This window comes from Mesoplodon densirostris, chromosome X (genome assembly GCF_025265405.1).
Source record: "Mesoplodon densirostris isolate mMesDen1 chromosome X, mMesDen1 primary haplotype, whole genome shotgun sequence".
In the NCBI taxonomy this organism is placed as follows: domain Eukaryota; kingdom Metazoa; phylum Chordata; class Mammalia; order Artiodactyla; family Ziphiidae; genus Mesoplodon; species Mesoplodon densirostris.
In genome coordinates this window covers 124,153,301-124,256,933 of record NC_082681.1, presented here as the reverse complement: position 1 = coordinate 124,256,933, position 103,633 = coordinate 124,153,301, and the positions used below count along the sequence as shown (strand labels likewise).

The 103,633-nt window shown below is 42.5% G+C and overlaps 2 protein-coding genes across 5 annotated transcripts; one reads left to right on the top strand and one right to left on the bottom strand.

Moving 5' to 3' along the window:
- The first annotated feature begins 581 nt into the window (after positions 1-581).
- TXLNG (taxilin gamma) lies at positions 582-50,961 on the top strand. 4 transcript variants are annotated; one of them, XM_060087719.1, is made up of 12 exons: positions 582-695; positions 23,536-23,839; positions 26,581-26,672; positions 32,566-32,736; positions 34,285-34,479; positions 36,622-36,741; positions 38,649-38,723; positions 44,564-44,656; positions 46,396-46,491; positions 47,490-47,594; positions 47,900-47,938; positions 49,375-50,961. In XM_060087719.1, exons 1-12 carry the CDS (start codon positions 594-596, stop codon positions 49,375-49,377), a joined length of 1,395 nt encoding a protein of 464 aa, XP_059943702.1. In that variant the 5' UTR covers positions 582-593; the 3' UTR covers positions 49,378-50,961. The 4 variants fall into 4 exon arrangements, with proteins under 4 accessions (XP_059943702.1, XP_059943701.1, XP_059943700.1 ...); XM_060087718.1 differs by having other exon boundaries at positions 48,903-50,961; XM_060087717.1 differs by having other exon boundaries at positions 47,490-47,786.
- Positions 50,962-51,540: 579 nt separating this feature from the next.
- RBBP7 (RB binding protein 7, chromatin remodeling factor) lies at positions 51,541-77,522 on the bottom strand. Its single transcript, XM_060087400.1, has 12 exons — positions 77,208-77,522; positions 76,244-76,388; positions 69,937-70,082; positions 65,945-66,118; positions 64,713-64,828; positions 60,316-60,476; positions 59,421-59,547; positions 59,227-59,304; positions 57,781-57,857; positions 55,791-55,848; positions 52,726-52,836; positions 51,541-51,994 (listed from the first exon to the last, which is right to left on the bottom strand). The coding sequence occupies exons 1-12, from the start codon at positions 77,221-77,223 to the stop codon at positions 51,926-51,928; spliced, it is 1,278 nt and encodes a 425-aa protein (XP_059943383.1). The 5' UTR covers positions 77,224-77,522; the 3' UTR covers positions 51,541-51,925.
- Positions 77,523-103,633: the final 26,111 nt, after the last annotated feature.

The following is a 103,633-nucleotide window of genomic DNA, read 5'->3' as shown; positions in this document are numbered from 1 at the left end:
GCCATTACAACTCTCCCGCCTTGAAAGTCACGAAGTATTTCTCCTCATCCCCCAATCATTCGGGCTCAGTTCCGAAGAAGAGCAACCAAAACAAAAGCAGAACAATGTGTCCCCGACCCCGCTCCCTCCCAAACACTGAACTATTTCTGAACTTTTCCCGCAGGATGATAAAGAGTACCTTCCGGTACCGGTACATCGCCCCTAGAAAACTACAAATCCCAGGAGGCTGCACGCGCAGCACAGTGGATACTCTTCCCCCATTTCAGAACGCCGCAATACGCTCCAATCCTGATCCGGGTCTGCGAGCCGTGGCCGCGCAGCCTGCTGGGACTTGTAGTCCTCTCCAGAGTCCCTTTCCTCGTTCGCGCAGGCTCGCGCGGCCTCTGTTCGCCCTTCGGCCCTGCAGTAGCCCAGCCCCGGCTTCAATGCTCCCCACCCCCATCCCGCTCCGTCCCCTCGGGGGCCAACCTCCTCCGGTCACGTGGGGAGCCTTGCATGCGGCAATTGGCTGGGGGATTCAGGGGTGGGGCGTGAGGCCCTGCGAGGTTCCGTGCCCCCTGTCGGGCTGCTTGTTTGGCTGCTGCCGTCACCTCATGGCGACGCGGGTAGAGGAGGCTTCGCGGGGAAGAGGCGGCGGCGCCGAGGAGGCGGTTGAGGCTGGACGGGCCGGACGGCGACGCAGCCCGCGGCAGAAGGTCAGTCTGGGGGGTGCCTGCGTTGTTGCTGTGCCCGGGGAATGCTGGGGCTAGCTGTTTCGGGGTGCACCTCTTCACTATCCCGGTTTACCTTTAGCCACGGGACGACCATCCGGCCCTCTTCGCTCTCAGGGTGACGACAGTGGGAGCAGGTGAGGGGAGTGGAACCGGGGTGGATGGGGTGGGAGGGGGCGATGGTTGGGGATTGAGGCGGGGGCGGGAGGGAGGGCAGGGGGCGCAGCCTGGTGGGAGGGGGAAGGGGTGCTTGGCGGGGGCGCGCCAGGTGTGACAGCCACGTGCGGCCGGCGCCGCGGGGCCCCGGGCGCCAGGTGTTCCCTCTCCCAGCCCCCGCCCTCCGCGTGCTTCCCGTGCTCTTAGCGCTGGGCGCCGCCGTCTGGGGGCTGCCAGGGGTCGCTGGCTCGCCCTCCTCGCGCCGGGCAGGTGCGCGGGGCGCGCTGCTGGGTGCGCCCGGGCGGCGCGGGCGAGGCTGTTGCGCAGTAAGATAACCGCGCGGGAGACGGGGCTGCGCTGCGCCCCCCTTCCCCCGCCCCCCTGCTGTCCCCGCCACTGCGCGGGCTGGCGAGCCGGGCCTCTCGGCCCCCGGGACCCAGGCCCTGGGGCTGCTCTGTGGGCGCCACGGGCTTGGCTGCACGTGGGAGAAGATGCTGGAGGACCTGGGTCCCGCACAGTTGGGAGCAGCATCGCGGATAACCGGTCTTCCCAATCCAGCCCTCCCTCCTTCCCCTTCTCGCTCTTTATTTCTGCCCCTTTTCTTTCTTTCTACCCCCGCCCCCCCCCCTTGGTGAGCGGAAACTTGAGCGCCTCTCCCAGCTTGGCCTTTGGTCTCTCTTAATCTGGGAGTCGGGCTGGACTGTTCCCCTTGCCTTATTTGACTCACGTCAAGGAGTTTTCAGTGTCTCCCTCCCTTTCTGGAGGAAAATCCCGACCTTCAGAATGGGAGAATTCCACTTGTTCTGGAGTCAGTGGGTGGAGTTCGAAAAAGATTGCACAACAAACGGGATACAGGGCTTTCAGGGCCCAGGAAGAGAGCAGTGCGGGGAAAAGGACTGGAAAGGTGGAAACCCGTCTCGTTGTTTGCGGTTGAACAGATTGAAACATTCAAGTTGTTGGACGTCGTGCTTGATCACTCGGGGCTGTTTAATGTCACTTAATTATGCATTTGAATACTCTTAAAGATCACTCCTGTTGGAAATTACGAAATAATATTTTTATAATGCGACTCGTGAACTTGAAAAAAAAGAACGAAGGTTCGCTTTACTTCTGCGCAGAGTGTCAAGAATTAGCTTTTGGGGGGGTGCTGTTTCTAAGGTCAGGTGTTTTCACGTCTGTCTTCATGAGGGTGTTACTGCTTCTCAATTACCTGTCTTTCTCTCCATCTCTTTGTACTCTGAAAGAAAGATCCAGTACTTGAAGGACTGAAAAACAAGCTGTGGACCGAACGGAACTCTAGGGATTCAGCACTGTCACTTTGGACACCTCACTTATTCCCTGAGGGTGGGGAGCCAATCTCAGGGTTTGATTTCATAGGCCCCCCAGGGGAGGACTCCGATAAAAAGCCACTGCAGTTGAGGACATGAGTTCCTTTCCATGCCCCTAGCATAAGGATAAAAAGTCTGAACTAGGAACTGACGCTTAATCAGCTAGCATTTTAAACGACGAAGAGGTAATGACCCTTTGACGCAGTTCTCTGGTTAACAGCTGGATAAGAATAGTCAGGTGTGTCTTAGTTTCTGAATTTTCGTTTTAAAAAGTTGGGTGAAGATCTTGTGTTTGTAGAAGTCACTTTTTAAGTATTTCCTTCGGACCCCTCGTTTTTTATTTCCTCTGGGCCACTAGCTTGAAAATATATTCGTAATTCTAACTTGACCTCAGCCCTATTTTTCAGGAAGCAGAAATGGTGTTTAACTAATTGGGTTGTTTTGAAAGTATTGAAGGAATTAAAGGAACAGTGACCGTTTTGTCACTTTTGGGTTACATTATTAGACTTAAAAGTGAGAAACAGGGCTTCCCTGGTGGCGCAGTGGTTGAGAGTCCGCCTGCCGATGCAGGGGACACGGGTTCGTGCCCCGGTCCGGGAAGATCCCACATGCCACGGAGCGGCTGGGACCGTGAGCCATGGCCGCTGAGCCTGCGCGTCCGGAGCCTGTGCTCCGCAACGGGAGAGGCCACAGCAGTGAGAGGCCCGCAGTTGGAGATGGGCTTTGTTGCTTCCTGTTTGTCTTAACCATCTAGTCACTCTTGACCTCAGGTAATTGTGGCATTGTTTCATAACTACTGCTATTTGGGTGGTCTCTTAAGGTGACTTTTTTCTTTTAACATTACAGTACATTTCTAAGAGTCTCTTGAATTGTCTAAAACTGCTGTCTGATGTGATAGCCACTAGGCGCCTGTGGCTATTTAAGTGTTAATTTAAATTAAGTAAAATTAAAAATTCCCTTCCTCAGTATACTAGCCACATTGCAAGTGTTCAATAGCCAATGTGACTAGCGGCTACTGTGTTAGAGCAGATCTAGAATATTTCCATCATTGCACATTACATAAAGTTCTATTGGACAACACTGGTCTAAAAAGATGGGATATTACTTTGTCAAGTATTCCAGGCATTTTTTAGAACACCAAGCTCATTCATAGTACTTCCTAAATCCTTGTGTAGAATTTGTGGGGGGGTTTTGTTTGTTTGTTTGTATTTTTACTAGAATTTGTTTTATAAGGTTGAGTTTTCAAAAAATTAATAGACTATTTTTTGAGCAGTTTTAGGTTTACCAAAAAATTGAACATAAATTGCAGAGTTCCCATTTATCCCCTCACACCACACCCCTTTCCCCTATTATTTATATCTTGCAGTATTGTGGTACATTTGTTACAATTGTGAGCCAATATTGATACATTCTTATTAACTAGAGTCCATAGTTTACATTAGGGTTCATTCTTGTTGCTGTATATTCTAAGAGTTTTAACAAATGTATAATGACATGTGTCCACCATTACTATATCATACAGAACAGTTTCACTGCCCTAAGAACCTCCATCCCTTCCTCTCTTCTCCCAAACCACTGGCCAGCACTGATCTTTTTACTGTCTCTATAGTTTTGCCTTTTCCAGAATAGAGTCTAAGGTTGATTTTTTTTTCCCCCTAGATTTTTGCTTGGGAGTGTTAAAAATTATTTAACTACTCTTAAAAACTTATTTTTAGGTCAAATAGGAAAGATAAAGATATATGGAATCTATGCTCAAATTAATGAAATGTTACATTTACATGTTGCCCTATAGTTTCTTTTTTTTTTTTTTTTGCGGTACGTGGGCCTCTCACTGCTGTGGCCTCTCCCGTTGCGGAGCACAGGCTCCGGACGCGCAGGCTCAGCGGCCATGGCTCACGGGCCAGCTGCTCCGCGGCATGTGGGTTCCTCCCGGACCGGGGCACGAACCCATGTCCCCTGCATCGGCAGGCGGACTCTCAACCACTGCACCACCAGGGAAGCCCTGCCCTATGGTTTTTATAGCATATTTTTGCACATATATTAAGTCTTTCAGCATCACTCAGGTGCTGTGGAGAAGGTTGGGCAACTGTCATTGTCCTCATTTATAGATGACAAATTGCTCAGCAAGGTCAAGTGATTTGCCCAAGGGGTGAAGCCGAGTGTGGAAAGTACCCTTTCATCTACACTACAGTAATAAGTAGGGTGGTAGTGGGCAAATAGGTGGCTCTTGCCACCTATTAGCTGTGCAGCCTTGGGCAGGTTTCGCAATGTTTCTAAGCCTCAATTGCATCATCTGTAAAGTGGTGATGATGCTAATCCCTACCGCATAGGACTGTTGTGAAGTATGAGAGTTGAGGGCTTCCCTGGTGGCGCAGTGGTTAAGAATCCGCCTGCCAATGCAGGGGACACGGGAAGATCCCACATGCCCCGGAGCATCTAAGCCTGTGCCCCACAACTACTGAGCCCACGTGCCTAGAGCCCATGCTCTGCAACAAGAGAAGCCACAGCAATGAGAAGCCTGTGCACCGCAACGAAGACCCAACACAGCCGAAAATACATAAGTAAAAATAAAATTAAAAAAAAAAGTTGATGTAATACGTTCAGTACAGTGCCGGGCATGTAGAATTTTACTTGGTGGGGAGGCTAGCATATATGAAAGATCCGTTTCTCTTGCTTTTAGGGTGTTATTCTGTAAATCTATCTTCCAACCTTTGTGTCCTTCACTCTTGCCAGAATCTCTCTGTGATAGACTTAATGAGGAGAAATCAGGTCAGGGTGGGGCGAGAGTATGGGGTAGGAAGAAACCATTTCGTTATCTTGTTTTTCTCCCCATTTGCGGACTTGATGATGAATTTCCACTCTTCTAGCACAGAGATTAAGTAATAAGAATCGAAGTGATCTTCTCTTTACGACATTGTCATCTAATTCTATCAGCAAACTTTGGTAAATTTTATTTTCATAGAGAACCAAACGGGCAAAGCAGTAATGAGAGCAGACCAGATGCAGCACATTCCTCTAGCAATACCACGTTCATAGATCGTAATATGCCACAGTTATTTATTACATTACTGGAAGGTGTTGTATATGTTATTTTGTGTCATTTATATTGGTCTTGACTAGAGAAGTTTTATTTAGGAGTGTATATGCCAAATCCAGATTCCATAAAACAGGGCACATGTGATTTCCCTTTGTGTGGGATTCTTCACAGAAGGAGTCACTATAATAGTTTTCCTTTCAATAGATACGCTGTTCAGGTTTTATACTTTGCAGAGAGTTGTATTTCAAAGGAAAAGAATTCGAGTTCTCACTGTTTCCTGCATTGTGCTAGGCACTTAAAATGTGCTTGCATTCTGATATCTTCCTTACCTCTGCAGAATAGCTGGTATCCCTAGGTATGTAGATAAGGCATCTGAAGCTCAGTCAAAACAACAACAGCAGCAAACCTTGCTCAAATTAAATAACACAGCTCAGAGTTGGTGAAGTCGGCCTAGAGCTGGTATATAATTGTGTAATTGATAACGCAACTGATGTACCCTACTGCAAAGTTTCCGCTTTTTTAACCTAATATCCCAAAGAAATCCCTTTGCCTCTTCCCCCCCCCCCCCATTCTTCCCAATTACTTTTTGTTTGGTTCTAACACGATTATCAGTAACTTTTAGTTAATGTAATGGATGTGACAGTATTTAAAGTGTGTAAAGCGGTATACAAGTTTAATATAGTATTCATCAACATTGAGGATTAGCTATGTTTAAAATTTTCCCAAGTGGGGCATTTCTAGAAGAGGATAAAATAGGTCAGGTGACCCTTTAAGGGTTTGAGCCTTGAGTATGTTTTTATGATTCAATTTATTTCCTAGTTGAAATTCTCTTGGGACTTACAACTACTTAAATTTTATTACTTGAAGGAAAAGATATATAAAATGACCATTGTTGTCCTGTTGTGCTGGCAACATAATTTTATTAACATTTATTGCTCAGGGTGCTGATTTGCATTCTGTGTTACATTTCCAAAATGTCCCCAGGACGACCCCCATTACCCCCACTTCCTACTCTGTAGTCTGCCACGAGTAATATTGCTAAACTACCACTTGTTCATTTTTCTTCTTTCCCTACTCAGGTCAAAGTAGAATGGTTTGTTGAGGAAGATGTGCCAGTAGCTTAGAAGCACGTTTTGTTAAGGATGTTTCATTTTTTAAACTTATTTATTTATTTATGCTGCGCCAGGTCTTAGTTGTGGCATGTGGACTCTAAATTGCGGCATGCATGAGGGATCTTGTTCCCCAACCAGGGATCGGACCCAGGCCCTCAGCGTTGGGGAGTGTGGAGTCTTACCCACTGGACCACCAGGGAAGTCCCAAGGATGTTTTAGATTGACATGTGGGTCATATTTAAAAGTGAGAATGGAGGCATTTTGCATAATTTGCAAATGCATCCTTATTCAGATATTATTATAAACAGTTCTGCTGCATGGTAGCAATATATATTCATTACAGCTAATCTTACTACTCTAGAAGGTAGGTACTGTGCATTTCTAGTTTACAGATCAGGAAACTGAGAGGTTGACCTCCCTATGGCAACACAGGAGGTAGTAAGTGGTATATTCAAAGGCCAGGGTCTCTGGGCTCCAAAGCCATTAGCCATATTCCATGTGTCTTGTGCTCTCTAAACACATTTCTTGAGGATGGTAAATAAAAATGTGCTCTTCGTTGAATGTGAGTAAAACTTGGTGATAGGTAAAATGAGTAATAGTTTTTGCTAAATGAAAACAAATTACAAAGGGTGGGGTTAGGTCATTGGGGGTATAGGAAAGCTACTGTAATCCAGGAACCCAGGGAGTTTTGAGCCTTATAGTTTTTGTTTCATTGCCTTAGGCCCCAGGTTGACCTTAAGATATTTGATTTAGGAAGTGTGCTTTTGACTCCCTGCAAAGGCACCTCCAAGTGTAGTTTGGATGAATTAAAAGGTAGAGGGTTTAGAGAGAGACCCTTTTTTTAACCTCTCAAAGTCTGCGCAACACAGTGTTAACAGAGAGCTGAAGTGGTTGGGTTGGGTAGGACAAGAAAAAAAAGGTTTGATGTTTCAGAGGTGCATCATGATTGGTCCATGTGGAGCTGGCGAAGGATGATTTCATAAAATTGGAACAGGGGTGTTGCATTTACGTAACCTGTAAAAGTAGAGGACCATTTTACATCTCAGGAGTCTGTGGCTTGAAGATGCTAAATGTGTGGCCCGGCTCCCTGCCCTTCTGCAAAATAGATCAGGCCCAAGCACATTTCAGTAGCTTTGGGAATTAACATCTTATTTTCTGATCCTTTTGCCACTTAGATAGGTGTTTAGGCTAATACAGGTATCTCTCAGATTGCTGCTCATCACTGAACTACAGTTTTAGAGCTAGAAGTGATTTTGCAAATTACGGAGTCCAGCACCCTTCCTTTTAATAAAAGAAATGGCCGTGGAAGTTAAACGTGAACTCGAGTGCCATCTTCCTTGGATTAAAAGGCAAACGATGTGCACAGTCTAAGATAGATGTTAGCACCAACCGCTGGAGATAGTAGCACAGACCCCTGCTGGAGAGGGCGTGCAGCCAGAGAAGCTGCACTCTGACAGGGCCTTTTCCAGAGCTGTTGGCTCCTTTTTTTTTTTAATTTTTAAATTTAATTTATTTATTTATTTATTTATTTATTTATACAGCAGGTTCTTATCAGTCATCCATTTTATACACATCAGTGTATACATGTCAATCCCAATGGCCCAATTCATCCCACCACCAGCACCACCCCACGCCACCCCACCCCCCGCCGCTTTCCTCCCTTGGAGGCCATACGTTTGTTCTCTACCTCTGTGTCTCAATTTCCGCCCTGCAAACCGGTTCATCTGTACCATTTTTCTAGGTTCCACATATATGCGTTAATATACGATATTTGTTTTCTTTTTCTGACTTACCTACATAGTGAGGGGAGCCCTCTCAGACCATGCTTTCACTGAGCTGGCCTCTCGTCTTTGTTCCTCCTCTACCGCAGCCACGCAGCAGTTCTCAAACTTTTTGGTTTCAGGGTCTTTTTGCATACCTAAAAATTATTGATTACCCCGAGGAGCTTTTGTTAATGTGGGTTATATCTAATAATGTTTCCCATATTTTAGAAATTAAAACAATTTAAAATTATTATTCATTTAAAAAATCAACTGGCGTTGTGTAGTTACTTATTGCTGTATAAGATATTGTTCCAAAACTTAGCACTTGAAACAGCATTTATGATCTCAGGAGTCTGGGAGTGGCTTAGCTGGTCCTCTGCTTCAGGGTCTCAGGGGCTGCAGTCATCCGAAGGCTTGACTGTGAAGGATGCACTTCCAAGCTCACGCTCATGTGGTTGTTGGCAGGATCCAGTGCCTTGCACGTTGTTGAACTGGGGCCTCAGTTCCTCATGAGCTGTTGGCTGGAGGCCTTCCTTGGTTCCTTGCCACTGGGGCCTTTCCATAGGCATCTCACAACATGGCTGCTGGCTTCATCAGAACGAGCAAGAGAGAGTGCCAGCACAAGAGAGAAAGAGGCTGCAGTCTTTGTCACATAAAGAAGTGATGTCCTCTCACTTTTGCCAAATTCTGTCTTCATTAGAAGCCAGGTACTAGGTCCAGCTCACACTCAAGGGGAGAAGATTATACAAGGTCGTGAATACTCGGAGGATCTTTGGGGTCTGTGTCAGAAGCTGCGTAGTACACATTAATGTAAATAATGTTGTTTTTAAAATTAAAAATAGCTGATTTTCCGGAATAAAAGTTGAGAAGAGTGGCATTGTTTTACGTTTTTGCAGATTTCTTTAATGATTGGCTTAGTAGAAGATAGCTGAATTCTCCTAACTGCTTCTGCATTTCATGTGTGGTAATATGCAATTTTAGTTGAAGTATGTGAAGACAATCTAGCCTCACACACATATGTAATTGGAACAGGGAGTGGTATTTTAATAGCCTTTTTAGATAATTGTGGAAATTCTTTGATACTGCACCAAAACTCAGCAAGTAGTAGTTCTTGAAGGTAAGTTGCCAGTGTGGGATCTGAAATTCTATGTAACTTTCCGTACTGTTCTAAAACTATGGGTCTGTTTTTCACTTTGAATGGCTATTTTTGCTCATGCATCATTTTGTAACATCATCATCCATTAGTCATTTGGAAAACATTGGTTTACTGAATTGTGTTGATATTACAAATGTTACCACATTTTTTTACAATATCAAAACCACATTAGTTAATATCACCACTGATCTCATCAGAAAAGTCTTTAAGTATTGGGAAGCTCATGGTGGCAGATAGTTTTCAAAAATTCTAAATTTTGCTTGAAAACTCACATTTTATCTTTGGCAACAAATATTGTCAGTTGTTTGCCTTGAAGTGAGAGGCTCATTTCATATATATTGGAGAAAATGTCTGCCAAATACCCAAATCTGAGTAAACAGCCATGGATTGTCTTTAAGAGAAAAGAAACAACAAGAACAAGAACAAGGTGATCCATGAAAAAGTTGATGGTTGGGCTTATGATTCCAGCAGCTGCGTTAGTGCTTTTCGTCAGGATCTCTACCACACTTTGTTGTGTAGCCGAAGTGCTTTCTGTGTAGTTTCTGTATCTTCACACAGAATAGAAAAAGATAATGTATTCAAGGGCTAAGATTTAATAAAAATTAATAATTTTTAATTGCTTTCTCAAGGACATTGTTAAGTAAAAGAGCCCCCCTACTACCTCGAGTACACGATGTAGTGACAAAATCCATGACTCCTAGTATAGCTTGGTGCCGCTGCCTTGATTTATTCTAAGGAACCAGCAGTGTTACTCATTATTGCTTTTGTACCATCAGTGCAGATGTCAACACCAAAAAAGACAAATGCCATCTCAGTATTTTTATTTTTTAAATTAATTAGTTAATTTATTTATTTTTTGGCTGCGTTGGGTCTTCGTTGCTGTGCGCGGGCTTCCTCTAGTTGCCGTGAGCGGGGGCTACTCTTGGTTGTGGCACGCGGGCTTCTCATTGCAGTGGCTTCTCTTGTTGCATGCAGAGCACAGGCTCTAGGTGTGTGGGCTTCAGTAGTTGTGACACACAGGCTCAGTAGTTGTGGCTTGCGGACTCTGGAGTGCAGGCTCAGTAGCTGTGGTGCACGGGCTTCGTTGCTCTGGGGCCTGTGGGATCTTCCCGGACCAGGGCTCGAACCCGTGTCCCCTGCATTGTCAGGCGGATTCTTAACCACTCCGCCACCAGGGAAGCCCTGCCCTCTGGTTTTATCAGAAGTGGGGACTGCTCTTTCTTGTTTCATCTTTCCCAAGATTATTCTGTATTCTGTCAGAAGAGAATAGGCTTATTTTTCATGGGCCTTTTCCTAAGACTTGTTCTGAGGAACGTGGCATCCCAATTATTACTGACTCAACTGCTTTATCTAGCTAATGGAGCAATTCAGTAATCCTAGCAACTGGAATATTTTTACATTAATTCCTGATGACCAGTATAAAGTTAGATTTTATTTGCTAAAGGCTTGAATATTTGAAATCGTGATTCATCATGATTTTGTGGGGGGGGGGGGCGGGGGTAAAATATACATAGCATAAAATTTACCATTTTAACCATTTTTAGGCGTACAGTTCATTGGCATTAAGAGGTTAACAGTGTTGTGCAAGCTACACCAGCATGCATCTCCAGAACCTTTTCATCTTTCCAAACTGAACCTCTGACTCCATTCCCCCTGCCCTGCCCGTGGCAAGCAACCACCATTCTGTTTTCTTTCTCTATGAATTTGGCTACTCCAGGTATTTCATATAAGTGGAATCATGCTATGTTCTTTTGTGTCTGACTTTTTTCAGTTAACATAATGTCTTCTTCAAGGTTCATCCATGTTGTAGCATGTGTTAGAATTTTCTTCCTTTTTAAGGTTGAATAATATCCTAATGTACGTATATACAGGTGCACCTTGGAGATATTGCAGGTTCAGTTCCAGACCACCACAGTAAAGGAAATAACATAATAAAGTGAGTCAGATGAATTTTTTGGGTTTTTAGTGCATATAAAGTTGTTTACACTATAGTGTAGTCTATTAAGTGTGCAGTAGTGTTATGTCTAAAAAAGCAATGTACCTACCTTAATTAAATAATACGTTATTGCTAAAAAGTGCTAATCATCATCTGACCATGCAGAGTTGCCACAAACCTTCAATTTGTAAAAAACGCAATATTTGTGAAGCACAATAAAACCAGGTATGCCTTTACCATATTTTATTTATCAATTCATCCATCAATGGATATTTGGGTAGTCTTCACGTTTCTTAACTTTAGATGTGATTCTTTAGGACATTCCTCATAGAAACACTACTTTCATACCAGGCTCAGTACATGTAGGTCTCAAATCATGGCTTTTTCTTCCTCACTCACTTCCTACTTTGTTTCGTAGTTTATCTGTATAATGAAGTAATATTCTCACTGTCTTAGAATTGTAAAGCTAAACTAAATAAAGTATTTTAAATGTCTACCACATAGCAATTAGTAAATGTTAGGTTTTTTTCCTTTCTCCCTTCAGTCAGAACTTAGCCTTATATACAGTATGTTAACCCTCTTTTCTGTATTCTATGTATAGGCTTAGCTGTTGACTGTCTGATTCTACTTGGGAAGAGTTAACTATCCATGATTGAACCTATTTTCTTTTTTAAACTGGTAAAATGATTTGGTAGATGTCCTAGCCGTAGTTATAGATTGAGGCCAAGTTTAAATGAGATATTTCAATTTTCAGAATTGTTTTAAGAAGGAGATACATCAGAACGGCTACAAAAATTGATGCTTAGTAGATCGTGTTCCGACTATAATCTAGTAGAAGGTGTAGTGTAAAGATTTGGGGGGACAGACCCAGAGGTCTCTTGAACAGAGTGAAGGGAGAAGGTGACATGAAATGACTCGAAAGAAACTCCTGCAACTCTTCAGACTCTGAGGCTGGGGTGTGGTGGAATAGTGAAAAAATATAATACTGCTTTTTTTTTTTTTTTTTTTTTGCGGTACGCGGACCTCTCACTGTTGTGGCCTCTCCTGTTGTGGAGCACAGGCTCCGGACGCGCAGGCTCAGTGGCCACGGCTCACGGGCCCAGCCGCTCCGTGGCACGTGGGATCTTCCCAGACCGGGGCACGAACCTGTGTCCCCTGCATCGACAGGCGGACTCTCAACCACTGCGCCACCAGGGAAGCCCAAATACTGCTTTTTATAATACTTCGTATAATACTGGTCATGGTGAACAGTTTGGGGGATATCTTTATAGAAAAGTTTCCTCCATTTACTGGCTTCTGTATGAATACATTTTTGTTTATACTGACATGTTCATCCAGGACCAAATGTTTCTTTTTCCTTACTTAATTATACCTTGGAGATGTGTTCATATTGACAGGGCTCTACCTTACTCTTTTGAATAGCTGCCTCCTTTAACTTGTGTGGATGACCATTCTTTATTTAACCAGTTCTTTTTTTAATTTTATTTAAAATTTTTTTTTATTTTAATTTTTTGGCCACACTGCGCAGCATGTGGGATCTTAGTTCTCCGACCAGGGATTGAACCCGCACCCCCTGCAGAGGAAGCGCAGAGTCTTAACCACTGGACCACCAGGGAAGTCCCTTTAATCAGTTCACTATCAGTAGACATTCTGGTTCTTCTGTGTAGTAATAAGCGGTGGTGTGCTGAATAGCCTTTGCCCTTGAGTGAGAATATCTGTGGAATAAACTATGGTGGACTCACTGGTGAAAGTGAATGTGCATTCAGATGTTGAGAGATACTGCTAAATACCTCTGCAAAACCAGTATGCTACCAATGTAGGCTTCTCATGACTGTACTGGGGGACCTGTTTGCCCACATGAAGGTTTGTTTTGTTTTTTTAAAAAATCATTTAAAAAAATCTGGTCAGTATTGCTTTGATTTGCATTTTTACTTGTATTTCTTTAATTATGAATGAGCTCAAACTTTTTTTTTTTGGATGCACCGTACAGCATGCGGGATCTTAGTTCCCCAATCAGGGATGGAACCTGTGCCCCCTGCATTGGGAGCATGGAGTCTTAGCCACTGGACCATCAGGGAAGTCCAGTTTGAACAGGTTTTTGTATGTTGGGCATTTTTAGTTCTTTAACTGTGATCTCCTTGTTCAGAAATCCTTGAAAGTTGGGTCTCTGACTCATTTGAAGCCCTTATGGACGTGGTCTTTTGGCTAGTCTGAAGTTTTCAATTAATATTTAGTAAATTGATTTTCCTTTTCTTTAAAAAATAAAATAGCTTCTGAGTTCTCTGATTTCCTTAGAAAGACCAAAGTTTGACTTTGAACTTCTAGTTCTTCGTGGTTTTCATTTTTCACGTTTCAATCTTGATATATCTGGAGGGGTGAGATGGGTTATCACTTTTTCCCCCATATGACTTGAGAGATATCTCAAATCGTTTATTTCCTTTACCAGTTTGAAATGACACCATTTAAAAAATTTTGTAGGGACTTCCCTGGTGGCGCAGTGGTTGAGAATCCACCTGCCAGTGCAGGGGACACGGGTTCCATCCCTGGTCCGGGAAGATCCCACATGCCGCGGTGCAACTAATCCCGTGCGCCACAACTACTGAGCCTGTGCTCTAGAGCCTGCGTGCCGCAACTGCTGAGCCCAGGTGCCACAACTACTGAAGCCCACGCACCTAGAGCCCGTGCTCCACAACAAAAGAGAAGCCACTGCAATGAGAAGCCTGCGCACCGCAGTGAAGAGTAGCCCCTGCTTGCCAGAACTAGAGAAAGCCCGCATGCAGCAACAAAGACCCAATGCAGCCAAAAAAAAAAGTGATTGTTATACAAATATATATTCCTTTTCAGATTCTTTTCCCATGTAGGTTATTACAAAATACTGAGTGTAGTTCCCTGTGCTATACAGTAGGTCCTTATTTTTATTTTATATATAGTGGGGTGTATATGTTATTCCCAAATTCCTAATTTATCCCTCTCCCGCCTCTTTCCCCTTTGGTAGCCATAAGTTTGTTTTCTGCATCTGTGAGTCTGTTTCTGTTTTGTAAATAAGTTCATTTGTAGCATCTTTTTAGATTCTACATATAAGTGATATCATATGATATTTGTTTTTCTCTGACTTCACTTAATATGATAATCTCTAGGTCCATCTGTGTTGCTGCAAATGGCATTATTTCCTTCTTTTTTTATGGCTGAGTAGTATATCACTCTGTGTGTGTGTGTGTATGTGTATGTATGTGTATCACATCTTTATCCATTCATCTGTCGATGGACATTTAGGTTGCTTCTGTGTCTTGGCTGTTGTAAATAGTGCTGCAGTGAACATTGAGGTGTGTGTATCTTTTCAAATTATGGTTTTCTCAGTGTATATGTCAGTAGTGGGATTGCTGGGTCATAATGGTAGTTTTATTTTTAGTTTAAGCAGCCTCCATACTGTTCTCCACAGAGGCTGTACCAACTTACGTTCCCGCTAACAGTGCAAGAGGGTTGCCTTTTCTCCACACCCTCTCCAGCATTTATTGTTTGTAGACTTTTTGATGATGGCCATTCTGACTGGTGTGAGGTAATACCTCATTGTAGTTTTGATTTGTGTTTCTCTAGGAATTAGCAATGTTGAGTATCTTTTCACGTGCCTTTTGGGACTTTGGAGAAATGTCTGTTTAGATCTTCTGCCACTTTTCTAATTTAAAAAGCACATGAACCTACCAACTCCAACCACCTATTTAAAAAAATAACAAATAAAAAAGCATATGAAAATGTAAGTTTTATGGGTAGGTTTGTTTGTAAAATTTGTATTTGGAAATGTAAAACCCCCTCAAAATACTGGAAACGTTTACAAAAGAGGTTCATATTTTCAAAACCAAATAAGGCCGGTCATGGCCATGCTGAGAGTGGGAAGCGCCTGGTGTCTGAGGCCAGGCAGGTGTGCGCTCTGTGTCTTCACATTCCTGCTTCGTAGTTGATGACTCTTAGAGGAAATTATTAGAAACATAGGGTTGAAGGGATTTTTAGAGGTAATTTAGTTTAATCCTAAGACACAAAAAGTTTTTTTTTTTAAAAAAAACCTTCAATGTCTTAAATATAATCACTTAAAATTATTTAAAGATGTCTCTACTCTCACGTTAGTGTTGTCTCACCTCCCTAAATCCCAGAGTTAATTACTGCTGAAAATTCTCCAGCTCTTTCCCAATGTTTTCCTAAATTCATGCTGGTATATCTAGCATGGTATGTATTTTTAGACACTTAATGTCTCCGATTTCTTTGTTTGACTTTGAACTTTCATTTTCCAAGGCTGATGTGTGAAGGGAAAGGAGTGGTGCAATGGAGAGAACATAGGCTCTTGAATTTGACAGACCTGGTTTTGAGGTTTACTGACCCATTTTACTGACTTGAATATGATCTTGGGCAAGTTACTTCATGTCACTGAGTCTCATTTTCCTAAGGCCCACCTCTCAGTGGCACGGAGAAGGTTAAATGGGATAATGGGGCTTGTAGGTTCTGAAGGTTTACCTTTACCTACTTGATAAGTTTCCCGAGACTCTTTGGGAACTAGAGGCGAGCTCAGGACCTCTCCTGGGGATGGGGAAATGCATCTGTGTACACAGCCTTTCCCCACTGCCCCTCCTGTGGCCGCCCATTCCTCCACAGGGAGTGTCTGCGCTCAGCACGTGCCTGGCACTGGTGAAAGGCATTCAAGCTGGTTTAAGCAGATGGTAGTTGAAATAATTTGAAAGTGAGTGTGGTTGTTGGCTTTTTTGTTTTTTCCTTTAGACCAATCTTAGTAAAAGAACAACCATCACTAAAAACATTTAAGCTCTTTTAAACAAAATAAGCCAAAGAAAGATTGTTCTTTAGCTTCAACAATATTTGAAGGACCATAAGTAAAAGTTTTTGAACTGGTTTTTTTTTTTTGTCCACGTGGCTTGTAGGATCTTGGTTCCCCGACCATGGATTGAACCCAGGCAGTGAAAGCGCAGAGTCCTATCCACTGAGCCTTCAGGGAATTCCCAGATTCATCTGTTTCTAGATGTATTTCCTCCCAGTACTTTCTGTGTGTCTGTGTATATAAACATAATACATGGTGCATACTATTTTGTAATTTCTTTATATATATAATACTTTGGGAGCATCTCTCCCCATTATCAAATAGACTTCTGTAAGACGGCTCGGTCAGGACAAGGGTGTTTGTACAGTAGACGGAGGTGAGTCATGAAGCAGTACATCGTTGTGGTTAAGAGCGTGGACTCGGAAATTAGTTGGCCAGGGTTCAGATCTTTGCTGGGCAATTTACTGACTGTGACCTTCAGCTAGGTACTTAACTTTACCACGCTGCCGTATGTAAAGTAGAGATAATAATGGTAACTGTCTCTTGACATTATTGTGAGGATTAAATTAGTGAGTATAGGAAAGTGCTTACAGTAGTGCCTGACTGTAGTATTTGCTGTTTAAGTGTTAGCTGTTGCTGCTGTTGTTTATCCAAGAGAGTGTACCCAAGCAAAGGCATCCAGAATGGGTGTCAAAGAGGGCAGAGTAGGAAGTTTTATTGGCCATATGATAGAGAATTCTCTGCTTAAGGAGTTGGAGGCTGAGAAATCATTTACAATTTAAATAAAGTTGTTGGCCCTAAGAATTTGCTTCATATCAAATGGTCCAGTGCGGAACCTCAAGTGGGGAAAATTGGGGCCTACTGTATCAAGAGTATTTGTAGACTAGGGTTGGAATCAAGCCCAGCTGTAACTGGGCTTATTCATAAACAAAAAGATTTTGTAGAGTCAGAGTAAGTCTTTCATTAGCAAATGTGAAGAATAAATCAAACTTAACTGTACAGGAGAGAAGGGAAATTAACAGTCCTGCTTCTAATGATAAAATAGTAATAGTGATGTTTTTCTCAATAGATACTTCCCATGGCTTGTTTTAAGCAGCCATTTTGGCCCCTCATGTTTTCCACTCAGTTGGCACTTGAGCACCTTTTATGCATAAGCTGTCTCTATCTAGGAGGATGTACATACCAAATAGGTGATAATGTAATACGTGTGGCAGGAATTTCAAGGTGAAAGGAGTGTCTGGAAAGACAAAAAAGAAGTAGTGTTAGCTAAAGATAGAGAATGATGAAATAAAATTAGAAGGATAACGTTAGATATGATGGTTGTGCACTATACAGATTAATTTAACATCCTTATTTATGCTCAGTGCCACCGGCTATTTTTAAATTTATTTTATTTATTTATTTTTGGCTGCATTGGGTCTTCATTGCTGCGCGCGGGCTTTCTCTAGTTGCGGCAAGCGGGGGCTACTCTCCATTGCCGTGTGCGGGCTTCTCATTGTGATGGCTTCTCTTGTTGCGGAGCACGGGCTTTAGGCACACAGGCTTCAGTAGTTGCGGTACACAGGTTCAGTAGTTGTGGCTCACAGGCTCTAGAGCGCAGGCTCAGTAGTTGTGGTGCACGGGCTTCGTTGCTCCATGGCATGTGGGATCTTCCTGGACCTGGGCTTGAACCCGTGTCCCCTGCATTGACAGGCGGATTCTTAACCACTGTGCCACCAGGGAAGCCTGCCACCAGCTATTATTTTGAGTTAGGTGAACATTTTGGCCTTTCTAAACTGTCTTTTTTCTGTCTCTGGTAGTTGTAATTGACCTATATGCCTTTAATCTGAAAGCCAGCATAACTTGCAGTTAAATCGCCTAAGGCATTTTGAAATAGGTGAATAAATATACTGTGAGTTTTCTCCAAAATTGGGAGAATGAAGGACAGTAATAAGAGAAAATATTTGCAAATCATACCTCTGATAAAGGACTGGTATCCAATGTCTATAAAGAACTCTTGCAACTCAATAATAAAATAACAAATAACCCAAATTTAAGAATGGGCAAAGGATCTGGATAAACATTTCTCCAGAGGAGGTATACAAATGGTCAGTAAGCACATGAAAACGTTCTCAGCATCACTGGCCATTAGGTTAGATACCTTCACACCAGCTATGATGGCTATAATGAAAAGGACAGACAGTAACAAGTGTTGATGAAGTTGTGGAGAAATTTGAACCCTCATCCACTGCTGGTGGGAATGTAAAATGGTGCAATTGCTTAGAAAAAGTGTGGCAGGTTCTCAAAGGGTTATACATAAAGTGACCATATGACCCAGCAGTTCCACTCCTAGGTAGGTATATACCCCGGAGAAATGTAAACAGATGTCCCCACGAAGATTTGTACATTAATGTTCATACCAAATTATTTATAATAGCCAAAGTTGAAAATAATCATAATAGCCAAAGTTGAAAATAATCTAAATGTCCATCTACTGATGAATGGATAAACAAAATATGGTCTGTCCATACAGTGGAATATTATTTGGTAATAAAAAGAAATTAAGTACTGATACATGCCACCATGTGGAGGAACCTTGAAATCATTATGCTGTGTGAAAGAAGCTAGACACAAAAGGTCACATTGTATGATTCCATTTATATGAAATGTTCAGGATAACCACATCTATAGAGACAGAAAGCACATTAATTGCCTAGGGCTGGGAGTTTTGGGCGGATTAGGGGTTTATAGCTGAAAAGGGTACTGAGTTTCATTTTGAGGTGACCAAAGTATTCTAAAATAGATTGTGGTGGTAGTTGCACAACTTTGTGAATACACTAAAAACCAGTGAATTGGATGGTATGTGAATTATATCTCAATAAAGGTGTTACGAAAAATCACTAATTGAACTGGGAAACTAGAAATAACCAATTCCAGTCCTCAGGTAGGCTTCTTAATAAAATTGATCTTAGGAGAGGCCTTGGGTTTTCCTTGGTGAAAATTATGTATGCTCCTGCTTCTTCCAACAAATTGCTTGCTCGTTATATTTTTGGTATTGCTTGACACCATGTTTTCTGGTATTATGTGAGTTTTATTATCATTATGCTTCTGAGAAATTCTGTGTTAGAGATAAGCAATCTTCCATTTTAATTATCTTTTAACAGACTTTCCTCAATGTTTAAAGCCAGCATTGTGGTTTTGTAGCCCTGTTCTTAATATTGGGCTAATGGTTTTCAGGGAATCGGTTTAAAAATTATTTTTTAAAAATTGCGGGAACTTCCCTGGAGGCGCAGTGGTTAAGAATACGCCTGCCGGGCTTCCCTGGTGGCGCAGTGGTTGAGAGTCCGCCTGCCGATGCAGGGGACACGGGTTCGTGCCCCGGTCCGGGAAGATCCCACATGCCGCGGAGCAGCTGGGCTGGTGAGCCATGGCCGCTGAGCCTGCGTGTCTGGAGCCTGTGCTCCGCAACGGGAGAGGCCACAACAGTGAGAGGCCCACGTACCGCAAAAAAAAAAAAAAAAGAATACGCCTGCCAATGAAGGGGACACGGGTTTGAGCCCTGGTCTGGGAAGATTCCACATGCCGGAGAGCACCTAAGCCCATGTGCCACAACTACTGAAGCCCACGTGCCTAGAGCCTGTGCTCCGAAACAAGAGAAGCCACTGCAATGAGAAGCCCGCGCACCGCAACGAAGAGTAGCCCCTGCTCGCCACAACTAGAGAAAGCCCGCACACAGCAGCAAAGACCCAACGCAGTCAAAAATAAAAATTAATTAATTAATTTTTAAAAAGTTGGGGAAGATGGTATTAATAGCACTGGGTTGTTTTTTTTTTTCTTCTCAGTATTGCTTTTGCATAAAGGGTCTCTGTTAACATTATCCATCTGCCCAACTAGGATATGACAGTTTAATATTTGGTATAAAATAGAGGTGGAAGTAGTAGTTCTGTGTATAATGTAGCATTAAAATGATCACTTGGCAGGAATTCCCTGGTGGTCCAGTGGTTAGAACTCTGCACTTTGACTGCTGAGGGCCCGGGTTCAGTCCCTGGTCAGGGAACTAAGATTCTGTAAGCCTCATGGCACAGCCAAAAAAAAAAAAGATCACTTTGCATTTGCTTTGATATTAATACTTCTGTATGTTATTTGGGCCTATCAAGGACTTTAGGAAGTTTCTGCAGTAATGAAATTTAACAAAAGACATTTCCTAAATCCTTGGTAATTTTTTGTAGACCTAATATCTCTGGATTACATTTGAGAAATACTGCTTTATGGACTGCATTACGTATGGAAGAGAATTTTTAAATTTTTTGGAAAGAATTTGATTGTAGCATCAAACCATAACAATGCATTTCCCCTTAATGCATTAATTTTTTTAAGAAAAAGTATTACAGGCACATTTTTAAAAAAGTAGTATCAGAAAAGCAATGCATCTCTAATCTCTCTCCCCAGAGGAGAATATTTCTGTTTTGGTTCTTCATAATGCTTGAATAATATATAAATTGCAACTTTTAAAATAAACCTTATTGAAGTAAAACATACATTCAGAAAAGTATACAAATCACAAAGGTTTAGGCTTAATGAATTTTCACAAAGTGAACATCTACGTTACCCCACCTAGATCAAGAAACAGACTATTACCGAGCACCCCAGAAGGCCCTACCCTCAGCGGTAAACACACTCTTGATTTCTAGCACCGTTGATTAGTTTTGCCTGTTTCTGAACTTTATATGTAAATGGTTTCCTGTAGTATGTTTTCTTCTGGCACCTTCCTCACAAAATTCTGTGAGACTCATCCCTGTTGCTGCATCTAGCAGTACTTCGTTCTCACTGCTGGATGGTATGAACACACTACAATGCATCCATTCTTCTGTTGATAGAAATTTGGGTTGATTTCATTCGGGGCAATTACAAATAGTGTGGTTTTAAACATTCTTGGCCTTTGGCTGCACATCTGTACATACTAGGGTAAAATCCTAGGGGTAGAATTAACTGGATTGGAAGGTAGCCATATTGCAAAAGGTTTTAAAAGTGGCTGCACCAGTTTGTTCTTGCAAAAAGCACAGTACTTGATTTATCAACATTGGACTATAAAAGATGAGGATTTAGTTCCCTTAACCCCTCCATCCCCTGCTACTTTGATATTTTAAAGTATCTTCATTTCTTCAGCTGGATACTATAGTAACTTGAAAAAATAAATCTCTCTTTTCCTATTAACTTTGTAGAGTAGCTTTTGTCCACTTGTGATAAGAGAAAGGTATTAGCCACCTCCCCATCAGTTATGTTATTCAAAAACGGAAGAGGAAATTTCCTCTCTTTCATGCAGAGAGGAGATACACAGAATTTAAATTTGTGCCCCATCATATGACCAAGTAGTGTCAACCAGGGGAAAAACACCCCCCCATAAGTAAATGGGTTAACAGTATGATAGAAGAGAGGGGAAGTTTAAAGTACTGATGGAGAATAAAATACTAGAATGAAGCCGTCTGTCCCATGCCCGCTGTCTGTATTTGTTAGGTCAGGGGTAGCTGTTTAAAACCTAATTCTCACAATGTCTTTGGCTTTATAGGAGAGGAAGGTATTCTCTTTCTCATCTGATAGCCCAGTGTGGGTGTTCTTAGTAAGACGGATGGCTTTCCTTGTATAGGTATGTGAGCTTTAGGGGTGCAGGCTGCTTTCATCCTGTGGCTCTGCCATCTCTTGGGGTCTTGGAGACCTCTGCGTCCAGCCAGAGTGGGAAAGAGATGGAGGAGAAAGAACGTGTGCTTCTAAGAAAAGTTTTGTTGCAGAAGGAAAAGTCATCCCTTGGGCTCACATTTTATTGGTGGCAACTTTGCATGGGAGTCCCGGCCAGATGAAAGGGGCTGGGAAGTGTTGGCTGGTCTGAGCGTTTGGCCACCCAGTCCCGGCTCCACAGGATTGTGGAGGAGCCTGGGTCTCTGCTGGACAGCCAGTGAGCCATCTCTGCTGTACTGTGTCCTAGAGGCTAAGACCAGAATAATTAACATTCGTTAACTTGGGATAATTTCATGTCTTTTAAGATGCTAATTATTTTAAGTGGTGAATTTTTATAAGGAAGTATTTTTTATTGGCTAGGGCACTAACACAACTTGATACTTTTTTTTTTTGAAATAAGTTTAGATGTACAACTAAATGGCATTTCTTGCTTCCTTTGGTACCACTGAGTTCTGTGATTTGTTTTAACTTTAATTTTCTTTCTTTTTTTAATTTTAATTTTTATTTTTATTGGAGTATAGTTGATTTACAATGTTGTGTTAGTTTCAGGTGTACAGTAAAGTGAATCAGTTACACATATACATATATCCACTGGTTTTTAGATTCTTTTCCCATATAGGCCATTACAGAGTACTGAGTAGAGTTCCCTGTGCTATACAGTAGGTCCTTATTAGTTATCTATTTTTATATATAGTAGTGTGTATCTGTCAATCCCAACCTCCCAGTTTATCCCTCCCCCCCGTTGCCCCCATTGTAACCGTAAGTTTTCTACATCTGTGAGTCTATTTCTGTTTTGTAAATAAGTTCATTTGTACCATTGATTGATGGATTGATTGATTGATTGATTGCGGTACGCGGGCCTCTCACTGCTGTGGCCTCTCCCGTTGCGGAGCACAGGCTCCGGACGTGCAGGCTCAGCGGCCATGGCTCACGGGCCCAGCCGCTCCGCGGCATGTGGGATCATCCCGGACCAGGGCACGAACCCGTGTCCCCTGTATCAGCAGGCAGACTCTCAACCACTGCGCCACCAGGGAAGCCCTAAACCATTTTTTTAGATTCTTCATATAAACGATATCATATGATATTTGTCTTTCTCTTTCTGACTTACTTTACTCAGTATGATAATCTCTTGGTCCATCCATGTTGCTGCAAATGGCATTTCATTCTTTTTTATGGCTGAGTAGTATTCCACTGTATATATGTACCACATCTGCTTTTATCCATTCCTCCGTTGATGGACATTTAGGTTGCTTCCATGTCCTGGCTATTGTCAGTAGTGCTGCAGTGCATGTATCTTTTTGAATTATGGTATTCTCAGGGTATATGCTCAGTAGTGGGATTGCTGGATCATACGGTAGTTCTATTTTTAGTTTTTTAAGGGACCTCCATACTGTCCATACTGTTCTCCATAGTGGCTGTACCAATTCACATTCCCACCAGCAGTGCAAGAGTGTTCCCTTTTCTCCACACCCTCTCCAGCATTTATTGTTTCTAGATTTTTTGATGGTGGCCATTCTGACTGGTGTGAGGTGATACCTCATTGTAGTTTTGATTTGCATTTCTCTGATAATTAGTGATATTAAGCATCTTTTCATGTGTTTTTTGGCCATCTTAACTTTAATTTTCTTATTTACGGTGAGGTCACCTCTCAGTGAAAGTTAGAAATTACCATATTTACATCGGTTTTACAAATGACTAAGAAAGAAAAAAGCTGTCAACCTGTGGTGTGTGATGGATTGTAAACATTGATTACATTTAATTTAACCCCCCTTCCCATCTTTTTTTCTCCTCTCCCCTTCCCTCTAGTTTGTGATTGGCACAATGGAAGAAGCTGGAATGTGCGGGCTAGGGGTGAAAACGGATATGTTGCATAACTCTCAGTCCAATGATATTCTTCAGCATCAAGGCTCACACTGTGGTGGCACAAGTAACAAGCATTCCTTGGAAGAGGATGCACACAGTGACTTTATCACGAAGGGCAGGAGTTTGGTGAGCCCAGAGTACTGCACACGAGAGTCAAGGGAGGAAATTCCTGGGCGAGAGGCTCGAACAGATCCCCCTGATGGTCAGCAAGATTCAGAGTGCGACAGGAACAAAGACAAAACCTTAGGTAACAACCTCAGCTTGGGGGTTGCATGTTTCACACGTTGCTCCTTTGAGTTGTATTGTCCGCAGCACAGGTGATGATGAACATGGCCAGCGTTGGGGGCGATGTTGCTCAGCTGACACATCTGTTGTCTTCAGTGGGGCAGGCAGCCTGTCTGCTGCAGTGACGTGCCGGGCACCCGAGACAGCAGAGCAGGAGGTTACTTCTCTCTCAGTAGTCAAGAATGGGCTTTCGTGGGCTTCCCTGGTGGCGCAGTGGTTGAGAGTCCGCCTGCCGATGCAGGGGACACGGGTTCGTGCCCCGGTCCGGGAGGATCCCACATGCCGCGGAGCGGCTGGGCCCGTGAGCCATGGCCGCTGGGCCTGCGCGTCCGGAGCCTGTGCTCCGCAACGGGAGAGGCCACAACGGTGAGAGGCCCGCGTACCACAAAAAAAAAGAATGGGCTTTCGTGAAAAAAATATGGGGCCAATTTGACAGGAGTAGTCCCCACCCCCAGCTTCACCACAAGGCTTGCAGGATCTTAGTTCCCTGACCAGGGGTTGAACCCGCGCCCTTGGCAGTGAAAGCGCGGAGTCCTAACTACTGGACCACCAGGGAAATCCCAGACAGAAGTAGTATTTGACTTGCTTTGTTTGCATCTTTAATGTAGTTTGACCAAAATTTACTGTGAAAACTGTATATTTATTTGATCATTTTATTTTAAACCTAGTCACAAAACTTTAGAGACGATATAACGTTAGGTGAAGTTCAAGAAGTGGGTTAAGACTGGTTTTCAAGGGTATGTTTTCTTTCTTCTGCTGTGTTTGAGATTCAGGACAAAGAATGCGGTATGGTAAATCTCATTAGGAAATCTGAATTCCCCTTTTATTTTAAGCTTACTGGTTGCCCCTAAGTTTTTTATACTTATTCTACCTGAGATTAACAGTGTTTAAATTTGTTTGGTTTTCTATATGCTGAGTTGGAATGATCCTTCGTATTATACCCATTTTCTGTTAACTTGGCAAACTTAAAATTATTTTTCATATTTCTATAAATTTTTAATTCCTTACGAACAAGACAAATTTCTTCAATATTAGCAGCCCCAGTTAAATGTGTAAAAGCAGAAGGAGTCTTAAAAAGTTACACATAATGTTACCATGCGACCCTGTAGTTCTACATCTAGTTATATTCCCAAGAGGGTTGAAAACGTGTCCACACAAAAACTTGTCCAGGAGTGCTTGAGGCGGCATTATTCATGATAGCTGAAAAGTCCAAACAGCACAGTTACCCATCAGCTGATGAGTGGATAAACAAAATGTGGTCTGTCTGTAAATGGAATATTATTAAGTGGTAGAAAGGAATGAAGTCTTGATACATTGTGGGTGAACCTTTAAACTATTATGCTAAGTGAAAGAAACCAGACACAAAAGACCACAAATTACATGATTCCACTTAATATGAAATGTCTAGAATTGGCAAATCCATGGAAACAGGAAGTAGAGTAGTGGCTGCCAAGGACCTGGAGCAGGGAGCCTGGGGAGCTCATGGGCATGGGGTTTCTGAAATTAGACAGTGGTGATAGTTGTACGACTTAGTGATTATACTCAACTGTACACTTTAAAAGGGTGAATTTTATGGTACATGAGTTGTATCTCAGAAAATAACAGGTAGAGTGTGAGGTTAAAAATCTTCATAAAAGTTGCAATTCTAATCATATTCAATAATCATATTTTGTCATCTCTTTTAAAATTCTTATTGGTCTTGGGCCAAACGAGAGAGGATTTGTTGCTAAAATTTTCTGTGGATGGAAAAGGATTCTGTTTTGAAGTTAGCCTGCTTGTTTTCCTCATAGCAATCTGTACACCGTATACCAAAGTCAAAGTCATTTTCACTTTTTTTTTTTTTCCCCCGCCATGCTGCACAGCATGCGGGATCTTAGTTCCCCAACCAGGGATGGAACCCGTACCCCCTGCAGTGGAAGCACAGAGTCTTAACCACTGGACCGCCAGGGAATTGCCATCACATATGTATTTTTAATGAAATACCCTTCATGAAGAGTGAACGTTTAAAAAAATAAAAATGGTACCTACCACCCAGCTGAAGAAATAAAACTTATCACTTATTTTAAAACACCATTTGTTCCATCCTGTCTCGGTCACCTGCTTCTCACTGCCAGAGTCCTTAAAATACTGTTCAGCTCTTTTTCCCAAGGGAAGTGCCATCTTGACATCCTTCTTCTTTTTTTTTTTTTTTACACTAAATTTGGTTAACACACTGAATATGCTTACTAACTCATCAGAAGTTATTTAAATTGCTCAAAGGAAAAGATCTGTGTCACCAATGATAATGAGCGTCTTAGGCGGAGAGTACCACCCGAAATTGCCTTTGAACTTGCTTCTATATTCATACTTGGTTAGGAGGAAGCATATAAAAATATTCTGCCCTTTGTAACTTGCCCTTTGTCTTAACCTGGATATCAGTGGTTAAGCAAGGGAATTTTTAAGCCTTCAGCAAGAGTTCTTTTCACAAATAGCTCGCAGTGTTAGTGAGTGAAGAAATTTGGGGTGGAGATGGGGAGGAAGGGGTGCCTGCTGATCCAGATTTTAAAAATAGCTTTCTTAATTTAGCTAGCAAATCTCTTATTTCTAGTTAATAGGCATAAATTATTTTACCCTGGATGTCAGAACATAGGAAGTGTTATTTAGAATTTACAGGTTGATCTCATTCTTCTTCTGGGACTTATTTCTTATCTTGTTAATCATCAGGAAAAGAAGTCTTATTATTGATGCAAGCCCTAAACACCCTTTCAACTCCAGAAGAAAAGCTGGCAGCTCTCTGTAAGAAATATGCCGATCTTGTGAGTATTAAATCAAGGGAGTGAGGTCCATATAAAGTATAGCAAAATGTGTATGTGCTTGATAAGCTTTTTAATATATGATGTAGCTTTTGATGTAGCTTTAAATGTAAAATTATACTTTACTCCAGAATTGAATAGGAGAATCTGACTTCTTGGGGCTTTTTGTTGCTTGTATGACTTCATTTTGTAAGGTGTTACATATATAGAGCATTATAATGCTAAAGATAGAGCATAGATTTTCTAAAACTCAGTCTTGTGTTGTGGTGCTTTAAATGCCAGTCAGTTGGAGTGTAGTGGTTCCTGTAGTTAACTTTTCCCAAGGGAATTGTAGAGATAAAGGCTCTAACCATTGTGACTGAAATTGTGAGTTAGGTGAAATAGTCTACTAAAGCAATACTGTGTCTCAGGAAATATTTATTTAGTATCTACTATGTGCCAGGCATTCCTTTTTCCATCTTCCAAAGAAATTAACCTCATTTGTTCTGTGCCTGAGTTATTTCAAGTAGCATTAATTCTCTTTGTCAAATTATGAAAGCGGTCTCAATCTGGAAACACCGCTGTCCTCTTTTAAGTTGAAGAATGGGGAAGCCATTGAACCCTTTGAAATAAGGGTTGTGGGAAGCTTTTAGAATGAATGGTTCTAATATGCTAAATTAATGTCTTTTGTGAAATACTTAGGTGAATTATCATGGGCAATGTTTACACATTTTCATCTGTTGTTAAAGCAGTTATTCCATGTCGTAAACGCTACTTTTTGTCAGTGACCAGCTTTGAAAATGAATTATTACTCAATTACAGTTATATTTTCCTTCAGTTTACAAAGGGGTCCATGAATACCCCCACTTAGCTGGCGTTCAGCAGTCTGGCACCTTCTGTTCAGAGCAGCAGGAAACCCCGTGCATCAACGAAAATGGCCTAGAACAGTCACAAATGCAAAGATGGCAGAAAACACAACAAGGTCAGATAGTTGGCTTCAGGAAAGGAACAATTCCATTGGCTGTGGAAGACAGTCCCTATTGGTTCCATCCACATGAAGAGAACCATCCACATGAGAAGTGGTAGAAAAAGAAGACAAAAACAAAAAAGGGAAAAGAAAAAAAAATGGAGAAAAGAGTAAAAGAAGAAAAAGCAATGTAGCAGGTTAGCTACTTGACCCAGTGTTGTTGGGACAACAGCAGACAGTCACACGTGGATTAGGAGAAGAAGGGACAGATAGTGGCCTAGAGCAGTCCTTCTTAGACTCACACAGATGCTGGGACTTTTGTTGTTCAAAGGCACGTTGTGATTCACTGGGTCTGGGGCCTGAGAGTCTGCATTTTAACAAGTTCCCAGGTGAGGTTGATGATGATACTTTTAGCCCTTGGATCACACTTTTTAAGCAGCAAGGGTCTAGGGTGTTTTGTTTGTGGCGTTTGTTTTGTGTGTCGGGGGGGAGCGGGAGGGTATGGTTAATTCTTTTAAAGCACCAGTAATCATCGCTACATTCATTTTAGGTTGTGACACGTTGAAGACTTGCTTAGTGAGCAACCTCTCTTTGATTTAGATTTGTGCTGAGCATATGAAGGACGAAATGTGTACTGTTTTCAGAAAATGTTATAAAGCTTTGTTTCTTTTTTTTTTTTTTTTTTTTTTTTTTGCGGTACGCGGGCCTCTCACTGTTGTGGCCTCTCCCGGTGCGGAGCACAGGCTCCGGACGCGCAGGCTCAGCGGCCATGGCTCACAGGCCCAGCCGCTCTGCGGCATGTGGGATCTTCCCAGACCGGGGCACGAACCCGTGTCCCCTGCATTGGCAGGCGGACTCTCAACCACTGCGCCACCAGGGAAGCCCCAAAGCTTTGTTTCTTGAAACAACACTCATTTCTTTTAAAAGGTAGAGCATATAGGTTATATAGCAGTGAGACTATCAAGGGAGTAGGCTTTTCCCGAGGGTTATTCCGAAAACTTCCCTTTTGTCATCACTGTCCTTTGTCCTTTTGGTGACAGCATCGTCTGACATCACTGGTGCTTGTGGCTCAGACAGGTAGGAAAGTCCTGTAGAGCAGCTGGAGGGGTGCCTGCGCTGTGATGGGGATTGTCCTCTGGGTAGATCTTGTGGCTGCCACGTTCACCAGATAACATGGGTTTATGAAATTGTCACATTTCACTTGCTAAGTGTGGATCCCATTAGGCCTTTAACATCGTCCTTAAGTACGTAGTGGTGCTGTTCTTTCCCATTCCTTAGTTTGTGTAGATTATTATAGTGTAATAATAAATCTTGATTATCTGGTTGGGTAGGTGTATCTTCTCTTCATCAGAAGTATCTTGGCTGTTCTTAACTCTTCACTCTCTATAAAATTTTGGATTCAACTTATTAGTTCCATGGGAAGAAAGCACCCCTTGGGGATTTTGAGGAGCATTTTATGGAATCTATAGTTGCATTTAGGGGAGAATTTTACCATCCTTAAGAAATTAACGGAGCTTAAAAAGTGGATATCCTTAATGGGGGAAAAATGAATTTAGATCCTTGAACACCATATACAGTGATTAAGGACTTAAATGAAAATTTTAGGCATCATTTAGGTTTATTTAAATATATTAATAGGTGAATATTTTTCCAAACTTGGATTAAGAGAAGGATTTCTTATGATACAAAAAGCACTACCAGAGAAAAGATTTCAGAAATTGGCTATATTGAAATTAAGACTTTCTATTCATCAAACGACATTTTAAAAGAAAGTGAGAAGACACATTACAAACTGGGGAGAACATATTTCCAACAAATAATAACCAGTAGAAGATTCAATGTGAGGAATATCTAAGGAACACCTACAAATGAATACAAAAAGGACAATTAACCCAATGGAAAACTGGGCAAGAGACGTGTAAGAGGCATTTCATAGAAGTGGAGAAACATCAAGATTCGAAGATATCTTAACATAAAGGTATATAAACATACAAGGGATGTTCGATCTTATGAATAATCAGGGAAATGCAAATCAAGACCATAGCAACATGCTATTTTATGTCCAGTGTTAAGTGGCATAAATGAAGAATTGAGATCGTATTAAGTTTTGGGGAAGTGCATCTACATGATTTATTATAAATTGCTGGTGTGAGAGTAAATGTGCCGGCCACTCTGGAAAACAGTGTGCCATTGTCATGTGCAACAGAACATTTAGAAATCACTTCCCCACAACCCCAGTTCTAGGTTTGCACTCAGGATAAATTCTTGCATGGTGTATACCAGGAAGCTCATGTGTGAGAATATGCGAATTGATGTGAGTACCTGGAAACAACTCAATTGCCTATTGACAAGAGACTGGGTCAACAAGGTGTGTTGTGTGCTGCATATTTTTATTTTATTTTATAAAATATTTATTGGCTGCGCCAAGTCTTAGTTGTGGCCTGCGGGATCTTTCGTTGAGGCACGTGGGATCTCTAGTTGCGGCACACAGGCTCATTTTAGTTGTGGCATGCAGGCTTAGTTGCCCTGCGGCATGTGGGATCTTAGTTCCCCGACCAGGGATCGAACCTGCGTCGCCTGCATTGGAAGGCAGATTCTTTTTTTTTTTTTTTTTTTCTTTTTGCGGTATGTGGGCCTCTCACTGTTGTGGCCTCTCCCGTTGCGGAGCACAGGCTCCGGATGCGCAGGCCCAGCGGCCATGGCTCACGGGCCCAGCCGCTCCGCGGCATGTGGGATCCTCCCGGACCGGGGCACGAACCCGTATCCCCTGCATCGGCAGGCGGACTCCCAACCACTGCGCCACCAGGGAGGCCCGGAAGGCAGATTCTTAACCACTGGACCACCAGGGAAGTCCCTGCATAGTTTTTACTTTTTTTTTTTTTTTTTTTGCGGTACGCGGGCCTCTCACTGTTGTGGCCTCTCCCGTTGCGGAGCACAGGCTCCGGATGCGCAGCTCAGCAGCCATGGCTCACGGGCCCAGCCGCTCCGCGGCATGTGGGATCTTCCCGGACCGGGGCACGAACCCATGTCCCCTGCATCAGCAGGCGGACTCTCAACCACTGCGCCACCAGGGAAGCCCCTTGAGTAGTTTTTAAAATGAAATAGCATACAACCTGAGAGCCAAAGCCAGCAAGGCCTGTTTTTGTACTGACCACAAGCTAAGAATGGTTTTACTTAAGTGTTGTTTAAAAGACAGTGACGACACAACCGACATGTTGTGGCCTGCAAAGCCTAAAATATTTCCTTTCTGGCCATTTACAAAGTTTGCTGGTCCCTGTTCTGTAGCTACATGCAAACAATCTGAATGAGTCCTAGCAGTGTAGTCTTCAGCTGTGCTGTCCAGAATGGTAGCCACTAGTCACATGTGGCCATTTAATCTTGAATTCATTTATTTTAATTTTTAAAGATTTATTTATTATTTACTTATTCATTTTTGGCTCCGTTGGGTCTTAGCACGCGGGATCTTCGTTGCGGCATGTGGGCTGTTTTGTTGCAGCACGCGGGCTCTTCGTTGTAGTGTGCAGGCTTATCTCTAGTTGTGGTATACGGGTTTTCTCTTCTTCAGTTGTGGTGTGCAGGTTCTAGGGCGCGAGGGCTCTGTAGTTGTGGCACGTGGGCTCTGCAGTTTGCAGTACATGGGCTCTGGCTGAGGCATGCGAGCTCAGTAGTTGTGTCGTGAGGGCTTAGTTGCCCTGCATCATGTGGGATCTTAGTTCCCTGATCAGGGATCGAACCCAAGTCCCCTACACTGTAAGGCAGATTCCTTACCACTGGACCACCAGGGAAGCCCCTTGAGTTCATTTAAATTAAAGAAAAATTTAAATTTTGGTTTCTCAGTTGCAGTAGCCACAATAAAGTCAGAACAACTAAAATCAAAACGATTTCTTGGGCTTCCCTGGTGGCACAGTGGTTGAGGGTCTGCCTGCCGATGCAGGGGACATGGGTTCGTGCCCCGGTCCGGGAGGATCCCACATGCCGCGGAGCGGCTGCGCCTGTGAGCCATGGCCGCTGAGCCTGCGCGTCCGGAGCCTGTGCTCCACAGCGGGAGAGGCCACAGCAGTGAGAGGCCCACGTACCGCAAAAAAAACCAAAAAACAAACAAAAAAACAATTTCTTCTAGGACCACACACGGATGACATAAAATACGGAGGAGAGCAAAGGAATAGTGACCCCAGGATTCAGGGTTGTGGTTACCTTGAATCCAGGGAGGGCAGGGGGAGTTCCAGCCCTCGGTGGAGTTACTGATAGTGTGTGCAGATCCTGCAGCCCATGGTCCTGAGTAAGCTTACTTTACGAGAGTATTTTACAAAAACAAAATTATTTTCTGGGGCGAATTAACGTAAAGGTGTTTTTAATAGCTATTAGCATCTCACCTGTAAGGATGTGGGGTATGTTTTGAGAGGCCACAAGGTGTCGCTCTTGCTCTTGAAATAGTGACTCAGCATCCTTTCCTTCTCCAGTTAACAGGTCAGTAAGGCTGCCATCTTATCTGTTAGTGTTGGTGTAACCTTGAAACAGACGCATTTGCTCCAAACCTACAGCTGCAGTGCTCCCCCTCTCACTTGCAAAGAACTGAGTGCTGCTTATTGAGTTTTAATTTGGAGGATCGTTTCAATAAAGTAGCTTGAGTGTGTTTTTCAAGAAAGTAACTTTATGGTGTTGATTCCTAAAAAGTTGTCCAAAACGTCATTTTTTTTTGTTTTTAATAAATAAATAAAGAGATTAAGAATGTTTTTTTTCCTACCCTAAATCATTTGCTTACTCTCCTACCATAATGGGAAAAGAGAAGGTTGGCAGGGCAGCATGGCATGAAACAGTTTAAATAAAATATTACACTACAATACTGTGGGTTTTTGGAAATGTATTCCTTAGTTCTTATTGTAATTCTTCCAGCCATAACTCAAAGGTTCTCGCTGTATTTCCTAAATGTAAAGTGCTTATTACTTTTAGCTGGAGGAGAGCAGGAATGTTCAGAAGCAAATGAAGATGCTGCAGAAGAAGCAAGCCCAGATCGTGAAAGAGAAAGTTCATTTGCAGAGTGAACACAGCAAGGCTATCTTGGCAAGAAGCAAACTCGAGTCTCTTTGCAGGGAACTTCAGCGTCACAATAAGACGTTAAAGGTGAGTTGGTTCCTTTTTTTTATATATTTTTTAAAATTTATTTTTAGCTGTTCTGAGTCTTCATTGCTGTGCACGGGCTTTCTCTAGTTGCGGTGAGCAGGGGTACTCTTTGTTGCAGTGCACGGGCTTCTCTTGTTGTGGAGCACGGGCTCTAGGCGCGCGGGCTTCAGTAGTTGTGGCGCACGGGCTTAATTGCTCCGTGGCATGTGGGATCTTCCTGGACCAGGGCTCGAACACTCTCCCCTGCATTGGCAGGTGGATTCTTAACCACTGCAGCACCAGGGAAATCTGGTTCCTTTTTCTGTTTTTCAGGAGGGACTGGCTTAGCTTGATTTATAGTCACTGTGTACCTATTTGAACTAAATCCTTGTCTCTCCTTGGAGACAGGGATGCCACCGTTCTATTTTGCTTGGCCTTGTGCTTCTTAACGCACCTCATACTTGCTCGTGGGGAATCTAGATGAGATTGATGTTCAGACCACAGCTTTCCCACTAGGCGCCATGGCTTAGGAAGCTCAGATTTGCAGTTTCCTGGTGAGCACTGAGGTCGTTCATTAGCATGTGTGAAAAGTGGATGTGAAATGAGAAGCCGAGTGGGGGCAGACTTGAGGGAAGGGAAAGGCCCCCTGAGCTCCTCAAGGGCTGTTCGTTGGTTACATCACCGGCCACCCTTGTCCATTCCAGTTCCCCATTGCCAAGTACTTTTAAAAGAGCGCATATTCCTCGGCTGATTAAAAGACAAAGCAGCGGGTACCCAAAAGTTAGTTGGTACCCACAGAGGAAGAAGGGCAGAAGGCAGAGCCGCAGGGGTGGGCCTGTCCTCACATGCGGTTGTGGTTTGATTTTGACTGAGCCGGATTGCTTGTGAGACTCCTCCACCATGGCTGGCACCCAAGGCCCTAGAACACAGGAGCCCTTGGGAAATGGATCTTTACCTGATGTGGGAGCCGTTAGGTTTTCTTTGCTTTTGAATCCTTGGATTTTGGTGTTCATGAAACTGAGTTGTATTTTTTCCCCATAGCAAGTCCACACTTTGATTGGACTGGTAACGCTTTAGACACTAGACACGTAAAGGTCTCTTAGCACTTGGATCTGAGCAAGAGTTGGGACTAAGCTTTTAAGATGCAGATTCCTTTTGTCCCTTGCCATCTAGGGAGTAGGTGTGACCCAGAAAGTAAGGGGCAGGAACGGATCTCCCTCTCCAGGTTGATTTCAGATGCTGCCCTGCAAGAGTAGCCAGGGGGAGGGTATTTGGGAAGCCCGTGTGGAGGGGGCTGGCTGCCTGGAGACACTCCTTCCTTGTCTCTCAGCGTGGCCACAGAGCGCTTACTGTAGAGCAGGGCAGGTGGCGCCTCTGATTATCTACCTAGGAGAAGCTGTTTGCTTTCAAACGAGAGCCTTCCGGTCCTAAATAAAGGGAAGGAATTCTAGTTCAGAAGCACCACTTCAGGGCAGCAAGCAGTGAACTCACATGGCAGTAGTGTCTTTTGTGGGCGTCTGTGCCATCTATAGGCCTGTACGATTAACAGAAATTGTTTTGGATAATAAGGAAGAAAATATGCAGCAGGCACGAGAGGAGGAAGAAAGACGGAAAGAGGCCACTGCGCACTTCCAAATCACTTTGAATGAAATCCAGGCACAGCTGGAGCAACACGACATACACAACGCCAAGCTCCGCCAGGAGAACGTGGAGCTGGGCGAAAAGCTGAAGAAGCTCATCGAGCAGTACGCCCTGAGGGAGGAGGTAGGGCGACTGGGGTGTCCCCTCCCTGCGAACCAAAAGCGTTCACTGAAACCCTTCCTGGCCCCAGGGCGCTTTAGAACCTCGGTGTATGCGTGGTGCAAGTCTGGCCTTCCCTCGCAGGATTCGTGGGGACCATACTCATGGCCCAGAAGTCAGTGGATTTGGGTGCGTGAGGCAGTTTCTTGGAGACAGTGTTAAGCACTACTCATCCTCCGTGTGATGCTGGAAGGTTGTAATTTTAGCGTAGACTTTCCCCTTGTCTAGACTAAAGTGAGTAAGTACTTGGCCCCAAAATATACAGTATTTTAGACGTCTGTGATAATCTGTATGGTCTACACTATCATTCCGTTATGCCTGTGTTTCAGATATTTCTTTTTAGTGGAGGTTTTATAGTATTTGGGAGAAAAAAACGAACCTATTTCTAAACCCTTATACACCCAGTTGAAGTAAAAAGTTTACTGGAAGGGTCTGTGGCACCTCATCTTGGTCACTGGCCTCCAACTAAGAGTTCTACAAGCTAGTTGGGAAGTCTGGGCGTGGTGTCTAGATTAAATGCAAATAGGCAATCATGTGCTTTTTTAAAGTTCCTCCCTTTTAGAGGTCAAATGGGCAGGAACAAAGGGTTAGGTTCTTTAAATGACACATCCCCTGCCTTTTAAGTTAGTAAAATGTTCTCTTATGTGTGTTGTATCCCTTATAGAGATAGATTAAAATAGCTGATTAAAAAAAAAAGATTGTGGCATCTCTGTGGGTTATTTTATCCAGTTTTCAAGGCAAACTTTAGATTATATTAATTAAGAGTTTTCCATATAGCCCTTGAAAAACTGTTAGTTTTTTTTAAAGATATTCTTTTTATCACTCTCGATGCTTTTTGCTTACCTTTTTTTTTCCTTATTATTATGGAAAATTATAAACGAAGAAAAGTAGAGACTGTATCACCTGGCTTTAGCAAATGAAACCACAGTTTCAACTATATTCCCATCACTTTCCCCTGGGTTATTTTCAAGCAAATCCAAGGTATCAGTCCATTCATATATATTTGAGGGTGTACCTCAGAAAGACTAAAGATTCGTTTTTAGGTGTGACCACAATACCGTTTTCATACCTAAAAAATTAGCAGTAATTATTTAATATTAAAATCTAGTCATCATTTAAATTTTTCTGATTTTCTCCCCGTTTTTCTTAAAAAAAGGAAAAACCTATTTGAATCATCCAGATAAAGCCCATCTGTTTCACTGGTTGGTATGTGTCAAGTCTCTAACATAAAGATTTCCTTTTCTCTCTTTTTTTATTCTTACAGTGTGTTTATTGAAGAAACTTTTTTTGTCCTAGAGAATAAATTTTCTATTAGATTATAAAGCCCTCACTTTTCTTAAAATTATTGTTTTATTGTTTAATATGACAGTCTGCCACATTACAGATGTAGAAAATTTGAAAGCTATGTATGTTGAAATCACGTTACCTGTGAGCCTTATTCAGTTTGAGTATTATTGAATGTTCTTTCCTTGGTCAGGGAGGGATGTTCTGATGACTTTATTGTACATAAATAACCACTTAATAATTTCACTTGGAAATCATATTGACCTTTTACCAAATTTATCTGATAAGTGCCAGGCACCAAGCACCTTACATAGTATAGCCATTGCGTTGGCCTTTACAGTTCTGCAGTGTGGGTATTGCTATCCCCCACAGGTGAGGGGACTGAGATTCAGCATGGGGGAGAATTCGACTGGGGCCATTCCTCCCATCACAGCATGCTGCCTCCAACTGAGAGATTTGGGAAAATTTAATGGGGAGAAAAAAATATCCAGGAATTATGTGTATGATATATTATGGGCTTAACAGTTTGATCTCCTTAGCCGTCTTTTTCTTGATACAATTTGAGCTTCATTTTCACCTTAGGGCAAAAATAGAAGGTACGAGGCCGGCTGCTGAGGTGCTGATGGGCCATCTCTGGAGGGAGGGATACCGACACAGGCTTCCGCCAGCACTGCACGCAGACAGGCACCTTGCTGGTATTAGCCCTGGTGGTGTTAGCAGGAAAAGCAGCCTCGGGAGTGAGGTCTTGTAATCTGTGTCGTGTTGCCTCGTCATTGTCCCTTTTCTCATTAAGTGACAGAAGAAATTTTACTTTCCCCGTAGCACATTGATAAAGTATTCAAACATAAGGAACTGCAGCAACAGCTTGTGGATGCCAAACTGCAGCAGACAACACAGCTGATAAAAGAAGCTGATGAGAAACATCAAAGAGAGAGAGAGTTTGTAAGTTTGCAATTTCTTAAAAAAAGAAATGATTGCCAAAATTGTAACCAAAGCCATTTAAAACATTTAAACTTATTCTACATTTAAATTAGCACTGGGTTGTGCTAATTGTTTTTTTGCTCTAGATTGTGAAGGGCATGTGTGTGTTAGAAAACATTAGCCTTTTCGTTCTATTTAACTTTATATACAGAAGATACACTGGAGAGATTAGACCAAGTTAGTGCACAGACCTGCACTGATTAGACTTTTCTGTGCTTAGAATATTTATTTCACTTTTTAGATAATGGCCACCAAGTTTAAGAATTATAGCATTATTTAGGACATTAAATTTGGGGATTCGATTTAATAGCAAGCTTACCAAACATGGATGTCCTTCATACTGTTACAGTTTATTTCAAACAAGTAACTTGAAACTAGGGAAACTATTTGTTTACTCTGGTATAATTTTCTGAAAAATTTTAACAGAATTCTCTACATCCTAATCACTCAGCATTATTCTCAGAATGTGTGCTCAGATTATATGGCCTGTCAATAATTGTGAATACAGTGGAATGTCATTGGGTATGTATATTTAACACATGCAAATTTAACTTTAACCCCAAAAAAAAAGTCAGAAGTGGTTATGATAATGAGGACTGTCCCATCCAGATTTCACTCAAGTAACCTAGGCCCTGAGGCGAGCCAGGTATGAAGACTCGGATCCTGAATGGCCCTCATGATGTGAACATGTCACTCTGAGTGCGAGTCTAGGGTTAAGAGAGAGACATTTTTCACACAGCGTGGTCGTTCCATGTGAACTGACAGCGCTGTCCCATGCATAACTGGAGAGACAGTTGTCATTTCCCAAGTTAGGATAGAAATATGATGCACATATTTAAATAAATACATACGATACGTATATTTCTGGTTGGTTTTAAGGACTTTTCAAAACCTACTGGACTAAGTGTGACATTTTACCTCAGGGACTGAATTTCACAGCTGCCTACTATGCAGTTTCACTACATAATTTTCTTAAACTCAAGTATATAAATTAAAGCTCCCATCCCATCACCACCCCCCACCCCCCACCCCCAGCTTAAAAAAAAATGTGATCAGAAACCAGGTTCCTGATTTCATTGTTCTGCTCCATACAATGCCTCATCTTACCTCTCGTGGAGCAGACGGGCTTTCTAATTTCTTTTCTTTTTTGGCCACGCTGCACAGCATGCGGGATCTTAGTTCCCTGACCAGGGATCGAACCTGTGTCCCCTGCAGTGGAAGCACAGAGTCTTAACCACTGGACCGCCAGGGACGTCCCTGAGGGGCTTTCTAAATAACCCAGATAATGTTGAGATTCTCAGCCATGTTTTCTGCTCAATACTAGACTTCTAATTATTTTCATCTAAAAGACAACAGTTCGGGCCTCCCTGGTGGCGCAGTGGTTAAGAGTCCGCCTGCCGATGCAGGGGATATGGGTTCGTGCCCCGGTCTGGGAGGATCCCATATGCCGCGGAGCGGCTGGGCCCGTGAGCCATGGCCGCTGGGCCTGCGCGTCCGGAGCCTGTGCTCCACAACGGGAGAGACCACAACAGTGAGAGGCCCGCATACCGCAAAAAAAAAAAAAAATAAAATAAAAATAAAAATAAAAGACAACAGTTCAACCCTGAGTTTTGTAAACCTATTATTAGGCCTCCTGAGTACTTCTTCTAAGCAATAAAAGAGTATTCCTACATTCCTAAGTGTTAACAATGGAACAGATCAAAGATACAGGTAATTAGCAATTGATGTGACAGAATGTTTCATTCATATACTTGTGGTTCTTGCTAAAATGATGAGTGGAAGGATTAAGCCTAACATCTGGTCGTTGGACCTTGTAGTCATATTTGTAATGACTATTAGTATTTTGCCAGAATGTTTCTGTCTTCTAGTTATTAAAAGAAGCAACGGAATCAAGACACAAATATGAACAAATGAAACAACAAGAAGTACAACTAAAACAGCAGGTAACTTGACAGCAGGGGTAGTAGAATTTGTAAGAAAAAAATCTATGGTTAATTTGATACATACCTTGAATCTCCTCTGAGATGATTTTGCTTGTTCCCAGCAGACCTGAGAGTAGATCACACATCCCTTTTGGAGTTTTCCTCTTCGTTTAGGGTGACCACCTCATCCTGATTTGCCTAGGACTTTCCTGGTTTTAGCACTCGGTCCCAGGAGCCAGGCAGATGGGACAGTTTGTCCCGCTATCTGCAGGTCCTCCTTCCAGTATCCCACGTATTTCCTCCCTTTCTCTGTCTGTTCCCATGTGTGTCAGCTAATTTCCTACTAAAAAAAAACTGATAAATCTTCAGATTTTAGTTCTTTTTTGTGAGGTTGAACCATATGAAATTGCTGATACTTATTTGACCTACAAAATGGCATTTTCATATAGTGTAACCTAAAATCTTTAGAATTTTGTGCTATGAGCCTGTAACCTATTTTTAAAAACTGCCTATTGATCATGCATTTCCACTCCCAGGTAGAGTATGGAGGTGGTGGCCACCTTAATGGGGGCCCCCGACTTTCCTTCCTCCCTCCCTCCCTTCCTTCCCCTGTACAATATTGTTCACTATAGTCACCATGCTGTACATGAGATCCCTGGAACTTATTCATCTTCTGATTGAAAGTTTGTACCCTTTGACCAACATCTTCCCCTTTCTCCCCGCCCTCCAACTCTGGCAACCACCATTCTACTCTGTTTCTTTGAGTTTGGCTTTTTTAGATCCTACAGGTAAGTGATATCATACAGTATTTAGTATTTGTCTTTCTGTGTCTCACTTATTTCACTTAGCATAATGTCCTCAAAGCCTATCCACGTTGTCACAATTTGTAAGATTTTCTTCTTTCTTATGGCTGAATAATATTCCATTGTGTATATACACCACATTTTCTTTATCCAGTTATATGTTGATGGACACTTAGGTTTCTTCCATATCTTGGCTATTGTGAATAATGCTGCAATGAACATGGGAGTGCTGATATCTCTTTGAGATCCTGTTTTCATTTCTTTTGGATATATACCCAGAAGTGGAATTTCTGAATCATATGGTGGTTCTATTTTTAATTTTTTGAGGAGCCTTTATACTGTTTTCCATAGTAGGCTGCAGCAATTTACAATTCCACTGACAGTGCACAAGGGTTCCCTTTTTTCCACATCATCACCAGCATTTGTTAACAGGTGTGAGGTGATATCTTACTGTGGTTTTGATTTGTATTTCCCTGATGACTAGTGATGCTGAGCACCTTTTCATGTACTTGTTGGCCATTTGTATGTCTTTGGAGAAATGTCTATTCAAGCTGGTTTTTAAATTAAAATTTAAAATTTTTTAAAACATTTTTTTAAATTTATTTTTTGCTATTGAGTTGTATGAGTTCCTTATATATTTTGGATATTAACCCTTTATCAGATATATATGGTTTGCAGATATTTTCTCCCGTTCCATAGATTGCCTTTTCATTTTGTTGATTGTTTTTTGTGCAGAAACTTTTTAGTTTGATGTAGTCCCCACGTGTTGATTTTTGCTTTTGTTGCTTGTGCTTTTGTTGTCATATCCAAAAATTCATTGCCAAGACCACTGTCAAGGAGCTTTTTAACCTGTGTTTTCTTCTAGGAGTTTTACAGTTTCATATCTCCTGTTTAAGTCCTTAACCTATTTCAAGTTAATTTTTGTAACTGGTACAAGGTAGCAGTCCAGTTTCATTCCTCTGCATATGGTTATCCAGTTTTCCCAACACCTTTTATTGAAGATAGTTTCCTTTCCCCATTGCGTATTCTTGGCTCCCTTGTTAAATATTATTGACCATATTTGTGTGGGTTTATTTTTGTTTTGTTTAAAATTTATTTATTTTTGGCTGTGTTGGGTCTTCGTTGCTGTGTGCGGGCTTTCTCTAGTTGCGGTGAGCAGGGGCTACTCTTCATTGTGGTGCACAGGCCTTTCGTTGGCGGTGGCTTCTCTTGTTGCAGAGCATGGGCTCTAGGCGCGTGGGCTTCAGTAGTTGTGGCACATGGGCTCAGTAGTTGTGGCGCACGGGCTTAGTTGCTCCACAGCATGTGGGATCTTCCTGGACCAGGGCTCAAACCCATGTCCCCTGCATTGGCAGGCGGATTCTTAAGCACTGCACCACCAGGGAAGTCCCTATATGGGTTTTTTGGGGGGGCTCTCAGTTCTGACCCGTTGGTCTATGTCTCTGCTTTTATGCCCATAGTATATTGTTTTGGTTACTATAGCTTTGTAATAAAGCTTGATATCGGGGAGTGTAATACCTCCAGCTTTGTTTTCTCAAGATTGCTTTGGCTATTTTGTTTTGTTTGTTTTTTGTGGTTCCATACAGATTCTAGGATTATTCTATTTCTATGGCAAATGCCATTGGAATTTTGATAGGGCTTTGACTAGTATGGACATTTTTAACAATATTGACTCTTCTGATCCATGAACACAGGGTACCTTTCCACTTATTTTTGTCTTCTTCAGTTTCTTTCATCGTCTTACAGTTTTCAGTGTATAGATTTTTCATTTCCTTAGTTAAATGTATTCCTAAGTATTTTTTTAATACTATAGAAAATAGGATTATTTTATTTATTTCTGTTTATTCCTTTTTCAGATATTTTGTTGTTAGTGTATAGAAACATAACTGATTTCTGTATGTTGATTTTGTATCCCGAAACCTTACTGAATTTATTCTACCGGTTTTTTTGTGGGGTCTTCAGGATTTTCTATATATAAGATCATGTCATCAGCAAACAGACAGTTTTGCTTATTCCTTTCTGATTTGGATGCTGTTTATTTCTTGTTTAATTGCTCAGGCTAGGAATTTCACTATTATCTTGAATAGAAGTGGTGAGAGTGGGCATCCTGTCTTGTTCCTGATCTTGGAGGGAAAGCTTTCAGCCTGTAACTGACTCTTGAGTATGATGTTAGCTGTGGCTCTCATATATGGCCTTTATTATATTAAGTAAGTTCTTTCCTTGTACCCAGTTTGTTGAGCGTTTCTTTGTTTTGTTTTATTGTGTTTTGTTTCGTTTTGGATGCACTATGCAGCTTGTGGGATCTTAGTTCCCTGACCAGGGATTGAACCCGTGCCCTTGGCAGTGAAAGCGCAGATTCCTAACCACTGGACCACCAGGGAATTCCCTGTTAAGCATTTTTATCATGAATGTATGTTGAATTGTACCAAATGCATTTTCTGCATCTATTAGATCATACAATTTTTGTCTTTCATTCTATTGTATTAACGTGGTGTGTCGCATTTATTGATTTGCCTATGTTGAACCATCCTTGTAGTTTTCTTATCTGGCCTGTACTGTCTTATCTGACTTTGGTATCAGGGTAATGCTGGCCTTGTAGAATGAGTTCAGGAGTATTCCCTTCTCTGTACTTTTTGGGAAGAGTTGGATAAGAATTGGTATTTGTTCTTCTTTCAGTGTTTGGTAGAATTCACCCCTGAAGCTGTCTAGGCCTAGGCTTTTCTTCGTTGCCTCCCTGCTTTTCAGTCCAGACCCCTTAGGTTTGTTCTAATGCAGTCTTTCTCTGTGGTGCCTTGTGTGGAGTAAGGGTAGCAGATGCCTCCCCACTCAAAGAAGGGGAAAAGGAAGGACTTCCCATGTCTTCACAGACAGGTGAAATTAGGCATTTGTACCTACAATTCACCCTTTCTCAGAAAAGTAGATTACATTTTGATGAAAAATGTATTATTCATTTTGAAAGTTTATTATGCAACAAGTTTTTTAAATGTAAGGACTCTAAATTAGTTCTAAAATGCAGACTGGCCTGAGTCTTTATGAGCACATTTTTTGAGTGGTTTGTCTTTGGGCACGTTTTACAGTGTGGTGACACTCATTTCCTATAAAGCTAGCCTAACTTAGGAGTGACAATTGAAGGAGTCTTTTGAGCTTTCCATCATAAGTTATTGTGGTAGAATACTTCTAGGAAACTTTGAACCCCTTACTAGCCCTATAAATTCAGTTGTCCATATAAATGGAGAAGAGAATCAATGTGGAAAAGGTATAAAAAGTCTATAGATGGCTTTGGAAGATGGACTTTAACGCAGGGCCCCAGAGGGCTCTTCTGCCGAGTTCACAGGCAGCTCCAGTTCTGTTGTACTGTTAGCAGTGCGGCTTCTCTTGTCTGTGATCTGTGTCGCCCTGAGTCATGTTATCTGATCATTAGTTTGTTTCCTCTGCTGCCGCCTCTTCCTATTCCTGCTCCCTAAATGTGCTGTTCTTCCCAAGAGTCCGTCTCATTCTCTGCTCTTGCCCGCCATGTCCGTTTCCAGGCTTTGTGGATGATCTTAGTCTCATTGGTGTGTTTTGACCAATTTTGTAATCTAGGCCCGTAAGTCCAAGATGGTAGTTGCCACTTACTCATTACCCAGAGGGGGCCAGCGTTGAACTCTGACGGGACAGTCCACCTGGATGTTCTGTCTTTGATAAAAACAGACCATGCTACGACCGCCGTAACTTCTGATCTCCCTCAAGGGACACAACTGCTCCACCAGTGTGCCCGAGCCTCGCCGCTGTTCCGACCCCAGGCCAGCGGCCCTGGCGGCTCTGTCACCATGTGCCCCTCTACGGACTGCTCTGCTTGGAAATCCTCTGCGCTATTCTCTTCCCCCTGAAATTTCTGTTCGTCCTGGCCCTCAGCCTCCCCCTCCTGGGGGCGTGCTTTGGCTGTCTCATCGTCACTTCGCCTGGCCTGTTGCCATGGGGAGCGTTGCTTTTGGTCCGCGTCTCCTTCCCACACAGCAGAGCTGGCCTCCTGTCTTTCCACCGGCTGCTCCGCTCCCTCCCAGGCATCTCCCCTCTCGCCCTGGTCTTGGCTTCTCTTTATGCTCCGCACACAGCACTGCTGAAGGTGGAAAGGCATCGCTGACGCTGTTTCTTGGCCTCTGGTGATCTTTTCTTCTCCGCTTTCTTTATATGTGCTGTGTGATCTTGAGCAAAGCACTTTATTCCTCCAGGCCTGTTTCCTCATCCTGAAATAATGCAGTTACATTAGGTGGGCTCTCAGGGTTCCCGCCTTGTCTGAAATAAAATAATTCAGCCTGCCCTTGAGACCTAGCTTGGGCCTCGGCCACAAGGAGCTTCCCTAACTATTCTATTCTGACCCCTACTGTGCCTCCCCCGACCCCGGCTTCTGGGGGAGTGGGGGAGAAGAAGGTGATTCTGTGTTCTAAATTCTGCCTGCCTTATCGGTTAGTGCCTTATTTTCCCAGCTAGAATAAAAATTCCTTAAGGGTGGGAGTTAAAAGAAAAATCGGTGTTTCTACCTCTTTCAGCTTTTTCTCTTAACCATACTCCCACTGAAATCTTTCTCCCCTAACCACACCAGTCCTTTGGCTTCTGTTTCATTTTCCTGCCTACATTAAGAAAAGAGATATCCCTGATTTCAAGCTAGGAACTGTGCAGGTGGTATTCTAAAAGAATGATCTTTTTCCAAGGACAATTTTTCAAATATAAGGAGAGGAGGTAGTTCATAAAGGATTAATTGTATGGAATTTATAGCTGTTCCACGTACTTCAGTTTTTATTATAATTGGCGGAATGGAGCTAATAAATATTTGTACATTTTAAACAGTTTCATCTAAAGATGGTGAGGTTAACATAACTTCCTAAGTTTCACTGCATTTCAGTGGGTTCTTAGAACTGCAGCCATTGATGTCTGGGGTCGAGGATTGGGTTTGCATTTGTTCTTATTTCTGTCGCTTATAACAGGTAACGTTTAACCATATTATGTTCTTTTTGAAAGTGTTTGGGATTTTAAATCATTTACCTAGAACTCTGAATTTTTTATACTTGTTTTCTGTAGCTTTCTCTTTATATGGATAAGTTTGAAGAATTCCAGACTACCATGGCAAAAAGTAATGAACTGTTTACAACCTTCCGGCAGGAAATGGAAAAGGTATTTGCCTATTTTTAGTCGAGTATTGCCTAAAAGGGAATTTATATAAGAAGCTATTTTAAGCATGATTGCTACTTGGATGAGTTCATGTTTTTACTGTACTGTCTTCATTTCATCTCTTCTGATCCTCCAGTGGCATCATGTTTAGTCACTTTGCCCTCAGTAGTACCCCATGTAGCTAGTGATCTCTAGGCCCTCACAGTTGTCTTTATTAAAGTTAACTCCTCTATTAAATACAATTTGTTGTTAGCAGTAAAGCGGTGTCTTTTTTATTTGCTTCAGGTGATACCTCCCAGCCCCACCCCACACCCCTTTCACAAAGCTTGATGCCCTTGGAGATCAAATTATTTGAAGACAACCAAGCCCAGAACAGTAACTACATATTTTGGTTGGTCGATACAGATCGGTGTTTCTACCTTTTTAGCTTTTTTTTTTCTTCTTCTTCTTCTTTGTTTATGCTCCCACTGAATTCTTTCTCCCTCAAGCAAACCAATTTTTTGGCGTCTGGTTTTTTTTCCTGCCTGTGATAAGGAAGGCGGTATTCTCGATATTAAACTAAGAACCAGTATACGCGCACGTATCCACACGTTCATCCTTACGCCGGGGGCTTTTAGGGATGGGCGGCAGGGGAGGCCGTGGCGCTGTGTGACCACGGGTGAGTTGTTACCCTTTCTGTGCCTTCCTTGTTACAAATAACAAAAACGCCTGACCTTCATAGGGTAGAGTATTTCAGGGAGCGTTTGGCTGTGGGAAGTGCTCCGGTGAATTCCTTCAGGTATCGGGAGCCCTCGGTGGGGACCCGGAGACGGCCTCCGGAGGTGCCCCTGGGCCGGGGAGCGGGCGCCCACGGCACATAGGACCCGAGAACCGGCCTCGTAGGCGCTGGAACGAAATCTTCTGAACTTATGAAAAGTGGGTTCTGGCAGCGTCGGTTAAGAACGTTCCCCCGATTTTTGGACCCGTTTTATTTTTAGCAGAATCTGAAGTGGAACGGTCATGTGAGTCTTGAGGATAAGGGAAGCTGAGGGTTAACGACTTTCCCCTGGTCCCTGGTCCCTCACCTGCCCTCCGCTGCTGCTGCTTCCCAGACGGCTGCAGCCTCGGAGGTCGGGGCAGAGCGCCAGCTCTCCATCCTGGGGAGGAGGGGGAAACCTGGATCCTTCCAGAACTCATGTGAAGTAGTTAATGCACAGAAAATTCAGGAACAGAGATGTTTTTTTGGTATGACTTGGGAAGGAGGGCTGGCCTCGGCCTGAAGCGAGCGCTCAGAGCGTGCCAGCGGGCAGCTTCCTCTAGGTGTTGCTGCCTCTGAAACTGAGGAGATGAGATGCGGGTTTCTCATCGTATGAACCCCCGCTTTGGTCCTGCCACCGCCATCCGGGGAGCTTGTGACATGAGCTGTGCCCTGGGCACCGTGATGGGGGCGGGGAAGGACCGCTCAGACGGTCAGGGGGTGGGGCGGGCTGTAGAGATAAGGGAACCTTGATTTTTTTTTTTTTTTTTTTTTGCGGTACGCGGGCCTCTCACTGTTGTGGCCTCTCCCGTTGCGGAGCACAGGCTCCGGACGCGCAGCTCAGCGGCCATGGCTCACGGGCCCAGCCGCTCCGCGGCATGTGGGATCCTCCCGGACCAGGGCACGAACCCGTGTCCCCTGCATCGGCAGGTGGACTCTCAACCACTGCGCCACCAGGGAAGCCCGGGAACCTTGAATTTAAATTTGCAATTGTGTCGATTCGCAGATGACAAAGAAAATTAAAAAACTGGAAAAAGAAACGATAATATGGCGGACCAAATGGGAAAACAATAACAAAGCACTTCTGCAAATGGCTGAAGAGGTGAGGTGGTTTCCCGCGGCCTCATGACGTTCAGGTAGCCGACAGGGCAGGGGGACGTGCCTTGTGACGCTGCCGTCCTAGCCGAGGGCTCTGGCCAGAGCTGCTGAGTGGGATCTGTCCCAGCAGGAGTCGCAGCTAGAGCCCCGGGTGACGTGGGCTTTCCTACCGCTCAGCCGGCGTTTGATTGACTGGGTCTGGGGCTGAGGGTTGGGAAATCTGCCTTCCGACCAGGCGCCCACCTGGCCAGCACAGGCCACTGACTTGGGTGCCTCTCTCTCCACCTCGACTTTTTTTTTTTTGCGATATGCGGGCCTCTCACTGTTGCGGCCTCTCCTGCTGCGGAGCACAGGCTCCGGACGCGCAGGCTCAGCGGCCATGGCTCACGGGCCCAGCCGCTCCGCGGCATGTGGGATCCTCCCGGACCGGGGCACGAACGCACGTCCCCTGCATCGGCAGGCGGACTCTCAACCACTGCGCCACCAGGGAAGCCCCTCGACTTACTCTTTCCGAAAAGGTAGCATAGTACTTTTTGCGAGTCTTACGAAGCTGAGATGTACTGTTTGCAAACACTAAATATCACATCTTAAATCCTGTTCTCGTCTGAGGATTGGTAAAAACGAGAGAAATCTAGGTGGAAATAAGATGAGTGGTCCTCTTTTGTAAGCAGGCCCTTCATTTTTTATCTGCTAGTCTTTAGTGGTGAGTATCTTCAATTTCCTTAGTAATTCATCAATACAAAATGCTTTTAAAAGTGGGCTTTGGTTCTTTTTAAGAAACATGACAGGGAATTTCATTTTTGTCACCCCAGAACCACGTTAATTGGTGTCTGTGGCTATGTGTGCAGAAGGCAGGTGGCGGGACGTTGGGAGGTGTTGAAGAAACTGAACATGTCCAAGAGGTGACCCAAGAAGCGGCTCAAAAGACTTAAATTTGCTGTATCCCGTAACCTAATTCGTATTCAGTTGGGTTACATAAATCCTGCTTTTTCCTCTTTGCAGAAAACTGTGCGAGATAAAGAGTACAAGGCCTTTCACATAAAACTGGAACGGCTGGAGAAGCTGTGCAGGGCCCTGCAGACGGAGAGGAACGAGCTCAGTGAGAAGGTGGAGGTGCTGAAGGAGCAGGTCTCGGGGAGGGCGGCGGGCGGGGGCCCAGCGCCGCCCCGGGCCCAGCCCTGTGCTGCCCCGGCTTCTGCCGAGGAGCCCAGCGCCGCCTGGCAAAGCACTGCCCGTGTCAGCCCGGAGGCCGAGTCCCTGGGTGCTGGGCCCAGCATCGAGTCAGTTGACTGAGATCAAGTATGATCACTGTATCGAGAGCTCTATTTTGTGTATAACTTTCTCTGTTAGTAGTAACTTGGTTTTGTGGTGAAAATTTTCTTACTTTTTCTACCATATCTGTATTTTCTTAGAACTACTGGACTTATGTGGTACAGGAGGCTGCTTGGCAGGTTTGAATAGTTTTACTCTCTACATTTTCCTCAGCTGTGTTGCACATCTGCCTCTTTCCCCTTCATCGGAATGCATGTGCTCATTGCCTTTCTCCCTCTCCCCTGCTGCTTGCACAGAATTGTCCGAATTAAAATGTCACTCACCAGGGCTGACCATTACAAGGGAACTTTGTTCTGATAACGGTTCCCCACCCCCACACCCCGCCCTGCCCCGCGGCTTGTGGGATCATCATTCCCTGATGAGGGATTGAACCCAGGCCCCAGCATTGAGAGCACCGAGTCCTAACCACTGGACTGCCAGGGAAGTCCCTGATAATGGTTCCTGATGTGAAAACAATACTCGTTTAAACATCCTGCCCCCCCAATTAATATTACTCAAAGGAAAATATCAAGATGATTAGATATTTGTCTTAATAGCCCATTTTAAATGCCAAGTAAAAAAACTCTAGGCTTGGGTCAGAAACAAGCATAGCATATTTGATTCAAATTAGCTTTTTGATATTATATCACTTGACAAATTGAGATGGCTACAAACCTAGACTTGTACATAAAGGTGTAACTTTTAAACAAAGTAGAATATACAGGCAAATCATTGGAGAGACAGGGCTAATGTTTATGTGATTAAAAAGAGTCCCACCGTGGCTTCCCTGGTGGCGCAGTGGTTGAGAGTCCGCCTGCCGATGCAGGGCACGCGGGTTCGTGCCCCGGTCCGGGAAGATCCCACATGCTGCGGAGCGGCTGGGCCCGTGAGCCATGGCCGCTGAGCCTGTGCGTCCGGAGCCTGTGCTCCTCCGCAGGAGGAGAGGCCGCAACACTGAGAGGCCCGCGTAGCGCCGGGAAAAAAAAAAAAAAAAATCAGGACAACAAATATCTATGTCCCTGAATTCGAGGGAGGCATTTCCAGTAGAAAGTGCGGTTCTCCTTTAAAAAGAAAAAAAAAACAGTCCCACCGCTCTGTTTTCAGGACAGAAGCAGTATCTGAATTTGGACCACCTGGATGCCCGCTGTGTGGGGAGCCTGGTGGTTTGTTTGCTTCTCACTCGGGATTTGGGTACACATCCTCCACTTCCCACGGAGAGCTGCCACTGACAGTCTTTCGCCAGTCAGTGTAGGACGAGGAGGGTAAAATCATGTGTAGCTTTCCTTAAGCGGAAGTCCCTCCACTACCTTCTGGCTGCTTGAAAGTTGGTGTCCAACTGTTCCGACAGTCCAAACAGCATTGTTCTCCAGGGTTTTTTAAAGGGAATTTTAATTATGATCATGCTAACTAAATGAAACTGATTCCATTTCTAAAACAAAGACTGGAACCAGCATTTTTGACTTTGAGGAAACTTGGCAGAGTTAAATAGCCAGGATCTATTTATTACTTATGCTTTCATTCTGTTTCTGCCCCTTTTCTTAGTGGTTTTTTGGGTTGTTGTTTTTTTTTTTTTTAGTAAAAACCAGTATTATCAAGGTGTCTACACTTGGAATGGGGGGCTTTGAAAATGCAGCACATCACTTTTGGATTTGCTGTAAGTTCCTTTGTTCTTCACAATGTCACATGTGGTCGAGTTTATACACATCATTAACCAGGCTGCACTGATGAGAGTTTTGACTTTGTCCCTGGTATAATTTGCATTGAAATACTTTATGAAATAAAAAGGCTCTATTAGAACTGGTGTTAGCACATTCCACTGAGCAAAACTATCAAACTGACACTTCTTATATTGCTTACTGGACCGAATAAACTCTCTTCTGTCCAGTTAAAAGGGTTTTTCTCTTTGTTAATGTTTTATTTGTCCTGTCACGTTCACGGTCTAAACTGGGTTGAAGAATTGAAAACTGTCCAATAGATAGGCAACAGCGCCTGGAGTGGTGGATTATATCTAAGCTTCCACCATCAGTCATGTTAATCAAAGGGCCAGACAGTGAAGGAAAAGAAACCCACAAAGTTGGTTATCTAATTACTGTCAAAATGAGTCGGAAGCAAAAACAAACACATCCTCCTCCAACAGCCTTTTATAGATATCCCCTTCGGTTACTAAATGAAATATTGGACTCATTTCCCTGAGAGGAAATGGAGGTATACATCAGAAATACACTCTACTGTAAAATTAGTACTAATGGTCCCATTTCACAAGCGCTCTGCTGGATGTACAGCTCTTACTGTCTTAAGCCATTTGTGTAGCCCGCCACGTTTCTTTGTGGTGCTTGTCCTGTGTGGAAGATTGTAACGGACCTGTTGCATATTTTCAAGGGCTTTATAAAGCGACGTGATTTACAGTACTTGGCCTGCTGCTTTTGGCTTACTGTGTATTTTTAGCTAGATGCTCTCATGGTGTTTAAAGGACATGGATTCTCTCTGGGGTGCATTTGGTATCCTTTCAGAATCTCTCCTCCCATTACCCTGTGAATAAATACAAACGGGACCCTCTGAGAAGGACATGCTCCTAAAGCAATCACCTCGCCAGCCCAGTGTTGTGGCTTTGTAGCACACCCTGTTTCTACCACATTCTAGAACACTGTAATGCTACTAAGGCTGGCCCAGGAAAGATTGAAATGTCAAATTTGCTTCAACTGCATTTGCTGCACCATCATGGAATCTTGATGTATATTATTTATAGTGGCAGGAGACTCCAAGGAGTAGAGAAAACTTTGGGTCTTGGATAATGGACCATTTCATCCTCAGACTTGTAGGAGTACATTTCTTGGTCTTGAGACCAGTATTTTTTAGTTGTTATGTATGCAACTGCCTTTATTACACCTGGTTATCAATTCAATTCTCAGGTGTTGCAGAAAAATCTACCTCTTTCAGACTGTAGATGGAAATAACTGTGAAAAAATGATGCAGATATCTTCTAGTTTGTGCTAAACACACTGCTTTATTTTTACAGCCCACGTCTTTCATGAGGATATGAATTGTTAAGAGGCAGTCTTGTTTTGCTTTTCAAAGACATTTTGTAGAGATTTTTCACTAATGTGAATCTGATTTTATCTACTCAATTCTGTATAGATTAAGTAAATATGTATGATAAATTTAACAGCTTCTGTGTATTCTTTTGTTGTCCATGTGACCTTAATGCCTATCAAGTGCAAAGACAGTTGTAGATACTGTTCCTTGCGCCTTAAAAAAGTGTTTCATTATTGTATGATTCAAGAAAGAAGGGATGGGGCACCAGCCACTCAGATTGGGTGACAGAAGACGAGTTTTATGTAGCTAGACCCTTTTCTTAACCTCTAAAATAGAGAATTAGGAAAACTCTACAGTGTAGTTGCTGTCCGAGCTTTAAAAATCTACAAGGACTGGATTTCTTCAGTTTGGGCGCTCTTAGCACATTCCAAGGTGTACCTATCTCAACAGCAGGAGAGTAGGTATGTACACAGGGGCACAGAGGAAAGACCTTATTTGATGGTGAGCAAAAAGTATTTAAGCACGTATAGTCAAATATAAGAAGGAGTTGGCAAACTTTTCCATCGCGTACCTTGGAAAGAAATTCAGGAAGTTCTCAGCATGCATATACCATGACAGCCTCCTCATAAAAAAGGGACATACACAGATACATCCATACACACACACACACACACACACCCAACCCAGGTTCTAAAAGAATAAAACAAAGTTTATTTTAAAACTTTATTTCTGCAAAGCCAATCAAGAAGTGTTGGAGGGAAAAAGTGTAAAAGTTATTCTTGCATATTGAGGAACAGCAAGCACTTAGTTTGAGAAAACAAGGACTTAAAATAGTTGAATCAAAGGCAGTACCCTGCTACTGTATTTTAAAACAACGGCTGATGATCTTTCTTAAGCAACATTTCTTTCTTCCCTAAAAGCTACAATATGATACAGTACGCAATAGCTCACTTGAAAGTGCTAGGATCAGAAGGTAAAGAACGCCATATGCCACCCCACTTAGACTTCCTACTATACAATGCCATTTTGGCGCTTGATAAATCAAGCATTTGTGTAGCATTACATTCAACAGAAACGTTTCTCGAACTTTGGGTTTAAGATCCTTGCCCCTCCAGTTCCGATGTTGTGACATCTGACTCTTCATCATTGTAAATATTTTCAGCCTGGAGATAACCAAATAAAATCAGAGGTAAAACTCCCCAAAGATTTTACAAGACTGTCTAAAAATAGCATTCACTAGTTCTATCCAGATTTTAGCTGTTACTGGTCAGCATGATTTAGTGCTGGAAATTAAATGTGGACACATTTTAGGGTAAACTTAGTTTCCTTTTTGTTTTACCCCCAAAGACTAATACATTTCATGAGGAAAAGGCAGGCAGGCCAGTGTTCTCAAAAATTATTTGCCAGCATGTAACTCCACACATACACCTAGCTGCCCATGCACTACTACTACAGTTATCCATAAAAGGTGTTTTCCAAAAGCATTTCAGACACTTCGATGGAGCGATAGCCCTGAAGTGCTTAGTGCGCATCACCACAGAACTCAGTATCTCAGTGTGAACACACGTTTCCTCCCGTATCCTTCATGCCTATGACACATCAGACACTGGACATGGAGCAGTGATGCCAAGAGCCCAGCTGATAAAAGGCGTAACGATCATAAAAATCGGAGCAGGTGCTATGTCTACATCAACATGTGCACAGATTTCTCCCAACCCAACAGGTGCATATTGAACTAAAGACTGCTGTTAAAATGGAAAAAGGTCTTTTAAGACTTTCTATAAATGTCTGATATAATATGTACCTAAATGTTTGATATATGTCTATTACATTATATCATTAGTAAAATCTCTCCAAGATAGTCATTGAGGAAAAATAAATACTTTAGGCTCACCATTTGCCATATCTGCATGATGTTATCCTCGGACACCGAGCAAATGACCCAAGGCTCATTGGGGTTCCAACTAAAATCTGATATCTTGGCGGTGTGTCCTCCATGAATAAACTGTCAATAAGAAGAAAAAAAGCCTTGGTTTCACATCTCATGTTAGAAGTTAGTTTTTAGAGCATCAGTCTTGTTAACGGGTCACTGAACTGCAGTTTGGAGTGAGGTTGGTACAGGCTTAGTAAGCCAGCCCTCCACCACTCTTGATTTTGCCAACTTCCAAACCCTCCAAAAAGGTGATAGGATAGTACAACGAACGCCTGGATAACGTTCACCTAGGTTCCCCAAATACTGTTTTGTTAACACACCACCTGCTGAGCCACCACAAAGTTGCAGACAGCACACCTAACCCCTAAATACTTGAGCCTGCATCACCGAAAACAAAGGACATTTTCCTTCACGACCACAGTGCCGTTTCCATAGCTAATATAATTAACACTAAAATTCTGCCTCATTAGCAAATATATAGTTAGATACAAATATTCAAGGTAATACATTTCCAGGATGTCTTATATTACATACTCTTTCCTAAAACTGGCCCACCTGGAGTCTCCTGGTTCCTCTGTGGCCCCCTGAAGGATCCCCTTCTCCCCCTTACTAGTGGAAAGGGATACTTCTCAGCCATCCTTCAATCTCTCCAAGGCACACTGCCCCAAGGCTGGGGGAAAAAAAGAATTCTCGGGACTCCAGGAAGTCCCCCATAAGGGCTAAACCGAGGTATTTGCTAAGAATTGCTGAAGCGGGCAGTCTTACTTCCTGCACTGGGCCTTATTTATCTTAGAATTAAGATTCAGAAGAAACAATTCTTGGGACTTCCTTGGTGGTCCAGTGGTTAAGACTCCATGCTTCCACTGCAGGGGGCACAGGTTCGATCCCTGGTCAGGGAACTAAGATCCCACATGTCACGCAGCGCGGCCAAAAAAAAAAGAGGACTTCCCTGGTGGCACAGTGGTTACGAATCCGCTTGCCAATGCAGGGGACACAGGTTCGGGCCCTGGTCTGGGAAAATCCCACGTGCCACGGAGCAACTAAACCCGTGCGCCACAACTACTGAGCCTGTGCTCTAGAGCCCGTGCTCTGCAACAAGAGAAGCCCGCACACCGGAACAAAGAGTAGCCCCTGCTCACTGCAACTCGAGAAAAAGCCTGCGCGCAGCAACCAAGACCCAGTGTAGCCCAAAAAAATAAAAATTAAAAAAAAGAAGAAACAATTTTCACATGGAGAATATGAATACTTTGTTATGAACTGGTAAGTCACCCTTCCTGACATAAAGTCAGATTTGACTCTAGTTTGACAATGAGGTCTATCTCCACCAATTAGGTTATATGCAATGTAACTATTTTACCTAGTAATTTAGTTTAAAAATTAAGATGGGATAAACAGCTTTTAAAAATAGTCATAAAGGGGACATAAATGAAAATCCTTTCAGACCACAGGCTTGGAATATACACAGGAGTCATTAAATCAAGACATTGTTATATTTAAATTCTTGTTAGTATCCAGTTTACTACACTTACATGTCCCTGATTTCAGACTCTCATGAAAAAAGCAGCAAAATACTAGTGGATTTTGTCAAGGCCCATGAAACTGTTACAGAGACATTATATACAAATACACTGTCCTCTCGCTGCAATATCAAAAAATAGCAGGAAACCTTGAAAACATTATATACTAAGTGCAAGGATCAGTCACAAAAGACCACATACTGTAGGATTCCTGTCATACGAAACGTCTAGAACAGGCAAATCTAGAGAGATAGAAAGTAGATTAGTGGTAGCCAGGGGCTCACAAAAGAAGACTGGGAAGTGATGGTTAAAGGGTACAATTTCTTTTTGAGGTAACAAAAATATTCTGAAATTGACTTGTGGTGATGGTTGTCCAACTCTATGAACATAGTAAAAATCACTGAAGTGTATACTTCAGTGAACTGTATGATCTGTAAATTATATCTCAGTAAGCGTTAACAAAGTAAAAAAAAAAGAAAAAAGTAAAAATGGTTGGTAGCAACACCTTAGCTAAAAAAAGACTTAAAAAATTTACGAGGCCCTGCATCACAAAACAGACTTCTCAGATTAAGACACCCAATACAGAATACAGCATTTAGATGCTGTCATCTGTCTATGGTAGCACTTTATTGAGAAATACTATAAGCAGCAGAAGTATTAACACTGAACATGCTAGTACGTTGGGCACGGTAACACACAGGACAAGGAGTAGGGGGTCTCGGATGTCCATACTATGTGGCATCTAGTGAACATCTTCTGTGTGCAGGGCTCATCCTCAATGACCTTCTTTACCTTTTAAAAGTGGTGGGCAAAGCCCAAGCATTCCAAAAATCACTACTGGCCTAAGAGCTAAATATACGTTACAGAGGAACGAGCGATTATCTGCCAAATGACTGGTGGAGACAAATGTTGAATTCAGAGTGAGAACAAAGAACCATTACCAAGTCTGGCAATGATTCATAGAAAAGTGACCTGAAGTGTACAATGAAGGACTCAGAGTCAGGAAGGATGAGGACAAATACCACCATGCAAACCTTCAAAGGGCCAAGGAGATGCCAAGGTAATTTAATTAGGAATGGGAGGAATATGGTGCGCACTGTTGGCATCAAGACGGAGGAAGCATTCATTTTTCTGAGCAGGGAACTTCGTCAGGTCATTAAGCTTTTCCATACTGTTAGAAAGTGTTAAGTATTGCTAACTGCATATCAGTGCCCCTCACCCCCAAACCCTCAGAAACATCATAATTGAGAGAATCAGTGAGGAATTATTATACACTATTTTCCAGGAGCCTAAATTATTCTCAGTGAAACATTGCTACTGGGCTCTATTTACTATTTTCAATAAATGTCAAAACTCTATCACAATAACCTCCAAGGCCTCCAGTTTGAAATCATCTTCAAGAGCTAGAATTTGAAGTTCTTGACTCATTTTCCAGATACATGAAACAATGACAAATAGTCCAATCTGCATATGACATTTCATCTTGCATTAAGAAAAGCCAATATATACCAGGAGTTCTGGAGGCCCATCTTCTGCATCTTCTGCTGATTGTTCTTCTCCAATTTTGCTATTGAGAAAGAACATAATGCCTTCATTACTGAAATTCTTCTAGCATCAATGTTTGCAAAGCCAGCATCAGCCCAGAAATCCCATCCTAAAACACACACTCTAAAAGCAACTTATTTCTCTAGTGTTATTGGTTAGAGTTTTTGTATTAATTATTTGATGGGAGGGTGGGGTGTTTACTTCCTGGAAATGGTAGTAAGAGCCGTTCATAACTGAAGCTGAAGAATAGAAATTATTGTTAATAAATATTAACATTCATTCAGTATTTTAACTGAGGTGTTTCCTGCATTAGGATTAAAAGGTGAAAAGAATATAAAATATCTACAGAAGAACTGATGCCCAGTCCCTGCACTTCACTCTTAAAGCCTTTTTCATCCCAGGAGTGAAATACAATTACACATCAGTACTGTAGATGTGTCTAAAGATATGACAACAAAACGACTTTAACTATGGAATGTATAAGCCAAGGAAAGGTTAAGTTTTAATTTTTTCTTATCTTAAAAACTTCAATTTGTAGAATGTGCTGCCAGCAGTTCCAACAGTGAAATCACTCGTTACACACCAATCATCAGCCCTGATACCTAGGTACACAGGTGGACTTTCCTAGTAATAGCTGCTAAAAAAAAAAAACCACAGCCAAAATACACAACTTTCCATGTGCTAGACTTTTTCTTTCCAATAAAACTAATCAAACAAACCAAACACATGGGACTGCTAGACAATGATGTTTATCCTCCCACTGTCAGGAGTACAATCGCTAACATCGACCAGTTTAATCCATAATTTTATCTAATGTATTCTTTTAGCAGCAAGCAAGACACGAATGAACTTTAAGAAGAAATTATACAATGCCTGCAAATTTATTTACGGCACCCCTAAGGACAGTCCAGTTGCCAGGACATCAGACTTTCAAACCTTGCTGCACCAATTCATACAACACTGTAGTTTTTGTTTAAGGTTTCTAATTTTAGTACTAAAATTGTTTTCAAGTAAAACAAAAATCACTCAAATGTCTGTTTTAAAGATTCTCTGCATTTTCAAGCATCTATCACAGCCAGAGTTTGTTCCATAAGAACACAGAACATTAGGTGTTTAGCAGTTTTACAACACAAGCATTTTATTCTGCAGTGTCTCTATTCCATACACTGAAAAGTGGGTCTACTGTCCCTGTAAGTAAGGCAGCCTTGACTAAAAACTTAGTCCACTTCAAAGCAACAGAGGTAGGAAAGAAGTTACTTTCAGGAATTTAATGATTTAAATTTGAGATAAGGACATCTTACAGAGATGTATGTAACGGAACATTATTAATGGCTCTAAAGGCTCAAAAAAAGCAAAGGAGTCTGAAATTCTTGCAATAGCAACTCTGCAGTCAAGGAACTTTAAGAATTGGGAGCAAGTCTTTACACAGTGAGCGCCCAGAAGAACTTAAGATCTCTGACAGCACGAGCTGTGCTTATCCTGTTCCCAAGTTTACCCCAGCAGTTACACAACTCACAGTGGGAGCTCATACCTGCAAAAAGAACCAATGAAAACACAGAAGAGCAAATGGTAAAAAAAAACTGAGAAAGACTAGTCCTGCAGGTGTACGTGTGACCCAAGGAGACATGAACAGCTAATGTCTTTACCCCCTTCTACAGCAGAAGTGTTTTCAATGCCATCATTTTGATGTTGAAACACACATGCACCCCCGCCCTGACTTCAGTCCTAATTATCAATAGAAAAACAAAACTCACATATGCATAAATTTACTTTACAGTCCATTTGCTGATTCACTTCTATTTTATGGAACAAAGACTCTTCAGGAAGGTACTTAAAATTAATATTAGACTTATTAAACTGGGGTTAGCAAGTTGCTCTTCTAGTTTATGAATTACTACATAATCTGCCAGATTAGCATATTTATGCAATTTCTTGTCACCAGATACTGAGTTACCTTAAATCCCACACGTTCAGGCGGCGATCAGTACCACTTGAAGCCAGAATAGTTTCGTTATGTGGAGACCAGTGGACCTAGCAATACATATTTGAAAATGTAAAGAATCATCCGTTCCTAGGTTTGTGGATATTGTTCTAATCCTTGACATTTTCCCATTCCGTGTTCTATACCCTCTCCTTGGCCTACAAGCCCTCACCCTCTTTGTCCTGTCCCTTCAGGTACTCTTTTTTTCTTTTAAACACCTTTATTGCAGTATAATTACTTTACAATGGTGTGTTAGTTTCTGCTTTATAACAAAGTGAATCAGCTATACATATACATATATCCCCACATCCCCTCCCTCTTGCATCTCCCTCCCACCCTCCCTATCCCACCCCTCTAGGTGGTCACAAAGCAATGAGCTGATCTCCCTGTGCCATGTGGCTGCTTCCCACTAGCTATCTATTTTACGTTTGGTAGTGTATATATGTCCATGCCACTCTCACTTCGTCCCAGCTTACCCTTCCCCCTCCCCGTATCCTCAAGTCCATGCTCTAGTGGGTCTATATTTATACTCGTCTTACCCCTAGGTTCTTCATGACCTTTTTTCTTTTCTTAGATTCCATATATATGTGTTAGCATACGGTATTTGTTTTTCTGACTTACTTCATTCTGTATGACAGACTCTAGGTCCATCCACTTCACTACAAATAACTCAATTCTGTTGGACCATCTCCTCAGCTTGCCCCCAGGAAGGTCATACTCCCCAACACAAGGGAACTCAGCTAGGGGTCCAAATAAACTTATTCAGCCCCAAAACCATCACAGAAGCTTTTAACATTTTCAATGAAGTATATTTTAGCCTATGCAAATCTGTTTTAAACCACATACAAGATATTTTTCACTAGAGGACCCACCATGCTGATATACCTTAAGGGAAGAATCCTTGGATTTCACTTCTTAAATTTTTATTGACTTATTTTATTGATTGATTGCCGTGCCACACGGCTTGCGTGAACTCACTTCCCCGACCAGGGACTGAACCCAGGCCATAGTAGTGACAGTGCCGAATGCTAACCACTAGACCACCAGGAAACTCCCTTCACTTTTTAAACTGATCCTATTTTGCAAGGTTTTTTTCTTCTACTTCTGAACTAATAGTTTCTAAAAAGCTCCAAGTTATTTCTCACTAGTTAACTTACACAGGAGAAGAGGAGCTTTCAAAAATAAACAACAGGGACTCCCCTGGCGGTCCAGTGGTTAGGACTCTGCGCTTTCACTGCTGAGGGCGTGGGTTCAACCCCTGGTCGGGGAACTAAGATCCTGCAAGTCACAAAGTGCAGACAAACAAAACAAAACAACAACAAAAAAACAATGCCCACTGCCCATGAAAAAAATTTTTTGATTTCCCTCTACCAAAACGTTACTAAAATCTGACAGAGACATCAGAAAACTGTCACATACCTGGAAAATTTCATCTTTATGAGATTCGAAGGTATGGAGTTTCAATTTTAAATTACGCAGATCCCATAAAGCTACAGTCTGAAGAAAAATAAACGAAAAGGAATTCATGTCTGCACTTTACATAAGAATTTTAAAATATTGCAGTAACAAGACCACTGGGTTTGTAAACACCAAGTATGCAAAAACTTAGAAACCTTATCCGCAGAGCCAGTTGCGAGAATGAACTCGCTGTAGGGATTGAACGACAGGCAATTGACCTCGGCGGTGTGCGCATCAACCAGGTGGCTCGGCTTGGAGGTGGTGTTGGACCTGGTGTCCCATCTAAAACACAAAGGTACAAGGCACACAGCACACGAGCAGGCTGCTCAACCCGACCCAGCCTCTCTCCCCAACGCTCGGCACCCACACCAGCACCACTCCACGCCACTGTTCTCTCACTAACTCGCCCCTTCAGGGACACCAACCACGCAGAGTTGGACTTCCAACCACTAAGTGATATGTGCTAAACCTGCGCAAAACAAACTAGGGCTATTTCTGCTTTCTTGTTCCTTAGGTTCCTGTCTGGATTACCAGCTATTTCAAGCATACACAAAATACTACATAAAGAAAAATGTAACAATTTGATACCTACAACCTAGCCTTGTCAAATTTCCGTGTTTTGCTTTGTTTGCCTCAGATACTAGTTTATGAGATAAAAAGCATTCCAGGCAGTTGAATGCAGCCCCGTGGCCATGCCTTGATGCAATCACTCTCTCCCTCAACTTCAATGCAAACCACCCTGATCCCAATTTTGATACATACCACTGCCCTAAGCATGTTTCTTTGTGTGTACATACCTGTTTTCCTTTCTTTTTCTAAATAAAAAGTTGTGTTCAATCATACAGCACAGTAACTTTTATATAAAAAGGCCATACTTACTTGCAGTTTGTTATGTCAATTATACCTCACTAAAGCTATTTTTTTCTTTTTTTTTTTTTGAAGGCCAAGACATAATTACAAAAAAAAGAAATCAAACCACAGGCCACCACAATCACTGATGGTCATTCAGGACACCCATATAATGAGACCCCACTGAATTTTCCACCTTACATCATAAGTTTCTGATCATCAGCAACAGATCCAAACAATGATTCATGCAGCAGGTGCCAGGCCACATCCTCTACAACAGCCGAGTGGCCAGTAAAAATCGCTTTAGCATCCACAATTTTGCCTTCCTTTGGTCCTGCATTAATATCCCACAGACAGACAGTCTGAAGAAGGAACAAAACAAGTTATAAGATACTGAATTTAAATGCTAACACCTTATTTAAAACACCTTTATTAAAAACAAAACTACTTAACTATATAAAAGTTACACATAAACACGAGAAGGAAATATAAACAAAAGTGAAGCTTCATAAACAGAAGAGTGTATTGGTACAGCTTCCAGAATCTGAGATGCAGAGGGCAAGGAAGATACAGTGTAACAGGGACAGGAAGACAGCATGGTGGCAGGCAAGAAATTCAAGATAGAGTTTCCACCTACATACATTCAGTCAAGTATCTAAAATTCACCCAGATTACACAACACAACACTGAGAGCCTGGTGTTCGGTATCTACTGAACAGAAATGCACATCTTAAAACTTAACGCTGGGTTGGGAGACTGGGAATTAAAACTAAAATATGCCTCTTAAAAAGCAAAAGCCTTTGGACAAGTCTCACTTCATGGCAGAAACCACAACACACATCAGGAAGTGCAAAAGGTGAATGACCTAGGAACCCCTACGAGGCTCCTGGAAGACGCCACAGGGCCTGCCCAGACCCCAAAGATCACAGATCAGCAGGCTCTGGGAGTTTAGTCTCTTCTTAACATCTCATCATAAAAATAGTTGAGAAAAGTCTTATGTTTCTATGAAAAAATACTGCAAGCTATAGCACAATGATTCTCATCTCAATGGTTTAAAACAAGAGGTAATTCCATTAAGCTATATTCGACCTAATTCCACTGACACTAGTATCAGCTTCATCTCTTTATAAATCACTTTTTTTTTTTTTTACCTGAAAGGGTTTCTGTTACATAATACACACGGCCCTTAGTCTCTGCTGGTACTTGCACAATTTACATGCACGGAAGAGAAGGAACGTGTGGAACTCCTGCCATCACCTGCTCCTCACCTCAGAAGGATCCTGGGAACATTAGCAAGATGCCTGGCATATGTGGAGCCCTTGGGAAACGTCAGCTATTAATTATGACTAGCAACTCCCAGCCTAGTGTCTTCAAAAAGTACTAGCAGTTACGTTCCTGAGTATAACCCATCCTCCCTGTTGGGAGGATGTTCACTTTGAGGGAAACAAAGGAAAGCTTCCTTCCAGAGAACTGAGGTAGACCCTTGCTTCCCAGCCTCCCTTGGAGCATGGTTGCAAGAACATGACATGGGCTCAATCATCTGACCAGGTCTTCGAATTCTGAACAGCAACAAAGGAGAATCTGTTCTGATGATTGGGGGGTGGGGGTGTTACATCCACTTTCCAAGGGTGGCAAGAGTGACATCCTCACTGGCCTAATTTGGGTCAATGACCCGGCCTCCCCTCTTTTCCAGACCATTTTCTAGCCGCCACAGCACTTCTTTGAGCTACCCTACCCAATGCCCTTCCAATCAATTCCTTTTCTGTTTAAATCAGCCAGCACCATCTTTGCAGCCACCAAGGAAAATAGTTATGGAAGTTCTCAAAAAAAGTAAAAATGGAACTACATGATCCAGCAATCCCACTTGGGTATTTATGCAAAGAAAACGAAAACACTAACTCGAAAAGATACATGCACCCCCATGTTCACTGTGGCATTATTTACAATAGCCAAGACAAGGAAACAACCTAAGTATCCATCAATGCATGAATGGATAAAGATGTGCTGTATATACGCAATGGAATACTACTCAGCCATAAAAAGAGGAAATCTTGTCATCTGTGACAACATGAACTTTGAGGGCAGTATGCTAAGCGAAATAAGTTAGAGAAAGACAAATACCACATGATCTCTCTTATATATGGAAACTTAAAAACAACGACAACAAAAAACAAGCTCATAGACACAAAGAACAGATTGGTGGTTGCCAGGGGTGAAGGGTGGGAGAAATAGGTGAAGGGGATATACATTTATTTTTTAAAAACAAATTAAAAGAGATATTTTTTAAAAGATCACTCAAAAAATGCACCTGAAGAATATCCTTAAAAACAAAAAACAAAAATAGTAAAAATTTTAAATTTACAAAAAGGTAGAGAAAAATTATAGAAGACAAAACAAAACCATCAGCCAGAGTTGGTTTTGGTTGCTTGTAACTAAACAATCTTGACTGGGCCAATTGCCTACTTTCAGTATTTCAAAAAGCTGAACAGAAATTGCAATTAACAGTCATATAAAGAAGGTGTGCGATGTGACAGGCCCTGTTCTAGGTATGGGGATATACTAAGGAAGAAGGCAAGGAGCCTTCTCTCACAAAGCTGACATAAAACGCTAACTGTGGCCAAGTTACATGAGCTTTCAAAAGCTCCAGAAGTCTACTCTCGGCTTGTACTTGGGAGTCATACCAGACACTTTAGGCTTACAGCATGGGAACCATGAAAGAAAATATGGGGCTGTTAGTGTCAAGAATGCTACAAACGTTGATCTATAATAAATTAACAAGATCACTTTGCATTTGTGTGGTACTTTTCATTGTTAATTGAAACACTTTATATTAAAAGATGCCAAGGCAACTCAACAGGGAAAGATTGGCTGGGAAAGCTAGATAGCCACACACAGAGGATGAAGTTGGACCCTTACACCTCACACCATATCAAAATGGATCAAAGACCTAAATATAAGAGCTAAAACTGTAAAATTCTTAGAAAAAACATAGGTGTAAATTTTTGTGATGTTGGATTATGTAATGGTTTCTTAGGTATGGTTTCAAAGCCAAAAGTGACATAAAATATATAAACTGAACTCAAAATTTAAAACTTCTGGGCTTCAGAGGAAATCATCAAAAAAGTGAAAAGGGGCTTCCCTGGTGGCGCAGTGGTTGAGAGTCCGCCTGCCGATGCAGGGGACACGGGTTCGTGCCCCAGTCCGGGAAGATCCCACATGCCGCGGAGCGGCTGGGCCCGTGAGCCATGGCCGCTGAGCCTGCGCGTCCGGAGCCTGTGCTCCGCAATGGGAGAGGCCACAGCAGTGAGAGGCCCGTGTACCGCAAAAAGAAAAAAAAAAGTGAAAAGACAACCCAAAGAATGGGAGAAATTTTTTAAAAATCATATATCTGATAAAGGACTTGAATCTAGAATATATAAAGCACTCTCAATGAAAAACAAAATGAAAATGGACAAAGGATTTCAATACAAATTTTTCCAAAGATGGTACAGAAACGGCCAGTAAGCACATGAAAAGACGCTCAACACCATTAGTACATGTAAGTCAAAACCACAATGAAATACCATTTCACACCCTCTAGAATGGCTATAATAAAGACAGACCATAACAAGTGTTGGTGAGGACATGGAGAAACTGGAACCCTCGTACATTGTTGGTAGGAATGTGAAGTGGTGCAGCTGCTTTGGAAAACAGTTTGGCAGTTCTTCAAACAGCTAAACATAAAGTTACCACATGACTCAGTAATTCAACTCCTAGGTGACTACCCAAGAGACATGAAAACATATCTACACAAAAACCTGTACAAAAATGTTCACAGTAGCAATACTCAAAGTAGCCCCAAGGGGAAACAACCCAAATGTCTATCAACTGATAAATGAATAAATTGTGGTATATCTATATAGTGGAGTATTGTTCAGCCATAAAAAGGGATGAAGTACCGACACTGCTTTCACATGGATGAACCTTGAAAACATTAATGCTAAATAAAAGCAGCCAGACAGAAAGAGCCGCATACTATATGATTCCATTTATATGAAATATGAAGAAAAGACAAATCTTTAGATTGAAAGTAAACTAGTGGTTGCCAGGAGCTGGGGGAAGGAAGGAGTGAGGAGTGACTGTTTAATGGGTATGGAGTTACTTTTTGTGACATTTGATGAAAATGTTTTAGAATTAGATAGTAGTGATGGTTTCACAACTTTGTAAATATACTAAAACCCACAGAATTGTACACTTAAAAAACAGTATAAAAAAACCAAAAACCAAAAAACAACTAAACTAAAATGTAATTTATATTAATCAGGCCTCACAAACACTTTAAAGAGTCTCCATTACAGAGGTCCACTTTTAAATAATGGGACACCTTTTGCCCACTTTCCTTCCACTCTAAGGCTGCTTCAAAAGAGCCTTGTGGAATTCTAAGGCTCCAAAAGGGCAGTGTGATAACCATTTCTCTAAATCCTGTGGAAATGTTATCACAACAATCAGTATTATCTTAGAAAACCTTTCATCTATCAGTCTCCATCAGTGCAGAGCTGTCCGTGACACAGTCTTTAACTCTCAGTGCATGAGTAGATTAGGAAGAATAGGTTTCTCACATGGTCGTCAGATGCACTTAAGAGATGTCCACTCAAATTAGAATTCCAAGAAAGACCATAGCCTTCCTTTTGGTGGCCTCTTAACCTAAGATCAGGATTACATTCTCCACTTGGGTCTAAAAAAAAAAAAAAAAAAAAAAAGGAAGAAAGAAAAGAAAAGAAAAAAAAGAAAAAGAAATACATTAACTACTAAGTGATTATCTGTTTATCAGAACTGGTAAGAGCAAATTCCCACTCCTGAGTGAGCCGTAACATTTATCATAACGCCTGGAAAAGCACCCCACACAAGCAAGGACTTGGTTTCACCCACGACTACCCTGAAAAGCTGTTCTCTGTGCTTCATTTCAAATACTCAATGCAAACCAGGTCTCGTGACCATAAAATGACTTGTTCCTTTGCAAAACCTAGTACTAAGCTCTAACACAAAATACTGAAAACTATACCAGCCCACAAATTTACATGGTGACAAACCACCCCAGCTCCAAGTCAAATTTTAAAAACATTTTTGTGAGGAAATAGTTAACACAGCAGGTCTGGCTGTTCAGTCCTTGCATGTCTCCAAGGTAGCCTGCAACCATGACTGACCTAGCCAGCCCCTGGGAATGTGACCCTCACAAAATTCTTCATGTCGCCGTCTGATGAAGCTCTGTATGCCCAGAGCAGTGGGGCATGCTGTGGCAGCTTGTCGAGACCTGTAGGATTCTTGAGCAAGATTCATGATGCATCTGGCTTCACTGCTGCGGTCCTGAGTTTCCCTTACCATGGCTGGTCACAGAGCAGAATGTACCTGTGTGACCAGACCTCCATAAAATCCCAAGACACTGAGACTCAAATGGGCTTCCCTGGGCAGAGATTTTTATGCCCCTGTGGTATGTGGCCCCAGAGGAGAAGGATTCACAAGTCTATGCCTGACCTCTCTGGACTCTGCCTGATGTGTATCTTTCTCCTCCTGTCTTTGCTCTGTATCTTTTGCTATAATAAACCTTAGCCAGATTTTATTCCCGTTTTTTTGTTCTATATCCTTTGCTCTAATAAACTTTAGCCAGGAATAGAATAACCTGCTGTGAGGTCCTTCTGTTAAATCACTGAACTTGAACATGGTTTTGGGACCCCTGAAACAATTTCTAAACCTTTAAAAATTAAGAGTATACTAGTTTGAATGACGTCAAAGCAATTATCATTTTGAATCAAGAAGAAAGGTCAAGCAATGGTCTGACTTTATTACTACATACCTGGCTTAGCAGGGTGCTTTGTATAGTCAAAAACCAGCACGTCAGAAGACGGCGTTTTTGTAGCAATGATGTGAGGATTCTGCGGCATGTAACGAGCACGGTTTACTTCTCCTTCGTGGTTAATTTTAATTTCACATTCAATTTTTCCTGTTACAGAACCAAAGCCACCAAATTCTAATGTGAGAAGAAAGAAATAAACACATACACTTACGATTAAAATTCACAAGTCACTCAGTTTAATCAACCTGAGATTTTAATCTGACAGAATACAACACAAATTGACAAGAGAGAGAGAGGGCGTGCAAGCACACAAAAATATAGGCTCACTTGGCACTTGGAATTAATTTATTCTCGAAGCCCATGTGAATTGGAAAATGTTGATACCTATTTTATGCAGTTCAGTTCCACCTTGGACTTAAAACATTTAAAAATCAGCTTCTTTCAGTTGTGAAGATGATGTAATTATTCACAAAAATTCAAATAACCACACAATTAACACACCTCAGCCTTTTAGTTCAAATACAACTCATTTGGAAGTGCTGAGATTAGAATTGTATTTTAGATTTCATTAAGACAGATTCATCCTCAGGAGTATGAACACTCCTTGAGTCTAAAGTCAAAAACATCCTCATATCGGAAATCTAACTAACACCCACCCAATCCCAAGACAGACAGACAGACACACACACACACACACGTACGTCAGTTCCACCAGAATCCTTGAACACTTTCAATCCAGTTGAACATGTCGGTTCAACTGCTAGTGGAGTGCCAAAGCTAAAATGAGTGGGCTAACCTCTCTATCTGGTGTAGGAATATGACTACAATGTTAAATAGTTATTAAAAAGGCTTTGGGAAAAAAAAGAAAAAGAAAAAAAAAGGCCTTGGAAAAGTGAGAAGGCCACATAAAAAGTGTAACTTCGGAGCAGAAGCAATGTGATAGCAGAAAGAATACAAGTAGAGAACATCTAAGCAGATAATAGCAAACAAGAACATTTTCTTTTTTGTGCTCATAGATAAAAATCTGAATTAGTTGTTGATTTGTAAAACTTCGGAGGCTTCACATTATAACTGTTACTTCTTCCTGACCTATATCTCTTCTCCTTTGTACATTCCTTTTTAACTCACCCTGTGTCTCAGGTCAAGTAACACTAACTCAAATGCCTAATGAAACCAGGCAGGTAACAACTAAAACAGACTGGCTGGGGCCTGATGAAAACACACCGAAAGCAGTAAGCCATTTCTCAGTTTCAGCCAGGCCTTGCTATGTGGGAACGCTTAAGCAACACTAGCTCCCATGACTTACTATCAGAATTTAGCCATTCTTGGGAATTCCCTGGCAGTCCAGTGGTCAGGACTCAGTGCTTTCACTTCAGGGCCCGGGTTTGATCCTTGGTTGGGGAACTAAGATCCCGCAAGCCATGGGGCCGGGGGTGGGGGGGATGGGGGGAAGAATTTAGCCATTCTTCTCTATGGCAAACACTGCTTACTATTTCTGAGGCTCAAAGTCACAGCCCATTTCACACAACTCCTCTCACACAACCATACGCAATCACCCATTTCCCTCTTAGCAATTCCCCTTCCCATCGAGTCAATGGAAGAAAATGCCTCAGCCTTTCCAAGACACCCCTCCTGATCCTATCACCTGCCACCTCCAGAGACCCTGCTCCAAAGCTGCCGCTTTTATATTTTCAATCTCCCACCACTGTGGACCCCAAGGAGTCTTTCTCACCCTTCTGCTACAAAGATACTCAAGTTTCCAAATTCCTTTAGTGAAAACAAACTCAACAGCTCTCCTTTAATAAAAACTGGGCTTCCAGGTAAGATTTACTGTGTACACAGGGCTTTGTCTTCTCAAACTCAAAAGGAAAAGCTTGAAAAATCACTATCTTAATGACAACAGTATGCATTAAAAATACCATAACTGAAAATTTTAAAAGGTGTTAACTGTGAATTATTGTAGTCACTTGTTAGAATGTAATTCACTGGACAAGTTACTAATAATAATATCTCCATGTATTATGCACAGAGACTAATTCTTAAGCTGAAAGTCCAATTAAGTACATAGTTTAGGACTAACAGCCATTAAAATTTTTCTGATTAAAACAATATTTACAGGGCCTCCCTGGTGGCGCAGTGGTTGAGAGTCCGCCTGCCGATGCAGGGGATACGGGTTCGTGCCCCGATCTGGGAGGATCCCATATGCCGCGGAGCGGCTGGGCCCGTGAGCCATGGCCGCTGAGCCTGCGCGTCCGGAGCCTGTGCTCCGCAACGGGAGAGGCCACGACAGTGAGAGGCCCGCATACCGCAAAAAGAAAAAAAAAAAACAAAAAAAAACCAATATTTACAGAAATAATGCATAAGGTTGTAGGGTAGTGGACTATGAATTGTGGAAGTGGTAAACTGAGTAAATCATTTTGGAAAAGGTTTATATTAAGTTGACAATGAATATACCACACATCTCAGCAATTCCACTCCACTACATAAATTCTCCCACGTGTACGAGGAGATGGGACAAGGATGTTCACTGAAGCATTGCTCATAACAGCAAAACACCCACAAACATACAATCCAACTGCCCCTTGATAGAAGAATAAATTGAGGTTTAAGCATAATGGAATGCCATACGGTTGTTAAAAGAATGACCTAGACACTTACATAGTATACACAGATAAAACTGAATGAAAAAAGCAAACTGCAAAACAACATTATGTATGTTTATTACTGTATGAGTAATAAAAATACAAATAGTTGAAAATGACACACTAATTTCAGGATAGTGATGAATTCTGGAGAAGAAAGCAAGGAGGAATGGAGCAGGGGTGGCAGGACTTTAGCTAAAAAGTAGAATTTTGTTTTCAATAAGAAAGCTCTATTCAACCATTTGGGGCTGTGGGGAAAGCACTAACCCAGCAGGTCTGGTTGCTTAGCCCTCACAGCTCTGACGGACACTGGGCCCATGACTGACCCTTGACCAACTCCTGGGAACATGGACCTCAGAATGTTCTCGATGTCACTGATGGGTTGATTTTGTGGTGTACACCTGAAGCAAGGGACCATGCTGTACCAGTTTGTCAGGGTTGCCTTGCACAAATATCAAGATTGATGATATGCACCTGATTTCATTACGGGGGTCCCGAGTTTCAGCTGTCATGGCTGGCTGCCAATATGATGTGCCTACAAAACCAACCGCCATGAAAGACTGAGACCCTGACCCTCGAACGGGTTTCCGTGAGCAGAGATAGTCCACACGTGTCCCTGTCGTTTGCTGCCAGAGGGCAAGCACATCTTGTGTGGCCCTGGATGAGACTTGTGCTGGACCTCTGTAGACTCCCTGATGCATATCTTTTTCCTGCTGCTTTTGTTCTGTATTTTTCATTGTAACAAACTTTAGCCATGAGCATAATCTGCTGAGTCTTATGAGTCCTCCTAGCAAAATCACCAAACTTGGGTGGTTGTGGGAATACCAAAACAGGGGAATGTATGTTTGGATTGGGGGATGGGAGTCAACAGCTTCCATAAAAAACCCACTATTAACTGTTTGGTGTAAATGCCTCCTGACTTTTTCCTATGCCTACACCAACACATATTCTTACTGTTACCAAAACACTTACTATAATCACACATACCAGTTACTCACTTTATCTTGGAAACCTTTCCATACCAGTGCATACAGATTTATCTCCCTGTCTGTCTGTAAAATTCAAAGTTAGCTCATTCTTAGTAACTGCTGCACAGTATTTCAAACATACCATAATGTGTTTGACCAACTTCCTATGAACTAACATCTGGGTTGCTAGGTTGAGCCTAATTTTTCAATCTTGCAAATAATGCTACTGTAAAATCCTTGTGTGCATGTGGGTGAGTAGTTCTGTAGGATAAAGCCCTAGAAGTTAAACTGCTGGGCCAAAACACATTAGTACAACGTTTTAATAACATATAATTAGAGGCCTATTCCTTGACACCAATGCTGGAATATATGGTATACCTACCACCCTTCTCACTGTCACAGTGGGAAGCATCAAACTGTGCATCATCATTCGGAATATGGACTCGAGCAACCACGAGATGATTCTGCTCATCAGATGTGTGAGTCCCCAGCACTAGCCAATGAAGGGCATAATCCTTTCCTTCTGGTCTGTTTAGGAAAGAAAGAAAGTCATACTAATCCTTTAAGAAATCAGTTGCTAACAAATCCAGTCCATCACCCATTCCCATGTTCATAAATCATGACTTCTTGCCTAAAAAAAATCTTCAATTTTAAATACACTAGTTGTTTCTGGTTTCTGAGTAAGAGGCAACAAAGTAGAATGGAAAAAATAAAGTGCTGAGTCAGAAAAACTGGGTTTAAATCCTGGCTCAAACTAAAATTAGTTATATGCAATTCCTTAAATCACAACTTCCCTGTGGGCCTCAGTTTCTTCACCTAAACAACAGGTTATGAGTGAAAATGGCACTATGTGAAAACTCCTTGTTTATAGTTATGGTGCTTAAAGCTTATAAAATAGGCATTCTCATTTTTATGGGAGAGGGGAGGTGGGTCTTTGTTACCCTATTCTGTGGAAACTCACTTTGTGGCTGAAGAAATCACTGATGCCTCTTGGCACCCTGGTCCAAGATATGATTTTGCATCTGCAACTATTAACAATGCTTAAGCAATGATTCTGCATCTGTATCGGTATCTATTAACAATGCTTTCCCATTTGTACTATCTAGAAGAGCAATTTTCACCTGTGTTCCATGGTCCCATCTCAGTAAGGAAGGCTGAGAAGTAAGGCTCTGGGCCCCAGCATCAGACAGCCTAGACTATTTATCTGTTTCTAAATTCCAGTTGCACAAAGGATTCAGTGGTTTAGAAAAAAGGTTTGTGGGTTACTTCTAGGCATGTAATTTATTAATAACTGGGCTTCCCTGGTGGCGCAGTAGTTAAGAATCCGACTGCCAATGCAAGGGACACGGGTTCGAGCCCTGGCCCAGGAAGATCCCACATGTCGCGGAGCAACTAAGGCCAGGCACCACAACTACTGACTCTGTGCTCTAGAGCCCGAAAGCCACAACTACTGAAGCCGACGTGCCTGGAGCCTGTGCTCCGCAACGAGAAGCCCGCGCACCGCAACAAAGAGCAGCCCCTGTTCACCACAACTAGAGAAAGCCCACATGCAGCAATGAAGACCCAACGCAGATAAAAGTGAATAAATTTATTTTTAAAAATCTATTAATAACTAAAAAATACAAGATGAAATTTTACCAATATTTGGCTTAGGGTAAAAAACAGCAATATATACACAAAAGCTCCAAGAACAGAATAAGGCAGCCATGGCTAAGCAACAGCAGTTTATCTGAAAAAAGACATGGGTCTGAGTTGACGCACATTCAGTGACCAAGAATACGATGTGGCTATCAAAAAAGGTAACTAATTTCATCTTAGATGAACTTATATAGGGAAGAAGGCAAAACACATAAGCATTCACTCACTTATTTTTAACTGGAAAAACCACACTTAGAAAATTAGGCTCTAGCAATGTACTTTAGGAGGATTTACACAAAATGAAACCGTTACAAGGAATAGTGGCTTAAAATGAAAGAGAACCTAAACATATCTCATGAGAACCGTTTGAAAAGAAATAGGAATACTTGAAGAAAGGAGGCAGCACAGAGCAATGTTAGGACTGACATAAAAGGAAGAAAGTGACTTCTTTTTTTTTTTTTTTTTTTGCGGTACGCGGGCCTCTCACTGTTGTGGCCTCTCCCGTTGCGGAGCACAGGCTCCGGACGCGCAGGCTCAGCGGCCATGGCTCACGGGCCCAGCCGCTCCGCGGCATGTGGGATCTTCCCGGACCGGGGCAAGAACCCGTGTCCCTTGCAGCGGCAGGCGGACTCTCAACCACTGCGCCACCAGGGAAGCCCCTATGACTTCTTTTTAATGGCATTAAGCAGAAAAAACTAAGACCAGCAGGTAAAGTTACAGGTTAAACACGTCAATCCATCATACGACCTTTCTAAGGAGCAGGACCACAAGATGGACTAGAGGGTCTGAAAAACTCCTTTTCACTCTAAAATTCAATTATTCTGGTATCCCCTGACCCGATCATCATATAAGGATTTTTCTTTTTACTACAAATTCTTTCATCTCCATCATTAAAATACAAGCCTATTTTCCTGAGCCAATCAATATCTATTTTCCTCCAAATACTGGATGCACCTAAGGCTGCAGAAGCACTCATTATAAAAGACCATGTGCATTTTCAGTGCCAGAATCCTTTAACCACTTTAACTCTACTGCTAAGACATTCACCCAACAATCACAGATTATCACAAGGTTATTCTCAGTAGCACTGCCTGAAGCAGCGAAAGACTGAAAACAAATATCCATCAATAAGGAACTGGTGACATAAATTATAGCATATCCATAAACGGAATTTTATGGAGCCCTTAAATCAAAAGAACATATATCTAAGTATGCTGATAGGAAAAAAGTCTCCAATATAAACTTCTAATTAAAAAGTCAAGTGAATTGGGAATTCTCTGGTAGTCCAGTGGTTAGGACTCCATGCTTCCACTGCAGGGGGCACGGTCAGGGAACTAAGATGCAAAGTCAAGTCAACAACTTGCTACCAGAAAAAAAGATGGAGGGACATAGCATGTGCTTCTTCATGCTGGCAGGATGGATAAGAAATCGCAACCAAGGACTGCCTCCGCTCTGGGTAAGGGAACTAGGAGAACAGAGGATGTGGAAGGGGGACTTATGCAGTTTTGTATCATCTGAGTTTGAATGTATACACAGGTTTTTAGGTAGAGAGCAAGTCTTAACATGTTTAAGAAATTATCCAATTAAGAGATATGAAATAATGATCTAGCAGTTTTGAAAAATAGTTTCTTAGAGATACCTAAATAAAGAATTTAAAGAGACAAATCAATTATATGGATGATCACCTAAGTGAATTTAAGGACAACAGCCTAGAAAGTGCAAGTAATCATTCGGAAGCATGCTGTATGTAGGCAGAAGGCCAGCCTGATGAGGTTGAGTTGAGCTTGGCTCTCAAAGAGCCAGGCTATAAGAGTAGCCAACATTTTTACTGTCCTACATAGTGACCCTACATAGTGACGAAACACAATCACAGTCCCTTCATACCCCAAACAGAACCCTGCAAAGCACCAGACAGCCATCCTCAACACTCAAGAATGCAGGCTGGCTGGCATTTTCTTGCATTCCCAGAGCCACTGCACGTCCCACAACCAGATCCCACTTCTTTGCATGCAAAGAACACCATGGAATACATATTTAGTTAAAGTATTTTCTGTTAAGTTCCTGAGTGTTAATATAAAAGTAATATCTGAGGGGCTTCCCTGGTGGCACAGTGGTTAAGAATCCGCCTGCCAATGCAGGGGACATGGGTTCGAGCCCTGGTCTGGGAAGATCCCACATGCCATGGAGCAACTAAGCCTGTGCACCACAACTGCTGAGCCTGCGCTCTAGAGCCTGTGAGCCACAACTACTGAGCCTGTGCGCCGCAACTACTGAAGCCCACGTGCCTAGAGCCCGTGCTCCGCAACGAGAAGCCACTGCAATGAGAAGCCCGCACACTGCAAATAAGAGTAGCCCCTGCTCACTGCAACTAGAGAAAGCCTGCGCACAGCAACAAAGACCCAAAGCAGCCAAAAATAAAAATAAAAAATAAATAAATTTAAAAAAGTAATATCTGGGCTGAGAACACACAGATCTATAACTTTAAAATCTTTACGCAAAACATGTTATAGGTAACATTTTAAAAAGACTTCAGTATATTACTCAGCCATAAAAAAATGAAACTGAATTATTTGTAGTGAGGTGGATGGACCTAGAGTCTGTCATACCGAGTGAAGTTAAGTCAGAAAGAGAAAAACAAACACTGTATGCTAACACATAGATATGGAATCTAAAAAAAAAAAAAGTCATGAAGAACGTAGGGGCAGGACGGGAATAAAGACGCAGATCTACTAGAAAATGAACTTAAGGACACGGGGAGGGGGAAGGGTAAACTGGGACAAAGTGAGAGTGGCATGGACATATAGACACTAGCAAATGTAAAACCGATAGCTAGTGAGAAGCAGCCACATACCACAAGGAGATCAGCTCGGTGCTTTGTGACCGCCTAGAGGGGTGGGATAGGGAGGGTGGGAGGAGGGAGACGCAAGACGGAGGAGATACGGGAACATATGTATATGTACAGCTGATTCACTTTGTTATACAGCAGAAACTAACACACCATTGTAAAGCAATTATACTCCAATAAAGATGTTTAAATAAATAAATAAATAAAAATAAAAAGACTTCAGTAAACAGCATTCATTGAAATACAAATGGAAAAAGAGATATTCCACCCTAACAAATGATTTCTGAATAGGAAAGGGTGGGAGAATTACCACCAGTCACCATTTACTGTGTACTCACTCTGCGCCAGCACTTAAACATGCATTATCTTATTTACTTCCTCAAGTGTAGGCTGTCAGAACCATTAGCACCTCCATTTACGGACCAGACTACTCCAGGATAGAGACTGACCAACTTGCCCTAATTCACGAAGCTAAGCAGCAAGGGGCAGAATTCAAAGTCACGTCTCTAACTTTAAAGCCTCGGCTCTTTTCTACGGTTAGAGTAGGTCAAAAGATCCAAGGAAATGTAAATCATTTGCTTAACAGGAAGACACAAAGAGTCAAATGCACATGATGCTCTAAGCCAGAACCTCAATACCCTTAAGCATTTGATGGTCAAAGTTATAAATGTCAAGGATTAGAAACCTCCACTATTTAGTTCTTGGCTCTTCTTCCCACATCTGCATATTTACATTGAGATTTTTGGGAGGCCCAGTGGACTTCCCTAACTGTATGGAAGTCAATATTCACATATGGAAAATCTGGCCATCATATGAAGAGTTTTTTACTCTTCATATTGAAGGTAATTACTATTCAAATTGAAGGTAATTTACTCTTATTTTTAAAAGCTGTTGCAAAATCCCCTCTCTAGAGTAGAGTTTGATTAATCCTCATTAAGTTATATGCTCACAATACTCAAAATTTAATACACTTTTAAAGTACAAGGCCACGCGCACCGCAACGAGTAGCCCCCGCTTGCCACAACTAGAGAAAAGCCTGCGCGCAGCAATGAAGACCCAACGCAACCATAAATAAATAAATAAATAAATAAATTTATATTAAAAAAATAATAAAGTACAAGGCCAAGTTCCTACTAGGAAAAGTGCAACTGTATGAGAAAGATAACCTAGTGCAGAGGTTGCCTAAACTCTGGGGGCCACCTGGTTTGGGTTTGAAAGCCTGTTCCACCACTTACCAGCTGTGTGATCTGGGGCATGTTACGTCATATCTCAGCCCCAGTTTCCACATGATTAAAAAAAAAGAACGGGCTTCCCTGGTGGCACAGTGGTTGAGAGTCCGCCTGCCGATGCAGGGGACACAGGTTCGTGCCCCGGTCCGGGAGGATCCCACATGCCGCGGAGCGGCTGGGCCCGTGAGCCATGACCACTGAGCCTGAGCGTCCGGAGCCTATGCTCTGCTACGGGAGGGGCCACAGCAGTGAGAGGCCCGCATACCGCAAAAAAAAAAAAAAAAAAAAAAGAACGATAAAAAGTAATTATTGTACTGTTGTATTAAACCAAATAATAGGACATAAAGCTCTTCAGATGCGCCAGGCCCTGTTCTAAGTGCTCAATAAACGTCAGCAATTATTACCAGAGAAATTTTACAAAGAGGTGCAAAGAACACTCATAAAAACCAACAGCAACCTCAAAGTGTATCCCATACTATAAGCCAACACCACCTTTTCGTTGAACTGCTGCTAAATTCTCTTCACCCTTGCCAATTAAAACGTATTCATTTTGGGGGCTGGTTACAAGGATGTATTCACTTTGTAAAAATTCATCAAGCCACACACTTATGATTTGTGCACTTTTCTGTACACATGCTATTTTCCCATAAAGTTATAAAGAAATCCATTAGTCTGGGGCCCAAAGAAATGCTGATCTATATTTAAGTCCAAGAAATGTCAAATATATCCAGCGCATCCTACATATATCATTAATCTCACAACAGATTCTTTGTCCCCTTTTAACGCCACATTTATACGTCAGAAACCACCCCATAAATCGCTTAAGTCCTGAAAATAAAAATCACCTGCCACATCACGCAAGGTCTAAATTGATTACTTGCGTATGTTCTATGTATAAAACGCCAAAAAAAGACAAACTAGGAAATTCAAGTCAATAGTTAAATTTATGTGAAATAAAAGTTACCAGAAACCCTTACTTAGTCACTTCAGGAAGCCACTGAACGGTAAGGCTCGGCCACTGAAGAGCATGGGTCATAACCAGGTCATACAGAAATGGTGTATTCTTCTTCCAGATTTTATATTCTTCATTGATGACACGCTCCTCCACAGTATCTTCAAACACTGAAATTTGGAGAAAGCCCACACGATTAAGTGGCTGAGAGGGACTGGAGTCAGAATCTCCACTGGAGGTCACCTCGAGACGGCCACACCTAATCTCCTCTTTCCCTTTACCTCTAATTTGGACACGAACAACCAACTGCTCTTCCAGAACGTGGAGAGAATATTAACACCAGGGAGCTTATTTTTTGCACTTTAAAATCAATACCGCATGCGTATACAAAATTGGGTAATTACACAGACATCGCAATTGTTTTGCAGGTTACAGCTGTTCGCACCTGTTCCAAGATGACGACCCGTATGTAGAGGACCTCCCCGACCCACCCGGCGAGACGAATCCACGTGTAGCAGAAACCCATCAGCCCGCTCCCTCCATCCCCCACCAGGAGAGGCCTCTGATCCCACGAAGCCCGCGTCGGCAGCCATAAGCCAGCGGGTTCCAGAATCCCCCGGACAAGGGCCGCGACCCCGAGGCGGTCGACGCGCGCGCGTGTTAGGAGGCGCCGTGCCCGCTTTCCGGCGGCAGAGGCCGCCTCCGCCCGGGGGCCTAGGAAGCGCCGCCGCTGGAGGGGGGTGGCGGGAGGGGAGGGTGGCGGGAAGGGGGCCCAACCCGCGGCCCCACGCCCGGCTCCGGAAGTGCTCGGAGCCCTCCGCGCCGCGGCCCCGTCCCGCGTAGGCCCCTCGAGCCGCGCGCCGAGCCTCGCGCCCGGCCCCGCCCCCTGCTCCTCACGCCAATTCGCGCCTTTCGCCGGCGCGTGCCACGGCCTCGCACGCCCGCCGCCCCCCGCCGCCCGGCGCGCGTCGCTCCACAGGGCCTCTTACTCTCTTTACTCGCCATCTTGCGTCGGGTGTTCGCCCCTCGCCGCCTCCTCGGACTCCCCTTGCTAGCCAAGAGCAGCCCAACCGCAGGCGCTCCTGCCTTTCCCAGGCACGTCACACACTTCTAGCTCTCGAAGCCTGAGCTCCGTCTTACAGCCTGGGTGCTCCCCAGACGCTGCGTCCTCCTCTCTCGCCTCCTCCCCGCTTACGGGTACCGAGGTCTGAGGCGCTCTTCTCTCTCTCTCCAAACTTGGAACGAGACTTTTCAACCCGCGCCTCCCAGCCCGCCCAGGCAGCTGAGCGCAGGCGCATCCGCCCTGGGAAAAGTGAGAGGCGGTGGCGAGGCGGGCCTGGGAGCCGACGGCTTCGTCGCCTCGACCAATGACGTGCGGCAGGCAGGTTTCACGCGGCGTTCGGAGGCGGGCTTCTGGGGGTGGGCGGGGCGTTCCGCGGCAGGAAGTTGGCGAGGCGCAGGCGCGAGGACTCGCCCGGCGCTCCCAGAGCCGGCCGCGGGGGCGGATGGGGGTGCGCGGGGGTGGGGCGAAAGGAGGCGCGGCTTGCAAGCTGCGTGGGGGCTGCGAGCCTCGGGGCGGCGAGCCCTGAGGCCGCGGGGCGTGGCTGCTTGCAGCGGCCGTGGCCGTGGCGGTGGGGGTAGGGGGCAGGGAGGCTGTCGCCGCTTAGCCAAGCAAAATCTCAGAGCGAGAAAGGAAAATGGTTTCTAGTCTCGAGAGACTACTGTGCCCTCAAAGTCTCCCTGACAGTCGCGGGCATGCAATACTCTGCACCCGAAAGTTCTCCCTCCAGCCGACTGGCCCTTTCTGCGGCCTTGTCGAGCCGAGGTAGGGTTTGTCTGAGGCAAAGGGGGCCTTTTGCAGAGGCCGCGGGCGTTTTGTGACTGCAGAAGCCGCCGGGCCTCCCTAGTAGGCTAAACCTGCGGCCTGTTCAGGCACAGGCCGCAAACGCTCCGAAGCTGATTTGAATTACATTTTTGTTTGCTCACAAATTTGAGTCCTTCAAATGATGTTTGAGGCCTCTCGTACTGCGGGGGATTTTGTCCCTGCACTGGCGTTCTGGTCTCTGTCCTAGCCCCGGGCCCTGCTGAGTCATACTTGTCACCTGCGGGGGTCCCAGTGTGGCCCCACCCCAAGCTGGCGAGGCTGGAAAGAGCTGGGCAGAGCTGACCTGCGCCGGCTTGCCGGAGGCTTGCTCTGCCCTGGAACTTGGTAGCCCCTGAGGAGTGCTCGGGGGTGAGGAGAAAGCAGGCTGCAAGGCCAAAAGGGAATGAAAATGAGGGCCAGGAGCAGAGGGGACGGGCTGGGGGGAGGTGGCCGAGGTGCCTAGTGCAAAGGGAGCCTCAGTCTACATCCAGACTCCGAGAGGCTCCCGCTGCAAAAGCACCCCCGCGCCGGGACACTTGCTGCCGTGATGCTTTCCAAGCACCTTCTTGCAAGTGACGATGGTGATTCTGAAACGAAATCGTGCGGTTGCTGTTCTGATGCCCACTTTTATGATCGGGAAACGAACCCAGGCATTACTCTAGTCCGTGGCAGAACCACTCGTATTACCTTATATAGAAATTTACTGTCTGGTGTCTCTGGTTTCCGATATGGTACAATTCATTATTATAACGCTCTCCCTTTCATGTCAGCCTCAGGAATGTTAGTGACTGAAGCAGGGGAAGCGGGGAGCGGCTGGAGAGGGAAGAGGGTTAGAAGGGTGTTTAAACAATACAGACCTCTTGTTCTAAAACACTGGTTGGTAAACGTTTTTCTAAAAGGGGCCAGATAGTAAATAGTTTAGGCTTTGGGGGCAACTTCTCGGCAGCGTTATAGCGAGAAAGCAGCCCTAGACAATATGGATGAACCTGGCTGTATTCCAATAAAACTTTATAGACACTGAAATATGAACTTCATATAATTTTCACGTGTCACAAAATGTTCTTTTGATTATTTTCAACCACTTGAAAATTGAAAAATCATTTTGAGCTCGTGGGCCATGCAAATTTAAGTGGCGGGTTAGATTTAGATGGAGGACTGTAGTTTGCCCACCGTGTTCTAGAATAATTGTGTCGTATAGCTCTGCTTCAATGGGAACTTCCTCATGTGCACAGTAAGAGAAGGCTTGGCAGACGATTTCCAGTCTCCCATGAATATATTTTACTTATTTTCTGGTGGGTAGGCATGATTTCCAAAACCTATTAAATGTTTAAATGGTTGAAAGAAATCTTCCCAGACGATTTGACTTTAAAATCTTTATGCTGTCCACCTCACTGAGGGTCTGAGTAGAAAATACGGAGCAGATATTTTGGGAGTTTGTGAAAATACTCAGGCACTATCATACACAATCCCAAAGTAACTGGTACAGCATATTTTGTTAGTTTGGGATTTTGTTGTTGTTAAATTGAATCTGTCATTTCTGTTTCTCTAAATTTTTTTGGTCTTTTTCTGGTCAGGTACTTTTTTGCGTCAAAAATGTAGTATCAGTTTTTCTCTCTTGAATTGCGAACTGTTCAGTTTTGGTTTTGCCTTTCACTCCACCTTCTTAGCTCTGGTCCTAATCTTCCACTTTCTCTGTGGTTGTCTTTTTGTCTCTCTTGCAGTCAGCTGAGTCCACTAATTGAATAAGGCACCAACAGGTGTGCGAACAAGGTGTGGGCTCTCTTAACCGAGAGATGCCCTGTTCAGGTACCTTTCTCTTAAGACTGCTTACCTCAAGGTTGCTATAGTGTTAACCACCACTTTCTTCATGCCGACCGTGTTTTACAGACTAGTACACTTGTATATAAACCAAAACAAGTTAGACCACACAGTGCTGGCCTTTAATATATGTGATGCACTCTGGTATTTTATTTAATTTTTAAAAGTATACAGACGACCCCCTACATTGCTTTCACGATCACGCTAAGTCACAACTTGTGGTTTGAGACTGGACACTAGTATATTTTTTGAAGCCTCTAGCCAGGTCCTGACCACCTTTTACGTTTTTTTTAAATTTTATTGAAGTATAGTTGCTTTACAATGCTGTGTTAATTTCTGTTGTACACCAAAGTGACTCAGTTATACATATATATACATATTCTTTTTCATATTCTTTTCCATTATGGTTTATCACAGGATATTGAATATAGTTCCCTGTGCTATAGTAGGACCTTGTTTATCCATCCTGTGTACAATAGTTTGCATCTGCTAATCCCAACCTCCCAATACTTCCCTCCCCAGCCCCCGTCTTGGCCTCCACCTTGGCACCCACAAGTCTGTTCTCTATCTGACCACCCCTTATAAAATAGCAACACACGTCCTCCACAGGTAATCACTTTCTTTCCTCTTTCTTTTTTTTTTTCATAGCACTTATCACCACCTGACAAATGCTTGTTCATAGGCTTTTTCTCCTACACTAGAATATAAATCTTTGGCAGGATCTTTGTTTTAGTGTAACACCAGCAACTGAACCAGAGCTTACCAGATGAGGAAGCTCAGGCAGACAGTGCCAAGGTCACATAGTGAGTGTTGGAGTTGGAATTTGAATTTAATCGATCTTCCATTAAGACAGCAAAAGTGTTTTGGAGAATGAATCACTTTGGACAAGAATGAATAGATGGAGAGAGACTAGTTAAGAGTTACTTGTGATAAACTAGGTAAAATAATTATGTTGTAAGGCTAATGGCACTGGGACTCTAAGGAAAATAAAAGAGGAGCTCTGCTGCAAAGAAAAATCAACAAGACTTGATGAAGGGTGATTGGGAGGAAAGTGGCATCAAATACTTATTGACTACTTATTATATATTGGTCATTTTAAAGTTTCCAGCTGGCTGACCGGTGGAATTATTGACAAAGATATATGATACCATATACTATTAATTATAATAAATTATCTCATGATAAAACAAGACAGCAAAAGTGATCGTATCTGATAAAATGAACTGTTTACCAAAAGGAATGAGAGAGGGAAATAATACCCGGACGTAGCTGTGGGTGATTCTGTGTTCATTAGCAACTGTGTCTCACTAGTTTTTGGCAAAAAGTCTTAGCCATTCAAAAAAAATGTTGCAGGACTCACTGTGTGCCAAGCATTTTTCTGGGAACTGGAGATACCTGGGATGAACAAGACATATACAGCTCTCCTGCCCTTTTATAAATCCCTTTATTGTTTGTTTTTCTTATTACAAAAGCAGAGCTCGTTACAGAAAAACCTGAAAATTACACAAACAAAAGAAGAACATAAAGAAAACCAATTTTGTTTCTGGCCAAATTGTTTTTATTCAAATCACTAGGAGTGGAAGAAAATATACGAAAACATTAATAGTCATTGGCCCTTGGTTACTGAAATTATGGATGATGGTTATTTTATTCTTTATATATTGCTCTACTTAAAATTTTTCTCCAGTGGACAGACATCAGTCTTATAAACAGAAAAAGAAACCCACACATTTTAGAAAAAATATAAAAAGCAATGGCAGATGAGTGATGCAAATGAAAAGTTGTCTTAGTGTGATGGAATTCTAAGTAATTTCTCTTAAAATATTTAATGCAACTGTGTGAGGGAGTTGGAGGAAAATTATAAAATTGAAAGCACGCTGTACTTGTTTGAACTTGTACTTTGTTTTCATTTACTATTGTGATATTAGGTAGAGTGAAGTAATTGTTTTATACTTATAAATGCGTTAATATTTAACCCTTGTGGAGCGTCCCTCTGGATTTCTGAAAGGCCACCTTTCCCCGCTGTGCTAGCCATTAACGTTAAGCTACACGAGCTCTGCATTGGTGACAGTGAATAAAGGAAATGACCTAGAGCAGAATCCCTGGGGCTTAGACTTAGAATCAATGGGACGAAGTAAATAAATATTTTTCAAATGAAAAATATTGAATAGGAAATTCCTCCTGGCCTTGGCCCAGTCCATAAGCAGAGATGAGAAGGCTTCACACATAGAACCTCCTTTTAGAAACCTTGCTCTAAGCATTTTACCCCAAGCACGTTGTTCTTTTTTTCTTTTTTTGCGGTACGCGGGCCTCTCACTGCTGTGGCCTCTCCCGTTGCGGAGCACAGGCTCCGGACGCGCAGGCTCAGCAGCCATGGCTCACGGGCCCAGCCGCTCCGCGGCACGTGGGATCCTCCCGGACCGGGGCACGAACCCGTGTCGCCTGCATCGGCAGGCGGACTCCCAACCGCTGCGCCACCAGGGAAGCCCACGTTGTTCTTCTATTCAAAATTTTAGTGTACTGAGCATTTTAATTTACAACTGAAGACCTCTTCTGAAGTTCACTGGAGTGAAAATTTGTAATTGCTGGCCATTGTCCATTCTTCCTTCTCCAGACTGAGCCCCTCTTCCTTCTTCAGACTTCTTGTAGTTTGGTAGGACTGTCCATCAGGATACTCTGCTCTCCACCAGCCAAAGTGTAGGTACTTAACCCCCGTTGGGCCCGTCAGCCATGCCCTTTCTGGAATGTGGATTCTCTAAACCCTTGCTGGTGAAGCACCCCAAGGTGCTGGCCACTGGTTCCTGCTTCCAAGATCTCTAGAATGGCTGCTTTTATTCTGTGAGCTCCACATGCCCTACCATATATTCCCTTTTTGCTGAAGTTAGCCTGAGTCCATTTGTTGCTTACAACCAAAGAATGTCTGATGTTCACCTAACCCCTTCCCCCTCCAAGTCCTGAATTCAACCATAGATTCTCCTGAATAAGGACTATGGCCCTGTAGTTGGAGAGGAAATAGATAAGGTACTAAAAACTTTGCAAATGTGTATTTACAATTGTATGAAAGCTACAGGAAAACAGAAAGTTGTGCAAAGTGTTTCCAACAGCGGATTCAATACAGTGAATTGGGTACACAGCTGAAAGAAAGGACAAGATAACCTGGATATTTGTCACTGCTTCCTATACCCCTAGAGCTGATATTAGTAACTGCAAGAAGCAGCTACCACACTTAGGGCTTGGGGAGCGAAAGGAAAGCAGTGGGGTTACCAGAACCTGGGAGCTTGGAGGAGAGGTCCTGCGCTGGCTGGTGCATGGGCCTCTGTTGGGGGCACTCCACACAGCCCCTGCTCAGACCCCCAAGAGGGCGTGGCTGGTGGGCACTGGTGCCTCTGTGGAGGCCTGGTATGGTGATGCTGGGAAGGCTGAAAGAAGCTGGAGGCTGGTGGTGGGGGGTGAGTGGGGACTGTTGATGGAAGCTGGCCACCAGAGGTCCCTTGTCCCTCCTTCCAATCTCCCATCAGAACTTCCCATTAACAGAACCTCATGGGAAGGCAACCAGCTTGGGAGTTTGGGAAAAACAGTTTGTAGAGTCCCCGCCCTGGTATCACAGAGCAGAGTTTAAAAGGGTCAGCTTATGGGGCTTCCCTGGTGGTCCAGCAGTTAAGACTGCGCTCCCAGTGCAGGGGGCCCGGGTTGGATCCCTGGTCAGGGAACTAGATCCCACATGCCACAACGAAGATCCCGTGTGCCGCACCACAGACCCGGTGCAGCCAAATAAATAAATAAATATTAAAAAAGAAAAAAAAGGGTCAGCTTAGAGCTGAGACAGGTAAATAACCATGACAAAAGCATGCTTTACCTTCAAAAGGATCTGTAGTGGTTTTTGAAAATAGAATTCCCTGGTAAATTGGAAATTTTCAGTATATCTGTGGCTGAATGTAAATTACATCATTATTGTACTTTATGCCGAAAGACCTAAAGGCACAAATTTAAAACCTGTAACATGTTCTCTGGCCCTTAGTGATGGCATATGTATGTATCAGTTGGAAACTTTGTCTCCTAATACATATTTATGAGGTGCAGAAGTTACAGCAAGATTGCTTCATTTGATTATTACAAATAGGAAACCAGCATTGATGTAAAGCTTTCTTAGTCATCAAGAGGTTCTGTAATTGTAAGGTAATTTACAAATTCCTTTTGAGACTTGCTTTTCAAAATATGTTAGAAGAAAAGCCAGAGAAATTCATTATATCGTTAAGAAAATACTTCATAATCTCACTTAAGGGAAATTACTTATGCTTAAAACGTATAAATCAATTAACCTAACAGATTTTATTTGGAAAGTTTGCAAAATTACCAGTCTTCTAAGATTAATGAATAGGAGAAATTATTATACTGCTAGAAAACAAAATGTTAGATGAAAAATGCATCTGTGAATGTTCACAGCAGCTTTATTTGCAATAGCCAAGAACTGAAATCAGCCCAGATGTCCTTCCACTGGTGAATAGTTAAACAAGCTGTTCTACAATTCATACCACGGAATCATACTCAGCAATAAAAAGAAAGGAACTCTTCATACACACAACTTGGATGAATCTACAGGGAATTATGTTGAGCAAAAAAAGCCAATCCCAAAAGGTTACATACCTTATAATTCCAGTCACATAGCATTTTTGAAATGACAAAACTTTAGAAATCGAGGAGAGCTTAGTAGTGGCCAGAGGTTAGGGATTAGGGGTGAGGTTTAAGGAATGTGAGTGTGGTAATAAAACAGCAAAATGAGGAATCCTTGCGCTTGTGGTATTGGAATGGTTTAGTATCTTGACAGTGGTGGTGGATACATAAACCTATATAGGGATAAAATTGTGTAGCACAATGCACAAAGACACACACATACAAATGAGTACAGGTGTAACTGGGGAAATCTGACGATGAGTGGATTGTATCAGTAACAATATTCTGATTGTGATAATATACTATAGTTTTGCAAGATGTTACCTTTGGAGGAAACTGGGCACAGTGTATGAAGGCTGTCTCTATAATATTTCTTACAACTGCATGTGAATTCACAATTATCTCAAAATTTTTATTTACAAATTAAAATTAAAAATGGTGTGCAGCAACAATCAAAAAACCTTAGTGGTGGTTTCAGTCTTGTTCCACTTACTGAAATAATAGTTCCTGCACATGTGGGATTTTTCAAATTTTAAATTATAGACAATCTCAAACATACACAAAAGAAAATAGAATAGTGGAACGAACGCCCATGTATACACCACCTAGCTTCAATAGTGATCAGCTCATGGTCAAATGTGTTTCATCTATCCCCCCGCCACTCCTACCATCCCTCATTTATTTTGATGGATATATCACATCTCATATGATTTCATTTGTAAATATTTCTATATGCATCTCTAAAATACAAGGGTTCCTTTTTATTATTTTTTTACATTGAGATTAACATTGGTTTATAACATATTTCATGTGTACAGAATTATATTTCTACTTCTCTACACCCTACAGCATGCCCACCACCAAAAACTTAGTTTCCATCCGTCACCATACAGTTGACCCCCTTTACCTATTTTGTCCTTCCTCCCTTCCCCTCTGGTAACCACTACTCTGTTCTCTGTATCTACGTATTTGTTTTGGTTTGGTTTGTCCATTTATTTGTGTGTGTGTTTGTTTGTTTTTTATATTCCACATATGTGTGAAATCGTGGTATTTTTCTTTCTCAGTCTGACTTCACTCAGCATGATACCTTCAAGGTCCATCCATGTTGTCGCAAATGGCAAGATTTCACCTTTTTTATGGCTGATTAGTATTTCAGTGTGTGTATGTGTGCACACGTGTGTATATCTTTTTTCATTCATCCATTGATGGACACTTAGCTATTATAAATAATACTGAGATGAACATAGGGGTGCGTGTATCAATTGGTGTTTTCGTATTCTTTGGATAAATAGCCTGAAGTGGAATCGCTGGGGGAATTCCCTGGTGGCCTACTGGTTAGGATTCCAGGCTTTCACTACTGGGGCTCTGGTTCAATCCCTGGTCGGGGAATTGAGATCCCATAAGCCAAACCACATGGCCAAAAAAAAAAAAAAGCAGATTAGCTGTATTGTATCGTAGTTCTATTCTTAATTTTTGGGGTAACCTCCATGCTGTTTTCCATAGTGGCTACACCAGTTTACATTCTTTTTTTTTTTTGAGTTTTTAAAAAATTTTTAATTTTTAAAAATTTTTGGCTGTGTTGGGTCTTCGTTGCTGTGCGTGGGCTTTCTCTAGTTGCGGTGAGCAGGGGCTACTCTTCGTTGCAGTGCGCGGGCTTCTCATTGTGGTGGCTTCTCTTGTTGCAGAGCATGGGCTCTAGGCATGTGGGCTTCAGTAGTTGTGGCACGCGGGCTCAGTAGTTGTGGCTCACAAGCTTTTAGCGTGCAGGCTCAGTAGTTGTGGCGCACGGGCTTAGTTGATCCGCAGCATGTGGGATCTGGCATGTGGGATCTTCTTGGACCAGGGCTCGAACCTGTGTCCCCTGCATTGGCAGGTGGATTCTTAACCACTGTGCCACCAGGGAAGCCCAGTTTACATTCTTATCAACAGTGTATGAAGATTCTAAGGGCTTCTTTTTCAAAAAATTCAAAATAACTGCAATACATTCTCACACGGAAAAAAGTTAGTTAACAATTCCTTGATATCAGTATCCAGATAGCATTTACATTTCCTGACTTGTTTCATAATGAGGTATAGTTTATGTACCATAAACTGCACCAATTTAAAGTATACAATTCATGAAGTTTTTACAGATGGTAACACCCATAAAAGCGCTACCACAATAAAAAAAAAAAAGAACATTTTAATTATCCCCCAAAGTTTCCCTGTGCCCCTTCCTCTGTCTCCGGCCACAGAAAAATCATTGATTTGCTTTCTGTCACTATAGATGAGTTTACAGAGAATGTGGTTTTGAAAAAACCCAACAAACCTAAATGGTACACGATTTTATAAAAATTAGAAAGAATTCTAGAGAATGAAGAAAAAATATGTGTGTATTCCTGTCTGATATATTTTGATGGTGAGTCCCTGAGACAGGAAGCAAGTTAAATTTAGAATACTGAATAATAACCACTAACATTTATTGAGCTGTTAGTATGCAGTTAGTATGTGCCAGTTATTTTACCTCTATTATCTAATTTGTCTCATGATAACCCTCCGAGTATTATCAATCCTATTATTATCAAACCCATTATACAATTGAGAAGACTGAGGCTCAGAGAGGTAACTTACCCATGATCTCACAGCTTGTAATTGAAGGAGCTTAGATTATAAATACTAGGTCCCTGACTCCAGTGCAATTCCCTTACCTTAAACACAGCTGTCATCAGTTTATCAGCAAAAAGAACTGACACGAGAAGAACACCTGGGTGTGTTGTGAAAAAGTCTTACCCTTTCTTTGACAAAGGAGCAAAGACAACTCAATGGACAAAGGATAGTCTGTTCAACAAATGCTGTGGGAAGAACAGGACAGCCACGTGCAAAAGACTGAATGGAAACACAGAACATACATCTTTTACAAAACTTAACCCAAAATGGAGAGTAGACCTAAATGTGAAACTATAAAATCCCTAGGGACTTTCCTGGTGGCACAGTGCTTGAGAATCCGCCTGCCGTTGCAGAGGACACGAGTTTGAGCCCTGGTCCGGGAAGATCCCACATGCCTCAGAGCAACTAAGCCCGTGGGCCACAACTACTGAGCCTGCGCTCCAAAGCCTGCAAGCCACAACTACTGAAGCCCACGTGCCTAGAGCCCATGCTCCGCAACAAGAGAAGCCACCGCAATGAGAAGCCTGTGCACCACACCAAGAGTAGTCCCCACTCGCCGCAACTAGATAAAGCCTGTGCGCAACAAAGACCCAATGCAGCCAAAAATAAATAAATTAATTAATATAAATTTATTTTTAAAAATCGCCAACTTAAAAAAATATATATATATATTTAGATTGCTTAAAGTGGTGGCTTTAAAACTTTTCTTGGCTGCAATCCACAGCAACGTATACATCTTACATTATCTATCAATCTATCATCTTTCAGTCTATCATCTTTCCATCTTTCTATGATAATGAAACAAATTTCTCACAAAGTAGTACCTATCCTCACTGTGTGTAATGCACTCTGATGTGATCTATTCTGTTCTGTTCTCTTTCATTTTTAAAAAATGCTGATCATGATCCTCTAATTCGTTTCACTAATGGGCCAAGACCTATAGTTTAAAAAATGTGGCTTGGAAAGCTCCAGGTGAAATTTGCAGTGAATAGACCAAAGTGTCACATGTGATTATCAAAATGCATTAAAAGAGGGCTTTTACCACTTTACTTCTTAATACATATAAAAATTTTAAATTGACATACCACAGACTGTATTTCTGGGGATTGAGATTGATAGATCAAGCCTTTTTAAAAAATATATTTATTTATTTGGCTGCACTGCGTCTTAGATGCGGCATGGGGGATGTTCATTGCACGATCTTCGTTGCAGCGGCATGCACTCTTAGCTGCGCCATGTGGACTCCTAGTTGCAGCATGCATGTGGGATCTAGTTCCCTGACAGGAATCGAACCTGGGCCCCCTGCGTTGGGAGCGTGGCCTCTTAACTACTGGACCACCAGGGAAGTCCCTAGATCAAGCCTTTTAATTTTACTTTTCAAATTGTTTGAAAGACTAGTTTTAACATGTGTAATTTTTATAGTAAAAAAGAACTCTAGCGTGATGTTAGCTATTTATCCTAAGGAGCCGATGTCATGTCATACTTCTAAAAGTTATGTTTTATAAAACATAGTGGAGGGACTTCCCTGGCGGTCCAGTGTTTAAGACTCCACGCTCCCAATGCAGGGGGCACAGGTTCGATTCCTGGTTGGGGAACTAAGATCCTGCATGCAGCACAGCACAGCAAATAAATAAATAAATAAAATAAAATAAAAGTACTACTTAACAAAAAAGCAGTGGAAAATTGGACACAACAGGAACGTGCAATTACAGGGTATTAGTTCCATAAATTGTAGATTATCCATGTAGTGTACTACGCAGCCATTAACAATGATGATTTAAGGTCTAGCTCAGTGGTTCTCAATCAGGGGCGATTTCGCCTCCCCGGGGACCTTTGGCAATGTCCAGAGACATTTTGGGTTGTTACACTGGGGGAGGGGAGGGCTCCTTGCATCTAGTGGGTAGAGGCCAGGGATGCTGCTGAACAGCCTACAGTGCACAGGACAGTCTCCACAGGAAAGAATGATCCCCAAATAGCAATAGTGCTAAGGGTGAGAAACCCTAGTTTAGCTAAATGTTTATATTGTCATGGAAGCTTTACCTCCCTCATATCTGTAAATAATCTTTTTTAGTAGCATTTTATCTATCTCTCTCTCATACTTGGAATACAGTTATCTATGTTCATGTCTTATGTCCCTTCCTAGGTAGAAAGCTCCTTTTTACAGATAGGATACGTGCCTGATTCATCTCGGTATAACCAGCAACCAGACCACCTTGTGTTTTCTAACTGTTTAATAAATGTTTGTTGAGTTATTACATAAGAATACAGGGCTTCCCTGGTGGCGCAGGGCTTCCCTGGTGGCGCAGTGGTTGAGAGTCCGCCTGCCGATGCAGGGGACGCGGGTTCGTGCGCTGGTCCTGGAGGATCCCACATGCCGCGGAGCGGCTGGGCCCGTGAGCCATGGCCGCTGAGCCTGCGCGTCTGGAGCCTGTGCTCCGCAACGGGAGAGGTCACAACAGTGAGAGGCCCGCGTACCGCAAAAAAAAAAAAAAAAGAAGAATACAGATCATGGCACTGTAAGTATTGAAATGGAATGATGTCCACAATATACTTTTTTTTCTAATTTTATTGATTTGAGTACTCTCCCTGTTTTTCTTCATGAGTCTGGCTAATGGTTTATCAATTTTGTTTATCTTCTCAAAGAACCAGCTTTTAGTTTTATTGACCTTTGCTATTGTTTTCTTTGCTTCGATTTCATTTACTTCTGCTCTGATCTTTATGATTTCTTTCCTTCTGCTAACTTTGGGTTTTGTTTGTTCTTTCTCTAGTTCCTTTAGGTGTAAGGTTAGATTGTTTATTTGAGATTTTTCTTGTTTCTTGAGGTAGGCTTGTATAGCTATAAGCTTCCCTCTTAGAACTGCTTTTGCTGCATCCCATGGGTTTTGGATCGCCGTGTTTTCATTGTCATTTGTCTCTAGGTATTTTTTGATTTCCTCTTTGATTTCCTCAGTGATCTCTTGGTTATTTAGTAACATATTGTTTAGCCTCCATGTGTTTGTGTTTTTTACGTTTTTTCCCTGTAGTTCATTTCTAATCTCATAGCACTGTGGTCAGAAAAGATGCTTGATATGATTTCAATTTTCTTAAATTTACTGAGGCTTGATTTGTGACCCAAGATGTGATCTATCCTGCAGAACGTTCCGTGTGCACTTGAGAAGAAAGTGTAATCTGCTGTTTTTGGATGGAATGCCCTATAAATATCAATTAAATCTATCTGGTCTATTGTGTCATTTAAAGCTTCTGTTTCCTTATTTATTTTCATTTTGGATGATCTGTCCATTGGTGTAAGTGAGGTGTTAAAGTCCCCCACTAATATTGTGTTACTGTCTATTTCCTCTTTTATAGCTGTTAGCAGTTGCCTTATGTATTGAGGTGCTCCTATGTTGGGTGCATATATATTTATAATTGTTGTATCTTCTTCTTGGATGGATCCCCTGGTCATTATGTAATGTCCTTCCTTGTATCTTGTAACATTCTTTATTTTAAAGTCTATTTTATCTGATATAAGTATTGCTACTCCTGCTTTCTTTTGATTTCCATTTGCATGGAATATCTTTTTCCATCCCCTCATTTTCAGAGTGAATGTGTCCCTAGCTCTGAAGTGGGTCTCTTGTAGACAGCATATATATGGGTCTTGTTTTCATATCTATTCAGCAAGCCTGTGTCTTTTGGTTGTAGCATTTAATCCATTCACGTTTAGGGTAATTATTGATATGTATGTTCCTATGATCATTTTCTTAATTGTTTTGGGTTTGTTTTTGTAGGTCCTTTTCTTCTCTTGTGTTTCCCACTTAGAGAAGTTCCTTTAGCATTTGTTGTAAAGCTGGTTTGGTGGTGCTAAATTCACTTAGCTTTTGCTTGTCTGTAAAGCTTTTGATTTCTCCATCGAATCTGAATGAGACCCTTGCCGGGTAGAGTAATCTTGGTTGTAGGTTCTTTCCTTTCATCACTTTAAGTATATCATGCCACTCCCTTCTGCCTTGTAGAGTTTCTGCTGAGAGATCAGCTGTTAACCTTATGGGAGTTCCTTAGTATGTTATTTGTCGTTTTTCCTTTGCTGCTTTTAATAATTTTTCTTTGTCTTTAATTTTTGCCAATTTGATTACTATGTGTCTTGGCATGTTTCTCCTTGGGTTTATCCTGTATGGGACTCTCTGCGCTTCCTGGATTTGGGTGGCTATTTCCTTTCCCATATTAGGGAAGTTTTCGACTATAATCTCTTCAAGTATTTTCTCGGGTCCTTTTTCTCTCTCTTCTCCTTTTGGGACCCCTATAATGTGAATGTTGTTGCGTTTAATGTTGTCCCAGAGCTCTCTTAGGCTGTCTTCATTTCTTTTCATTCTTTTTTCTTTATTCTGTTCCACAGCAGTGAATTCCACCATTCTGTCTTCCAGGTCACTTATCTGTTCTTCTGCCTTAGTTATTCTGCTATTGATTCCTTCTAGTATAGTTTTCATTTCAGTTATTGTATTGTTCATCTTTGTTTGTTTGTTCTTTAATTCTTCTAGGTCTTTGTTAAACATTTCTTGCATCTTCTCGATCTTTGCCTCCATTCTTTTTCCGAGGTCCTGGATCATCTTCACTATCATTATTCTGAATTCTTTTTCTGGAAGGTTGCCTATCTCCACTTCATTTAGTTGTTTTTCTGGGGGTTTTTCTTGTTCCTTCATCTGGTACATAGCCTTCTGCCTTTTCATCTTGTCTGTCTTTCTGCGAATGTGGTTTTTGATCCACAGGCTGCAGGATTGTAGTTTTTCTTGCTTCTGCTGTCTGCCCTCTGGTGGATGAGGCTATCTAAGAGGCTTCCACAATATACTTTACTGGAGAAAAAAAGCAGATTAGAAAACAATGTGAGTTATCTGTAGATTCAGTGCAGTCCTTATTACAATCCCAACTAACTTCTTTGCAGAAATTGATAAGCTGACCCTCAAATGCAGATGGAAGATCAAGGGGCCTGGAAAAGCCAAAACAGTCTTGAACAAAGGTGGAGGACTCACACTGTAGAACTCTTGGAAGAAAGGATAGGAGAAAATCTTTGAGACCGTGGGTTAGGCAGTGATTTCTGAGATATGACACCAAAAGAACAAGTGACCCCCCCAAAAAAAACCGCACAAAAAAACCCCTGATAAACTGGACTTCATCGAAATTTAAAACTTCTGGGGCTTCCCTGGTGGCGCAATGGTTAAGAATCCACCTGCCAATGCAGGGGACACCGGTTCAAGCCCTGTTCTGGGAAGATCCCACATGCCACAGAGCAACTAAGCTTGTGCGCCACAACTACTGAGCCTGCACTCTAGAGCCCTCGAGCCACAACTACTGAGCCCGTGTGCCACAACTACTGAAGCCCATGCACCTAGAGCCCATGCTCCGCAAAAAGAGAAGCCACCGCAACGAGAAGCCCATGCACTGCAATGAAGAATAGCCCCCGTTCGCTGCAACTAGAGAGAGCCTGCGCACAGCAACAAAGACCCACTGCAACCAAAAATAAATAAAATAAATAAATTTATTTTAAAAAGTATTTATTAAAGAATAATTTAAAACTTCTGTGCTGCTAATGATATATCAAGAAAGTGAAAGGACAACCCACAGAATGGGAGAAAATTTTTGGAACTCATATATCTCATAAGAGAATATATCCAGAATGCATAAAGAACTCTTACAACTCAATAATAAAAGATAACCAAATTTTAAAATGGGCTAAGGATATGAATAGACATTTTTCCAATGAAGATGTACAAATAGCCAATGCAAGGGAGGGAAAAAGATATTTTCTTCTACACTTCTAAGTTCTCAGCTTGGGCCCCTGTAACAAAAGATAGATTAACAAGAGAAAAGCATACAAATTTATTTAATATAAGTTCTATGTGACACAGGAGCTTTCATAAGGAAATGAAGACCTGAAGAAGTTGTTAAACCTGAATGCTTTTATGCTAGGTTTGATGAAGAGCAGAGAGTTGCAGAGAAATATAATAAGACAAAAAGGATATGAGCTAAGAATAGTAAACCGGGGTATTGCATGTCCTGAACCCTGCACCAATAAGCGCATGAAGAGGGAAATGTAAGTAAAATCACAGCAAGAAGCTGCTTTACACACACAATAATGGCTATAATGAAAAAGATAGACAATAACAAGTGTTGGTGAGGATGTGGAGAAACTGGAGCTCTCACACCTTGCTGGTGGGAATGTAAAGTAAGGCAGCCGCTTTGGAAAACAGTTTGCAGTTCCTCAAAAAATTAAACATAGAGTCACCATATGACCCAGCAATTCTACCACTAGATATGTACCCAAGAGAAATGAAAACATATATTAACACAAAAAGTTGTACACAAACGTTCATTGCAGCATTATTCATAGTAGTCAAAAAGTAGGACTTACCTGGTGGTGCAGTGGTTAAGAATCTGCCTGCCAATGCAGGGGACACGGGTTTGAGCCCTGGGCGGGGAAGATCCCACATGCCGCAGAGCAACTAAGCCCATGCACCACAACTACTGAGCGTGCACTCTAGAGCCTATGAGCCACAACTACTGAAGCCTGTGCTCCACAACAAGAGAAGCCACCACAATGAGAAGCCTGCGCACCGCAATGAAGAGTAGCCCCCACTCACCACAACTAGAGAAAGCCCACGTGCAGCAACGAAGACCCAACACAGACAAAAATAAATAAAATAAATAAATTTATTTTTTTAAAAAGTAGAAACAACCCAAATGTCCATCAGCTGATGAATGGCTATATAAATGTGGTATATCCATTAAAATGGGATATTATTTGGCAATAAAGAGAAATGCAGTACAGATATATCCTACACCATGGATAAACCTTGAAAATATGCTAAGTGAAAGAAGCCAGGCATAAAATGCCATATATTGTAATAGTCTGTTTAAGTGAAATGTACAGAATAGGCAAATCCATTAGAGACACAAAGTAGGTTAGTGGTTGCCTAGGGTTGGGAAGTTTGGGGGGAAATGGGGAGTGACTGCTAATGGATCCAGGTTTCTTTTAGGGAGAATGTAAATGTTTTAAAAGTAGATTGTGGCAATAGTTGCACAAACCTGTAAATATACTAAAACCCAGTCATTTGTACACTTTAAATGGGTGAATTGTACAGTATGTGAATTTTGTCTCAATAAAGATATATTTTTTAAAAAAGTAAAAGCAGCACTACGTGTATTTGCTCCCTCAAATGTAGTTTGCTAAGATAAATGTGGAATGTTAGTGGGTCAGCTTGTACCTGGTTTCCAAAAACATTCATTGTGAAACCCCTGATTGATGAGTTGCAGCTGCACTAGGAAGGAGGTGATTTGGCACTTACTCTCAGAGACAAGGCACCGAGTGTAGTGTACATGTAGATGCTGCATTGAAGGGGTGGCGGCCCTGAGTTGAAGTACTCAGCACCGGGTTCAACCCAATGCTTGCAACTGAGCATGCTCCGTGTGGTGGAGGGACCTGGAAGCCGTGCCTGACCACCCCAGAAAGGAGCTGCTTTTTGGCCACATGCATTGCATTGCTTATTGCATATCTTTTAAAGCTGTGTAAACTAGCGTGGGAGGGGCGTTACCACAATGTGTAGTGCATTCTTCTATTTAGCTATATTAGCTAGTGATTCTCTTTGGGTGACAAAATTCTGGGTGATCTTTATTTTCTTTATACTTATCTGTATTTTCTGATTTTTCTAATCTATAAGATTTTCTTTCTTTTTTAATAAAATGGTCTGAAAAACAGAAGTCTTTGCATTCGTGGACTAAGTCCTACTTGGTCATGTTGAATAATTCTGTTAACGTACTATTGAATTGTTTGCTATTATACTGTTTATAGTTTTTCATCTAGTGCTTTGGTCTTCTGTTTTTTTTCAAACTACAAGCATACCTCATTTTATTGCCCTTCACTTTATTGTGCTTCACGGATGTTGCATTTTCTACAAATTGAAGGTTTGTGGCAACCCTGCTTCGAGTAAGTCTATCGGCACCATTTTTTCCAACAACATTTGCTTACTTTGTGTGTCACATTTTGGTAATTCTGGCAATATTTTAACTTTTTAATTACTCTTGTTATATTTGTTATGGTGATTTGTGATCAGTGATTTTCTTAAAAAATTTATTTTTTTATTTATTTTTATTTTTGGCTGCATTGGGTCTTTGTTGCTGTGCGCAGGCTTTCTCTAGTTGCAGCAAGCTGGGGCTACTCTTTGTTGCAGAGCATGGGCTCTAGGTGTGCGGGCTTCAGTAGTTGTGGCACGTGAGCTCGCTCAGTAGTTGTGGCTTGCAGGCTCTAGTGCACAGGCTCAGTAGTTGTGGCGCATGGGCTTAGTTGCTCCGTGGCATGTGGGATCTTCCCTGACCAGGGCTCAAACCCGGGTCCCCTGCATTGGCAGGTGGATTCTTAACCACTGCACCACCAGGGAAGTCCCTGATCAGTGATCTTTGATATTAATATTACAAAAAGATTATGACTTGCTGAAGCCTCGGATGATGGTTAGCATTTTTTAGCAATAACATATTTTTAAATTAAGGTACGTACTTTTTTTTTTAGACAATGCTGTTGCACACTTAATAGACTACAGTATAGTGTAAACATAACTTTTATATGCACTGGGAAACCAAAAAAGTCGCGTGACTCTCTTTACTGCGATATTCCCTTTATTGCAGTGGTTTGGAACTGAACCCGCAATATCTCCAAGATATGCCTGTAAACTCTTCAAGATTCAATTTCAGGGTTATACTGTCCTCATAAAATGAATTAGAGAGTTTGCATGCTGTTCTATAATCTGGAGCTTGTTAGTTGAGTAGTATAGGAATAATCTGTTATAGATTGCTGATTTATTATAAAAGGATATAACTCAGGAACAGCCAGATGGAAGAGATGCATAGGGCAAGGTATGGGAAGGGAATGGAGCTTCCACGCCCTCTCCAGGCACCACTGTCCCAGCACCTCCACCCAGAAGTTCTCTGATTTATTGTTGTTGTTGTTGGAAATGATATAGTAATGTTGTCTTAAGAAAAAAATAAACCTTTACGAAGAGTTTAGCTTTTTTGTTTTTTCCATACCAGGCGTGTCAGCAGTAAGGCTGGATGCTGGGCAGAAGAGTCAGTACCTGCCCAGGGCCCTCCCATTCTGTGTGCATCGGCTGGAGCATGTGCTCGGTTAGGGGCTGCTGAATTCTGGCACCAACTGATCCAGGAGAGGCCTCACCCCTCCACCCCTGGTCTCTGTTTTTACTGTGCAGGCGCATTGAACGGCCTGGCATAGCGAGTGGAGAGATGGGGAATAAATTTTTGGGATCAGACACCAAGCAGGCTGAGTTAAGGTGCCAGCTGCATAGGGGAGTGCCAGGAAGTGCCACGTGCCTGGCACCCAGAAACAGGAATCCCCTTCATCCAGTGGAAACCTGGGTCTCAGGTTAGCTTCTCCACCCCCAATCCACAGTGGAGGAGTCATGGGTTCCAGCTTGGTTGTTGCCAGCTACCACTGAGAGTTCCTGGGATCATTCATCTAATAATCCCTGCTGTCTCTCCTCACTTTTAAGCAGTTACATAGTACTATCCTTTGTTTAAATGGGGAGTGTCTATCTCACAAGCCTAGGCTCATACTTTCTCAAATAGATTTTCCTTAGTAGTGTCGAGAGAATTCAAAATGCATATATTGTTTTATGTTGCATTTCTTGCTAACGGTCAGATTACTAAAGATTTCTTTTAAAATGTTTATTTTATTTTATGGCCGCGTGGCCTGTGGGATCTTAGTTCCCCAACCAGAGATCGAACCCACATGCCCTGCATTGGAAGCGCGGAGTCTTAACCACTGGACCGCCACGGAAGTCCCTAAAATTTTTTTAAATTGAAGTATAGTTGATTTACAATATTCTGTTAGAGATTACTAAAGATTTCTAAACTATCCCTTTTACAAATGTGCCGCTTCACCTCAGTAAAACACAGACTAGTTTCCATCTCTAGCCACAGGAGGGCGCACAAATACATCAATCAAGTGAAGTTTGGTATAAAACGTTTTGGGAAGATCCTTACTTGGGTTGAGAAAGAAAACAAAACACAACATGAGCAGTATAGTACTCTTGTTATTAGTGTAGACCAGCACTGTCCCATAGAACTTTCTGCGGTGATGTTAGTGTTCTGTATCTGTGCTGTCCAGTGGATCAACCACTAGCCACATGTGGATACTGAACTCCTCAAATGTGGCTAATGTGACTGAGGAAATGAATTTTTAATTTTAGTTAATTTAATTATAAATTTAAATAGCTACATGTGGCTAGTGGCTGCCATATTGGACCACACAAATCTAGAGGACTAAACTTTATAGGAATATGGTTTTTCTGAATGGCTTTGTGATGTTGGCATTTAAACAACTTTGACTCTAACTGCAATAACTTAAGAGGTAAAGGACACTAACAGTGATGTTCCCACCATTGGCCAGCTACTGTGCCAGGAACACTTATATACCCATCTCACTTGACCTTCACTAGGCACCTGAGAGATGGATATTAGTATGCCCATTTTATGAATGAAGAAGCAGACTCCAGAGAGAAGAATTAACTGGCCCAAAGTCATCGAGATAGTCATCAAGCCAGATATACCCATTTAATATTTTTTGAGAACCTGCAATGTGCCAATAAATATATCAGCTAGGCACTATTATAGACACTGGAAATCTATAATAGGAACCAATGCTTGATATGGGGGACTTTTTAGTAAATGCTATCATTCTGTCCTGTGTAGTGTTGACTTAAAAAAATGCACAACGTGAGAGTTGCGAGTTAAGTTTTGTTTTTGTTTTGTTTTGTTTTTTAAACAAGTGCTATATTTTAATACATCCAACATAACTCTTCTGTGCAATTGCTTTATTTGTAATTCTAGTTTCAAAACAGAAATCTACTTTTAAAGCATAAATCAGAGTACAGAATTTAACATTTTTGCCCCCAATTTATTACAAATACATTGTATTTATTGTAGGGTTATCACTTATTCATTTGTTTGTTCATTCATTTACATACTTATTCATTCATTTTACAAACATTTAGTGAGTTTTTTTTTTTTTTTGCGAGTTAAGTTTTATTTAGGGCAAAATGAGGACTGCAGCCCGGGAGAGAGACAGCGTTTCAGATAACTCTGAGAAACTGCTCCGAGGAGGTGAGGGGGGAGGCAGGATATACAGGAGTTTTGCAACAAAGTGCAGGTAGTCAGGAACGTCAAAAAAATATTGTTAATTAAAGAAAACCGGATATCTCACGTGAAGGAATTTAGTGCTTTTCTATGTATGGGAAGATGTAAGAGTCTGGGCTCACTGAAATCATTCCTTTGATATGCGCCTCAGCTTTCTGGGGCCGGTATCCTGTGCTTTCTCATCCCGAGTTCCCTCAGGGCTCACTGTGGGGAGTGGCTGCAGTCTGACGGCTGCTAGATGGCAGGTATTCTTTTCAGCCCCGAGTTTCCTCAGTGCTCACCGGCTCACGTTGGAGGGCTGCGATCGTTGATGACTGTGACATCCTTTGTTTACTGATTGTCAGGAAGTATTCCATTTATAAATATTCCATTTATCAGTAGCATTTTCTGATTTATCTGAGGATGATTTGTACATTTTTGCACATCATGTTCCTAGAGTTGGAAGACTAACCCTTAGTGCTATCTCGGATGTATGAAATTATCGCTGTGAGCTCTGATCTAGGCAGAGGGTAACTGGATTCCATTTCCAATTTTGTCACTAACTAGGCCTATGACCTTAAGTAGATGGTTTGCCCTTCCAGAGCTAGAATGTCTTCATTCCTTTTATTTATTTATTTATTAAATTGAAGTATGGTTGATTTACAATGTTGTGTTAACTTCTGGTGTACAGCAAAGTGACTGAGTTATACACACACACACACACACACACACACACACACATATATATATATATACATTCTTTTTTATATTCTTTTCCATTATGGTTTATCTCAGGATACTGAATATAGTTCCCTATGCTCTACAGTAGGACCTTGTTTAAATTTCCTCATTTCTTTTTTCTTTTTTTAAATAAATTTATTTATTTATACTTTTTACTTTTGGCTGTGTTGGGTCTTCGTTGCTGCACACGGGCTTTCTCCAGTTGTGGCGAGCGGGGGCTACTCTTTGTTGCGGTGCCCCCGCATTGGGCTTCTCATTGCAGTGGCTTCTCATTGCGGTGCTTCTCTTGTCGCAGAGCACAGGCTCTAGGCATGTGGGCTTCAGTAGTTGTGGCACGCAGGCTCAGTAGTTGTGGCTCGCGGGCTCTAGAGCACAGGCTCAGTAGTTGTGGTGCACAGACTTAGTTGCTCTGTGACATGTGGGATCAGGGCTCGAACCCATGTCCCCTGCATTGGCAGGAGGATTCTTAACCACTGCGCCACCAGGAAAGCCCTATTTTGTTCTTTTTTATGACTGAGTAGTATTCCATTGTATATATGTACCACATCTTCTTTATCCATTCACCTGTCGATGGACTTTTAGGCTGTTTCCATGTCCTGGCTATTGTGAATAGTTCTGCTATGAATATAGGGATGCATGTATCTTTTTGGATTATAGTTTTGTCTGGATGTTTGCCCAGGAGTGGTATTGCTGGATAATATGGTAATTCCATTTTTTCGTTAGTTTTCGAAGGAACCTTGTGGCTGTACCAACTTACATTCCCACCAGCAGTGTAGGAGGGTTCCCTTTTCTCCACACCCTCTCCAGCATTTGTTATTTGCAGAGTTTTTTTTGTTTGTTTGTTTTGCGGTACGTGGGCCTCTCACTGTTGTGGCCTCTCCCATTGCGGAGCACAGGCTCCGGACGCGCAGGCTCAGTGGCCCTGGCTCACGGGCCTAGCCGCTCTGCGGTATGTGGGATCCTCCCAGACTGGGGCACGAACCCGTGTCCCCTGCATTGGCAGGCAGACTCTCAACCACTGCACCACCAGGGAAGCCCTGCAGAGTTTTTAATGATGGCCATTCTGACCAGCATGAGGTGGTACCTCATTGTAGTTTTGATTTGCATTTCTCTAATAACTAGTGATGTTGAGCATCTTTTCATGCGCCTGTTGGCCATTTGTATTCTTTGTAGAAATGTCTATTTAGGTCTTCTTCCCATTTTTCGATTGGGTTGTTTGGTTTTTGTTGTTGTTGTTGAGTAATATGAGCTGTTTGCATATTTTGATAATTAAGCCCTTGTCGGTTGCATTGTTTGCAAATATTTTCTCCCATTCTGTAGGTCGTCTTTTCATTTTTTTATGGCTTCCTTTGCTGTGCAACAGCTGTAAGTTTGACTAGGTCCCAGTTATTTATTTTTGTTTTTATTTCTATTGCCTTGGGAGACTTACCTAAGAAAACATTGGTATGATTTATGTCAGAGAATGTTTTGCCTATGATCTCTTGTAGGAGTTTTATGGTGTCATGTCTTATGTTTAAGTCTTTAAGCCATTTTGAGTTTATTTTTGTGTATGGTAAGAGGGTGTGTCCTAACTGCTTTGATGTACATGCGGCTGTAATACAAACTTAATAATACAACATTAGGTACAAAAGTGAATAATTCTTTGGAAGGAGAAAAGAAATCATAACAAAGTACAATTGTTAAAAAGCTGATAAATGCCAGAAACATCACAAAATCTGAAAAAAAAATTATATAATATGATCGGAAGAACTTTCCACAGACTTGCTTCTGGCTTTATACATTTTAAACCATGTCCCTTGTCCACAGCCCACATACTTCTGGTGCCACGTGCCCTAAGACATGATCATATTGCCATATGCCCTCTGGCAGCAGACCATAGGTGTGTTCCTGGGAGGCAATCCTATTAGGGGTGGCTATCAATGACCCACCCATTCATGGAAGTGATTGTAAACCATTGTACGTATACCTCTCTGAATCCTAGTGAAATGTGTCCACAACTCAGCTTCCCTTTAGCTGGCACCCCCAAATGCCTGTGGCCACCCCAGTGCCACTGAGCCCCAGGGGAAGTGTATCAGCCAAGGGTCATCAGAGAAGCAGAGCTGCCATGATTGACATAGACTAAGGGACTCATAATAGGGTCTGATTATTGTGTGGGCTGCTGCCCCTGTGTCTGCTGTTGAGCCGGAAGTTGCTGTAGGTCAGCAGGACCAGCTGTGTGGAAGAAGGTCTAGCGGTGGAGTGTTACCTAGTGCCATCTAAGTGGGTATCAGATCAGTGACCTGAGTGCAAGCTGCCACACTGCCGGGCACCCTGAACTAACCTTCGGAGCTTCAAAAATCTGACAGCTGGTTCACATCTGCCTCCCACAAAATGTCTCTAGTGGCCAGTGCTAACCTGGAACCAGGCGGGGAAGGGAATGTGGTTGCAGCTTAGCTAAGCTGATGCGGGACAAAGCCACTACAGGAAGTATGAGGGAGGGGGCACTGAAGTGGAGAGAGCCGCTGTTTTGAACTAACTGAACCTTAAGCATTTTTCTTTTGCAAGTATCAACATATGGCCGTGTAAAAACGTTGTTAGGATCTTTCCTTAAGCTTTATTAGCTTCACAATAAACCCATCCTGTTAGAGTCAAGAGCATCAGTTCCAACTTACCTCTCAACCTTATTTGTGGTCCTTTCCCTCTCTCTCTGTTTCTCTGACTCTCTCTCTCTCTCTCTCTCTCTCTCTCTCTCTCTCTCTCTCACACACACACACACACACACACACACACACACGATTTGCTGAGCTCTTATGTACCAGGCATGTTCTAGGCACTGGGGATCCAAAATGAGCAAAACTGACAAACATGCCTACCCTATCTATTCCAGTGGGGGTGGAATAGATAAAACAAAGAAACACGTTTGTAAGTACGTGGTCCTAAGTGCTCTGGAGAAAAGTGAAGCAGAGGAGACAGGTGGGGTGTAGGGCTGAGTGGGCAGGAACTTTGGGTTTGCTCAGAGGAGGTCTCGCTGACCAGGTTGAGCAGAAATCTGCAGGAGGGGGGACTTCCCTGGTGGTCCAGCAGGTAAGACTCCGAGCTCCCAATGCAGGGGGCCAGGGTTCCATCCCTGGTCAGGGAACTAGATCCTGCATGCATGCCGCAAGTAAGAGTTTGCATGGCATAACTAAGACCCAGTGCAGCCAAAAATAAATAAATAACAAATAAATATTAAAAAAATAATAAAGTAAGCTCTATCCTTGGTCTTTAAAAAAAAGAAAAAGAAAAAAGAAAGAAAGAAAATCTGCAGGAGGGGAGGGAGGGAGCCACATGGCTATCTGGGACACAATGTCCAGGCCCGGGAACTAGCACGGAGTCCCTGAGGCCAGAAAGGTGGAGGTGATGGCTTTGTCGTAGCAGAGCAGCTGAGCCATGGCAGAGGCTGGGAGATGAGGTCAGAGAGATGAGTGGGGGCGGCTACTGCTCCGCCTGGTGAGCAATTAGCCTGTCACTCCTAGAGAGGAGGATCCACATGACGGCCCTTGGAGTTTTGAAGGCACGCCAGGTGTTTGTGTTAGGACAGATTCAGGGAGACCAACCCGGGGTCCCGCACAGTAATCCTGACCCACACGCTCTGCTCCCAGCACTAGTGACCTTTTCTCAACATCCCGTTTCCCACTTGCTTTTTTTTTTTTTAATTATTTATTTATTTTTGGCTGCTTTGGGTCTTCATTGCTGCGTGCGGGCTTTCTCTAGTTGTGGCGAGCGGGGGCTACTCTTCCTTGCAGTGCGTGGCCTTCTTATTGTGGTGGCTTCTCCCGTTGCTGAGCACGGGCTCTAGGCACGCAGGCTTCAGTAGTTGTGGCACGTGGGCTCAGTAGTTGTGGCTCGCGGGCTCTAGAGCACAGGCTCAGTAGTAGTGGTGCACAGGCTTAGTTGCTCTGCGGCATGTGGGATCTTCCTGGACCAGGGCTTGAACCCGTGTCCCCTGCATTGGCAGGTGGATTCTTAACCACTGCACCACCAGGGAAGTCCCTTCCCACTTGCTTTGCTTTTGCTGTTTTTATCCCTATCCACGTGGATTCCTCTTCTCATTGAGACTAAATTTGATGTCAGAATTTGGTTTCAGTTTTCTTTTTCAAATTTGATATCATAATTTTAAGTTTGCAGGATTGCCTGCTGAACCTCCCAAGGGATGACAGAGGAATTGCTTATGCAATTCAAAGGTGTTTTTTAAAATAAATTTATTTATTCATTTATTTTGGGCTACATTGGGTCTTCGTTGCTGTGCACAGGCTTTCTCTAGTTGCAGCAAGCAGGGGCTACTCTTCGTTGCGGTGCGCAGGCTTCTCATTGCAGTGGCTTCTCTTGTTGCGGAGCACAGGCTATAGGCGCATGGGCTTCAGTAGTTGTGGCATGCAGGCTCAGTAGTTGTGGCTCGGGAGCTCTAGAGCACAGGCTCAGTAGTTGTGGCACACAGGCTTAGCTGCTCCGTGGCATGTGGGATCTTCCCGGCCCAGGGTTCGAACCCATGTCCCCTGAATTGGCAGGCGG

Coding starts and splice junctions, on each gene's coding strand:
- RBBP7 (XM_060087400.1), bottom strand. Junction 59,305..59,420: donor CAACTGGCTCTGCGGATAAG/GTTTCTAAGTTT, acceptor ATTTTTCTTCAG/ACTGTAGCTTTATGGGATCT. Junction 51,995..52,725: donor TCATGCAGATATGGCAAATG/GTGAGCCTAAAG, acceptor GGTTATCTCCAG/GCTGAAAATATTTACAATGA.
- TXLNG (XM_060087717.1), top strand. CDS start 594: ATGGCGACGCGGGTAGAGGAGGCTTCGCGGGGAAGAGGCGGCGGCGCC. Junction 32,737..34,284: donor GTCACAATAAGACGTTAAAG/GTGAGTTGGTTC, acceptor TTGGATAATAAG/GAAGAAAATATGCAGCAGGC. Junction 46,492..47,489: donor TTCTGCAAATGGCTGAAGAG/GTGAGGTGGTTT, acceptor TCCTCTTTGCAG/AAAACTGTGCGAGATAAAGA.